This window comes from Ranitomeya imitator, chromosome 1 (genome assembly GCF_032444005.1).
Source record: "Ranitomeya imitator isolate aRanImi1 chromosome 1, aRanImi1.pri, whole genome shotgun sequence".
NCBI classification, from domain to species: Eukaryota; Metazoa; Chordata; class Amphibia; order Anura; family Dendrobatidae; genus Ranitomeya; species Ranitomeya imitator.
In genome coordinates this window covers 568,965,502-569,109,680 of record NC_091282.1, presented here as the reverse complement: position 1 = coordinate 569,109,680, position 144,179 = coordinate 568,965,502, and the positions used below count along the sequence as shown (strand labels likewise).

General features: G+C 45.2%; 3 protein-coding genes across 5 annotated transcripts; 2 read left to right on the top strand and 1 right to left on the bottom strand.

The window, feature by feature from the left end:
• Window positions 1–35,585: 35,585 nt before the first annotated feature.
• Window positions 35,586–40,474, top strand: RAX2 (retina and anterior neural fold homeobox 2). The gene is made up of 3 exons (XM_069767811.1): window positions 35,586–35,817; window positions 37,588–37,838; window positions 39,399–40,474. Exons 2-3 carry the CDS (start codon window positions 37,596–37,598, stop codon window positions 39,837–39,839), a joined length of 684 nt encoding a protein of 227 aa, XP_069623912.1. The 5' UTR covers window positions 35,586–35,817; window positions 37,588–37,595; the 3' UTR covers window positions 39,840–40,474.
• Window positions 40,475–41,015: 541 nt separating this feature from the next.
• Window positions 41,016–73,382, bottom strand: MRPL54 (mitochondrial ribosomal protein L54). 2 transcript variants are annotated; one of them, XM_069767813.1, is made up of 3 exons: window positions 73,305–73,382; window positions 57,089–57,245; window positions 41,016–41,214 (listed from the first exon to the last, which is right to left on the bottom strand). In XM_069767813.1, the coding sequence occupies exons 1-3, from the start codon at window positions 73,324–73,326 to the stop codon at window positions 41,079–41,081; spliced, it is 315 nt and encodes a 104-aa protein (XP_069623914.1). In that variant the 5' UTR covers window positions 73,327–73,382; the 3' UTR covers window positions 41,016–41,078. The 2 variants fall into 2 exon arrangements, with proteins under 2 accessions (XP_069623914.1, XP_069623913.1); XM_069767812.1 differs by having other exon boundaries at window positions 73,153–73,356.
• LOC138679529 (amyloid-beta A4 precursor protein-binding family A member 3-like) lies at window positions 73,366–126,052 on the top strand. 2 transcript variants are annotated; one of them, XM_069767809.1, is made up of 10 exons: window positions 73,366–74,137; window positions 76,408–76,447; window positions 86,946–87,091; window positions 87,209–87,295; window positions 105,545–105,706; window positions 109,747–109,911; window positions 119,719–119,931; window positions 123,685–123,804; window positions 124,635–124,775; window positions 124,851–126,052. In XM_069767809.1, the coding sequence occupies exons 1-10, from the start codon at window positions 73,562–73,564 to the stop codon at window positions 124,920–124,922; spliced, it is 1,722 nt and encodes a 573-aa protein (XP_069623910.1). In that variant the 5' UTR covers window positions 73,366–73,561; the 3' UTR covers window positions 124,923–126,052. The 2 variants fall into 2 exon arrangements, with proteins under 2 accessions (XP_069623910.1, XP_069623911.1); XM_069767810.1 differs by lacking the exon at window positions 105,545–105,706 and having other exon boundaries at window positions 73,368–74,137.
• The last annotated feature ends 18,127 nt before the right edge of the window (window positions 126,053–144,179 follow it).

Below are 144,179 nucleotides of genomic sequence, written 5' to 3'. Positions count from 1 at the left end.
AAATAACATTACTCCATTCCAACATATAAACCCATGTAAATAACATCCCTCCTCTCCAACATATAGTCTAATGTAAATAACATCACTCCTCTCCAACATATAGTCCCAAGTAAATAACATCAATCCATTCCAACACATAGTCCTATGTAATTAATGTCACTCCCCTCCAACACATAGTCCCATGTAAATAACATCAATCCTCTCCAACATATAGTCCCATGTAAAAAAATCACTCCTCTTCAGCATATACAGTACAGACCAAAAGTTTGGACACACCTTCTCATTTAAAGATTTTTCTGTATTTTCATGACTATGAAAATTGTACATTCACGCTGAAAACATCAAAACAATGAATTAACACATGTGCAATTATATACTTAGCAAAAAAGTGTGAAACAACTGAAAATATGTCTTATATTCTAGGTTCTTCAAAGTAGCCACCTTTTGCTTTGATGACTGCTTTGCACACTCTTGGCATTCTCTTGATGAGCTTCAAGAGGTAGTCACTGGAAATGGTCTTCCAACAATCTTGAAGGAGTTCCGAGAGTTGCTTAGCACTTGTTGGCCCTTTTGCCTTCACTCTGCGGTCCAGATCACCCCAAACCATCAGGTCATCTGGCGTAGCACCCCAACACTCTCCTTCTTGGTCAAATAGCCCTTACACACCCTGGAGGTGTGTTTGGGGTCATTGTCCTGTTGAAAAATAAATGATGGTCCAACTAAACGCAAACCAGATGGAATAGCATGCCGCTGCAAGATGCTGTGGTAGCCATGCTGGTTCAGTATGCCTTCAATTTTTAATAAATCCCCAACAGTGTCACCAGCAAAGCACCCCCACACCATCACACCTTCTCCTCCATGCTTCACGGTGGGAACCAGGCATGTAGAGTCCATCCGTTTACATTTTCTGCGTCACACAAAGACACGGTGGTTGGAACCAAAGATCTCAAATTTGGACTCATCAGACCAAAGCACAGATTTCCACTGGCAGGGCCGCCATCAGGGCATGACAGCCGTGACTGGCGTATGGGGCCCGGTGAGCAGAGGGGGCCCGCATCGGGCCCCGTCTCATCTGGTCACCGGGCCCCCCCTGCAGGCGCTGCGGCAGCGGCACACTATTGACGTGCGGGCCCGCGCCCGCACGTCAATAGTTAACAGCCGCCAGCCAGTCTGAGGCTGGCGGCTGAATAGGGCCGCAGTGCGCACTCGCCGCCGCCGGCGTCTGACGTCATTGTCAGCCGCCGGGCCCGGCGGCGAATGCGTCTGTGTGGAGCCTGGAGAGGGAGCTTCACCCGGCGCTGGAGCTTGGCCAGGTAAGAAGTTGTGTTTTTTTTTTTCTTTGAGAGCTGCTGCGATCCAGGGGGGCCCAGGGGGCAGGATGATGGACACACAGGGACAGAAATGCTGGACACACAGGGGCAGAATGGTGGACACACAGGGGCAGAAATGCTGGACACAGTGGGGCAGAATGGTGGACACAGTGGGGCAGAATGGTGGACACAGTGGAGCAGAATGGTGGACACACAGGGGCAGAATGGTGGACACACAGGGGCAGAATGGTGGACACAGTGGGGCAGAATGCTGGACACACAGGGGCAGAAATGCTGGACACAGTGGGGCAGAAATGCTGGACACAGTGGGGCAGAATGGTGGACACACAGGGGCAGAATGGTGGACACACAGGGGCAGAATGGTGGACACAGTGGGGCAGAATGCTGGACACACAGGGGCAGAAATGCCGGACACAGTGGGGCAGAATGGTGGACACAATGGGGCAGAATGCTGGACACAGTGGGGCAGAAATGCTGGACACAGTGGGGCAGAAATGCTGGACACAGTGGGGCAGAATGGTGGACACACAGGGGCAGAATGGTGGACACACAGGGGCAGAATGGTGGACACAGTGGGGCAGAATGCTGGACACACAGGGGCAGAAATGCCGGACACAGTGGGGCAGAATGGTGGACACAGTGGGGCAGAATGCTGGACACAGTGGGGCAGAAATGCTGGACACAGTGGGGCAGAAATGCTGGACACAGTGGGACAGAATGGTGGACACACAGGGGCAGAATGGTGGACACAGTGGGGCAGAATGCTGGACACAGTGACACAGGGGCAGAAATGCCGGACACAGTGGGGCAGAATGGTGGACACAGTGGGGCAGAATGCTGGACACAGTGGGGCAGAAATGTGGACACACAGGGGCAGAAATGCTGGACACAGTGGGGCAGAAATGCTGGACACAGTGGGGCAGAAATGCTGGACACAGTGGGGCAGAAATGCTGGACACAGTGGGGCAGAAATGCTGGACACAGGGGCAGAAATGCTGGACACAGTGGGACAGAATGGTGGACACACACAGGGGCAGAAATGCTGGACACACAGTGGGGCAGAATGCTGGACACAGTGGGGCAGAATGCTGGACACACAGGGGCAGAAATGCTGGACACAGTGGGGCAGAAATGCTGGACACAGTGGGGCAAAAATGCTGGACACAGGGGCAGAAATGCTGGACACAGTGGGACAGAATGGTGGACACACACAGGGGCAGAAATGCTGGACACACAGTGGGGCAGAATGCTGGACACAGTGGGGCAGAATGCTGGACACACAGGGGCAGAAATGCTGGACACAGGGGCAGAAATGCTGGACACAATGAGGCGAAATGCTGGACACAGTGGGGCAGAATGCTGGGAACACAGTGGGGCAGAATGCTGGAGACAGGGGCAGAAATGCTGGACACACAGTGGGGCAGAATGCTGGACACAGTGGGGCAGAATGCTGGACACACAGGGGCAGAAATGCTGGACACAGTGGGGCAGAAATGCTGGACACAGTGGGGCAAAAATGCTGGACACAGGGGCAGAAATGCTGGACACAGTGGGACAGAATGGTGGACACACACAGGGGCAGAAATGCTGGACACACAGTGGGGCAGAATGCTGGACACAGTGGGGCAGAATGCTGGACACACAGGGGCAGAAATGCTGGACACAGGGGCAGAAATGCTGGACACAGGGGCAGAAATGCTGGACACAGTGGGGCAGAATGCTGGACACACAGTGGGGCAGAATGCTGGACACACAGTGGGGCAGAATGCTGGACACACAGTGGGACAGAATGCTGGACACACAGTGGGGCAGAAATGCTGGACACACAGTGGGGCAGAATGCTGGAGACAGGGGCAGAAATGCTGGACACAGTGACAGGGGCAGAATGCTGGACATTGGGGCAGAATGCTGGACACAGTGGGGCAGAAATGCTGGACACAGTGACAGGGGCAGAATGCTGGACACAGTGACAGGTGCAGAATGCTGGACACAGGGGCAGACTGTGAGACCCAGGGGCAGAATGCAAGACACGGGGCAGAATGGAGATACGGGGCATGATTGGAGACACGGGGCAGGATGAAAGACATGGGGGCATGACTGGAGACAGATGGGGCAGGATTGGAGACAGATGGGGCAGAATGGAGACACAGGGGGCATGATTGGAGACAAGTGTCAGGATTGCAGACATGGGGGCATGGTTGGAGACATAGGGGGCAGAATGGAGACATGGGGCATGATTGGAGACACTGGGGGCAGAATTGGAGACAGATCGTGCAGGATCATGGGGCAGGATGGATATGATGGAGACAGATGGGGCAGGATGGAGAGATCACATGGGGTGATCATATGGAGCAGGATAAGGAGATCATATGGGGCAGAATGGATACTCATGAGGGCAGGATGGGAGAATATCTGGCTGACGCCAGGAATGAGACACACGGGGCCAGGCTGGGTGATATTATTAATACCATAGGGGCTAATTTAGGGATATTATTACTGCAGTGATGTATTTATTTTATTTTTTGAGTATACTGTTTTAAATGGGGGGCGGTCCTGTTACTGTATAGAGTGATACTATGTCGCCTTCTTCATGTGGTGTAATGTAGAAGTTGTGAAAAATTAAGTAATGTGTTCTGCAAGCGGAGCTCGAGATAACTGTGTTATTTCCTGCAGAGAGAAGTCCTGGCTGGATGAAATGATGGCGGTCTGTGCTGGATGAAAGATGAAGGACTTCACCTAGAGACGTCACTGGTGAGTCAGTGTGTTACCTATACACTGACACTATACACTGTATACAGAGCTCCTGTGTATAATTTCACTAGTGATCACTATATTATCTGTACACAGACACTGCATACTAAGTACAGATCTCCTGTGCATAATGGCACTTATGGTGATAGTATGGTGCTTTTTTAAAAATTACTGATCAGAATTGTAGTATTCAGTCACTATGTGGTGGTAATATGTGGTCTGGACATGGTGTTGTGGTATTTGTTCCTTGTATGTGATATTATTCGATCACTGTGGTGGTAATATGTGGTCTGGTCATGGTGTTGTGGTATTTGTTCCTTGTATGTGATATTATTCGATCACTGTGGTGGTAATATGTCATCTGGTCATGGTGTTGTGGTATTTGTTCCTTCTATGTGATATTATTGGGCATTTTAAAAATTGAAAAATAAATAAAAATATACCTAAATTGTATTGCATATTTTAACAAATATTTAATAGGTTACAGCAGAGTAGGGCCCGGCCAAAAGTGTCTACCGTGTTATGGTGGCGGCTTAAAAAATCTTTTGGCCAAAACAAAAGCTGCCTGCTATATGTGTGATCTGGTGATGGGAACTGTTAATGTGTGATTGGTGAGAAGTGGAGTTTTTCCAAGAGAGAGCGGTGGGACTGTGGACAGTTCGAGGGGTGGAGCCTGGAGGCGGGGCTAGGGTGGAGCCTGGGCGGAGTCTCAAGGGGGCCCCGAAAATTTTGCCAGTATGGGGCCCCGAAATTTCTAGTGGCAGCCCTGTCCACTGGTCTAATGTCCATTCCTTGTGTTCTTTAGCCCAAACAAGTCTCTTCGGCTTGTTGCCTGTGGTGCAGTGGTTTCCTAGCAGCTATTTTACCATGAAGGCCTGCTGCACAAAGTCATAAAGTTAACAGTTGTTGTAGAGTTGTGTCTGCTGCTAGAACTCTGTGTGGCATTGGCCTGGTATCTAATCTGAGCTGCTGTAAACCTGCGATTTCTGAGGCTGGTGACTCGGATAAACTTATCCTGAAAAGCAGAGGTGACTCTTGGTCTTCCTTTCCTGAGGCGGTCCTCATGTGAGCCAGGTTCTTTGTAGCGCTTGACGCTTTTTGCAACTGCACTTGGCGACACTTTCAAAGTTTTCCCCTATTTTTTGGACTGACTGACCTTCATTTCTTAAAGTAATGATGGCCACTCGTTTTTCTTTACTTAGCTGCTTTTTTCTTGCCATAATACATATTCTAACAGTCTATTTAGAAGGACTATGTTGTGAATTCCGTTTTTGGGCTCCCTCCGGTGGTTGTAAATGGCACCTTTGTGAATTCTGCCCTTGGGCTCCCTCTGGTGGTTTTGAGTGGAACTGCCGCTCCTTGGGTTTAGCTTTAGCAGCTGCTTTCACTAATCGTCTCTCCTGGCTCTGCTATTTAACCTGGCTCTAGTCTTCAGCCTATGCCACTTGTCAATGTTCTCTGGCTGGATTCACATCTCTGCTTGGATTCTCCTGGTTTCCTGACCAGTTCTGCAAAGATAAGTTCTGGCTTTGCTCATTTCAGTCCACATGTTGTGGACTTATTGTTCTGTGCATTCTATTTTTGTCCAGCTTGTCATTATGATTTTTTTCTGTTAGCTGGAAGCTCTGGGAAGCAGATTTACCCTCCACACCTTTAGTCAGGTGTGGAGATTTTGTAAACTCTGTGTGGATTGTTTTGTAGTTTTTATACTGACCGCACAGTATTCCGTCCTGTCCTATCTATCAAGCTAGACTGGCCTCCTATGCTAAAATCTGATTTCATCTCTGCGTATGTTATTTTCCCCTCCTCTCACCGTCAATATTTGTGGGGGGCTATCTTTCCTTTGGGGATTTTCTCTGAGGCAAGATAGGTTTCCTGTTTCCATCTTTAGGGGAAGTTAGATCTTAGGCTGTGCCGGGGGGTCTAGGGAGCGTCAGGTACCCCCCACGGCTATTTCTAGTTGCGCTGCTAGGTTCAGGGTCTGCGGTCAGTACAGATACCACCTCCTTCAGAGCTTGTCTCATGTTGTTCCTAAACCACCAGATCATAACAGACTATCAGCTGTGTATCCACCAGACTTCTGCTCAACACAACTGATGGTCCCAAATGTTATGGACTTGGTGGTTAAGAGCACCCGGAATGACCTAATGGTTAAACTCACACAGGACAAGCTCTGGGAAGTGGGAACTCTGCTGACCGCAACCCCTAATCCTGTCACACAACTAGAAATAGCCGTGGAGCGTACCTAACACGACCTAGACGCCTCTTCACAGCCTAAGAGCTAACTAGCCCTAGAGATAGGCTTTATTTTCTATCTTGCCTCAGAGAAATTCCCCCAAGGAAAAGGCAGCCCCCCACATATATTGACTGTGAGTTAAGATGAAAGTCACAAACACAGAGATGAAACAGGTTTCAGCAAAGGGAGGCCAGACTTACTAAACAGACTGAGGATAGAAAAGGTATCTTTGCGGTCAGCACAAAAAACTACAAAAAACCACACAGAGTGTGCAAAAAGACCTCCGCACCGACTCACGGTGTGGAGGTGCCACTCTGCATCCCAGAGCTTCCAGCTAGCAAGACAAAATCATGATAGCCAACTGGACAAGGAAACAATGAACAAATAATTAGCCAGCAGGGACTTAGCTTCTGTTGGAGTAGACAGGTTACCAGAAAGATCCAAGAGCGAACTGAACCAGTACAAGAACATTGACAGCTGGCATGGAGTAACGATCTGAGTGGAGTTAAATAGAACAGCCAGCCAAAGAATAAACTACGTCACCTGTGGAAGGAACCTCAGAAGCAGCAGCTCCACTCACAGCCACCAGAGGGAGTCCATGGACAGAACTCACCGAAGTACCATTCATGACCACAGGAGGGAGTTCGAAAACAGAATTCACAACAGTACCCCCCCTTGAGGAGGGGTCACCGAACCCTCACCAAAGCCCCCAGGCCGATCAGGACGAGCCAAATGAAAGGCACGAACTAGATCGGCAGCATGAACATCAGAGGCAAAAACCCAGGAATTATCTTCCTGACCATAGCCATTCCACTTGACCAGGTACTGGAGTTTCCGTCTCGAAACACGAGAATCCAAAATCTTCTCCACCACATACTCCAACTCCCCCTCGACCAACACCGGGGCAGGAGGATCAACGGAGGGAACCATAGGCGCCACGTATCTCCGCAATAACGACCTATGGAACACATTATGGATGGCAAAAGAAGCTGGAAGGTCCAAACGAAATGACACAGGATTAAGAACTTCAGAAATCTTTTATGGCCCAATGAAACGAGGCTTAAACTTAGGAGAGGAAACCTTCATAGGAACATGACGAGATGACAACCAAACCAAATCTCCAACACGAATTCGGGGACCAACACAGCGCCGGCGGTTAGCGAAATGTTGAGCCTTCTCCTGGAACAATGTCAAATTGTCCACCACATGAGTCCAAATCTGCTGCAACCTGTCCACCACCGTATCCACACCAGGACAGTCCGAAGGCTCAACCTGCCCTGAAGAGAAACGAAGATGGAAACCAGAATTACAGAAAAAAGGCGAAACCAAAGTAGCCGAGCTGGCCCGATTATTAAGGGCGAACTCAGCCAAAGGCAAGAAGGACACCCAATCATCCTGATCAGCAGAAACAAAGCATCTCAGATATGTCTCCAAAGTCTGATTAGTTCGTTCGGTTTGGCCATTTGTCTGAGGATGGAAAGCCGAAGAAAAAGACAAATCAATGCCCATCTTAGCACAAAAGGACCGCCAAAACCTCGAAACAAACTGAGAACCTGTATCCGAGATGATGTTCTCCGGAATGACATGCAAACGAACCACATGCTGGAAAAACAATGGCAACAAATCAGAGGAGGAAGGCAATTTAGACAAGGGTACCAAATGGACCATCTTAGAGAAGCGATCACAAACCACCCAAATGACCGACATCCTTTGAGAGACAGGGAGATCTGAAATAAAATCCATGGAAATATGCGTCCAGGGCTTCTTCGGGACCGGCAAGGGCAAAAGCAACCCACTGGCACGAGAACAGCAGGGCTTAGCCCGAGCACAAATCCCACAGGACTGTACAAAAGAACGCACATCCCGTGACAAAGAAGGCCACCAAAAGGATCTAGCCACCAAATCTCTGGTACCAAAGATTCCAGGATGACCCGCCAACACCGAACAATGAACCTCAGAGATAACTCTACTAGTCCATCTATCAGGGACAAACAGTTTCTCCGCTGGACAACGGTCAGGTCTATCAGCCTGAAACTTCTGCAGCACGCGCCGCAAATCAGGGGAGATGGCAGACAAAATTACCCCCTCTTTGAGAATACCCGACGGCTCAGGAACACCCGGAGAGTCAGGCACAAAACTCCTTGACAGGGCATCAGCCTTCACATTCTCAGAGCCCGGAAGGTACGAAACCACAAAATCAAAACGGGAGAAAAACAGCGACCATTGAGCCTGTCTAGGATTCAACTGTTTGGCAGACTCGAGATAAGTCAAATTCTTGTGATCCGTCAAGACCACCACGCGATGCTTGGCTCCTTCAAGCCAATGTCACCACTCCTCGAATGCCCACTTCATGGCCAACAACTCTCGATTACCAACATCATAATTGCGCTCAGCAGGTGAGAATTTTCTAGAAAAGAAGGCACATGGTTTCATCACCGAGCCATCAGAACTTCTTTGCGACAAAACAGCCCCTGCTCCAATCTCAGAAGCATCAACCTCGACCTGAAACGGGAGCGAAACATCTGGCTGGCACAACACAGGGGCAGAAGAAAAACGACGCTTCAACTCCTGAAAAGCCTCTACAGCCGCCGAGGACCAATTGACCACATCAGCACCTTTCTTGGTCAAATCAGTCAATGGTTTAACAACACTAGAAAAATTAGCGATGAAGCGACGGTAAAAATTAGCAAAGCCCAGGAACTTCTGCAGGCTCTTCACAGATGTCGGCTGAGTCCAATCATAAATGGCCTGAACTTTAACAGGGTCCATCTCGATAGTAGAAGGGGAAAAAATGAAACCCAAAAATGAAACCTTCTGAACCCCAAAGAGACATTTCGACCCCTTCACAAACAAGGAATTCGCACGAAGGACCTGGAACACCATTCTGACCTGCTTCACATGAGACTCCCAATCATCCGAAAAGACCAAAATATCATCCAAATATACAATCATGAATCTATCCAGGTACTCTCGGAAGATGTCATGCATAAAGGACTGAAACACAGATGGAGCAACAGATGGAGCATTAGAAAGCCCGAATGGCATAACCAGGTACTCAAAATGGCCCTCGGGCGTATTAAATGCTGTTTTCCATTCATCGCCCTGTTTAATTCGCACAAGATTATACGCCCCTCGAAGATCTATCTTGGTGAACCAACTAGCCCCCTTAATCCGAGCAAACAAATCAGACAGCAGCGGCAAAGGGTACTGAAATTTGACTGTGATCTTATTAAGAAGGCGGTAATCAATACAAGGTCTCAAAGAGCCATCCTTCTTGGCCACAAAAAAGAACCCTGCTCACAACGGTGATGACGACGGGCGAATATGACCTTTCTCCAAGGATTCCTTTATATTACTCCGCATAGCGGCGTGCTCTGGCACAGATAAATTAAACAGTCGGCCCTTAGGAAACTTACTACCAGGAATCAAATTAATAGCACAATCGCAATCCCTATGAGGAGGTAAGGCACCGGATTTGGGCTCTTCAAATACATCCCGGTAATCTGACAAAAACTCAGGGACTTCAGAAGGAGTGGAAGGCGAAATTGACAGGAATGGAACACCACCATGTACCCCCTGACAACCCCAGCCGGACACAGACATAGATTTCCAATCCAATACTGGATTATGGACCTGTAGCCATGGCAACCCCAAAACGACCACATCATGCAGATTATGCAACATCAAAAAGCGAATATCCTCCTGATGTGCAGGAGCCATGCACATGGTCAATTGAGTCCAGTATTGAGGCTTATTCTTGGCCAAAGGCGTAGCATCAATTCCTCTCAATGGAATAGGATACTGCAAGGGCTCCAAGAAAAAACCACAGCGCCTGGCAAACTCCAAGTCCATCAAATTCAGGGCAGCGCCTGAATCCACAAATGCCATAACAGAATAGGACGACAGAGAGCAAATCAGAGTAACGGACAAAAGAAATTTAGACTGTACCGTACCAATGGTGGCAGACCTAGCGAACCGCTTAGTGCGCTTAGGACAATCGGAGATAGCATGAGTGGAATCACCACAGTAAAAACACAGCCCATTCCGACGTCTGTGTTCTTGCCGTTCCGCTCTGGTCAAAGTCCTATCACATTGCATAGGCTTAGGCCTATGCTCAGAGAATACCGCCAAATGGTGCACAGCTTTGCGCTCATGCAAGCGCCGATCGATCTGAATGGCCAAGGACATAGACTCATTCAGACCAGCAGGCGTCGGAAATCCCACCATGACATCCTTAAGGGCTTCAGAAAGACCCTTTCTGAAAATTGCCGCCAGGGCACACTCATTCCACTGAGTAAGCACAGACCACTTTCTAAACTTCTGACAGTACACCTCCGCTTCATCCTGACCCTGACACAAAGCCAGCAAGATTTTCTCTGCCTGATCCACTGAATTTGGTTCATCATAATGCAATCCAAGCGCCAGAAAAAACGCATCTACATCACGCAATGCAGGATCTCCTGGCGCATGGGAAAATGCCCAGTCTTGAGGGTCACCACGCAACAAAGAAATAATGATTTTTACTTGTTGAACGGGGTCACCAGAGGAGCGGGGTTTCAAAGCTAGAAACAGTTTACAATTATTTTTGAAATTCAGGAATTTAGATCTATCCCCAGAAAACAAATCAGGAACTGGAATTCTAGGCTCTAACATTGGATTCTGAACCACAAAATCTTGAATGTTTTGTACCCTTGCCGTGAGATGATCCACACAAGAGGACAGACCCTGAATGTCCATATCTACACCTGTGCTCTGAACCACCCAGAGGTTAAGGGGAAAAGAAAGACAAAAAACACTGCAGAGAAAAAAAAATGGTCTCAGAACTTCTCTTATCCCTCTATTGAGATGCATTAATACTTTGGGCCAGCCGTACTGTTATGGACCTGGTGGTTAAGAGCACCCGGAACGACCTGATGGTTAAACTCACACAGGACAAGCTCTGGGAAGTGGGAACTCTGCTGACCGCAACCCCTAATCCTGTCACACAACTAGAAATAGCCGTGGAGCGTACCTAACACGACCTAGACGCCTCTTCACAGCCTAAGAGCTAACTAGCCCTAGAGATAGAAAATAAAGCCTACCTTGCCTCAGAGAAATTCCCCCAAGGAAAAAGGCAGCCCCCCACATATATTGACTGTGAGTTAAGATGAAAGTCACAAACACAGAGATGAAACAGGTTTCAGCAAAGGGAGGCCAGACTTACTAAACAGACAGAGGATAGAAAAGGTATCTTTGCGGTTAGCACAAAAAACTACAAAAAACCACACAGAGTGTGCAAAAAGACCTCCGCACCGACTCACGGTGCGGAGGTGCCACTCTGCATCCCAGAGCTTCCAGCTAGCAAGACAAAATCATGAGCCAACTGGACAAGGAAACAATGAACAAATAATTAGCCAGCAGGGACTTAGGTTCTGCTGGAGTAGACAGGTCACCAGAAAGATCCAAGAGCGAACTGAACCAGTACAAGAACATTGACAGCTGGCATGGAGTAACGATCTGAGTGGAGTTAAATAGAACAGCCAGCCAAAGAATAAACTACGTCACCTGTGGAAGGAACCTCAGAAGCAGCAGCTCCACTCACACCCACCAGAGGGAGTCCATGGACAGAACTCGCCGAAGTACCATTCATGACCACAGGAGGGAGTTCGAAAACAGAATTCACAACACCCAACCCCATTTATAAGGCAAGAAATCCCATTTATTAAACCTGACAGGGCACACCTGTAAAATGAAAACCATTCCCGGTGACTACCTCTTGATGCTCATCAAGAGAATGCCAAGAGTGTGCACAGCAGTCATCAAAGCAAAAGGTGGCTACTTTGAAGAACCTAGAAAATAAGACATATTTTCAGTTGTTTCACACTTTTTTGTTAAGCATATAATTCCACATGTGTTAATTCATAGTTTTGATGCCTTCAGTGTGAATTTACAATTTTCATAGTCATGAAAATACGGAAAAGCTTTAAATGAGAAGGTGTGTCCAAACTTTTTGTCTGTACTGTAGTCCAATGTAAATAACATCACACAACAACAACATACAGTCCTATGTAACTAACATCACTACTCTCCAACAAAACCCAGACCCAAGTAATAACATCATTCCTCTCCCGCTTACAATCCCATTTAAATAACAACACTCCCCTTCAATGTATATGTGGCACCCCAAGAGTTCGGGTACCACAGTAGTGCTGCCTTCCTCTCGGGTAGGGTAGTGCTATGTCTGGAGACAAGTGGGATTCCCTTTGGTAGGTTATCACACACACAACACCTTCCAAATCCAGGCCAAGAGGGGAGCTCAAAACCCTGTTTTAGGGCAGCTTCCCTGGATAAAGATCCTGGTTTGGAGGCGGAGTTAATTCAGTTAGTGCAGACAGTCTGTGTGCGAGGACAGACAAGGACGGAGCACAGTGGAAATACAGGACTCCAGGAGGCCACAAGTAGGTCCCCGGGGAGTCAGTGTGCAGAGAATCCAGGAACTGGGAGCCCGAGGCTTATGTGGAATTTTAATACACAGAGCAGAACCGGAGTGGATTGAATTACATGGACTTTGCCCATATATGCCTGTGGCACAGCAGCACCTTGGAGACTGGAGTCACTGTGAAAGGACCCCAGTAGGCACGGCTCAAGCTGCCTACCATACAGGTACCTGTCTCAGGGCAGGAGAACGAATAAAGACCTTGTTTGAGACACTTAGTGGCCGCAGGGACCTCAGAGACAGTGAGCGCAGAGTGGAAGGCCCCTACCTGACCTACCCAAGGGACCCCGCTTATCTCTGGACTACCCGGACTCCTAACCAACCTGTTGCTGGTACCCTGGACTGTGGCCTGTCACCCATAAGTAAACCAGGAAAAGACTTATCACTTGTCTCCTCCATTTATTCACCGGCTACACCATCCACGCCACACACCATAGGACCCATGGGGACCCTGTGGGAAGTGTAACATCTGGGCTTCCGCAACATCCCCCAGGGGACCTCTTTAATGCAGCATCGGTCCCCCTATTGACCAAACTCACAGGTTGTGTCACGACAAACTCTGAACATTAACCCCTTTAACATTGATGCCCAGGGCCATGGACCGGGTCGCAGTCACCGTGACATCCTTTGCGACCGGACCCGGTACCGAGTACCCCACTGCCCTGTGGGCACGTCAACTTTGGTGTCACGAACAGGATATCTCGCCCTGGCATCGCCAGGTACTGTGTGCCAGTGACTGTGACAGTTTGCCTCCAAAACCGCCTTTGCCGTGCCACGTGAAGCGCAAGGGGGAGTAGACATACGTTTGTGGGCGGAGCCAGCCGAAAAGAGCGCAAATAGGAGAAACGGGTGCCGCGCTGCTGAGAGGAACGGCGGAAGTGAAGACGCCGTACAGTGACGCCAGAAGTGAAGACGCTGCAAAGTGCCGAGTGGCGCACCGAAAGAACGGCTGCAGACTCCAGAGAGGAGGCCCGGCTTGTACCAGGTTAGCGAGGGGGAAGAGCCGTGTCCGACTCAGGGAGAGGATTGGCAGCCGCAGGCCCCACAGTACCCCCGGGTCCCGAAGTGGATGCAGCCGCAGGCCCCATAGCACCCTTAAGCCCCGCAGTGGATGCACCCGCAGGCACACATTACACACAAGGATGCATACCCGTTGCCTAGAATAGAAGAGTCGTTGGCTGCATTAAAATCTGCTAATTACTTTTCTACCTTGGATCTCACCAGTGGGTACTGGCAGGTTCCCGTAGCAGAGGTAGACAAGGAGAAGACGGCCTTCACAACACCAATGGCTCTTGCTGAATTTAATTACATGCCGTTTGGACTGTGCAACGCTCCAGGGACATTTCAGAGAATGATGGAGTGCTGTCTCGGGCAGAAGAACTTCCAAACTGTCTTGTTGTACCTGGATGACGTCATTGTCTTCTCCAAGACGTATGAGGATCACCTGAAGCACCTGGCCGAAGTGTTTGAAGCCCTGTCCAACTTTGGCTTGAAGGTGAAACCATCTAAATGTTACCTGTTGAAATCCAAATTACAGTACCTGGGCCATGTGGTGAGCTCTGAAGGAGTGGCCCCAGACCCTGACAAGGTCATCGTGATCAAGAACTGGCCAAAACCCAGTAACCTCCATGAAGTCCGACAGTTCCTCGGATTGTTAGGCTATTACAGAAGATTTTTTAAATACTTCACCAAGGTAGCCGCACCACTGCAAGACCTGTTAGTGGGTCAATCTAAGAAAACCAAGGGTAAGAATACCCCGTTTGACTGGAACGATGGGCTTCAAGGATCCTTCACCCGGTTGAAGTTGGCTCTCACAGTAGATGAGGTACTGGCCTACCCAGAATATGACCAACTGTTTGTGCTGTACACGGATGCCAGCAACGTGGGATTGGGAGCAGTACTGTCCCAGGTACAGAAAGGCAAAGAGAGGGTAATTGCGTACGCCAGCAGGAAGCTTCGCCCTACAGAAAGGAACCCTGGAAATTATAGTTCCTTTAAGCTGGAGTTCCTCGCCATTCTCTGAGCAGTGACAGAAAAGTTCAATCACTACCTGGCCTCAGCAAAATTCACAGTCTAAACTGATAACAATCCACTGACTCACCTGGAGACGGCAAAACTTGGTGCCTTGGAGCTGGAATTGATGGCCCGGTTGTCTAATTATGACTTCACTATCAAGTACCGTGCAGGGTACAAGAATGTCAACACTGATGCTGTCACGATTCACACCGTGACTGTCACCCCTACGTCACGGATCAAGGTGACTTTAGGCCAACAGACGGCTATCACATGTGCAGGGGGGCTTATTTTAATTATCCCTCCACTGCGACACTGTGATGAAAACACACACAAGGCTATTGACCTCTTAGTTTACCGCAGGGGCTTATTTTAGTTATCCCACTGCTCTGCAATATAACACGAACTGCAGGGATTTATGAATATTCCGCTTTACAGTTCCCCTTGCAAACTTGCAGCTCTGTGGCGCCCCCCTTATCCTCAGGTCAGATTAGGTACTGCACCTAAGATACTTAGTCGCCAGAAAGGCTGCCTGCTATGTACTGGTTATTGGGCACACTGCAGCGAGGCGATATAACTCCCACTCAGGCAGGAACAATAATTATCAACGCCGCCATCGCTACAATGACTCCCAAAGGCACAGAGCAAGATATGCTGCCACCTGCTTCGATTAATCGGGTCCGAAGCTAACCCAAAACAGTAGCGTAATTCCCTTCAGAAGACTTAGGGTACAGTTTAGAACAGGAGAATGAAACTAGTAATTTAGATATTTTACTCCGAAAGATAAGGCAGTGTTTATAAAAAATATTACAAGGATGTTACACAAGAGACAACTGAAAATATGTACAAGATAATTATAACATAACAGGATTAACTGAGAAAAGGTAAAACTCACATGTTCTCAGATCATTGCAGGCAAAACCATGCTGGCAGGCAGAACCCCAAATGTCCCAGTGCATCGGGAGGTCTGGATAGGAACAGCTCCTCCGGTAAGACAGAAGGCTGGGTGACTTACAGAAAACTTATAGCTCAGCCTGGTGACATCACTAAAAGGGTTGGTTTCCTCAGACCCTCCCCTCTCCTCAGACTTACCAAATTTAACACAAATTTGTATAAGTCTCATATCTCCGCTCCAGAACATGTCAGAATCCCAGCACACCCCTCATTCTTCTTATTTTACAATTGGCTTTCTATTGGTACCAAGTTCGGGCTAGTTGGCAAATACAGTTCCGGAGAAATCCGTATTTCTTACCTGTTGGAATTAGAGGCTCGCGCTTACAAGGGCTGATAGATCCGCCGATGGAGATTCGCAAAATGGACTTATTATTTTCCTAGCCAAAATCGTTGGCCCAATATCTTACAATATTAGAACAAAGAACTTCCTGTCTTTAGAGAAATTCTATACCAGTTCTAGCAGGATGGAGATTTGAGCCTACACCGGACCCTGGAATTTACAGCTAGAGCAATAAAACCTCTTCTACACACACATTCCAGAAAGCAAAACACAGAACGAAGGGGGGTCAATGCCCACCCTATATGTGCTGGCAAGAGAAACTAAAACTTATATTATGCATTATCCTCACACCTCCCCCTTCTGGTATGCGCTACGGAGGCAGGAACGCTTGGTGCTCCTCCATGCACACCTCAACAGGTTCACCCCGGCAGGACAGTCCATCTGCATTGCCATGCTCCCTGCCCATTTTGTGTTCAATTGTGAAGTCAAACTGCTGAAGGACAAGGCTCGAATGTAGCAACCTGCCGTTGGTTCCACACATGGCATTTAGCTAGAGCAGAGGGTTGTGGTCGGTCACCACAGTGAAGGTGCGACCGTACAAGTAGGGCTGCAAGCGCTGCAGGGCCCAGACTATGGCCAGGCACTCCTTCTCGATGGTGGAGTAGGCCACTTCCCTCTGCAAAAGTTTCCAGCTCAGGTACAACACGGGGTGCTCTTGGTCCTCCGAGTCAACCTGGCTGAGCACAGCACCGAGGCCAAACTCGCTGGCGTCAGTCTGTACCAAGAACGGTCGACTGCTTTCAACACAGGGGCGTTGCACAGCGCTGTTTTCAACGCCTGGAAGACCCCCTCACAGCCATTGGTCCAGTTGATGATGTGGGGTAGCTTCATCCTGGTGAGGTCCGTCAAAGGTTTTGCCAGGCTACTATAGTGCTGTACGAAGTGCCTATAGTACCCTGCAGTGCCCAGGAAGGACATTACCTGTTTCTTGGTCCTGGGGGGTGGGCCAGTTCACGATCACTCCCACTTTCTCTGGCTCTGGCTTTAGGATGCCCCCGCCTACCTGGTGCCCTAGGTAGTGGACCTCACTCATGCCCATCTGGCACTTTCCCGGTTTGATAGTCAGTCCGGCTTGGTGAATTCACCTGAGCACCTCCTCGAGATGCTGCAGGTGTTCATCCCAGGAGGAACTGAAGATAAAAATGTCATCCAAGTACGCCATGGCGCACTTCTCCAGTCCCTGAAGCAGGAGGTTGACCATCCGCTGGAAAGTGGCAGGGGCATTCTTCATGTCGAAGGACATGACTGTGGACTCGTACAGTCCGAAGGGTGTGATAAAGGCGGACTTCTCCTGCGCCTCGGGGTTCAGGGGAATCTGCCAGTATCCTCGACTCAAATCCATTAATGTCAGGTAGTTTGCGCCAGCTAACCTCTCAAGCAGCTCCTCGATGCGCAGCATTGGGTGTGCATCAGAGGCTGTGATGGCGTTGAGCCCCCTGTAGTCCACGCAGAACCGGGTGGTCCGATCCTTCTTGGGCACGAGAACTACATGAGAGGCCCACGCACTCTTTGACCGTCGAATCACCCCCAGCTGTAACATCTCATTGATATCCTGGCACATAACCTGCTGCACCTGGTCGGGGATTCGATAGGGTGTTCGCCATAGTGGGGCATGATTCCCAGTGTCCACCTCGTGGACTGCTAACTCAGTCCTTCTAGGTCGGTTGTGGAACACGGGTTCCAGCTTGGTCCGCAACTGCGACTGGGGTTGGGTTAGTGAGGCGCATACCTCCACGTCCTTGATGGACCCACAGGCCTTGGCTTGGGCCAGGATGTCCAGGAGGGTGTCTTCCTCCCTGTCTTCAGGCAAGCTGCAGACAAGTAGGACAAAAGGTTCACTTTCGTGATGAGCCTTGATCATGTTGACGTGACAGACCTTTCCCCTACCCCGAACGTGGTCAAGTGTGACCACGTAGGTGACCGGGTTGAGCTGTTGGTGGACGACATATGGGCCCTCCCAGACTGCCTGAAGCTTATCCTTTGGTACGGGAACCAGCACCCACACCTTTTGACCCACGTGGTAGGTCCGCTCCCGGGCGTTCTGGTCTTACCAGTGCTTCTGGTCAGCCTGAGCCTGTGTCATGTTGTCATGCACCAACTGCGTCAAGGTCTGCATCTTGTCACGGAAGCGCATGCCATACTCCACTATGGACACTTCAGAAGGGTTCGGCTCCTCTTCCCAGGATTCTCTTACCAGCCCGGACTCACCCGGGTCCCCGGACTCACCTGCCGTACAGGAGCTCGAAGGGGGAGAACCCAGTCGAGGCCTGCGGAACCTCTCGTTAAGTGAATAGCAGATGTGGGAGGTACCCCTCCCAGTCGCGCCCCCGTGGGTCTCAACCAGCATGCGTAGCATCTGTTTGAGGGTACCATTGAAGCGTTCACACAAGCCATTGGCAGGTGGGTGATACTCACTCGATACCAGGTGCTTCACCTGCATTCTCTTACAGAGAGCCTCCATTAGGCGAGATATGAATTGGGTCCCTTGATCGGTAAGCATCTCCCTGAGAAATCCTACACATGAAAAGATAGCCAACAGGGCATCCGCCACCTTATCTGCCCTAGTTGACGACAGAGCTACTGCCTCTGGGTACCGGGTAGCGTAGTCTACCACAGTAAGGATGTATTGCTCTCCAGAGCTGCTGGGGATGGCCAGCGGGCCCACAATGTCCACCGCAATCCTCTGAAAAGGCTCCTCTATCACTGGCAAAGGGATCAGGGGAGCCTTAAGAGCAGGCCCTGCCTTCCCCACTCTTTGACAGGTGGTACAGGAGCGGCAGTAGTTTGACACATCTGTCCCCATCTTAGGCCAATAAAAGTGTTGAGACAGCCGGGCCTTTGTTTTGCTGATCCCCAAGTGTCCAGCTAGCGGGATCTCATGGGCAATCCGTAACAACTCACCCCGGAATTGCTGCAGGACGACCAGCTGTCTTTCCCTCAAACACTCCTTTTGCGATTTTCCGGGTACTGTCTCCCGCTACAACCTTCCTCGTTCCCAGAACACCCTCTCCTTATTAGTCACGGAGGTGGGCTTCTCGGCGAGTTGTCTCAAACGCTCTAGGCTCGCATCTGTGCGCAGAGCAGCCTGAAACTCCTGGCTAGGGGAAGCCAGAAGCGATGTCAGGGTCCCTTCCCCACGGGAACCCTCTGGGACCTGCTCTGGGTCCACCTCTGGTTCAGTCACAATGATGACTGAGGAGGATCCGGAAGGCAGACAGTTATCTGCGTTCCGGGCACTCTGACTGCGGGTGACAGCAGCTACGTAGGCTGTCTACCTGGAGATTTCTACACACCCAATAGTCGACGCTGCTATGGGTGCTACTTCCCCATCCACCCCCAACACTTCAGGGGCAGTGCTACTTATGGGCCAGTTACCTTCCTCTGTGGTACTGGTCAATTTCATGGCATCACCTTTCTCACGGTTCCCATGCATTTCCCCATTTCCTATAACACCGCCACTTGCCCCTGCTAGGGGTTCCTCAGCCGTCTTACTCCGCAGAGTGACGGGGCTGAGCATTCCTGTACCTATGGACACATCAACTTTCACAGAAAAATCATTATCAGGGTCAGTTGGCACATGTACAACATTTTCACTATCCATCCTAAGGAAAAAATGGTTATCTGATGCATCGTTACAAGATAAAGCATGGTCAGATAACACATGCGATTTCCCATCATCATCATCATCATCATCATCATCATCAGGGTTGCAACCATCCTCCCCAAATCAGTCCCCAACAAAACATCAGTGGGCAAATTATCAGACAGCCCCACTTCCTTCACCCTGCTCACGGCACCCCAATCAATATAAACCCGGGCCATTGGCAAGGGACAGCTGATGCCCCCAATCCCAGTAACAGTTAGGGTTTTCCCCAGAATGATCTCTTCAGGAGCCGCCAGTTCGGGTCGGATGAGGGTCCGTTCAGCCCCGGTGTCCTTGAGGCCTGTAGCGACATGGCCTCCCACGGTGACGTGCTGTACGTTGTCACACACCCTCCCAGCCACCCCACCCACCAAAAGAACTGCTGCGTTAGGCCCTGGGGCCTTGGCTGGGGGGTTCTTCTGCTTGTCTGGACAGTGGGGACTGATATGAGCAGTCCGCTTGCAGAAGAAACACTGGCGAGGTTCGGTGGTAGGTCTGGTGCTGTTGGCCACGGGGCCAGGACCTCTGGTGTGTTGGCTGGCAGGGGTATTGGCGTTGTTTCCAGGCTTACCCCCTCTCCAGCTGGTGGTTACTGGCTTCCGCACTTCCCATCTACGGTTGGCCTCATAGGCATCAGCAATCTGCGCTGCATTCGTCACGTCTTTGGGTTCTCTGTCCATCACGAACTGTCGCACCTCAGCTGGGCAAAGATGTAAGAACTGGTCTTTGATCATCAGGTCTCACAGCTGCTCAAAGGTGGTCACTGACAGTCCTTGGATCCACTGGTTAAAGTGGGTCCTGAGTCCATGCACCACATCGCCGTAGCTGTCATGTGGGCCACGTTGGAGGTTCCGGAACTTTCTACGGTACACCTCAGGTGTAAGCTGGTACTTGGCTGTCAGGGCCTGCTTGATGGCCTCATAGTCACCATCTTGTTCTTGTGGGAGGGCAGCAAACGCCTCCAGAGCTTTGCCTCTCAGCCCTGGGGTCAGGTATCATGCTCATTCTTCTGTAGGCAGCTGGTACTGTCCACAGGTTTTCTCAAAGGCCCGCAGAAAAGTGCCCAAGTCCCCGTCCTTTTCCATAACAGGAAAGTGATCGGGCCAGGGCTTCAGTATCTGAGCGCTGCTGGGCTCACGGCTCCGGGTAGTGGAGGGTATCCCCCCTGCCGGAGCATCTCCAGTTTGTGGACTCGCTGGGCTTGGCGCTCGGCTCTCTCCTGGTATTACTGGATCAGCTGCAGACATCCATAACGGTCATCGGCGGGGAGTAGTTCCAAGACCGCCAGCAGGTGGGGGTCCAATTCGCCCTGGTTGCTAGTAGGGCCAATATTCAGTGGTTGGACCTCTGCTGCAGCACCATGTTTGCTTGTGCTGGCTTCTGCGGCCACTGGGTTCTGAGAGCGGTCTAGAGCGGCTTCCTATTCCACCAGATCTGCGACCAGTTGGGCTTTGTTTTTGCCTGCAAAGTCAATATGCTGTGACCTGCTTAAGGCAATAAAGGTACCGTCACACTTAGCGACGCTGCAACGATACCGACAACGATCCGGATCGCTGCAGCGTCGCTGTTTGGTCGCTGGAGAGCTGTCACACAGACAGCTCTCCAGCGACCAACGATCCCGAGGTCCCCGGTAACCAGGGTAAACATCGGGTAACTAAGCGCAGGGCCGCGCTTAGTAACCCGATGTTTACCCTGGTTACCAGCGTAAAAAAACAAACAGTACATACTTACATTCAGCTGTCTGTCCCTTGCCGTCTGGTTCCTGCACTGACTGCTGGCCGTAAAGTGAAAGTGAAAGCACAGCACAGCGGTGAGTCACACAGCGGTGACTCACCGCTGTGGCTGTGCTCTGCTTTCACTTTACGGCCAGCAGTCAGTGCAGGAACCAGACGGCAAGGGACAGACAGCTGAATGTAAGTATGTACTGTTTGTTTTTTTACGCTGGTAACCAGGGTAAACATCGGGTTACTAAGCGCGGCCCTGCGCTTAGTTACCCGATGTTTACCCTGGTTACCAGTGAAGACATCGCTGAATCGGTGTCACACACGCCGATTCAGCGATGTCTACGGGGAGTCCAGCGACGAAATAAAGTTCTGGACTTTCTTCCCCGACCAGCGATCTCCCAGCAGGGGCCTGATCGCTGCTGCCTGTCACACTGGACGATATCGCTAGCGAGGACGCTGCAACGTCACGGATCGCTAGCGATATCGTCTAGTGTGACAGTACCTTAAGGGTGTCTTTGGTCTGTTGCTTATAAAAGGTTTCTCCCAGCACAACCATGGTTGCCAAATAAAAGATAGGACAGAAAAACAAAGAGAAGGGAAGGGGATAATTACCAGTACACACAATTGTCTCAGGACTAATAAACACTGAGTTCGCTCTCCAAACTTATTTGCGCAGAGTCCTCGCAAGAACTTTGCAAGTTTTTAGTGAGAGGAATGATTGCTCAAACCAAATCACTAATGCTCTAAGATCTCACTGCTGCCACCAATATGCACGATTCACACCGTGACTGTCACCCCTAAGTCACAGATCGTTGTGACTTTAGGCCAACAGACGGCTATCACATGTGCAGGGGGCTTATCTTAGTTATCCCTCCACTGCTACACTGTGATGAAAACACACACAAGGCTATTGACTTCTTAGTTTACCGCAGGGGCTTATTTTAGTTATCCCACTGCTCCAACAATATAACACGAACTGCAGGGATTTATGTATATCCCGCTTTACAGTTCCACTTGAAAACTTGCAGCTCTCTGGCGCCTCCTTTACCCTCAGGTCAGATTAGGTACTGCACCTAGGGTAATTAGTCGCCAGAAAGGCTGCCTGCTATGTTCTGGCTATTGGGCACGCTGCAGCGAGGCGATATAACTACTCTTACTCAGGCAGGAACAATAATTATCAACGCCGCCGTCGCTACGACAACTCCCAAATACCCAGAACAAGGTATGCTGCCACCAGCCTTCGATTAACGGGTCCAAAGCTAACCCAAAACAGTAGCGTAATTCCCTTCAGAAGACTTAGGGTAAGTTTTAGAGCAGGAAGAACGAAAACTAGTAATTTAAATATTTTACTCTGAAAGATTAAGGCAGTGTTTATGAAAAGATATATAAAGATGTTACAATATGAGACAATTGAAATATGTACAAAGGTAATTATAAACATAACAGGGATTAAATGAGAAAAGGTAAAACTCACATGTTCTCAGATCATGTCAGGCAAAAATCCATGCTGGTAAGCAGAGCCCCTAATGTCCCAGTGCATCAGGAGGTCTGGATAGGAACAGCTCCTCCAGCAAAACTGAAGGCTGGGTTAAGTGTAGAGACTTATAAACTGCAGCTTCGGGACATCACTAAAGGGCTGGTTAACGATATTCCCTGAGGTCAGAGATATTTACGTTCTTAGACCCTGGAGACAAAAGAAATTCCTGACTGAGAAGGGAGGGACAACAGGTGGCTTTGCAGGATTGGTCACCTGCAGTTTAAAGCTACACCCTGCTCACACACTAGCTTCGAGTTACCCAGTGTCTGCCATAGGGCTGGTTTGTTGTATAAATCCCCAACAGTGTCACCAGCAAAGCACCCCCACATCATCACACCTCCTCCTCCATGCTTCACGGTGGGAACCAGGCATGTAGAGTCCATCCGTTCACCTTTTCTGCGTTGCACAAAGACACGGTGGTAGGAACCAAAGATCTCAAATTTAAACACATCAGACCAAAGCACAGATTTCCACTGGTCTAATGTCCATTCCTTGTATTCTTTAGCCCAAACAAGTCTCTTCGGCTTGTTGCCTGTCATTAGCAGTGGTTTCCTAGCAGCTATTTTACCATGAAGGCCTGCTGCACAAAGTCACAAAGTTAACAGTTGTTGTAAAGATGTGTCTGCTGATAGAACTCTGTGTGGCATTGACCTGGTCTCTAATCTGAGCTGCTGTTAACCTGCGATTTCTGAGGCTGGTGACTCGGATAAACTTATCCTCAGAAGCAGGGGGGACTCTTGGTCTTCCTTTCCTGGGGTGGTCCTCATGTGAGCCAGTTTCTTTGTAGCGCTTGATGGTTTTTGCCACTGCGCTTGGGGACACTTTCAAAGTTTTCCCAATTTTTCGGACTGACTGACCTTCATTGCTTAAAGTAATGATGGCTACTCGTTTTTCTTTACTGTGCAAAGCAGTCATCAAAGCAAAAGTTGGCTACTTTGCATAACCTAGAATATTAGACATATTTTCTGTTGTTTCACACTTTTTAACTAACCCATTATCTACCAATGTCCTTTTTTTGGGACGCCTAATCTTTTGCTTCTAGCAACTAAGATTTTATAATTTTTATAACTAGGTCCAATTTTTTGTGTTGTGTTTGTAAAATGAATGTTTTCAAAATAGGAAATCATGTAATTGTCATTTTTAATTGAATATTGGGACGCCCTTTTCTGAAAAATCCATAAAATATATATATATATATATATATATATATATATATACATACATACATATACACACACACATACGCTACCGTTCAAAAGTTTCGGGTCACTTACAAATTTCCTCATTTTTTAAAGAAAAGAACATTTTTTTTCCAATGAAGCTAACATTAAATGATTCAGAAATACACTCTATACATTTTAGCTGCAAACGTCTGGTTTGTAATGCAATATCTTCATAGGTGTATAGAGGCCCATTTCCAACAACCATCACTCCAGTGTTCTTATGGTACTTTGTGTTTGCTAACTGTGTAAGAAAGCTAATGGATGGTTAGAATACCCTTGAAAAACCCGTGTGCAAGTATGTTAACACAGCTGAAAACAGCTTGGCTAATTAGAGAACCTATAAACCTGACCTTCCTTTGAGCTAGTGGAGAATCTGGAGCATTACATTTGTTGGTTCAATTAAACACTCATAATGGCCAGAAAAAAGAACTTTCATGTGAAACTCGACAGTCTATGCTTGTTCTTAAAAATGAAGGCTATTCCATGCAAGAAATTGCCAAGAAACTGAAGATTTCCTGCAACGGTGTGTACTACTCCCTTCAGAGGAGAGCACAAAGAGGCCCTAACCAGAGTAGAAAGAGAAGTGGGAGGCCCCGCTGCACAACTGAGCAACAAGACAAGTACATTAGAGTCTGTAGTTTGAGAAATCGACGCCTCACAGGTCCTCAACTAGAAGCTTTATTAAACAGTACACAGAAAACGACAGTGTCAACGTCTTCAGTGAAGAAGCAACTCTGGGATGCTGGCCTTCAGGGCAGAGTGGCAAAGAAAAAGCCATTTCTTAGTCTGGCTAATAAAAGGAAAATATTAATATGGGCAAAAGAACACAGACATTGGAAGATAGGAAAAAAGTGTTATGGACAGACAATCCAAGTGTGACGTGTTTGGATCACACGAAAGAACCTTTGTGAGACGAAGAACAACTGAAAAGATGCTGGAAGAGTGCCTTACGCCATCTGTCAAGCATGGTGGAGGTAATGATATGGTCTGGAGTTGCTTTGGTGCTGGTAAAGTGGGAGATTTGTACAAGGTAAAATGGATTTTGAATAAGGAAGGCTATCACTCCATTTTGCAACGCCATGCCATACCCTGTGGACAGTGCTTAATTGGAGCCAATTTAATCCTACAACAGGACAATGACCCAAAGCACACCTCCAAATTATGCAATAACTATTTAGGGAAGAAGCAGGCAGCTGGTATTCTATCTGTAATGAAGTGACCAGCGCAGTCACCAGATCTCAACCCCATTGAGCTGTTGTGGGAGCAGATTGACCGTTTGGTATGCAAAAAGTGCCAAACCAACTTGTGGGAGGGGCTTCTGGAAGCATGGGGTGATATTTCTCCAGATTACCTCAGCAAATTAACTGCTAGAATGCCAAAGGTCTGCAATGCTGTATTTGCTGCAAAGGGAGCATTCTTTGACGAATGCAAAGTTTGAAGGAGAAAATTATCTGAGATCTTTTTTTCAAAACCTTGTCAATGTCTGGACTAGATTTTCAATTCACTTGGCAACTCATTTGATTAATAAACGTTTTCATGGAAAACAGAAAAAATTGGGTCACCCTAAACTTTTATATGGTAGTGTGTGTACATATATACTGTATATATATATATATATATATATATATATATATATATATATATATATATATATATACAGTGGGGCAAAAAAGTATTTAGTCAGTCAGCAATAGTGCAAGTTCCACCACTTAAAAAGATGACAGGCGTCTGTAATTTACATCATAGGTAGACCTCAACTATGGGAGACAAACTGAGAAAAAAAATCCAGAAAATCACATTGTCTGTTTTTTTTATCATTTTTTTTGCATTTTATGGTGGAAAATAAGTATTTGGTCAGAAACAAACAATCAAGATTTCTGGCTTTCACAGACCTGTAACTTCTTCTTTAAGAGTCTCCTCTTTCCTCCACTCATTACCTGTAGTAATGGCACCTGTTTAAACTTGTTATCAGTATAAAAAAACACCTGTGCACACCCTCAAACAGTCTGACTCCAAACTCCACTATGGTGAAGACCAAAGAGCTGTCAAAGGACACCAGAAACAAAATTGTAGCCCTGCACCAGGCTGGGAAGACTGAATCTGCAATAGCCAACCAGCTTGGAGTGAAGAAATCAACAGTGGGAGCAATAATTAGAAAATGGAAGACATACAAGACCACTGATAATCTCCCTCGATCTGGGGCTCCACGCAAAATCCCACCCCGTGGGGTCAGAATGATCACAAGAACGGTGAGCAAAAATCCCAGAACCACGCGGGGGGACCTAGTGAATGAACTGCAGAGAGCTGGGACCAATGTAACAAGGCCTACCATAAGTAACACACTACGCCACCATGGACTCAGATCCTGCAGTGCCAGACGAGTCCCACTGCTTAAGCCAGTACATGTCCGGGCCCGTCTGAAGTTTGCTAGAGAGCATTTGGATGATCCAGAGGAGTTTTGGGAGAATGTCCTATGGTCTGATGAAACCAAATTGGAACTGTTTGGTAGAAACACAACTTGTCGTGTTTCGAGGAAAAAGAATACTGAGTTGCATCCATCAAACACCATATCTACTGTAAAGCATGGTGGTGGAAACATCATGCTTTGGGGCTGTTTCTCTGCAAAGGGGCCAAGACGACTGATCCGGGTACATGAAAGAATGAATGGGGCCATGTATCGTGAGATTTTGAGTGCAAACCTCCTTCCATCAGCAAGGGCATTGAAGATGAAACGTGGCTGGGTCTTTCAACATGACAATGATCCAAAGCACACCGCCAGGGCAACGAAGGAGTGGCTTCATAAGAAGCATTTCAAGGTACTGGAGTGGCCTAGCCAGTCTCCAGATCTCAACCCTATAGAAAACCTTTGGAGGGAGTTGAAAGTCCGTGTTGCCAAGCGAAAAGCCAAAAACATCACTGCTCTAGAGGAGATCTGCATGGAGGAATGGGCCAACATACCAACAACAGTGTGTGGCAACCTTGTGAAGACTTACAGAAAACGTTTGACCTCTGTCATTGCCAACAAAGGATATATTACAAAGTATTGAGATGAAATTTTGTTTCTGACCAAATACTTATTTTCCACCATAATATGCAAATAAAATGTTAAAAAAACAGACAATGTGATTTTCTGGATTTTTTTTTCTCAGTTTGTCTCCCATAGTTGAGGTCTACCTATGATGTAAATTACAGACGCCTCTCATCTTTTTAAGTGGTGGAACTTGCACTATTGCTGACTGACTAAATACTTTTTTGCCCCACTGTATATATATATATATTTATATATATATATATACTAGATTGTGGCCCGATTCTAATGCATCGGGTATTCTAGAATATGCATGTCCCCGTAGTATATGGACAATGATGATTCCAGAATTCGCGGCAGACTGTGCCCGTCGCTGATTGGTCGAGGCAACCTTTATGACATCATCGTCGCCATGGCAACCATTATGACATCTATGTCGATACTGTGCCCGTCGCTGAATCAGAAACGTGAGATGTCTACGTCCTTTATGACATCATCGTCGCTGTGCCCGTTGCTGATTGGTCGAGGCCTGGCAGCCTCGACCAATCAGAGACGCGGGATTTCCAGGACAGACAGACAGACAGACAGACAGAAAGACAGACAGCGGAAAAACCCTTAGACCAGCGGTTCTCAACCTGGGGGTCGCGACCCCGAGGGGGGTCGAACGACCAAACCACAGGGGTCGCCACTTCTCTCACCTCCCCATCCACCTTCCCAGTGGCGTAGGAATGGGGGTGCGGGGGGGGCGGGCCGCCCCGGGCGGCACACTGCGGGGGGCGGGTCGGCCGGCGCTGCAGAAGGAGGAGAAAAAAAAAAACCGTGGGCCCTTTAAGTCTTCGGGCGCCCGCCCCCTTCCCCCGGTGCCAGCGCTAATACTCACCTCTCCTGGTTCCTGCGGCTGCGCGGTAGCTGCAGCCAGCGTCTTCAGCGCCCTCTGACTCTGCGATGTCTCAGGGCAGAGGGTGCGATGACGTCATCACTGCGCACTCTGCCTCTCTGTCCTGAGCGTTGCAGAGCCGGAGAGACGCTGACTGCACCGGACCTGCACTGGGAACGGGAGAGGTGAGGATTTTACTTTTTTTTTTTTTTTTCTTTATGTCTGTCTGGGGGCAATGCTGGAGACCCTGGGGCAGATTTCTGGACAGACTGGGGCAGATTTCTGGATAGACTGGGGCAGATTTCTGGACACACTGGGCAATGCTGGACACTGGGGCAGATTTCTGGACACACTGGGCAATGCTGGACACTGGGGCAGATTTCTGGACAGACTGGGGCAGATTTCTGGACAGACGGGCAGATTTCTGGACACACTGGGCAATGCTGGACACTGGGGCAGATTTCTGGACACTGGGGCAATGCTGGACACTGGGGCAGATTGCTGGACACGCTGGGGCAATGCTGGACACAGGGGCAGATTGCTGGACACACTGGCGGCAATGCTGGACACACTGGGGCAATGCTGGACACACTGGGGCAATGCTGGAGACCCTGGGGCAGATTGCTGGGCACACTGGGGGCAGAGTGCTGGACACACTGGGCAATGCTGGAGACCCTGGGGCAGATTTCTGGACAGACTGGGGCAGATTTCTGGACAGACTGGGGCAGATTTCTGGACAGACTGGGGCAGATTTCTGGACAGACTGGGGCAGATTTCTGGACACACTGGGCAATGCTGGACACTGGGGCAGATTTCTGGACAGACTGGGGCAGATTTCTGGACACACTGGGCAATGCTGGACACTGGGGCAGATTTCTGAACAGACTGGGGCAGATTTCTGGACAGACGGGCAGATTTCTGGACACACTGGGCAATGCTGGACACTGGGGCAGATTTCTGGACACTGGGGCAGATTGCTGGACACGCTGGGGCAATGCTGGACACGGACAGATTGCTGGACACACTGGCGGCAATGCTAGACACACTGGGGCAATGCTGGACACACTGGGGCAATGCTGGAGACCCTGGGGCAGATTGCTGGGCACACTGGGGGCAGAGTGCTGGACACACTGGGCAATGCTGGAGACCCTGGGGCAGATTTCTGGACAGACTGGGGCAGATTTCTGGACAGACTGGGGCAGATTTCTGGACACACTGGGCAATGCTGGACACTGGGGCAGATTTCTGGACAGACTGGGGCAGATTTCTGGACACACTGGGCAATGCTGGACACTGGGACAGATTTCTGGACAGACTGTGGCAGATTTCTGGACAGACGGGCAGATTTCTGGACACACTGGGCAATGCTGGACACTGGGGCAGATTTCTGGACACTGGGGCAATGCTGGACACTGGGGCAGATTGCTGGACACGCTGGGGCAATGCTGGACACAGGGGCAGATTGCTGGACACACTGGCGGCAATGCTGGACACACTGGGGCAATGCTGGACACACTGGGGCAATGCTGGACACACTGGGGCAATGCTGGAGACCCTGGGGCAGATTGCTGGGCACACTGGGGGCAGAGTGCTGGACACACTGGGCAATGCTGGAGACCCTGGGGCAGATTGCTCGGCACACTGGGGGCAGAGTGCTGGACACACTGGGCAATGCTGGACACTGGGGCAGATTTCTGGACACTGGGGCAATGCTGGACACTGGGGCAGATTGCTGGACACGCTGGGGCAATGCTGGACACAGGGGCAGATTGCTGGACACACTGGCGGCAATGCTGGACACACTGGGGCAATGCTGGACACACTGGGGCAATGCTGGACACACTGGGGCAATGCTGGAGACCCTGGGGCAGATTGCTGGGCACACTGGGGGCAGAGTGCTGGACACACTGGGCAATGCTGGAGACCCTGGGGCAGATTGCTCGGCACACTGGGGGCAGAGTGCTGGACACACTGGGCAATGCTGGAGACCCTGGGGCAGATTTCTGGACACACTGGGCAATGCTGGAGACCCTGGGACAGATTTCTGGACACTGGGGCAATGCTGGACACTGGGGCAGATTTCTGGACAGACTGGGGCAGATTTCTGGACACACTGGGCAATGCTGGACACTGGGGCAGATTTCTGGACACTGGGGCAATGCTGGACACTGGGGCAATTTGCTGGACACGCTGGGGCAATGCTGGACACTGGGGCAGATTGCTGGACACACTGGCGGCAATGCTGGACACACTGGGGCAATGCTGGACACACTGGGGCAATGCTGGACACACTGGGGCAATGCTGGAGACCCTGGGGCAGATTTCTGGACACACTGGGGCAATGCTGGACATACTGGGGCAGATTGCTGGACACACTGGGGGTAATATGCTGGACACACTGGGGCAGATTGCTGGACAACCTGGGGGTAATATGCTGGACACACTGGGGCAGATTGCTGGACACACTGGGCAGATTGCTGGACACACTGGGGCAGATTGCTGGACACACTGGGGGCAGGACTTGAGGCATGGGCAGAATGTAGATACGGGGCATGATTGGAGACACGGGGCAGAATGAAAGACATGGAGCAGGATGGATACGATGGAGACTGATGGGGCAGGATGGGGAGATCATATGGGGTAGAATGGATACTCATGAGGGCAGGATGCGAGAACATATGGCTGGAGCCAGGAATGAGATAAACGGGGCCAGGGTGGGGAATATTATTACCATAGGGGCTAATTAAGGGATATTATTACTGCAGTGATGTATTTATTTTATTTTTTGAGTATACTGTCTTAAATGGGGGGCGGTCCTGTTACTGTGCAGAGTGACACTATATCGCCTTTTTTTCTTCGTGGTGTAATGTAGAAGTTGTTAAAAATTAAGTAATGTGTTCTACAAGCGGAGCTCGAGATAACTGTGTTATTTCCTGCAGAAACGAGTCCTGGCTAGAAGAAATGATGGCGGTCTGTGCTGGATGAAAGATGAAGGACTTCACCTAGAGACGTCACTGGTGAGTCAGTGTTACCTATACACTGACACTATACACTGTATACTATATAGAGGTCCTGTGTATAATGTCACCAGTGATCTCTGTATTACCTCTCTACACAGACACTGCATACTAAGTACAGATCTCCTGTGTATAATGGCACTTATGGTGATAGTATTGTGTTTTTTTTTATTACTGATCAGTATTGTAGTATTCAGTCACTATGTGGTGATAATATGTGGTCTGGAAATGGTGTTGTGGTATTTGTCCCTTGTATGTGCTATTTGGTCACCAAGTGGTGGTAATATGTGATCTGGTCATGGTGAGGCGGTATTTGTCCCTTGTATATAGTATTATTTGGTCCCTATGTGGTCTGGTCATGGTGTGGTGGTGTTTCTTCCTGTGTGATATTATTGGTCTTGGTATAGTGGTGCCGCAGCCTCCTCGAGTATATACGGTAATTGTTTTTGTGATTATTTATTATGTTTGATTTGTAGCAATGAGAATACAATACATAATGCATATCAGATATTTACATTCCGAATCATAACTAATAAAATTACAGTTTTAAAGTAGCCACCAAAATTATTTTTTGGGTTGGGGGTCACCGCAACATGAGGAACTGTATTGCGGGGTCACGGCATTAGAAAGGTTGAGAACCACTGCCTTAGACAATTATATATATAGATATATATAATGCTTCTGCTCTCAAAAGGTTTATGTAATTTGCTGTACTCTGTGCTGTCGTAAGCTCTACTATGTTTTACAGCTTACACTCTCCTGCATCACCCGAGATCAGAGATAACAAGCTAAGCCAATCAATGCCGTCGATAACTCAGATAATATCGATCAAGTAGGTGGACAGAGTGGGCTCCTTTCGTCTTCGTGGGGTGCTGATAGGTTTCAATAGAGGTAGCCTATAGGTCTACATCATAATAAACGTATAGGCCCGTGCAATAATATGCCTGTTAGCTTATGGTAAACTTTTTAAAACGTCTCTTATTGATCTGAAGAATAATGTTATCTTGCTATTTATAGCTCATGGTAAGTGCCATGAATAAAAAGAGAAAACTTGAACTTTAAAAAAAGAAGCCGTGATATGGCTTTGGGAGCATTCACAATAACTTAACTACTTCTGGGCAGTCCACACCTTGCTCTGCAGTGACATTCTAGGTAGTCCACACCTTGCTCTGCAGTGACGTTCTAGGTAGTCCACACTTTGCTCTGCAGTGATGTTCTAGGTAGTCCAACACCTTGCTCTGCAGTGATGTTCTAGGTAGTCCAACACCTTGCTCAGCAGTGATGTTCTAGGTAGTCCAACACCTTGCTCTGCAGTGACGCTCTAGGCAGTCCACACCCTGCTCTGCAGTGACGTTCTAGGCAGTCCACACCTTGCTCTGCAGTGACATTCTAGGCAGTCCACACCTTGCTCTGCAGTGATGTTCTAGGCAGTCCACACCTTGCTCTGCAGTGACGTTCTATGTAGTCCACACCTTGCTCTGCAGTGACATTCTATGTAGTCCACACCTTGGTCTGCAGTGACGTTCTAGGTAGTCCACACCTTGCTCTGCAGTGACGTTCTAGGCAGTCCACACCTTGCTCTGCAGTGACGTTCTATGTAGTCCAAACCTTGCTCTGCAGTGACGTTCTATGTAGTCCACACCTTGGTCTGCAGTGACGTTCTAGGTAGTCCACACCTTGCTCTGCAGTGACTTTCTAGGTAGTCCACATCTTGCTCTGTAGTGACGTTCTAGGTAGTCCACACCTTGCTCTGCAGTGACGTTCTAGGCAGTCCACACCTTGCTCTGCAGTGACATTCTATGTAGTCCAAACCTTGCTCTGCAGTGACGTTCTATGTAGTCCAAACCTTGCTCTGCAGTGACGTTCTATGTAGTCCACACCTTGGTCTGCAGTGACGTTCTAGGTAGTCCACACCTTGCTCTGCAGTGACGTTTTATGTAGTCCACATCTTGCTCTGTAGTGACGTTCTAGGTAGTCCACATCTTGCTCTGCAGTGACGTTCTAAAACATCTGTGCATAGTAAGCAGCTTGCAGAATACTGATAGCCATCTCACCACCCCCACAATTATACAGACACAGCTAGACTCCTCACAGAGAAGGTAAACATGATTTATTATCATGTGTGCCTTCCTGACCAGAGTGTATATAACGCTGATCAATAGTTATGTATGCAGAGTAGGACGCATGAACAGTGCTTCCTCCTCCATGTGATTGCTGGGTATAGGGAGAGAGCAGGAGTTAGAGTTGCTGCATCCTAGGAAATTCAATCAACTCTATGCAGCCTGGAAGTTGGACTTCTCCAGTAACTGGGGCTAACAACAGAAAGGGAACAGCCAGCCGACCGGATCACAATGCTCGGACTAGCCTGTGGCTCTCCTGACCTGAGCATGAGGGCTTATATAGAGGCATCCATCATCCGTGTTATAGAGCTGCCTGACTGCGCATTTAGAGGGAAGATCAGCATTAATAATAATGTATTAATATGTTGAAATGTTCCCTTTAAAGTCTTTATGGAGGGCATGATGTGTAATATAAGTTAAAAATTAAATAAAAATGCAAAAAAAAAAAAAGAACAAAACTTAACAACCACCGCCAGTCTTAATTGAGGTTTATAGTCCCACCCCCCGTAAAAAAAAGTTTAATACACGAAAATAATTTCTATGTTTTCCAGTACATTGCATGGTAAAGTGGATGGTGTTATTCAAAAATCAAATCATCCTGCCAAAAATAAGACCTCATATGGCTATGCCAGTGGGAAAAAAAATTATGGCTCTTGGCAGGGAGGGGTGAAAAAAAAGAAAGCACAAAAAAAGGTCACTGCACATTTGGTTGGGGAGTTGTATGTTTATATACCCAAAAACTGTATTCAAACCTGCCACTAGGAGTAGCCATATTTTTTTCAGGTAAGTGACCTCAAAAGATGAAACTGCACAACGATTGAGCGGCTTTCCTATATCCTGCCGGAAGGTGCATTCTAGAGTATTAATGTATTGTGAACCCGACCAAAATAGAGAGGAAAATACAAATGTTATGGTTTTCAAAATGTAAGGAACCAAAAAATTCTGTTACATAAAGACCAACACTGCTCTTGTAAGTAAGGTGTTAAAGGGGGGATTGGTCGAGGGTTATTTTTCTGAAAAGTTGCTAATTTTGGCACAATCCATTTTACACAAAAAGTTTTTTAATTCTTTTCTTTTGGAAGCGGGTGGATATAGTAGAGGGGACAGACTCCTTGTTACAAATTAGATTTAATATATTTTACACCAGAATCAAAGTTTTACGCTGCGTATCTGAACTGCGTGATCATACCCTAACAGGGCACATGGAAATGTGTCATTAATGCACAATACAAGATTGAGTCATTTCATTTAACCTAACCTTGCTCACATTGTTAATCTGCGCATATTCGCACAGGATATGAAAATGTGTAGGGGCAAAAAAGGGCCCGATTCAGTTGCTGAATATTTTCCACGCATTTCATACTTTGTTTCATGAAATCTCATCCACAATGCTGGTACTATCAAATGCAGTGGATTTGTTACATATGCGCCATGTGGGGATATATGCATTTCATAGTGCTGTGAGAATATTTTCCTCACTTACATTCCCACAGTGAGCTTCTGACCCCAAGAATTTCCACTCAATAATATCTTACAGCTCCAGCTGAGTGAATGGGATTTATATAGCTTATACCCACTGTACTTTGTCTTTTATACAGGGCAAATTGACCTAACAAATTCATTACTCTGGTACGCTGAGTTATGTACAGATTTTCCCCATAGGCTTGCATTAGATGCAGAAAATCCACAGGTAAAAAAAACAAACAAAAAAACCATATGCACTTTTAGTGTTAGCTATAGAAACGCACTAAAAACGTATGTAAAGTGCACATGGCTATCAATAGTTTTGTCAAAGCCAAATATAAGGATATATCAATAGCAAAGACGCTTTATATAAAGTATGACATGCCAAAAAGAGACAAAAACCATAGCATCAAAAACATAATGCTTGTAAAAAAAAAATACACTCAAACATAATGAAAAAACCACAGAAATGCAGCCACATCACAAACTCGCCACATACTCCTGGCGGGAATGGAACCGTACAAGGTGTCCAGGAGGATCAGGCCTTTAACATCTAAATGTATGTATTCTGCCCACGCTAACGCACAGTGCCATAGACAAGGTTCTGCGAACAATTTTGAATTATTGCATTCATTTCGGTTCTGGAATTCTGACAATGGACTATGAAATGAATACATCCATACCATACGGAGACACTAGTGAATCTGTATGGCAGCTGTAGAAATGAAAACAATTCTTCCCTCCCTTTGCACTTCTCACTACATCCCTTGGGCAGTGCCAATCATCATTAGAAGGGGGAGGTAACACTTTAATAAAGTCAAGTAATCCCCTAGGGCTGCGGAATCTTCCTTCAGTCTTGTGGACATCTGTGAAGATTTCGCCAAGAAACCAGCTCTTTTGCGTTCTTCATCCCAGACTGACGCTGACCCCCCTTCCCAGCTACCACCGCTTAAATCTCCAAAGCCTGGATCTTATTTTGGGACTGATCTGTTTGTTTGCCAGCAGTTAAGTGCAGCAAGAGGAGGCGCTGCCAGGTAACCTGACCGGTGGAAGCACGGGTGCAGCACAAAAGTAGTTAAAACAGGTAAAATGAGCGTCCGCCTATATATTGTTTACATATGTTGCCTGATGTGTTGTCAGAAATAAACAGATTTCTGGCATGGGGATAGATATCCATCAGGAGTAATGGGATTGATCTTTTATGCTAGAATCCCCCTATTCACCCCAATTTGTACAACTGAAGGCCTCTGCAGTGATAAATGCTCCCTTCTGTATAGGAAATGGAAGAGGATATACATTGTGCATAAGCTTAGTCAAATTATGAAAGAGGGATGCAGAAAGACATACGAAGACCACCCTACTGAGATGGGGAGTTTGCCCTCAGAGAACGCAAGTCCTTGTATAGATTTTTCAGTGTAAACTAAATCTTGTAATGCTATTGAAACATAAGTCCCTCTGAGAACCGAAGCATCTGCCATGGGAAATCAGGACATGTGGGTTTGCTACACATGCAAATTAAAAAGACTACAGTTAATAGTTCCACATTTTAAAATAAGCACAACGTATGTGGGAATTTGTGACAAAATGTTCAATTCTACAGAGAAAGTTCTGTGGCTTTTTTGGGGAACACCCAAGTATATATCCTCTGCTTAAAAGAGCGTTACAATTAATGAAAGGGAAAAAATACTGGAATTTGTTACAAGAGCCTGTGATATAACCATGCTGCGATCACATATTATGGCCATGATTTCCGGAAATCATATGGTTCTACTGAAGCATGCTTAGATCATCACTGTAGGGTTTTATGGTGATCTCGCTTCACCAGAACCATGACAAGCAATGACACAAATGCAAAAATGTGGCCAGCAGAATCCATACCTGCTCTTAGCCCTTTTGTTCCATGTAGCTAATAAGTAGCACTGCAAACACTACCTATAAACAAAATATTTGGCCCAAAATATTTCTCCCGCCATCAATATACTATTTGTGGCAAACAGTATTAAAAATCTAAGACCCCAATATGATAGACAAGTTGAAAGCAAGTAATTATTTTCCTTAAATCCAAGCAGCATATTTGGTAATGAAATGGTAATTAAACAATATGACTCAGTGAGGACGTAACATAAGACGTTAGATATCATGACTATAGCTTGTGAAACCTACAAGTGTCCATGATGGAGCTTCTCCTACAAATTAGCGTTTACACACATTTTCCAGAAAAATGGGGTAGGTTTTTTTTTCAGTAGTGAAAATTGCATACAGGATATATATATAACACTGATGGTTAACACCATTTCAGCAGCTACCACAATATTACATCGTGTTGATCCATCTGATCTCTTCTAAAGTGTATCCTTCTGGAAACCATCTATATTGTCGTTTGTAAAGTTGTAACACGACAAAACCCTCCTAATCCCTCAACAGTCGAGCAGATCTTCAGCTAAGGAGCTTAGCTGGAATACCATGAGCTAACAGCAGCATGCGTGGTCCCTTTGTTAGTACCCCCATCCTACCTCATATTGGGGACACCTAGAATACGCCTCTATAGTATTATGCCCTCATTTAGCAAAATGAGACGACTTTTCCTACTGGCTCATTTCTACAAACCTTGTATTGATATGCCAGCTCTACTTCTGGCAAATGTAAAACATGGATTACCATTTTTATGATTTACTAATATAATTTTAGTTCCTTTCTAAAACCACTGTAAAAATAACAAAAATGACGCTATATATGCGGCGTTCCTACAACAGACATCTTGAGTTTCATTTAAATGGGCAGAACAAGGGTTTGTGTTTGACATGGGGACGGTTGATCTCAGTTTGTGGGATTTTACAACCTTATTGTTTTACAGGATTTAGGATGTTTCTAGACAAATGTGAAGGAGACCTGTGTGACCTACGAGGCGACAATACACCAACATCATGTCCCCCTGAAGGGGAAGAAGATGAACTCCCTAAAAAAAAGCACCGCAGAAACCGAACAACTTTCACCACCTACCAACTTCATGAGTTAGAACGTGCATTTGAACGTTCCCACTACCCCGATGTGTACAGCCGGGAGGAACTAGCCATGAAAGTCAGCCTTCCAGAAGTTCGTGTACAGGTGAGAGATGAAAGATCATGAATGTGTGGTTGGGAACTGAATTTGCGCATTTTTATTTTTTCTTTTAAATACATGGAACCACACTAAGAGCATTAGTAAACTTTTCCTAAACATAAACCATAAGCATGTCCATACTTTTACTGTTTAAGATTTCTTTTAATATCATGCTGTAAAAGAAAAACCTATATTTTTGTGCCATGGAACAAATTTGCACAGTTAATAAGCCAATTGCTCTATTTAATCAGAAAACAGCCATTTGTGTCTTTCATGCATTTTAAAATCATATAGATTTGCACTCTGGAAAAGAAAATGCACTTGTAAGGAAATAGTGGATTATTCCGTTTATGAGAATAAAATAAACTGGGGGTAAAATAATGTCAAAAAGAAAAACATTCTTAGAGCAATTAATGCAAGCACAGCTATCAAATAAGAGCTACACTGAAATTGGCGGTTATAGGCAACAAATAGTTTTTCTATTACAAGCTCTACATACATTTTCCAATATGTGTAAGCCTAGGATCACACCACTCCATACCAGCAACTTTATGGTCTGCAGCTCTAAAGAGTGACAGCCGACAAGGAGGTAAGACCTTGGCGATGTACGGGGAGCACGTAATAGTGGTTTTTGGGTATTCAGACAGAAGCCCCAGCCGGCATCCTTCAGGCTTAGTCAGGAAACACACAGTAAATAGGCCGAGTTTAAATAACTCCGCATTCTGTTGGTGGCTTCTATCTGATGCATTAAAAACTATATTCTGGTGTTCCACAATTGTGGCCATTGACTTCAATGAGCCAAACAGTGGAACTTATGGCTCTACTTGATCTCGGTCATCTTCGCTGGACACTAGCGTTCTGTGGTGAGCAGTAGAACACCATGTAAACCCAAGTTAAACTAGCCATGCCGTGCTGTACATGTTATTGATTTAATAGTGGTTATGGGCGACATTCATTTGTATGCTCGCACGCTGGAGATAGGTCTTCCACATGTGCAGGGAAATTCTCCAAGTGAATATGATACTTTGCTAATGCAGTGTGAGTAGACCCTAACCCAGAATAACCTATGTAAAACCACAATGAGATCTGCCTCATAGGATAATGTGGATTTGCAAAGTTGAAGACAAATAAACCAGCCTTGTAAACAAAAATCCTTAATACAGCTGTCTATTTGGGAAAGTAAGCTATGGCTCCATTTTTACTGCCAATTGTCCCAATGCACAGCAGATTATTAGCTGTATGCAAAAATTACGTTTCCATTTAAGTAAAATAGCTCCTGCAAACCCTTCAGCGAACATGTCCAGTTTAATTGACACTTCAGCCCCCCTTATTACCCCATGTGCTTTTTCACCCTTTCCTAATCCATAAACTGTTCTATCCAATTAGCAGACACTTCGAGCCGTTAATGGAATCATCATTATCAGGGATCTGGTCCCGGCAAAGCTAATTGCGCTCATCGTAATGCAGCAGATATCTTGCCCTTCCTCAATAACACCTGCCACTCCACTTGCTTATAGAATGATGCCTCCCAATCCCTGACAAATCCTTATTTCTTTTCTGATCCAGGTTTGGTTCCAGAACAGAAGGGCTAAATGGAGGCGACAGGAGAAGTTGGAGTCCTCCTCAGCAAAGCTTCATGACTCCCCGCTTCTCTCATTTTCAAGGACACCTATAACCACAAGTGTTGGGCCATTAAGCGCTTCTTTGCCTTTGGATCCATGGCTCACTTCCTCCATTACTGCAGCTACAACTGTGCACAGCATGCCTGGATTTATGGCACCTTCCCAAAATCTTCAGTCACCATACACAGGCCACACTTTCCTCAATAGTGCACCTCCAATGACCTCTATACAACCTCTAAGCACTGGTCCTTACCAGTGCATGGGCAGCTTTGTGGACAAGTTTCCGCTAGATGAGTTAGACCAAAGGAGCTCCAGCATTGCTGCTCTTCGGATGAAGGCCAAGGAACATATTCAGACCATAGATAAGACTTGGCAGCCGATCTGACCTACAGCAACACATGTTCTGTTAAATTAAAATAGAAAGCTCATCAGCAACAAACCACTAATAAACTATTAGGCTATGTGCACACGTTTAGTATCACTTCTGCGTCACTTCTGCAGCTCTTGGCAGGAAAAACGCAGCTGAAAAAAGGTGCGTCTTTGGCATGCAATTTGACTGATGTGTGAAGTGAATGGTGAAAAAAGCAGGGTAAAAACGCACAGAACTAACATACAGGAAATTATTTTTTTCCCTAGATCTGAAAGTCAAAAATACTCAACGCCTGCCTGATAGTTCAGGTTTCTCATTCACTATGCTGGCATTAGGATTGCTTCAGGTTTATCTAGAAAATCTGTAAGGAAAAAAAAAAAGCACCAAATCTGCAACGTGTGCACACAGTCTTCATGATTAACTAATGAAGGTATCCCATCTACTGCAAACTTAAATGGTTTTACCAAAAACTGAGGCTTGACCAAACTGGTTAGCATGAGCTACGAATGGTCTAAAAATTGTAGAAGGCATTTTGGAGCTTCCACAAAATTAAATTGGGACACAGCAAGATGAAATATTCTGTTATTTTTTATGTTTTTTCAAAACTATATTTTTTAATAAAGAAAATTTAAGTTTTTGTGCAAAATGTATATATTTTCAGGCTATTCGTAATTACTACCTGGTAAAAACAAACCCAAACTCTTTTCCGTCATAAAGATGTGAACAGCTCAGTCAGCATGGTTGAGTACACTAAGGGCTGCATTTACTCTTGTCATTCCAGATTTTCACTGACGGTCCTGCTCATCTGTACACCTCCGCTACATCTCTTACTGGCTCTAACTAGTGACAAAGCACCTGGCAACATATGACTGGGAAGGACAATGCACTTACACGCATGCATAGAAGTCCAAGTTAAGCGTGTAAATCATAGCCTATTACAAACTCTAAACAAGGGTAGATAAGTGACCCCCTTCCCATTCAGGTTTAACAAGCTGGAACTAATTAGGCTTGAACATGGGGACCACGGGGGTCTTCGCGATAGCGTCAGTCCCATAACAAGTTAGGAGGACATACCAGGTCTGTGACACATTAAACAAAATACTATTTTCTCTTTCTAAACAGAAGACATACTGTTCAAATATATTGTTTTACATATGTTAAACTTGAAAAGTTAAGTGGACATGTGATATATAAAGAGACAATTTATTTTAGTTTTATTAGATATTTTTTATTTTAAAACAACAATAAGATTATTTATTTAAACTTCTTGGTCTTGGCTAAACGATTGTTTCTCCACATATGCAACTTTCGTAGAAGTTTCCAGTATTGAGGAGTATCTGGACTTCTTTCTTCCAAAGTTTTAGGAGGTCCCAAATCCAGCTGAAAAAGCCTAAGAAAACACAGTAAGAGGCAGTAAGGAAAAGTAACTTTAGAACAAGGAGTTTACACAATGAAGTCACAATATGTAACAAATCATACAATTAAGGGCTATTTACACTGACCTGAGTGGCGTTAACCTCTGAGCAGCAAGGTTAGCGAGTTAGCAATCATTTGATAGCCCCTTTACAAAGACCGATCTCGCTTCAGATGCGCACTGACTGATCTGTAATACATGGTTCAGTACATATAGGGGGTCATTGTTTTTGGCCGAGCAGGTCCAGCTTAGACTATGTTCATATGTCCAGTAGTGATCAGTTAGAAAGGATCCAAAGCAATCCGTTGACAAACAATTTGTGCAGACAACATTTCAGTCCATTTTTAAATAACTGATCCCTGCCGGCTTTTTTTAAAATTTTTTTTTAAAAACATTGAAGTCTATGGAAAACTGATCCATTAGTCATCTATTTTTCTTTCATTTGTAACGGATCCAATATTTTTATAGATAGCTTACCCTGAAACTCCAACACATCCCAGTGATTCGGAGATGGTTTTTCACAACACATTGTACTTCGCGCTAGTGGTCAATTTAAGCCAATAACATGGCGATTGTGAAAATATTGGGCTTTTGTCAAAAATTTAGCAATTTTCAAACTTTTAATTTGTATGCCTTTAAACTAGATATTTATTAACTATTTTGTGTGGTGTAACTAACATTTCCCACAAGTCTACTTTACATCAGCACATTTTTTTGTTAGGCAGTTATAAGGGTTAAAAGTTGACCAGCAATTTCTCATTTTTCCAACAAAATTTACAAAACCTTTTTTTAGGGACCACCTCACATTTGATGTGACTTTGAATGGCCTATATGACAAAATACCTAAAAGTGACACTATTCTAAAAACTGCACCCCTCAAGGTGTTCAAAACCACATTCAAAAAGTTTATTAACCCTTCATAGGACCTGAAGCAATATGGAAGGGAAAAAAAACCTATCATTTACTTTTTCCCTCAAAAATGTTAATTTAATGCCATTTTACAAACTGCACCAAACAACAATGAATTCACCTAGGGGTGCAGTGATCATATTGACACCACGGGTGTGTTACAGAATTTTATACCATTGGGCAGTGAAGAAAAAATAATTATATTTTCACCCCTAAATTTTTGTTTTAGTCAAAAATTTTACATTTTCACACTGGGAAATGGATAAATATGGCACTATAACTTGTCCCACAATTTCTACTGAACGTGGCAATACACCATATGTGGCTGTGCAGTACTACTTAGCCATACGGAGAGACTCAGGAGGAAAGGAGCGCTATTTGCCTCCTGGAGCACAGATTTTCCTAGAACAGTTTGCAGACTAAATACCAAAGTCCCTAATTGCTAGAAGAGAAGAATCTCACCTCAAGTGACCCTATATTGGAGAGTACATCCATCTATGAATTTATCTAAAAGGTGTAGTGAATAGAGATCAGAGAATCCGACCTTACAAGTTTGGAGTTTGTATCAGACACAGTGTCTGATGCAAAACATCAAAACACTTATTTCTCCAGGAAGTCCATATTAATATTCAGAGTTGCAGGGTAAGAGACAGAGCGAGAGCCAGACAGACAGAGCGAGAGCCAGACAGACAGAGCGAGAGCCAGACAGACAGAGCGAGAGCCAGACAGACAGAGCGAGAGCCAGACAGACAGAGCGAGAGCCAGACAGACAGAGCGAGAGCCAGACAGACAGAGCGAGAGCCAGACAGACAGAGCGAGAGCCAGACAGACAGAGCGAGAGCCAGACAGACAGAGCGAGAGCCAGACAGACAGAGCGAGAGCCAGACAGACAGAGAGCCAGAATTTTCCAGATCCAAATTTCAGGTATCCAATGTTTTCAATGCAGTTCAAGTTCTAGTTCAAAAGTTCAGGTACTCATACCAAACTCTGGGTTGAAGTTCTGGTTGTGTACCAGAACCTGAACTCTCATGGGTCCGCTCGTCCCTGCTAGTGACTTAATGGGTGTTTTCAAGAAACACAAATCAGTGGATGTTGGATGCAGTTCAAGGGTTTAATCAGTGTGACAGTTTTATAGGTTGGGTTTATACCAGATGTGTGTATTTTTTGTTTTACATTAATATACCTATTTATTGGTCTAACAGGTTTTTCATAGCTTGGTAACATGGATGTCGTCATGACGACCTTGGGTTGCCATGGCAATGATGGGGCCCTTGCTGGAACGTTGGTCAAATGGGAAAAGTAACCCCCTCTCTCTCCCTGCCTTCTAAAAGCTGTGATTGTGGCATTTAGTGGGCTAAATGGTCTGAGGCTGTGCAGGCACCGCTCCTGGCAGTGGCAGCCAAGGCTCAGATTTCACTTAAGCCGAGCTCCCACCAGCAATCGTGCAGGCATCGCTTCTATGCCTGCATGATCGCCATGAGGTAAATTTACGTCATTATGTGGGAACCTCTTCCCGACCATGACATAAACTTGGTCAAATGTTGTGAAGGTACTGCTGCATTCTGTTCTAATTGATCACTACTAGACATGTGAACATAACCATACACAAGATGATGAGCTGAAAAGAAAGATGATCTTTTGTGCAAATCAAAATATCATTTGACATAACAAATGAGCGTTTTGCTCGGACATCGGCAGCCTGTTTACATTGCCAGACTATTGTAAAAGGAAAGTTCCTAGGAAGGCTTGTTCACCATTATTTGGCACTGTAATGAACAGTTAATCACACATTCGCTGATCTACTAGTGTAAATGCACCATTAGCTGTCAATACAGTGACAGTTTTGTGCTGTTGGTCTCCACCAAAAATAAGTAAAGAAAAACACTCATGGTACAGAGCAGCATTAAAATAGAGATTAGATAGAGCCAAATCATCCTTCAACTGCACATCTACAGGTGGTGTGGACAGATGCCCGGGCCATGAACGATGCATGTGGGTGACTACTTCACATTTGAACTTTGGAACACAAATTTGGCTGAATTAGATTGAGGGCATTATGTTGCTTTTACACAGCCCATAAGATGCCCAAACAGCAGAAAACTCCACAAGTAACCCCCCATATTAGAAACCACATCTCTCAAGGATTTTATCCAGGGGTATAGTAAAGCATTTTGAACTTGCAGGTACAGCGCAGAATTTGATAACATGAAATCGACATACTGAAAATGATGCTTTAGCCCCAAATTTTTCACTTTTTCAAGGTGATAACATAAAAAGCAGACCACAAGGTTTGTTACCCACTTTCTTCTTAGCTTGGCGATACCCCACATGTAGTCAAAAAGTTCCGTTTGGAGACTCAACAGGGCTCGTAAGAGAAGAAGCGGTATTTGGAATGTACATTTGGCTGGAATACATTGCAGACACCCTGAGGTACCAGGAGGACCCCCCCCCCCACACCCACCCCACCAGTGACGGCATTTCGGAAGCTAGACCTATCAAGGAATTCACGTAAGAGGGTGTTTAGCTTGTTGAACCGGTAGGTGCATCACAGGACTTTTCTAAATATTCATGTGAAAACAAAAAATAAGGGTTTTTTCTGCTAAATGTCGGTTTAGCCCCAGATGTATTCTTTTTCACAATGAATAATAGGAAATAACAGACATAATTTGTTATGCCATTTGTCCTGAACACGATGATTCACCATATGTGGCTAAAAACTGCTGTTTGGGCACATGGCAGGGCTAGGAAAAGGAAGCCATTTGATTTTTGGAATAGATTGTGCATGCTATGTTGCATTTGTAGACCCCGACTTGCCAAAACAGCATAACCCAACCACAAGTGACCCAATTTTGGAAACTAGAGGAATTTATAAATAAGGATGTACTGAGCATTTTGCGCCTACAGGCAATTCATGAAATTTTATAACATGTAGATGTGAAAATAAAAAGGGATTTTTTTTCCGCTAAAATACTGTTTTAGCACAAACCAAACTTACACTAGGGGTTAGAAGAAAATGGACCCCATAATTTGTTATGCAATTTTTTATCAAACGTGGCAGTACCCCATATGTGGTTGTACACTACTGTTTGAGCACATTTCAAAGATCGGATGGTAAGTGGCGCTACTTGGTTTTTATAAAACCTACAAGAGAAAAAAAATTAGCAAAAACCCTGCTGTAAATAAGCAAAAAGCGCATCTAAATAATAGAGTTTTTAGTAATACGGTTTTTGATAAAAAATAGCATAAAGGACATCCCACCATATCATGGTAACTCTGATTGGGACAGTCCTACACTGTCTAATATTAAAAACCTTACCATGTGTCAATGTTGACCTCATTGATTATTTTGATCCCACAGGTGCATGACAAAATTTTATAACATGGTGATGTGGAAATATAACTTTTTAGCGGTAAAAGTTTAATTTTTAGTATTTGCTGCAAATTTGTCAGTTACACAAGGGTTAATAGGTGAAACTAGACCCCACAATTTATTCCGCAATTTCTCCCGAACGCGTTGATGCCCCTTATGTTGTCAAAAACTACTGTTAGGCCACATGTCTTGGCTGATAAGAAAGGAGCGCTATTTGGTGCATACATTTTCCATCTCCATGAATACAGTATATCGGGCTATTTGTCGGTACTATAGGTACTAATTTATCATTACTTTATTGCTTTATAGAATTGAAATTTGTTACTCATGCTCTTGTTATTATGATTTTTTTGTATTATCTTTATCTAACATCATAGGGCCTGTTCCATAGTACGGCTATAATTCTGGTACTGACACTATGGGATTCAGATGATGGATAGAGTTTTATTGTCACCATACACATACAGTTGAAACCAGAAGTTTACATATACTATATAAAAAGACATATACATATATATACATACATGTTTTTCTCAATATCTGACATGAAATCAGAATAAACCTTTCCCATTTTAGGTCAATTAGGATTACCATAATTATTAATATCTGCCAAATGCCAGAATAATAAGAGAATGTTTTAAGGCATTTTTATTACTTACTGCAAAGTCAAAATTTTACATACACTAAGATTACTATGCCTTTAAACAATTCTGAAGAACTGCCCATATGATGAGGTCATGTGTTTGGATGCTTCTGATAGGTTTGTTGGCAACATCTGAGTTAGAGACACCTGTGGATGTATTTTAACCCCTTTCCGACATTTGACGTAATAGTACACCCATATCAGACTCCCCGTTTTGGTGTGGGCTCTGGAGCTGAGCCTGCACCTTTCTGGGCATATGGCACGGCTGTTATCTAGTTAAATGTCGCTGTCAATTTCTCTCACAGCGGAATTTAACTTTTGCTTACCAGAAGCGCATCGCTAATCCCACACATTAGTGACTCGTCCCATGATCGCAGGTCACTGATGGGTTGGCATGACAACCAGAGGTCTGCAGCAGACCTCTATGGTTGTCATTGCCAGATTGCCATTGTCGGCGCTCATAGCATGTGAGCATTTATGCTACACACATGCAATCTGATCTATAGCAGAGGCAATCAGACAACTGCAGCTTCTAGTCTCCCATATAGACTACTGAAGCATGCAAAAAGTAAAAAAAAAGAAAAAAAAAATATTTAAAAAACAAAATATAAAAGTTCAAAATCACCCTGCTTTCACAATAAAACAATTAAAAAAAAAACTATCAAATATACACATATCTGGTATCGCTGCATTCAGAATTGCCCGATCTATTAATATATAAATATATATATATATATATATATATATATATATATATATATATATATATATATATATATATATATATATATATATATATATATATATATATATATATATATATATAAAAAAAAGATCGCTATACGGTGTCATGAGAAATAAAATTCTAAACACCATTACGTTTTTTTGGTAGCCGCTACATTGCAATAAAATGCATGTGTCAGAGGTGACCTCAAGGTGTGAAGAAGGGCAGACAAAAGCACCAGATCATAAAGGTCAACTCTGACACACAGTAAGGTTTTTAATATTAGACAGCGTAGGACCATCCTAATCAGGCACCTTGACGACGGTGGGATGGCTTTTATGCTATTTTTGATCAAAACAGTATTACTAAGAACTTTGTGTTATTTAATGCACGTTTGCTTTTTACTTAGTTACAGCAGGGTTTTTGCTCATTTTGTTTCTTGTAGGTTTTATTTATGATCTCACTAGCAAAAATTATAGTGATTTAGATGCTCGTATAATGAGATTTTCATTATTTACATTTTTTCCTACTTCAGCTGAACAAGAAGGCTTGGGGAATTTTGAAATCCAACAAGCACAACTGTTCTTTTCCTTGACATGTGCTATTGGGGCAAATCAGAGACACTCCTATGGATGGGGACCCATCACAGTTATGAGGTTTTACCAGACTAGGACAGTACTGTAGATTGACTTTCTAGTACATTTGTTTCTTCAATGAGCAGGTACTCTCGGCGATTACTGCAGAATAAACAGCTCTTAGCTGATTTTGTGAAATTACATGAATGCAGACATGGTATAAAGTCTAAAAGCAACCATTCATGCATGGTTTTGCTTTTTTGTGTCCCAGAAATTACAATTTAAAGCAAATAAGTATAGATCTTTTTCTGACATTGTGAGCTAATCTAGTGCCACCTAGTGTTCAGCAATGTGAATCCCTAACTAGTAAGCCGAGTGATGGTGGTCTCAGTGCAGAGCAGCCAAGAGAAATAACTTTCTGCCCTGCTGGTCTCTGCGGTGGTATAGCATTAGAGCTGAGAAGGAAGCCACTGCATTACCAGCTGCCAGGAGGAAAAGGAGACTTGTGTGCCCAGAATGGACCCCCAGCAGCATCCAAAGACAACATTGAGCTAACAAGTATGTATCTTTTTAATGCTAGAAAAATGGCAAGTATTAGTACGCCAATGTCAGCATCCCACGATCTGATATGGGCTCCGGCGGTGGGCCCACATCAAAGTCGGGACATGTCAGCTGTTTTGAACAGCTGACATGTGCCCGCAATAGGAGGGGACACCATGTCGAACTTAGGGTGCCAACCTCCGGGGTAAGGTAGGTTGAGAAAGGGAGAGTTCACCCCTTCATCTAGTTTATCTCTATCCTTTTTTAGTATTTATAAGATTGTGTTATTCTCCTGACCCTGCTATATATGGGTAATTTTACTTTAACAATATTAAGTTATATTTTAGGGGTATTATTTTTTGTGTAGGTTCAAATATTGATATATACTCCGGTGTCTATAATATTTGGTTTAATCAGACTATGTACATCAATCATATTGGGAGGTGTGGTGTTACGAGCAGTGCTGTGGAGTCAGAGTTGTGGAGTCTGAGCCCATTTTGGTGGAGTCGGTATGAAATGGACCGATTGAAAATACATATGGTAATAAATTAGGTACAGTAGTTCAATACAGTTTGTGGGGAATATTTTTTTCTTAAGAATTTGGTAAAGTTATGAAGTGTCCTATAAATGTCTGCCCTATCCCTAAGGTCTAGACTTTTAGCCGAGATGAATCTGTGTTGCAGTTTATGTTCATGATAAGTAGTGAGGCTCCTCCTCTACAGATAAGGGGAAAAATAGAAAAATAAACAAACACACAGGGTTGTGGGTAGCTATGAGAGATGGGCGGGTCTGGCTACCCACATATCTCACCTGTAGGTGTGGTTACAGCCTACATAATGGAGGCTGGTATTTGGCATATGGTCAAGTGTCTGGGGAGGGAAAAGCCCTCCTGTGTGTGTGGCTCCAGAGTGAACCTGCGTGCTGGACACTGCCCAGCCTGTGTGCCCACAGGCTGAGTGTGCAGAACCCGACTAAGGACATTTTGTGTTGTTTTGCTGGCTCTAGATGCTGTTTACCTTCTGATGTTGCTTAAGGGTTTATGGCGCAAATAAGGCCGTGTGGACGTTTTTTTTTACTTTAACCCCTTCATGACCGGGGGATTTTTCGTTTTTCAGTGTTCGTTTTTCACTCCCCTCCTTCCCAGAGCCATAACTTTTTTATTTTTCCGTCAATTTGGCCATGTGAGGGCTTATTTTTTGCGGGACGAGTTGTACTTTTGAACGACATCATTGGTTTCAGCATGTCGTGTACTAGAAAACGGGAAAAAAATTCCAAGTGCGGTGAAATTGCAAAATAAGTGCAATCCCACATTGGTTTTTTGTTTGGCTTTTTTGCTAGGTTCACTAAATGCTAAAAATGACCTGCCATTATGATTCTCCAGGTCATTACGAGTTCATAGACACCAAACATGACTAGGTTATTTTTTATCTAAGTGGTGAAAAAAAATTCCAAACTTTGCTAAAAAAAAAAAAAAAAAAAAAAAATTGCGCCATTTTCCGATACTCGTAACGTCTCCATTTTTCATCATCTGGGGTCGGTTAAGGGCTTATTTTTTGCGTGCCGAGATGACGTTTTTAATGATAGCATTTCGGTGCAGATACGTTCTTTTGATCGCCCGTTATTGCATTTTAATGCAATGTCGCGGCGACCAAAAAAACGTAATTCTGGCGTTTCGAGTTTTTTTCCCGCTACGCTGTTTAGCGATCAGGTTAATACTTTTTGTTATTTGATAGATCGGGCGATTCTGAGCGCGGCGATACCAAATATGCGTAGATTTGATATTTTTTTATTGATTTATTTTGATTGGGGCGAAAGGGGGGTGATTTAAACTTTTGTTTTTTTTATTTTTTTCACATTTTTTTAAACTTTTTTTTTTTATTTACTTTTGCCATGCTTCAATAGCCTCCATGAGAGGCTAGAAGCAGGCACAACCCGATCGGCTCTGCTACATAGCAGCGATCTGCTGATCGCTGCTATGTAGCAGAATTGCACGTGTGCTGTGAGCGCCGACCACAGGGTGGCGCTCACAGCGACGGCCAATCAGTAACCATAGAGGTCTCAAGGACCTCTATGGTTACCATTCACAAGCATCGCCGACCCCCGATCATGTGACGGGGGTCGGCGATGACGTCATTTCCGGCCGCCCGGCCGGAAGCGGTAGTTAAATGCCGCTGTCTGCGTTTGACAGCGGCATTTAACTAGTTAATAGGTGCGGGCAGATCGCGATTCTGCCCGCGCCTATTACGGGCACATGTCAGCTGTTCAAAACAGCTGACATGTCCCGGCTTTGGTGCGGGCTCACCGCGGAGCCCTGCATCAAAGCAGGGGAGCCGGCATCGGACGGTATAGTACGTCTGATGCCGGTAAGGGGTTAAAGAAATGCACCTCCAGTCTTCCTCCTGCCGCAGCTGAGTGAGTACGATTTCTACAATAGAATATAAGGGGAAAAACTTTTCTAACATCTCAAATTCGGAAATACAGTAACAGCAGGATCGATGAGGACATATATGTGTTTGTGTGTGTGCTTGTGTTCTGGAATATGATTCAGCACAAACATGCTCCCTCCCTCCTCCCCTCTTCATAGACTGTGAAGAAATAAGATGTGAAGCATTTAGTAAGCTATACCCTGAGACAAGCCTGACATTGAAAGTTCAGAGTAAAGCAATCTACTATATAATTGTCTAAGGGTCACTTCCGTCTTTCTGTCTGTCTGTCACAGATATTTATTGGTCGCGGCCTCTCTCTGTCATGGAAATCCAAGTCGCTGATTGGTCGCAGCAAAACAGCCACGACCAATCAGCGATGGGCACAGTCCAGCGGAACTCCCCGCAGTCAGTGCCCGGCACCAGCTCCATACTCCACTCCAGTCACCGCTCACACAGGGTTAATGCCGACGGTAATGGACCGCTTTATGCCGCAGGTAACGCACTCCGTTACCGCTGCTATTAACCCTGTGTGTCCCCAACTTTTTACTATTGATGCTGCCTATGCGGCATCAATAGTGAAAAGATCTAATGTAAAAAATAATTTAAAAAAAAAAAAAAAACCCTATTCTCACCCTCTGTCGTCCGACGATGCGCTCGCGCCTGCTGCCAGCTTCCGGTCCCAGAGATGCATTGAGAAACTACCCAGAAGACTTAGCGGTCTTGCGCGTATCACCGGAGCTTCGCTGGATCCTAGGGGGTGAGTATATAACTACTTGTTATTTTAATTATTATTTTTTTTTTTTTTTTTAACAGGGATATGGTGCCCACACTGCTAAATACTGTGGGGGGCTGCGTGTCATACACTGCGGGGGGCTGCGTGTCATACACTGCGGGGGGCTGCGTGTCAACCAATGCTGCACAATACGCCGCATCCAAGGACGCCAAGCATGAACTGGGTTCACCTGCGGCCAGTGTCAGGATGTAAACAGCGGAGGAGGAGCTAAACTTTTTTTTTATGTTTACTTAGTGTCAGCCTCCTGGTAACAGTAGCATACACCCACAGTCCTATTATTATATTCCATTTTAGATCCATCTATTATAGCTGTTAAACCCATTTTGGGGTAAAATGCATATATAGGACTACGGCCAATTACCGTATTTTTCGGACTATAAGACGCACCGGACCATAAGATGCACCCCAAATTTGGGGTGAAAATTGCAGAAAAAAAGATTTTTTATAAGATGGGGGTTCGTCTTATTGTCCGAATTTACAGTATCTTACCTGAGGGTTGGCGGTGGCAGAGCAGGGTCACAGGAGGCATGGTGTCGGCAGAGATGGGGTGATGCGGTACGGTGTACACCTGAGCAGGGTCCCTTCCTGCTTAGGTGGGCGACGCCACGGCCTGGTGTCCATGGGGGGGAGGGGGGGTTTGCAGCAGTGGTGTGAGCAGCAGAGCCGGGCTAATCACCGGTTTCTCGGTGGCCATCTTTCCTGAGGCCGCGCGTGCACACATGGAGTGCTCTGCTTCCCGGGGCTTCAGGAAAATGGCCGCAGGAAGCCGCGCGTGCGCAGATGGAGATCGTAGCGGCCATTTTCCTGAAGCCGAGATCTAAATCTGCGAACTTGGCTTCAGGAAAATGGCCGCCGCGATCTCCATCCGCACACGCGTGGCCTCCAGCGGCCATTTTCCTGAAGCCCCGGGAAGCAGAGCACTACATCTGCGCACGCGCGGCCTCAGGAAGAAGGCCGCCGCCATCGAGAAACCGGTGATTAACCCGGCTCTGCTGCTCACATTGGATACTGGGCCGCTGCGTCACCTCACCTGTGGAAGGAACCCTGCTCACGCCATACTGCTCATCATCCCCGCACCTCTGCTGCCGCCGCATCTCTGCCGCCGCCACACCTTGTGCAGGCATGTATTACGGAGGACAGAGAATGAACTTCAATCCAATATTGCAGCCAGCATGCAGCCGGCGGGTAAGGAAAGGGTGAATCAAACACCCAAAACCCCCGCCCCTATGGCTGAAGATTGTTCCCTCCAAATTCAGGTGACAGAGTCCCTTTAATACCTGCAGTTGCGCCTCCTCCCCTGCCTCCCCCGGAAGTGTTACCATCTACTTCCGGGTCACAAGCGCTGATGGGATGCCGAGCCGGCACCGCGCTCACGCGACCCAGGGCGGCACTGCCCGACCCCTGGGATCACAATATCCACATGGCCAGATGAGGAGGGGTCTGCAAGCAGGACACCCCCTATGCTGCTTCCAGTGACCCCGTCTCTGCCGTTCCCACAGACACCGCACAGAGGCTGAAGGACCTGGGTAAGAAACTTTGTGCTTTATCACCTGTCTGTTCTCATCTAGGACAGGAACCCAAACTGGAGTGGTGAGGAGGACCGCCCTTTAAATCTTGTAGGTTCCTGTTCAGATGGTGGGCGGATCCCCTCTCTCTCGTAGGGTGCGTTCGTGGCGATAGCATTTAAAATATAAACTTTTTCCTATCTTGGACTGGTACATCTCTTTTGTTGTCCCAGGCAACTATTTTTTTGGCACAAATGTTATTCAGTACATTTTTGTTGAAAACTGTTTTCCCACTTACTGCATAGTGTATGAAATTGTAAATATGCAAAATTTTGTTCTAAAGGTGTATTCCAATAAATATATTTTATGTTTTATCTAACTCTCTTCATTATTGTATAATAATAATGATTAAAAGCCTGATGTTTCTATTTTACTACAGTAAATTTATCACTTAAATATGAGCCATGTACGAGGGAGTCGTAGTCAGTGTCATGGAAATTGAGGAGTCGAATGTTTGGCTTAGAGACTCTACAGCCCTCGATGAACATACTACGTTTCATGCAGGTAGGTTCCCAGCAACGGTCATGCCCAGATCTACGAGGTTTCCCCTCTTTTCCTTATGTCCTGCCGTTGAGATCTTCATCAGGTTAGTGACAGAAGATCTGAAAAAATTGTCAACTAGGCGTAAATTCGACAACTTGACTCGCCGACAACGGCAGGCTCTGGAAGAATTACAATCTTATAAGGACGTGGTTTATAAACCAGCGGATAAGGAGGGAAACATCGTGATCTAGCCATGTCATAAATATGAAAAATAAGCTTATCGACAGTTGAAAGACACTGATACATACACAAAACTGTCATACAATCCAGTGACCTCATTCTCATCTCAGTTGCAGCAAATCTTAGTTAGGGCCCATGAGGAGGGCATTATAGATAAAAGGATGTTGGAGGGGTTGATGGTCAGGTCCCCCAAGACTCCAACCTTCTACCTAAGATCCACAAGGACGCCGTCGACCCTCCTGGGCGTCCGATAGTGTCCGGCATTGAGGGTCTATCTGACCCTATATGCAAATTTATTGACTACTTTCTAAAACTTTTGGTAGAAAATTTACCATCGTATGTACGTGACACTGCGGACGTCCTTACGAGGGTCGACGGCGTCTCGGTGTATCAACAAGTGTTGCTAGTCACTGCCGATATCCAGACTCTGTATGCCTGCATAGACCATACACATGGTCTTGAAGCGGTTCGTTTTTTCTTGGGGACCTCCGACCTGGACAGCTCTGTGTGTGAACTGATCCTCGAGCTGCTGTGTTTTATCCTAACCCATAATTTTTTTGTCTTTAAAGACGTATTTTATTTACAGTAGCGCGGCACAGCCATGGGTGCGGCCTGTGCGCCCTTGTACGCTAATCTCTTCCTGGGGTACTGGGAGAGATTCTTATTTGGTGACGAGGGCGCGGGGCCAACGACCATGTGCTGTGCTGGCTTCGTTATATCGATATTTTTTTCATGTGGGCGGGGACTTCACAGCAGCTCGAGGACTTTATGTGTAGATTGAACACGAATCAGTACAATATCAGATTGACTTACCAACATAATCCAATCAGGATTGACTTCTTGGACATCACACTGGAACTCGATGATGCTCGATGTATCCAGACTGATGTCTTTCGTAAGCCAACCTCCGTCAATTCTTTGATTCGTGCGGATTCGGCCCACAACCCTGCCACCATCAGAGCTGTCCCGGTCGGACAGTTCCTGAGAGTAAGACGGATCTGCTCAACTGATCAGAAATTTTATAACCAAGCAGCTGATTTGCAATCCCGCTTTGAGGCACGCGGCTGCAGCCGTAGATGCATCAAGCGTGGATTTGATAGAGCAAGGAAAACTCGGCGGGGTGACTTGCTATATGCAACCAAGAGACACAAAAAAGGTGGTGAGAAGGATACCATTAGGTTCATTGGTACTTATAACCATGAATGGTCTAATATCAGGGGCATTCTGAACAAACATTGGTCTATTTTGAAAACAGAGCCCGCCCTGGGGGCCAGTTTAGGCGACTTTCCTGCCATGACTGCTAGAAGGGCACTAAATATTGGCAACCTATTAGTTAGGAGTCATTACATTCCACCTATTAACATTTTTGGCACCAGGGGCCCCCCCTTGGGCTGCTTTCAGTGTGGCCACTGCGTGGCATGCGCCAATGTCCAACGCACCTCTACCGTTGAAACTTCCGACGGGCTGAGACAATTCCAAATTAGACAGCACAAAAAATGTCATCTATTATGCCACATGTCCTAAGATCTATATAGGCCTTACGTCTCGGGAGTTCAGGGTCAGGGTGCGTGAGCACGTTCAGGACATTGGCGCGGCCAGAGCGGTGGTCGATCCCTCTGGGCTGAAAACGATTCCGCGTCACTTCAGGACCTTCCATGATCGTGACGCGGGGTCCTTTCGGGTCCGGGGTATCGAAAGCCTTCACCTGGATGTTAGGGGTGGGAATTATAAAAAAACTTTTAGCCCAACGAGAGGCAAGCTGGATAGTGCGCCTCAACACAATGGTACCTAATGGGCTAAATGAGTCGTTGAGCTTTGCATCATTCTTGTGACTTTATACATGTTTCCAATGGGTCATGAAATCGTCCCCATTTCTGTAATATCTTGCTCTCCCGGGACCTTGATATGGATCCTTTTGTTGCGTTTTTATACTGTTTTTAACATTTTGCTTGATTTTTTTTTATGTCTTTAGTTAAGCTCAAGATATGGACCTAAATACGCCTACTTATGCTCATAGTGACTCTGCAGCATCGCATAAATCTGGATTTAACCTGATGTTTTGGCAATGATATATGCTATGCGGAGGCATCCAATCCGCAGAAGGACTATCTGTTGTGAATATCACCCAGAGACCTATAATGATCAACGGAACATGATTGCATCAGAGGATTATCTCTACCTGTTGTGGACATTGTATCTCTGCGGAAGTGTGTGCCCCTCTTTTCTATGCTTATCTGGCTGTGCGCATGCGCTCGGCTGCCGCGGTCTCCTCCTTCGGTTGCGGCGTCTCTCTGGCCTCTCGCGCGTGCGCGGTGACGTCTTGTCGCCGCGCGTGCGCGCCTGTGCTTGACGCCGTCGGCCGGAACAGGACCTGCGGGTTGCCGGACGCATGCGCCGCTTATGCCAATACCATTGGCCGTTTCACAACAAGTGACCGGCCCCATGTGATGCTACATGACTCAGAAAAGGTCCTTTTTGAGCTATGGCGGTATCCCCTTGAAAAAGCTACGTACTAAAGAGGAGAAACGTACGTTGGGGCGTCTGCAAGATCCAACCCGGTCCCACCAGCCACCCAGCTCTGTTACCTCATTATATCTTTTCCTGGTAAGCGCTGCTCTAGTATATTGTGTTCATGTAAACCACTTGGTCGCTGCATCTGTATATTACATGGAGAGTTGGTGTATTGCCATTGAGTTATCTCCTACAGTTATGGGGGGCTAATGGTGCCGGGGATCGTCCACACATCCTTTTATGGTTTTATATATAGATTTTTGTACTGTTTGTTATGTGACAGATGTAATAATAAAGTATTTTGTTTTTAACCCGTTATACTCGGTTTTCCTCCTATTTCCATGTATTTATGGAGTGGGTTAACATGTGGCTCTCGTTGGAGAGGTATTTTCTTGTGTAATTTACATGAGACTTAGTCATTATGTGGGTTCCTGGCATTCTGATGTTAGCCCTGGTTACGAGGAAGGGAAGAGGAGTGCCCTTACAAGAACCTGTCATGTTCCCAAACACCATTTACCTGCAGATATCTGGTAAAACGGCAGGATAATGAAGCGCCAATGCTGTCCGGCTGCCAGTAGAACATTAACTTCAGTTTGCTGGCTTTCAGCGTCTCAGTCATATAGGTGTGCTGAACCAGCTAGATTCATTGTTCAGTCGAGTGAGCAGTGTATGCACGCTCCAACACTGCTTGATAGCGCATCGGAGTAGAGCGAGCTGTCAACGTGGCGGGGCATGCGCACATACGCCACAATATAGTGAGAGATGACTGGACCTGCTTCATACCAAATAGAGGCAGCCATGCATCCAGTAATCCAGACAAACAGCGTTGGAAGTCCATTAATTGTGTATCTAAGGTAATAGCATTTTAGGACATGACAGGTTCCCTTGAAAAATAGCAGTTTACAGTATTCTGAGGCTTCTGGCATGTAAATCATTCATGAGCTGCTAACTTTGATTTACTAAAGAAAAACTGTACATCTGTTCTTTATAGCGATAGCGGGTCTTGTGACGACTTATTTGGTTGGAGTGCTAGCTCTAACGATATTCCTTGGAAGTAAAGTAGTGAATTACCATTCAGGATACTGAGAGTCATCCTTTAACTTAACATCTGATCCAGACTTATATATATTCACTCCCATGGCATGAGTCATCAGGATAGCTGGGTCTTTACATACTTCGGGTCCTTTTTGGACCTCTTTAACAAATCCTTTTCCCTTTCCTTTAAGCACTGTGAAGAAAACGACATTGTTATTTCCAACAGGGATTTGTAAAAAATGAAAATACTATTTATTCATAACTGTTTTCTCAGCATGAATATGTCACATGAATCAAAGCCATCACATGCAACTATTGCCTGAATTCATGTTGACTAACGTGGACAATGTTGTTGCAATATTATATAATCTAGTCTTCCACGCCAAGCTCACCTAACCATAACTTTACGGACGGCTGCTCGATAAGATGGAATAGAAAAGAGTAAACTGTTCCCACAAAGTTTGAAGCGTACAACTGTAAAAAATTACTTGTCATACTGAAATATTTAGGGGCTTAATGTAACTGTTGAAAAACAACTTCATAGCATTATCCTTCCACCAAACTTTACAGTTGGCATGTTGCAGTCAGGTTGGTATCAAATCTCCTGTAATTCGCCAAACCCGGTATCATCCATCAGCCTGCCAGATAGGGAGTTGTGATTAATCACTGCACAGAACATGGTTCCACTTCTCCAGAGTCCAGTGGTTTAAACCATATGACTTTTGGCTTGGTAATGTAATGCTTGCATGCAGCTGCTTGGCCATGGAAACCCAGGTCATGAAGTTCCTGACAGTTCTTATGATGAGATTTGGAACTCTGCTGGCACGTGTGCATTGTAGACTAGCAAAGCTACAATCTTCATCAGAGGCTTTTACCACTTTGTTGAGCAGTCAATGGATAAATCAATATGTTAGGTGATCACTTATTTTTTTACTAATTATGAGTGAATTCTTGTATTCATCCCTATTTTACATAGTTATAGTTATTAAGGTTGAAGGAAGACTATATGTCCATCTAGTTCAACCCATAGCCTAACCTAACTTGCCCTAACATGTTGATCCAGAGGAAGGCAAAAAAAACCCATGTGGCAAAGAGTAAGCTCCACATTGGGGAAAAAAATTCCTTCCCGACTCCCCATACGGCAATCAGACTAGTTCCCTGGATCAACGCCCTATCAAGGAATCAGTGTATATACCCTGTAACATTATACTTTTCCAGAAAGGTATCCAGTCCCCTCTTAAATTTAAGTAATGAATCACTCATTACAACATCATACGGCAGAGAGTTCCATAGTCTCACTGCTCTTACAGTAAAGAATCCGCGTCTGTTATTATGCTTAAACCTTTTTTCCTCCAAACGCAGAGGATGCCCCCTTGTCCCTGTTTCAGGTCTATGATTAAAAAGATCATCAGAAAGGTCTTTGTACTGTCCCCTCATATATTTATACAATAAAATAAGATCACCCCTTAGTCTTCGTTTTTCCAAACTAAATAGCCCCAAGTGTAATAACCTATCTTGGTATTGCAGACCCCCCAGTCCTCTAATAACCTTGGTCGCTCTTCTCTGCACCCGCTCCAGTTCAGCTATGTCTTTCTTAAACACCGGAGACCAGAACTGTGCACAGTATTCTAAGTGTGGTCGAACTAGTGACTTGTATAGAGGTAAAATTATATTCTCCTCATGAGCATCTATGCCTCTTTTAATGCATCCCATTATTTTATTTGCCTTTGTAGCAGCTGCCTGACACTGGCCACTGAATATGAGTTTGTTATCCACCCATACACCCAGGTCTTTTTCATTGACGGTTTTGCCCAGAGTTTTAGAATTAAGCACATAATTATACATCTTATTACTTCTACCCAAGTGCATGACCTTACATTTATCCCCATTAAAGCTCATTTGCCATTTATCAGCCCAAGCTTCTAGTTTACATAAATCATCCTGTAATATAAAATTGTCCTCCTCTGTATTGATTACCCTGCAGAGTTTAGTGTCATCTGCAAATATTGAAATTCTACTCTGAATGCCCCCTACAAGGTCATTAATAAATATGTTAAAAAGAAGAGGGCCCAATACTGACCCCTGTGGTACCCCACTGCTAACCGCTACCCAGTCCGAGTGTGCTCCATTAATATCCACCCTTTGTTTCCTATCCCTGAGCCAGCTCTCAACCCACTTGCACATATTTTCCCCTATCCCCATTATTCTCATTTTATGTATCAACCTTTTGTGTGGCACCGTATCAAAAGCTTTTGAAAAGTCCATATACATTACATCCACTGGGTTCCCTTGGTCCAATCCGGAACTTACCTCTTCATAGAAACTGATCAAATTAGTCTGACATGAACGGTCCCTAGTAAACCCGTGCTGATACTGGGTCATGAGGTTATTCCTCTTCAGATACTCCAGTATAGCGTCCCTTAGAATGCCCTCCAGGATTTTACCCACAGTAGAGGTTAAGCTTACTGGCCTATAATTTCCGAGTTCAGTTTTTGTCTTCTTTTTGAATATTGGCACCACATTTGCTATACGCCAGTCCTGTGGCACAGACCCTGTTATTATGGAGTCTTTAAAGATTAAAAATAATGGTCTATCAATGACTGTACTTAATTCCTGCAGTACTCGAGGGTGTATCCCATCCGGGCCCGGAGATTTGTCAATTTTAGTGATTTTTAGACACCGCCGCACTTCCTGCTGGGTTAAGCAGGTGACATTTAATTGGGAATTTTTATCACTAGACATTTTGTCTGCCATGGGATTTTCTTGTGTAAATACTGATGAAAAAAAGTCATTTAGCATATTGGCTTTTTCCTCATCCTCCATTTCACCCAGACTATTTTTAAGGGGGCCAACACTATCATTTTTTAGTTTCTTACTATTTATGTAGTTAAAGAATATTTTAGGATTATTTTTACTCTCTCTGGCAATGAGTCTCTCTGTCTCAATCTTTGCTGCCTTGATTTGCTTTTTACAGAATTTATTTAATTTTCTGTATTTATTTAATGCCTCCTCACTACCTACTTCCTTTAATTCTCTAAATGCTTTCTTTTTGTCACTTATTGCGCCCCTTACAGCTCTATTTAGCCATATTGGTTTCCTCCTATTTCTAGTATGTTTATTCCCATACGGTATATACTGTGCACAGGTCCTATCCAGGATGCTAATAAACGTCTCCCATTTCTTTGTGTATTTTTGTGTCTCAGGATATTGTCCCAGTTAATTTCACCAAGATCCTCTCTCATCCGTTGGAAATTTGCCCTCCTGAAGTTTAGTGTCCTTGTAACCCCTCTACTACACATCTTTTTAAAGGATACATGAAAACTTATTATTTTGTGATCGCTATTTCCCAAGTGACCCCCAACACTTATATTTGCTATGCGGTCTGGCCTGTTGGTTAATACTAGGTCTAGCAGTGCCCCCTTTCTTGTTGGGTCCTGAACCAGTTGTGAAAGGTAATTGTCTCTCATAGTTGTCAAAAACCGATTACCTTTGCTGGAACTGCAGGTTTCTGTTCCCCAATATATTTCAGGGTAGTTGAAGTCCCCCATAATAATGACTTCTCCTTGAGTCGCAGCTTCATCTATTTGCTTTACGAGGATATTCTCCATTGCTTCCATTATTTTTGGAGATTTATAACAAACCCCTATCAGTAATTTATTATTTTTTCCCCCTCCCCTTATCTCCACCCACAGGGATTCTACATTTTCATTAAATTCACCTATATTATCGCGCAGGATGGGTTTTAAGGACGATTTTACATATAGACACACCCCTCCCCCTCGCTTATTTGTACGGTCATTTCTGAACAGGCTATAGCCCTGCAAGTTAACAGCCCAGTCATGGCTCTCATCCAGCCACGTTTCAGATATCCCCACCATGTCATAATTATGCTCCAACAACATTAGTTCTGATTCGTCCATTTTGTTGGCGAGGCTTCTGGCATTAGTATACATGCACTTTATGTTCCTCTCTGTACTTCTATTTCTTAAATTATTAACTGTTCTGACCCCACCCCCCATGCCACCGCCACCCCCAACTTCCTTATTTGTGCCCGTGTATATGTCTGCACTATCTTCCCCTCCTATAAAATGAATACCCTCCCCCCCAATTCCTAGTTTAAACACTCCTCCAACCTTCTAGCCATTCTCTCCCCCAGCACAGCTGCACCCTCCCCATTGAGGTGCAGCCCGTCCCTAGCGTAGAGCCTATAGCCAACTGAGAAGTCGGCCCAGTTCTGCAGGAACCCAAACCCCTCTTTCCTACGCCAATTCTTGAGCCACTTATTAACCTCCCTAATCTCCCGTTGCCTCTCTGGCGTGGCACGTGGTACCGGCAGTATTTCGGAAAATACCACGTTGGAGGTCCTTGCTTTCAGCTTGCAGCCTAATTCCCTGAAATCATCTTTAAGGACCTTCCACCTACCTCTAACTTTGTCATTAGTGCCAATGTGCACCATGACCGCTGGGTCCTCACCAGCCCCTCCCAATAATCTGTCCACCCGATCAGCGATGTGTCGGACTCGAGCGCCAGGTAGGCAGCACACCTACACTACACCTACTTTGATTGAGCTATATACTGTATTTTACTAGCTGAAGAGCCCGGCGTTGCCTGGGCATAGTAACTGTGATGACTAATTTAGAGTGGCATTAGTTGTAGCTGTATAAATAATTATAAAGCAAACCTGACATCAGGATTTTGCTAAGTAAACTACAAGCATTGTTAGGTTGGCGGTGTTACACTGATTAAAACGATACCTGGGTTGGAGAAATCCATTTTGTTTCTTTTTTTAATCTGGGTTTGAAGTTGTAAGTTTATGAGATGCTGGTGCTCCGGGGCGTGCCAGTATGCAGATCTTTTTTGGTGCTCTGTCCTCATCATGATCATTCTGGGCTTAAATGACAGGTCGCTGAACCTTCAGTGATGGGCTTCCTATTTTAAATACTGCACATTTAATATTGTGGTCTTTAAAAAAGAATAATTTAACAGAACGGTGCTGGTGCATGCACAATAGCATCTATCGGCCACTAATGCTCTCAATAATAATAATAATAATCTTTATTTTTATATAGCGCTAACATATTCCGCAGCGCTTTACATTTTTTGCACACATTATCATCGCTGTCCCAGATGGGGCTCACAATCTAAATTCCCTATCAGTATGTCTTTGGAATGTGGGAGGAAACCGGAGTGCCCGGAGGAAACCCACGCAAACACGGAGAGAACATACAAACTCTTTGCAGATGTGCTAACCACTGCGCCACCGTGCCGCCCATGATACAGATACAGACACAGATACAGACACAAACACAGACACAGATGCAGACACAGATACAGACACAGACGCAGACGCAGATACAGACACAGATACAGATGCAGACACAGATACAGACACAGACACAGACACAGATACAGACACAGATACAGACACAGATACAGACACAGATACAGACACAGATACAGACACAGATACAGATGCAGACACAGACGCAGACACAGATGCAGACACAGATACAGACACAGATGCAGACACAGATACAGATACAGACACAGATACAGACACAAACAGATACAGACACAGATACAGACACAAACAGATACAGACAAATACAGACACAGAAACAAACACAGATACAGACACAGATACAGACACAGATACAGACACAGATACAGACACAGATACAGACACAGATACAGACACAAAAACAGATACAGACACAAATACACACACAGATACAGATACAAACACAAATACCGACACATATACAGACACAGATACAGACAAAAACACAGACACAAACACAGATACAGACACAGATACAGACACAGATACAGACACAAACACAGACACAAACACAGACACCAGAGGTGTTTGCACCTCCACTTCCAGACAAGGAATGAACAGCTCAGCTGCCCTTTTAAACCAGCTGCACCTCCTGGATTGGAGGGTGGAGTGACTAGTTAAATCCATCTCATCTAATGATTCCCAACAAACCTGGACCCATATATTGGTCTTATTAACCCTCTGTGCACCTATATCCAGGATTCTGCCAGCTGCTTCTCTATAATACCCTTTTATGTGGCCATAAAACCAGCTGACAGTTTAGTAAACATGAAATCTATGTGTCAGAAGGAGCTCACTGAAAGATTCTCAGTTAAACAATTCTGCAGCCAGCAATAGACATGCGCAGCCCACGGTGTTCCGAGGACCAGTGTGGAAATGCGCACAAGAAAAAGAAATTGACGCTGTTGAACATAGCAACGCTCCTGCACTTGTACATGGAGCACAACTGGCGCCATTTTGTTGGAGCAAAAGTTTTGTTTTGTTTTTTTTTTTTAAACACAATATTAACCCCTTAACGACTGCCAATGCAACTTTTAACGGCGGCAGTTAAGGGGCCTTATTCCTCAGGCACCTCATGCTCCTTTTTACCCAGCCTCCTCCTGCACCTTACGCTCCCCCTTTATACACAGCATTTGTCTGTAGCACAGATTTTCTTCCTTATAGTCGCCTCCTCCGGCAGCACCTCACACTCCTCTTCCATATACATTTGGAAACACTTGATCCGGAGAGAAATTGCACTAATTGTAATACAGCGTATCGTATACACAGCCTACTTCTTCTGCAGCACCACACTTTTTCTTTAGACCTCGTTCACATTTTATTTGGTCGGTATTTTTACCTCAGTATTTGTAAGCTAAAACTTGGAGTAAAGCAAACAGAGGAAAAGTATATTAGAAACACGTCACCACTTCTGTAATTTTCTCCCACTTGTGGTTTTAAATACTGAGGTAAAATACTGACCAAACACCGAACAATCAATAAATAAAAAGAATTAACCTGATCGCTAAACGGCATAGCGAAAAAAAAAGTAAAAAATGCCAGAATTACGTGCAATAACGGGCGATCAAAAGAACGTATCTGCACCAAAATGGTATCATTAAAAAAAAGTCAGCTCGGCGTACAAAAAATAAGCCCTCACCCGACGCAAGAACAAGTGAGGGATTGCACTTTTTTTTTTTTTTTTTGCAATTTCACCGCACTTGGAACTTTTTTCCTGTTTTCTAGTACATGACATGGTAAAACCAATGATGTCGTTCAAAAGTACAACTCGTCCCACAAAAAATAAGCCCTCACATGGCCAAATTGACGGAAAAATAAAAAAGTTATGACTCTGGGAACAAAGGGAGCGTAAAATAAAAACTCAAAATCGAAAAACGCTTCGGAGGTGAAGGGGTTAAATTCAATGGGGAAAAGCAGTGAGAGATGTAAAGACATATGGATGTCATACGGATACATAGGTGCGAGAAAATCGCATCATTGCATTGCAAACACATTACACACGAATGACCATACAGCGAACACTTGTGCGACTCTCAGCAGGGAGATTTGGACCGATTTTCCCTACGTTTAGTGTGACGCCGGCCTTACTGTCATCTACAGGTCCTTCTCAAAAAATTAGCATATAGTGTTAAATTTCATTATTTACCATAATGTAATGATTACAATTAAACTTTCATATATTATAGATTCATTATCCACCAACTGAAATTTGTCAGGTCTTTTATTGTTTTAATACTGATGATTTTGGCATACAACTCCTGATAACCCAAAAAACCTGTCTCAATAAATTAGCATATTTCACCCATCCAATCAAATAAAAGTGTTTTTTAATAACAAACAAAAAAACCAACAAATAATAATGTTCAGTTATGCACTCAATACTTGGTCGGGAATCCTTTGGCAGAAATGACTGCTTCAATGCGGCGTGGCATGGAGGCAATCAGCCTGTGACACTGCTGAGATGTTATGGAGGCCCAGGATGCTTCAATAGCGGCCTTAAGCTCATCCAGAGTGTTGGGTCTTGCGTCTCAACTTTCTCTTCACAATATCCCACAGATTCTCTATGGGGTTCAGGTCAGGAGAGTTGGCAGGCCAATTGAGCACAGTAATACCATGGTCAGTAAACCATTTACCAGTGGTTTTGGCACTGTGAGCAGGTGCCAGGTCGTGCTGAAAAATGAAATCTTCATCTCCATAAAGCATTTCAGCCGATGGAAGCATGAAGTGCTCCAAAATCTCCTGATAGCTAGCTGCATTGACCCTGCCCTTGATGAAACACAGTGGACCAACACCAGCAGCTGACATGGCACCCCACACCATCACTGACTGTGGGTACTTGACACTGGACTTCAGGCAATTTGGCATTTCCTTCTCCCCAGTCTTCCTCCAGACTCTGGCGCCTTGATTTCCGAATGACATGCAAAATTTGCTTTCATCAGAAAAAAGTACTTGGGACCACTTAGCAACAGTCCAGTGCTGCTTCTCTGTAGCTCAAAAGTGGCTTTACCTGGGGAATGCGGCACCTGTAGCCCATTTCCTGCACACGCCTGTGCACGGTGGCTCTGGATGTTTCCACACCAGACTCAGTCCACTGCTTCCTCAGGTTCCCCAAGGTCTGGAATCGGTCCTTCTCCACAATCTTCCTCAGGGTCCGGTCTCCTCTTCTCGTTGTACAGCGTTTTCTGCCACATTGTTTCCTTCCAACAGACTTACCATTGAGGTGCCTTGATACAGCACTCTGGGAACAGCCTATTTGTTGAGAAATTTCTTTCTGGGTCTTACCCTCTTGCTTGAGGGTGTCAATGATGGCCTTCTTGACATCTGTCAGGTCGCTAGTCTTACCCATGATGGGGGTTTTGAGTAATGAACCAGGCAGGGAGTTTATAAAAGCCTCAGGTATCTTTTGCATGTGTTTAGAGTTAATTAGTTGGTTCAGAAGATTAGGGTAATAGGTCGTTTAGAGAACCTTTTCTTGATATGCTAATTTATTGAGACAGGTTTTTTGGGTTATCAGGAGTTGTATGCCAAAATCATCAGTATTAAAACAATAAAAGACCTGACAAATTTCAGTTGGTGGATAATGAATCTATAATATATGAAAGTTTAATTGTAATCATTACATTATGGTAAATAATGAAATTTAACACTATATGCTAATTTTTTGAGAAGGACCTGTACATCCTGGCGCACACTCTGAATAGTCTGTGGGAGGAGGTGGTAGTGGTCCCGGGGAAGAGGAGGAAGCAGAGTGGGATGCCTTTAGGGTTAGCAATATCTATAAGTTCAGGTCTGTCATCTCACAGGCAGTTGTCATGGGAGGAACAAATGGAGAAGGACCATGAAAAGGATGAGAAGGAAAAAGTGATGGACGCGCAAGTTAGGAGATGAAGAAGATAATGATTCCCTCTATATTGTTCGTGGTTGTTAGGAGGCGATGGAGGAAGCAAGCTTGAGTGTTATCCCACCACAAACACAATATGGAGTTGGACCTCATGAAAGAGACCGACCCATGTGCGCCTTCTTGCAGCACTATCTGCACCATGATTGTTACCCATATAGTTATGATTCCAAATAGTGCCGACTTGTGTGTGCCAGTCTGTTCGTTCCACGATACAAAAGTACATTTTCAAGTTGCTTCACCTCCTGGAAAGGGACGCGCCCATGCTGCTAGATCAAAACATGCTGGAAGACAATCTGGGCAGTGATTTTCCCCAAGACAGCAGTGACGCACACAGTTTGCATCACAGTGATAGCCTTCCAACCACAGAAACGTTCAGTCAAAGTGAAAACATACCGTATATACTCGAGTATAAGCCGACCCGAGTATAAGCCGACCCCCCTAATTTTGCCACAAAAAAACTGGGAAAACTTATTGACTCGAGTATAAGCCTATCGTGGGAAATGCAGCAGCTACCGGTGAATTTCAAAAATAAAAATAGATGCTCCATACTGTTCATTATGGCCCCATAGCTGCCATATAGTGCTCTGCCCTGTTCATTATTGCCCCATAGCTGTGCCATATAGTGCTCTGCACCGTTCATTATTGCCCCATAGCTGTGCCATATAGTGCTCTGCACCGTTCATTATTGCCCCATAGCTGTGCCATATAGTGCTCTGCACCGTTCATTATTGCCCCATAGCTGTGCCATATAGTGCTCTGCACCGTTCATTATTGCCCCATAGCTGTGCCATATAGTGCTCTGCGCCGTTCATTATTGCCCCATAGATGTGTCATATAGTGCTCTGCGCCGTTCATTATTGCCCATAGCTGTGCCATATAGTGCTCTGCACCGTTCATTCTTGCCCCATAGCTGTGCCATATAGTGCTCTGCACCGTTCATTCTTGCCCCATAGCTGTGCCATATAGTGCTCTGCACCGTTCATTTTGGCCCCATAGCTGTGCCATATAGTGCTCTGCACCGTTCATTTTGGCCCCATAGCTGTGCCATATAGTGCTCTGCACCGTTCATTATTGCCCTATAGCTGTGCCATATAGTGCTCTGCACCGTTCATTATTGCCCCATAGCTGTGCCATATAGTGCTCTGCACCGTTCATTTTGGCCCCATAGCTGTGCCATATAGTGCTCTGCACCGTTCATTATTGCCCTATAGCTGTGCCATATAGTGCTCTGCACCGTTCATTATTGCCCCATAGCTGTGCCATATAGTGCTCTGCACCGTTCATTATTGCCCCATAGCTGTGCCATATAGTGCTCTGCACCGTTCATTTTGGCCCCATAGCTGTGCCATATAGTGCTCTGCACCGTTCATTATTGCCCCGTAGATGCTCCGTATAAAGCTGTGCCATTGCTGCTGCTGCTGCAATAATAATAAAAAAAAAAAAAAAATGCCATACTCCCCTCTCTTGCTTGCAGCTCCCGGCGTCTCGTCCCGGCGTCTCTCCGCTCTGACTGATCAGGCAGAGGGCGGCGCGCACACTATATGCGTCATCGCGCCCTCTGACCTAAACAGTCAGTGCAAGAGGACGGGAAGATGGAGCGGCGCCCGGCGGGTGGAACGGTGACAGGTGAATATAAAATACTCACCTAGTCCCGGCGATCCTGACGCTGCCCCTGCCTGTCACACGGTCTTCGGTGCCGCAGCTCTTCCTGTCAGCGGTCACTGGCACCGCTCAGAAACATGAATATGTGGCTCCACCCCTATGGGAGTGGAGTCCATATTCATTTCTCTAATGAACGGTCCCACGTGACCGCTGAACAGGGGAAGAGCTGCGGCACCGAAGACCGTGTGACAGGCAGGGGCAGCGTCAGGATCGCCGGGACTAGGTGAGTATGCCTCAGCGTCCTCTCCCCCTCACCCGCCGCCCCTGCCGCCCACCGTGACTCAAATATAAGCCGAGAGGGGCACTTTCAGCCCAAAAATTTGGGCTGAAAATCTCGGCTTATACTCGAGTATATACGGTAAGCAGCCTTGCAGCGCTGGAGTCCTTAGTTCCAACCCCAACGCACTTTTTTTTCCCCAAAAATTTGTGGGCAAAAAAAGATCGTGTGTCTTATAATGCAAATATACCTTACCGGCAGCAGTGTAGAAGGGTCCCAGGGTCGCTGCTGGAGGAGGCAAGAGTGGCGCATTGCTGCAGCCTGGAATGAGGGGGGGTTTGGAGGTGTGACACAGCAGGCGTTCGGTGGCCCCGCCGACATTTCATTTTGTAAACTAGGGGGCAGGTCAGTGAGGGATCAGTGACCTGTCAGCAGTCTGCATTATGAATACCTAAGCAGAGCACCACATGAAGACCCCCCCACAGGCCGCCCCGGGGCACGGGCATATCATTAACTAAAAGCTGAAAATACAGATTAAACAACAACCACGAGATAGATTTCATCACCCAGGTATCACTGTAATCAGTATAACGGCGCCGACCTGACACTGTCTGTAGGTTACTGAGCACAATCCTGCTGACAGGTTCTTGTGTACATGGGAAAAGGAAATCTAAAGAAATACCTGATGGAATTCAGGGTTTGGAGAGGTACACTGATGCTCCAGAATATGATCACATGATTAGATGTGACTAAGGGTACCGTCACACAGTGCAATTTTGATCGCTACGACGGCACGATTCGTGACGTTCGAGCGATATAGTTACGATATCGCAGTGTCTGACACGCTCCTGCGATCAGGGACCCCGCTGAGAATCGTACGTCGTAGCAGATCGTTTGAAACTTTCTTTCGTCGTCTAGTGTCCCGCTGTGGCGGCATGATCGCATGGTGTAACATATATCGTATACGATGTGCGCATAGTAACCAACGGCTCCTACATCGCACATACGTCATGAAATTATCGCTCCAGCGTCGTAGATTGCAAAGTGTGACAGCAGTCTACGACGCTGGAGCGATATTGTTACGATGCTGGAGCGTCACGGATCGTACCGTTGTAGCGATCAAAATTGCACTGTGTGACGGTACCCTTAGGGTACCGTCACACTATACGATTTACCAATGATCACGACCAGCGATACGAACTGGCCGTGATCGTTGGTAAGTCGTAGTGTGGTCGCTGGAGAGCTGTCACTCAGACAGCTCTCCAGCGACCAACGATGCCGAGGTCCCCGGGTAACCAGGGTAAACATCGGGTTACTAAGCGCAGGGCCGCGCTTAGTAACCCAATGTTTACCCTGGTTACCAGCATAAAAAAAAACAAACAGTACATACTTACATTCCGGTGTCTGTCCCTTGCCATCTGCTTCCCGCACTCACTGACTGCCGGCCGTAAAGTGAAAGCACAGCGGTGACGTCACCGCTGTGCTCTGCTTTCACTTTACGGCCGGCAGTCAGTGAGTGCAGGAAGCAGACGGCAAGGGACCTGATGGACACCGGAATGTAAGTATGTACTGTTTGTTTTTTTTTACGCTGGTAACCAGGGTAAACATCGGGTTACTAAGCGCGGTCCTGCGCTTAGAAACCCGATGTTTACCCTGGTTACAAGCGAACGCGGGAGATCCAGCGACGAAAGAATGTTCCAAACGATCTGCTACGACGTACGATTCTCAGCAGGATCCCTGATCGCTGCTGCGTGTCAGACACAGCGATATCGTATGGATATCGCTGGAACGTCACGAATCGTACCGTCGTAGCGACAAAAGTGCCACTCTGTGACGGTACCCTAAAGGTTGATATTCTGTTAAACAATGAATGTGGATTGGTGCTCATCAAAGAACATAAGCCATCCCCTGTAAATAAGGCCGAGCACATGTTTCGGACCAGCCTAGAATATAGCCCAGGCGCACGTAGTGCTATAACGTAGTGCTATAACATAGCTCGGCACGCGCCTATAACGTAGTGCTATAACGTAGTGCTATAACATAGCTCGGCACGCGCCTATAACGTAGTGCTATAACGTACTGCTATACGTAGCTAAGCACCCGCCTATAACGTAGTGCTATAACGTAGCTCGGCACGCGCCTATAACGTAGTGCTATATGTAGCTAAGCACCCGCCTATAACGTAGTGCTATAATGTAGCTAAGCACCCGCCTATAACGTAGTGCTATAACGTAGCTCGGCACGCGCCTATAACGTAGTGCTATAACGTAGCTCGGCACGCGCCTATAACGTAGTGCTATAACGTAGCTCGGCACGCGCCTATAACGTAGTGCTATACGTAGCTCGGCACGCGCCTATAACGTAGTGCTATACGTAGCTAGGCACCCGCCTATAACGTAGTGCTATAACGTAGCTCGGCACGCGCCTATAACGTAGTGCTATAACGTAGCTCGGCACGCGCATATAACGTAGCTCGGCACGCGCATATAACGTAGCTCGGCACGCGCATATAACGTAGCTCGGCACGCGCATATAACGTAGCTCGGCACGCGCATATAACGTAGCTCGGCACGCGCATATAACGTAGCTCGGCACGCGCATATAACGTAGCTCGGCACGCGCATATAACGTAGCTCGGCACGCGCATATAACGTAGCTCGGCACGCGCATATAACGTAGCTCGGCACGCGCATATAACGTAGCTCGGCACGCGCATATAACGTAGCTCGGCACGCGCATATAACGTAGCTCGGCACGCGCATATAACGTAGCTCGGCACGCGCATATAACGTAGCTCGGCACGCGCATATAACGTAGCTCGGCACGCGCATATAACGTAGCTCGGCACGCGCATATAACGTAGCTCGGCACGCGCATATAACGTAGCTCGGCACGCGCATATAACGTAGCTCGGCACGCGCATATAACGTAGCTCGGCACGCGCATATAACGTAGCTCGGCACGCGCATATAACGTAGCTCGGCACGCGCATATAACGTAGCTCGGCACGCGCATATAACGTAGCTCGGCACGCGCATATAACGTAGCTCGGCACGCGCATATAACGTAGCTCGGCACGCGCATATAACGTAGCTCGGCACGCGCATATAACGTAGCTCGGCACGCGCATATAACGTAGCTCGGCACGCGCATATAACGTAGCTCGGCACGCGCATATAACGTAGCTCGGCACGCGCATATAACGTAGCTCGGCACGCGCATATAACGTAGCTCGGCACGCGCATATAACGTAGCTCGGCACGCGCATATAACGTAGCTCGGCACGCGCATATAACGTAGCTCGGCACGCGCATATAACGTAGCTCGGCACGCGCATATAACGTAGCTCGGCACGCGCATATAACGTAGCTCGGCACGCGCATATAACGTAGCTCGGCACGCGCATATAACGTAGCTCGGCACGCGCATATAACGTAGCTCGGCACGCGCATATAACGTAGCTCGGCACGCGCATATAACGTAGCTCGGCACGCGCATATAACGTAGCTCGGCACGCGCATATAACGTAGCTCGGCACGCGCATATAACGTAGCTCGGCACGCGCATATAACGTAGCTCGGCACGCGCATATAACGTAGCTCGGCACGCGCATATAACGTAGCTCGGCACGCGCATATAACGTAGCTCGGCACGCGCATATAACGTAGTGCTATAACGTAGCTAAGCACGTGCCTATAACTTAGTGCTATAATGTAGCTCGGCACGCGCCTATAACATAGTGCAATAACGTAGCTAAGCACGCACCTATAACGTAGTGCTATAATGTAGCTCGGCACACGCCTATAACGTAAAGCTATAAAGGTATGTTTCCACGGTCAGGATTGGCTCAAGATTTGATGCAGGTGAAATCTGCATCTGTGGTCACTGGCAGGTCACCTGCGTTTTTGATGCATTTTTTTCATTACATGGGGAGCGTCTCTGTATCGTAAATAGACATGCTGCGGTCTATAAAGATGAGTTGCGTGTCCGGATAAACAGGGCCGCCTGCATCTCTGAACGCATAGTGGAGATTGGATTTCATGAAATCCCCTCCACTATGCTGTAACATCTGGACACTGTGGGTTTGATGCTGCGGCTGTACACAGCGTCAAACCCGCAGCGATAACTGACTGCGGAAACATACCCTAATGTAGCTCGGCACGCGCCTATAACACAGCCCAGGCACGCGCCTAGAACGCAGCCCAGGAGCGCACCTATAACGTAGCTCGGCACGCACCTATAACGTAGCGCTATAACGGAGCCCGGGCACGCGCCTATAACGTAGCTCAGCATGCGTCTATTATGTAGCACTATAACGTAGCTTGGCACACACTTATAACATAGCGATATAATGTAGCCCTGGCATGCGCCTATAACGTAGCCGACCTGTGGCGGGCTGCCGGTAACCCCGACCTGTGGCTGGCTGGCGGTAACCCCGACCTGTGGCTGGCTGGCGGTAACCCCGACCTGTGGCGGGCTGGCGGTAACCCCGACCTGTGGCGGGCTGGCGGTAACCCCGACCTGTGGCGGGCTGGCGGTAACCCCGACCTGTGGCTGGCTGGCGGTAACCCCGACCTGTGGCTGGCTGGCGGTAACCCCGACCTGTGGCTGGCTGGCGGTAACCCCGACCTGTGGCGGGCTGGCGGTAACCCCGACCTGTGGCGGGCTGGCGGTAACCCCGACCTGTGGCTGGCTGGCGGTAACCCCGACCTGTGGCGGGCTGGCGGTAACCCCGACCTGTGGCTGGCTGGCGGTAACCCCGACCTGTGGCTGGCTGGCGGTAACCCCGACCTGTGGCTGGCTGTTGGTAACCCCGACCTGTGGCTGGCTGGCGGTAACCCCGACCTGTGGCGGGCTGGCGGTAACCCCGACCTGTGGCGGGCTGGCGGTAACCCCGACCTGTGGCGGGCTGGCGGTAACCCCGACCTGTGGCGGGCTGTGTGCCCTACTTTACAGCTATCTATCCCTACTCAGCTCACCCGGCTTCTTGGCATATCCCCGCAGTTGCGCTGCCACGGGCCGGCTGATGAGAGTGCCCACAGCCCTTAGGGCTGCTCTGCCAGCCATCTCACGCTTCTGGGCACTAGCCCGGCTAGATCGGAGTGGCTATGGTGAGATCCTGAACAATCACCTCGCATGTAGACGCAGCACATGAGGTGGGCGTGTCTTCTCCCAGCAGCTTCCGGTTTGCCGTGTACTGACGCCGTCTTCTTCCTGTGCGACACTGTACAAGGTTGCCCAGTGAAACTACATCTCCCGGCGGCCCCTTCGGCGCTGCGCTGTGATACAACACCGGGAAGCCACAAGTTAGTGTGGACGGAAGCTCCGGACTCAGGTGCCCCCGTGCTGCTGGTGATGTGGCGACCATAGGCAGATGTGCGCCCCGGGATGGAGTTCCAGGGACCAGTGCCCCCGCTGCCAGCTTATCTCTCGGGCCCACCCATGGACTTAGACCAGGGCTCGGGGGGCAGTGACAGCAGAGCGCCCCCACGGGTAGATAGTTGTCCGGACATGGACACCAGACCCCCACAAGACTGCCAGCTGGGCACTGCCTTCCACATGAAGGAGCTCCTGGGGGAGCTGCCCACCCTCCCCTGCCCTGCTAATGAGGAAGAGGCTTGCCTCGGGGATGCCAGCCATGGATGCCAGCCGTGCCTACTACACATTGCCACGGGCAAGGGACTGCGGCAGATGTCAGACTCCAGCATGGAAGCCGCTGACAGCCATGGCCTCTTCATGACCGAGAATGACAAGGATGGGATGTTCACCCTCTTCCAGTGTGAGGCGGGCACATTATCGGCTGGCGACACTGGGACGCCCCTGGCCAGGCTGGAGGCCATATCCGGCAGTGAGCAGTGCCCAGGGCCAGTGGCGCTGGAGGAAGCGGAGTCCTCATCCCTCTCTGCTGGCCTCCACAGAGAAGACGCTTCGTGCAGCCTGGCCGAGCAGCACCATATTCAGGAGGTAGTAATCAGTCACTGTGCCACAGGGTGGCACCCCAGTAGGAGAGGGGCGGTGGGAAATGCCCAACAGTTTCTGGGGTGTTGTCACAAGCAAAGCGCTAGGACCACTCCTAACACCGATGACCTGTTTGGGGGGGTGTGGAGGATCTGCCGGATGTGTAGTGTCCTGGTGTTCTGTAGGAATGGACGGGTCTGCACTACATGTACTGCTCAATCATGGTGCCTTTCCCAAAGGTGTGGCACGGGCCTGACCCCTGCAGATCTGATCACGGGCCTACCACGCAGTGTGCCTCATTACACCCACCGTCCTAGATGTGCCGCCTTACAGGAGAGGGGGTCTTGAGTTCCCCACACCTTGCAGTCCAATGCTGGAGGGTGCTGGTCTCGCTGGTGAAGTTCAGCTAAGTAATGAAATTGTGAGGAGCAAAGGAATCGGCACGTCCATCCAACAATGAATAAAATATCAAAAATGTATTGGAAGAAAAACATGGATTCCTAGGACGCTTCTGGCATCCAAGCGCCCTTACTCTGCCCTTACTCTTGGACCCAAGAAGCGCGTCAACTTTTTACATCCTTGGAATCCATGTTTTTTTTCCCAATACATTTTTGATATATTTTATTCATTGTTGGATAGATGTGCCGATACCTTTGCTCCTCACCATTTCACTTGCAGCTGTAATACTACCGCAGAAATTCCTCAGAGCCAGAAGGCAATCCATAAAGAATGGGGCTATATAACGGAAGCGCTCATACTTCACCTTCCTGCCTTTTACATTGCCCGATCATTGTTGGCCTTATAAACATGATATTGGCTGATAAATGTGCAGGACACTCATTCTTCAGCCTTTAACGGGACTTGTCATTTGCTCAAAAAACATTAAATACCAGGTAAAAATAAATCTCTGAGTCTGAAGATTGTTCCCATATTGTGCTGTGTTGCTCCATTGCAGAAATATTCACATTTGCTTCTTATGGAGCGTACTTTCCAGTCCTATGGGGCGTTTCTTCTCTGGGGGCGTGCACTTTCACCCCTCTCTCCCAGTTGCTGCCAATCACAATTCTGCATCTGATCTACCAGTCTCAAAGGCTGCCAAGCTGTGATTGGCAGCATCTGGGAGAGGGGTGAAAGGGCACCCCCCCAGAGAAGAAACGCCCAATAGGACTGGAAAGTACATAAGAAGCAAATGTGAATATTTCTGCAATGCACGACAGCACAAAATGGGAACAATCTTCAGACTCGGGAGCTCAGGGATTTTTTACAAGGCATTTAAATTAAATAAAAAAAAATTAGCAAGTGAAGCGTTCTCTTTAAAATAAATAAATAAATAAATCAGCTTTGTCGGCAGCACATCTGGTATAAGCAGAGGATGTGCTGCTGACAATATGCTGTATGGGGACAGAATGGTCTAACAGCAATCATTTGTCTTCATTAAGTTTGTAGTAGCCAGTATAGAACAGCCATAAATGTAATGATCGGTTTGTTATAGCGGAAGAAATCTGCCTTTACACTTCTTGAAGTAAATAAGGCACAGCAGCTGGACGTAGCCCTGAGGAATCTGAGGAGATGGGTGCAGCAGCAGGATGTAGCCTTGGGGAAACTGAGGAGACGGGCACAGCAGCTGGATGTAGCCTTGTGTAAACTGAGGAGACGGGCGCAGCAGCTGGATGTAGCCTTGGGGAAACTGAGGAGACGGGCACAGCAGCTGGATGTAGCTTTGGGGAAACTGAGGAGATGGGCGCAGCAGCTGGATGTAGCTTTGGGGAAACTGAGGAGATGGGCACAGCAGCTGGATGTAGCCTTGGGGAAACTGAGGAGACGGGCACAGCAGCTGGATGTAGCCTTGGGGAAACTGAGGAGACGGGCGCAGCAGCTGGATGTAGCCTTGGGGAAACTGAGGAGATGGGCACAGCAGCTGGATGTAGCTTTGGGGAAACTGAGGAGATGGGCGCAGCAGCTGGATGTAGCTTTGGGGAAACTGAGGAGACAGGCGCAGCAGCTGGATGTAGCCCTGAGGAAACTGATGTCTGCTCCAGGCTTCTGCTGTTATGGCAATTTCACTGCACTGACAGGGTCGGGTACACTATAATATTTCTATTTTTTTTTCTTATGGGGCACATTCTTGTGTTTCTTGAGGATTCATTACTTTGAGTGTGGCATATCAAGTAGTGTATTGTCTTGACTAACCGTTTTTTACTCACAGTAGTATTTTGGAATAACTTTTTTTTTTCTCTCCTTTTTTCCTTTACAATTGTGACTTATTTCTACCAAAGACTTTGCCACAGTCTCAGAATTATCCAGCACCACCAAAAGGTATGTGAGCCTCAGCGTGGGCAATAGATGTGTGGCTGCCTTCATATGTTGGCCGTAAGAGGAGATTTTAGAATCTGCGTTATGGCAACAACATTAGGTTCTGCTGCGGTTACACTAAACACAATGCAGTGAGAAATCTGCCCCAGCGTTATGTGAATTATGTACTATCTGCAAAACTAACTATATTCCTGGAGAGTTGGATCCAGTTAGCCAAGCCTTTTCTGACATGCTAGCATTTCCCATCTGGCATACAACTGTCACTATTGTCTGGCCAGCAGTGATGAGCAAACGTGCTCGGATAAGGCGTTATCTGAGCAGATCGGAGTACTCAAAAAAATATGCTCGAGTCGCTGCGGCTGCATGCCTCACAGCTGTTAGATAGCCGCTATACAGACAGGGGGATTGCCTAGCAAACAGGCAATCCCTGCATGTGTAGTGCCTGTTGAACAGCTGTGAGACATGCAGCCGCAGCGACTCGAGCATATTTTTTGTGCAATCCGATATGCTCTATTAGCACTCGTGCATGCTCAGATAATGCACACTCGCTCATCACTGCTGGCCACAGTTGAAGACAACAGTTCTGTTGGATTGACTAACTCCAGACATATGCACTAACCATGTGAGGTCCTATATTTTGAATGTGGGGTTTATTTCTTTATTTTTTTAAAGTAGAAAGAACAGGATGGGTATAAACATACAGTATATACTCGAGTATAAGCCGAGACCCCTAATTTTGCCACAAAAAACTGGCAAAACCTATTGACTCGAATATAAGCCTAGGGTGGGAAATACAGCAGCTACTGGTAAATTTCAAAAATAAAAATAGATAACAATAAAAGTAAAATTAATTGAGACATCAGTAGGCTAAATGTTTTTTAATGTCCATATTGAATTAGGAGCCCCATATAATGTTCCATATAGTTTATAATGGGCCCCATAAGATGCTCCATACAAAAAATATGCCCCATATAATGCTGCACAAAGGTTAATAATGGCCCCATAAGATGCTCCATATTAAAATATGCCCCATATAATGCTGCATAAAAGGTTAATAATGGCCCCATAAGATGCTCCATAGAATAATATGCCCCATATGCTGCTCCATAAGGGTATGTGTCCACCGTCCGTAATGACAGAGCTTTGGACGGAGCCGAAAACTCGCTCCCGCCCAAAGCGCCGCCCCCTTCTGTACGCGCGGTGATTCCGGATGTGTTCATTGCCCACATCCGGAATCTCCGCACTCCATAGGGCCCTGTGATTTACCTTGTGGCGACGGAGCGTCGTCTAAAAAGACGCGCCGCATGTCCATAAAATCCCCTCCACTATGCTGTAACATCTGGACGCTGCGGGTTGAACACTGCGGTTGTACACAGCGTTCAATCCGCAGTTATTCCGGATGTAATCCGGCCCGTGGACGCATACCCTAAGAATTCATGGCTCCAAAAGATGCTCCGTACAATAATATGCTGCTGTTGCTGCGATTACAAATATATATATATATATATATATATATATATATATATATATATAATCTCTATCTATCTATCTCATCTCTCGTCACTGGGAGCCAGGTGCCGGTGTCCTGAACAGGCGGGGACACCGCTTCGCTATGGGGGCCAGGTGCCGGAGTCGCCGCTGGCTCAGGCCCCCGACACTTGTGATATTCACCTATCCCCGTTCCACCTCCGTGTGTCGCCCGGGTCTCTGCAGTGACTGTTCAGGCAGAGGGCGGACACTAAACACGTCATCGCGCGCTCTGACCTGAAAGTCTCAGCTAGAGCACGTGGAAGACACAGGCCGGCGGTGGAACGGAGACAGGTGAATATCACATGGCTCACCCTCCCCCGTCATACCCGATCCTGTTGCTGTCTCTGCTTTTCTGATGGTCTCTCCTGCACCGGCAGCTTGTTCCTGTGTTTGGCAGTATCGCTCATTAAAGTAATGAATATGCGCTCCACGCCAATGGAGGTGGAGATGCATCCATATTCATTACTTTAATGAGCGGTACCACGTGACCGCTGAACATAGGAAGAGCGCAGGCACCAGAGACCATCTGAGAAGCAGTGACATGCAGAGACCGCATCAGGAGGAGGTGAGTGACGGGGGAGCCATGCGATATTCACCTGTCCCCGTTCCACCGGCGGCTGTGACAGCCGCCGGCTACTGCCGCTACCCCTCCCCCGCCAACATCCTGGGACAATGACTCGAGTATAAGCCGAGAGGGGCACTTTCAGCCTAAAAAACTTGGCTGAAAATCTTGGCTTATACTCGAGTATATACGGTACTTTTTCAGGTCATCAGTCTTGCCAGCACTATGGAGGACACGTCCTTATCCTTACTGGGACAGGAAACAATGAGAGGTTGTGTTCCAGTGTCTTTTCTAAGTACCACACCAGGATGGATGCAACAAAATGTATTAATGATTTCTTCCGCAAACGTTACGTCACATAGGTATAGAATCTCTCAGAAGGGAGGGAACTAGCCGCGCTGTAAAGATGGATTTCTGGAAACGCAATTACCGGTAGGTCTAATTACCGTTTTCCATGTCATCAATCCTGACAGCACCATGGAGAAACCAAAGATTGGTGAACTAGGGTGGGACTACTGTGTGAAGAACTTTCCTACCCAATGCCACTTGTCCTGAGACCACATGTAGCTTGTAATGTCTTGAGAAGGTACTCGGGTTCGACCATGGGGCCTACGTATCTGATCCACTGATGCCCCCCTTTTCTCTGCCCATGAGGTGGCTAAGGCCCTAGTTGAATGAGCTCTAAGAGTCTCCGGAAGAGATCTTCCCTCAGCCTTGTAGGCTACACCAGTCGTGGATCTGATCCACCTTGCTATTGTGGATTTTGCCGCTTTCTTACCCCTATTTGATCCCCCATACTGCACAAATAAGTTTGTGTCCTGTCTCCAGTCCCTGTTTGCCTCTAGGTTGTGGAGAACCATTTCCCTAACATCCAGACCAGGGGTGGGGAATCTTTTTTTTTTTTTTTCTTCCTTTTTTCTTCTGCCAAGGACCATTTGGATATTTATACCATCCTTCTGGGGCCGTACAAACTCCGCCCACAAAATGTATTCTGACTCGCACTGGTTTCAGGACCAAATCTTTCATTGCATGCCCTTCAATGTTCATTAGTGAACACTGCGTGTATGGTGCTAACAGAGCAAGAAGAAATTAATGAGATCTTGGCAATCAAAATACAGCTCCTTGCCCAAGAATGCAGTCTCTGAGAATCTGCTCGGGGGCCTGAAAAAGGGTCATCGAGGGCTGAAAATGGCCCTGGGGCGTGAGATTCCCCACCCCTGATCTAGACAATGAAAGGATTGTTCTTTAGGGTTTCTAGGGTGCTGGCAAAAGGAGAAGAGAATGACTTCCTGGCTCATGTTCGGGGTTGATTCAACTTTATGGAGGAATACCGGGTCGAGCCTCAGGACCAATTGGTCCTCAAATATCCGTAAATACGGGTCCCTGATAGACAGGGCCTGTAATTCCACTATTTGGCTGAAATAATCGCTACCAGGAAAGCTGTTTTGAATGAAAGCCTGTATCGTTGACTTGTTCGTATGGATGTTTACAAAGTGCATTGAGCACCAGGTTTAGATCCCAAGATGGGACAGATTTTCTTACAGAAGGCCTCAGCCTCTGTACAGCTCTGGAGAACCTAGGTATCCAGGGGTGAATAGATGGGGGAGAGACAAATAAGAATACACTAAGGGCTGAAATCTGTACCCTCAAGGAACTTGGTCTAAGGCCCTGGTAGCCTGATAGCTTATTGTGGTGGGAAAACTGGGCCCTGGTAGGGGAGGTCTTTTTCCCCTTGGGAGGATGATGGGGTCTTCTACTACCATCTTTCTCAGCAGGGAGAACCAACTCCTTTTCGGCCAGAAGGGCACCACCAAGATGAATTTTGCCCTTTCTTCCTGTACTATCTTCAGTACTCTCGGAACCAGAGGAAAAGGGGGAAACACATAGGACAGTTTCCCCTCCCCATTGTTCGGACAGTGCATAGATACCCACTGGACAGTCTAGAGGGTTTTGGGAGAAAAATTCCCTGACCTTCACGTTTTCTCTGGATGCAAATAGATCCACCCGTGGAACCCCCAATCACTGACACAGCATGCAAAACACTTCCTCGTTCAGTTCCCACTTCGTCAGGGATATCTTCTGCCTGCTCAAGAAGTCTGCCACCTGGTTCCTGGATCCTTCCAGGTGTACTGCATAGACCGATAGTACTGTCCTTTCTACCCATTGGAAGATCTTCCTTGCCAGGCGTTGTAGGGCAGGATGTTTGGGCCCCCCCTTAATGGCGTAGGAACACCACCATTGTAGTGTTGTTGGACAGGACCTTTTATATACCTGCCCCTGAGAGTCAACTGGATCTGGAGTAGTACCTTCCATACTGCATACAGTTCCCTGAAGTTTGAGGATTTGTCTCCAATCTCTGGGCTCCACTCTCCCTGAAAGTATCTTCCTTCCGAATGGCCGCCCGTAGCCCTGCTAACTTGCGTCGGTGGTGATTATGGTGCAAGGGGAGAGAATCCAGGTAAGTCTCGCCTGGAGGTTTTCCATAGTGGTCCATCATCGTAGAGATTTCTTCACCGAGCGGGATAGGGGCATCACAGAATCCAAGGACAGTTGGCTTTTGTCCCAAACAGATAGAACGGCAGGGATGCAAGTGGTCATTAGTCCCAGGATCCTCATTGCTTCTCTGATGGAGCAGCAGCTTCCTATAAATTGGTGGATTCCTTTCCTCATAGTGATCTGCTTCTTTTCTGGTAAAAAATATGTTCTCAGTTGGGAGTTTAGAAGAACCCCTAGGAACCTCTTTCTGGATTCTGGAAAGAGATTTGACTTTTCCCACTTTATGACCTATCCCAGCCTCTGTAGTGTGGAAATCGAGTTGTTCCTTGGAGCTGGCTATGATCAGGAAGTCATCTAGGTAGGGGACTATGAATGATATCCCATCTCCTTAGATAGGTGACCAACATCACCACAAGCTTGGTGAACACATTGGGTGCTGAGGATAGGCCGAAAGGAAGGCAACGGAACTGGTAGTGACTGACTCTCTCCGGACCCTCAGAGCGAACCTTGGGTATCTCTGAAATGAAGCATGGACGAGAACGTGATCGTATGCGTTCTTTAAGTCTAGGGTGCACAACACCACATTCCTGTCTATAAGGGGAATTGTAGATCTGATGGACTCCATCTTGAAATTTTTATTTTTTTAATCCAGAGGTTCAGGGGCTTTAAATTTATAATTGTCCTGCTCTCTCCTGAGGGTTTTTTTTTTTTACTGAGAAGAGACCGGAGTATGGGCCCTTGCACTTTTCTTGCTCGGGCGTCAGGACTACTGCTTCAATCTTTAGGAGATTCTGGACATACAGTGGGGCAAAAAAGTATTTAGTCAGTCAGCAATAGTGCAAGTTCCACCACTTAAAAAGATGAGAGGCGTCTGTAATTTACATCATAGGTAGACCTCAACTATGGGAGACAAACTGAGAAAAAAAAATCCAGAAAATCACATTGTCTGTTTTTTTAACATTTTATTTGCATATTATGGTGGAAAATAAGTATTTGGTCAGAAACAAACAATCAAGATTTCTGGCTCTCACAGACCTGTAACTTCTTCTTTAAGAGTCTCCTCTTTCCTCCACTCATTACCTGTAGTAATGGCACCTGTTTAAACTTGTTATCAGTATAAAAAGACACCTGTGCACACCCTCAAACAGTCTGACTCCAAACTCCACTACGGTGAAGACCAAAGAGCTGTCAAAGGACACCAGAAACAAAATTGTAGCCCTGCACCAGGCTGGGAAGACTGAATCTGCAATAGCCAACCAGCTTGGAGTGAAGAAATCAACAGTGGGAGCAATAATTAGAAAATGGAAGACATACAAGACCACTGATAATCTCCCTTGATCTGGGGCTCCACGCAAAATCCCACCCCGTGGGGTCAGAATGATCACAAGAACAGTGAGCAAAAATCCCAGAACCACGCGGGGGGACCTAGTGAATGAACTGCAGAGAGCTGGGACCAATGTAACAAGGCCTACCATAAGTAACACACTACGCCACCATGGACTCAGATCCTGCAGTGCCAGACGTGTCCCACTGCTTAAGCCAGTACATGTCCGGGCCCGTCTGAAGTTTGCTAGAGAGCATTTGGATGATCCAGAGGAGTTTTGGGAGAATGTCCTATGGTCTGATAAAACCAAACTGGAACTGTTTGGTAGAAACACAACTTGTCGTGTTTGGGGGAAAAAGAATACTGAGTTGCATCCATCAAACACCATACCTACTGTAAAGCATGGTGGTGGAAACATCATGCTTTGGGGCTGTTTCTCTGCAAAGGGGCCAGGACGACTGATCCGGGTACATGAAAGAATGAATGGGGCCATGTATCGTGAGATTTTGAGTGCAAACCTCCTTCCATCAGCAAGGGCATTGAAGATGAAACGTGGCTGGGTCTTTCAACATGACAATGATCCAAAGCACACCGCCAGGGCAACGAAGGAGTGGCTTCGTAAGAAGCATTTCAAGGTCCTGGAGTGGCCTAGCCAGTCTCCAGATCTCAACCCTATAGAAAACCTTTGGAGGGAGTTGAAAGTCCATGTTGCCAAGCGAAAAGCCAAAAACATCACTGCTCTAGAGGAGATCTGCATGGAGGAATGGGCCAACATACCAACAACAGTGTGTGGCAACCTTGTGAAGACTTACAGAAAACGTTTGACCTCTGTCATTGCCAACAAAGGATATATTGCAAAGTATTGAGATGAAATTTAGTTTCTGACCAAATACTTATTTTCCACCATAATATGCAAATAAAATGTTAAAAAAACAGACAATGTGATTTTCTGGATTTTTTTTCTCAGTTTGTCTACCATAGTTGAGGTCTACCTATGATGTAAATTACAGACGCCTCTCATCTTTTTAAGTGGTGGAACTTGCACTATTGCTGACTGACTAAATACTTTTTTACCCCACTGTATGTACACATTGGTGAAACGGCTGACTAAATGCGGCAGTTTTATTATGAACCTCGCTGGGGGGTTATGTAAACGCTAATGCTCATTGGGCATCGGCGTCATGTGACCCAACACTGCAAGAGATCCTCAGAGAGAGCGAGTTCCGACACCGCTGGAATGGCTCAAGCATGGCAGATGAGTATAGGCTTTATTATGTTATCGGGGCCACAACCGGTTCCTCCACTTGTGTCCTGATCTGCTGGGAATTGCTTTCCTGGCTGGCTTAACCCCTGGTATAACACTGTAAGTTTCCCTTATATATCCTGGGCCATTTTGCTGGTGACTTTAGGATCTTGACGGAAAATGTTGCCACCAATTGTCTCATTATGATTTATCTCTCTTCCGTCCCAGTTTATGGGATCGTTCACCATTACTGTTTGCTGGCTCTCTCATGGCAATTTTGCCTATAGGGGTTCTTTTTTCTTCTTTTTTCAGCAGCCTACTGCTGCAGAGCTGCAGATGCCTGCGACCCCTTATTGGTTGATGGGGGTTGTATAAGGGAGTTAGTCCATTTTTTTTCATTCATATCTTATAGCCTTTCTTACCCCAGATTATATTGGGTACCAATAATTATTACGATTCATACAGCTTAGAAATATTGCTTAAAATATGGGGTTTACACATTGCAGTGTGCAGTGTTTTGATATTTAACACTTGCAGGCGATCTAGTGGTTGTACTTAAATGTGATTTTATTTATTTTTATGTCAAAAATTGTGTGCCAATAATTACAATTGCAATTGTGTGCCAACCTCCCTTGATTACGTTAGTTACACTTGTGGCCAAAAGTATTGACACCCCTGCAGTTCTGTCAGATAATACTCAGTTTCTTCCTTGAAAATGATTTCAATCACAAATTCTTTGGTATTATCTTCATTTAATTTGTCTTAAATGAAAAAACACAAAAGAGAATAAAGCAAAACATTGATCATTTCACAAAACTCCAAAAATGGGCTAGACCAAAGTATTGACACCCTCAGCCTAATACTTGGTTGCACAACCTTTAGCCAAAATAACTGCAACCAACCGCTTCCGGTAACCATCAATGAGTTTCTTACAATGCTCTGTTGGAATTTTAGACCATTCTTCTTTGGCAAACTGCTCCTGGTCTCTGATATTTGAAGGGTGCCTTCTCCAAACTGCCATTTTGAGATCTCTCCACATGTGTTCTATGGGATTCAGGTTTGGACTCATTGCTGGCCACCTTAGAAGTCTCCAGTGCTTTCTCTCAAACCATTTTCTAGTGCTTTTTGACGTGTGTTTTGGGTCATTGTGCTGCTGGAAGACTCATGACCTCTGAGGGAGACCCAGCTTTCTCACACTGGGCCCTACATTATGCTGCAAAATTTGTTTGTAGTCTTCAGACTTCATAATGCCATGCACACGGTCAAGCAGTCCAGTGCCAGAGGCAGCATAGCAACCCCAAAACATCAGGGAACCTCCGCCATGTTTGACTGTAGGGACCGTGTTCTTTTCTTTGAATGCCTTTTTTTTTTTTCTCCTGTAAACTCTATGTTGATGCCTTTGCCCAAAAAGCTCTACTTTTGTATCATCTGACCAGAGAACATTTTTACAAAACGTTTTAGGCTTTTTCAGGTAAGTTTTGGCAAACTCCAGCCTGGCTTTTTTATGTCTCGGGGTAAGAAGTGGGGTCTTCCTGGGTCTCCTACCATACAGTCCCTTTTCATTCAGATGCCGATGGATAGTACGGGTTGACACTGTTGTACCCTCGGACTGCAGGGCAGCTTGAACTTGTTTGGATGTTAGTCGAGGTTCTTTATCCAACATCCGCACAATCTTGCGTTGAAATCTCTTGTCAATTTTTCTTTTCCGTCCACATCTAGGGAGGTTAGCCACAGTGCCATGGGCTTTAAACTTCTTGATGACACTGCGCACGGTAGACACAGGAACATTCAGGTCTTTGGAGATGGACTTGTAGCCTTGAGATTGCTCATGCTTCCTCACAATTTGGTTTCTCAAGTCCTCAGACAGTTCTTTGGTCTTTCTTTTCTCCATGCTCAATGTGGTACACACAAGGACACAGGACAGAGGTTGAGTCAACTTTAAGCCATGTCAACTGGCTGCAAGTGTGATTTAGTTATTGCCAACACCTGTTAGGTGCCACAGGTAAGTTACAGGTGCTGTTAATTACACAAATTAGAGAAGCATCACATGATTTTTCGAACAGTGCCAATACTTTTGTCCACCCCCTTTTTATGTTTGGTGTGGAATTATATCCAATTTGGCTTTAGGACAATTCTTTTTGTGTTTTTTTTCATTTAAGACAAAGTAAATAAAGATAATAATAACAAAGAATTTGTGTTTGCAATCATTTTCAGGAAGAAACTGAGTATTATCTGACAGAATTGCAGGGGTGTCAATACTTTTGGCCACAACTGTATAGTAGTGCGCCTGGGCTATTCAATCTACAAATGTGGTGAAAGATTCTCTTTAGACTCTTCACCGCATGGTCCAAATTTTATTAGGTGATTTCCATATGCCACAGATTAAACAGAGGTCTTCCAGTTCAACCTGTTTGTTTCCATAATATGGTGTAATTGTCCCATAGAAGCATTGGTTTTAGAAGAAATGATGTACAGAGCTGCAGCTGTACAGCCTCTTTCCACAGCTTGACCTTGTGGATGGGACAATGATGCCTTGTGATGGCTAATGAGGGACCCTTCTGCTACACTGTACTTGATGGAGCCCAGTTCATCAGCATCCTCTGTGCAAATGCTGCACACAGAAAAGCTGTTTATTGGATGAGGCCGATGGATAGGGCTAGTCATTCTGTGCCACCAGCAGCCATTGTATGGACTGAAGAGCTGAGTAAGGGTACTTTCACACTAGCGTTTTTTTAAATCCGTCACAATGCGTCGTTTTGCAGAAAAAAACGCATCCTGCAAAAGTGCTTGCAGGATGCGTTTTTTCCCCATAGACTTCTATTGACGACGCATTTGCGACGGATTGGCACACTTCGCATCCGTCTTTTGACGGATGCGTCGTGCTTTGGCGGACCGTCGGGAGAAAAAAACCCTACATGTAACGTTTTTTTCTCCCGACGGACCGCCCCCACCTCCCCGCACCTTACAATGGGGCAGCGGATGCGCCGGAAAAATGCATCCGCTGCCTCCATTGTGCAATGCAGCAAACGCTAGCGTCGGAATCTCTCCCCGACGCATTGCGACGGGGAGATTCCGACGCTAGTGTGAAAGAAGCCTAAGGCAGCATTAGTAAGTGCAGGAGGAGAACATGTAATACTTGATATAATTGCTACAGAATTATTTCCCTAGCACATTTGGTAAAATTAAGGAAAATTGTCCAAGCCCTCTAAATTTGCAGAGCCTCTGTTCTTTTACAAGACAAGGTGCTTACTGTGTTATATATGGCTTGGTTTGTCCAGGGTTTTGTAACGTTGCATTTTGTTTCTTTAGGGGTAAATATTAAAATGGTAGTCTTTCTTTCAATCAGTGCCTGGTCCTTGTGATCCAGAAGATTTACTTGATGGAGTCGTCTTTGGTGCAAAGTATTTGGGATCTACACAGCTACAGTGTGAGAGACATCAGATGGCCAGCACACGTATGCGGCAGGCACAAGAGGCAGTGAACAGGGTGAAAGTAAGAGTATGGGCAGACTAATGCAGGCACAGAATAGAGAAAAAAAGTAAGAAATGCACATTGCCTTCCATTTTCTTATGTTTGTGTATTTTTTATTTTTTTTGTTTTACTCTTTAGGCACCAGATGGAGAATCTCAGCCTATGACAGAAGTGGACGTTATGGTGTCAACACAGCGTGTCAAAGTCCTGACCGCGGACACTCAGGTGAGAACTTATGTAACATAAAGGGACGTCGTCACCAGGATTTCCCTGTATTAATTAAAATTCATCACCTTTTGAGTCCTCTTGAACGCCACTTCAGAAACCTGTTTATAAAACACCGGCTAACCTGCATATCTAAGAAAATGCCTTTTATAATCCTCTTGCGCTGTATGCTACTTGTCAGGTTTGATAAATGTTATTTGCACCTCTTCTATCCCAGCAATCACTGGCTTTCCTGCTTTGATTATCATGGCTGATATCTTTTATATCATGCACACAGTCTGATACACCTGTGCAGGTACTGTTCTTTACTGTGCATGTGCAATAGTTAAAAAGAATAGGTAAAGTAGGTGACTTCAGTCTAGTCAGGAGAGCTAGCAATTACTAGAACAGGGGAGGCGCTGAGCACAGTCCTACGTCACGGGAGGAATATAATAGACATTTCCAGGATGTACCTTAGACATTTTCAGGGTGTACCTCCTGACCTCATGATCAGGAGGTTGTCCTTCATATCCTTGAGAGGGACAGCAACACCAAAGAGGTTAAAATGATCCTCCCTCCGCCACCCACCAGTGGGATAAGGGTTTTGTTAGGGTTGGAGTTAGAATTAGTTTTCTGTTATGTTTTTTTTCAAAAGCTTAAACAACAAAATGATATGACGGCTAGTGTTGAGCGCAAGTGCTCGCTACTTGAGTTTGCATCGGGTACTCAGAAGTGCATGGAGTATCGCAGATCCCTGCATGTTTGTTTTGTTTTTTTTCTTGGTGTCTTAACATCCGCGAAAAGTGCTGAGCAGGGACTCGAGCATGTCACTCAAGCACCCGCTAGATTTGATGTAAACTGGAGTAGCAAGCACTTGCGCTAACCACTAATGACAACATATACAATATGATGACCTAATGTTATCAAATTCTGTGTTGTATCTGTGGGTTCAAAACGCTCAGCATAACTCAGGATAAAATCCTTGAGGGGTGTGGTTTCCAAAATGGAGTCACTTGTTGGGGGTTTCCACTGTTTAGGCACATCAGGGGCTCCCCAAACGCGACATGGCGTCTGCTCTCAATTGCAGGCAATTTTGCTTTCAAAAAGTCAAACGGTTCTCCTTCCCTGTCGAGCCCTGCCATGTGCCCAAACAGTAGATTCCCCCACATATGGGGTGTCTGCATGCTCAGGTGAAATTGCAAAAACAAAAATAAAAATGTTGTGGACCATTTTCACTTGCTACCCTTGTGAAAATAAAAATATTGGGGTCTAAAGTAAATTTTTCGTGTGAAAAAAGTTAAATGTTAATTTTTTCCTTCCACAGTGCTTCAGTTCTCATGAAGCAACTGAAGGGTTAATAAACGTCTAGAATGTGGCTTTGAGCACCTTGAGGGGTGCAGTTTTTAGAATGGCGTCACGTTTGGGTATTTTCTGTCATATAGAGCCCTCTAAGGCCTCTTTCACACATCCGTTTTTTAGAATCCGTCAAAGTGTTGAAAAGACGGATACTGTGCAGATTGTAAAAAACTGATCCACTGAATCTGTTTTACTCTGTCGCCTCATTGGGGGACACAGGACCATGGGTGTTATGCTGCTGTCCACTCGGAGGCGACACTATGCATAATCTGAAAAAGATTAACCATGGCTCCTCCTCTGCAGTATACACCTCTGGACGGCGTTGGCCTTCTCGAGTTTTTGCTCAGTGTCGCATAGGAGGCACACCTAAAATTTCGTACTACGTTTTTTTCCACGACGAGATTACAGATGAGGAAAAGTGGGTCTCTGCAAGACTCCCGGCATGGCTCCTTCCTCGGCCCCTCGGGTGCTGGTTCGAAGTCGAGACCCCCCCTCCTTCCCCAATTCCTTTTGGTTTCTGGGTTGAGGTTGAGGCGAGGATGAAGCCCCCTGAAGGTGACAGCAGCACCCTCCCTAATCCCCCTCTGGGGGCATTAGGTTGAGACGCCTCAGGTAGGGCCTGTACAGGCAGCACTCTGCAGCTCCCAGCAGCATGGGCCAGCACACTACGCCTGCATCCAGGGACCCCAGCCCAGCTGCGGGCTCCTGTCGGGGCCCGGGGGAGTGCAGGCAGGCATGGCACATCTGAGACACAGGGCTCCCTGCGCCCTGTCTCTGTGGCAGCAGCAGGGGGGGGGGCCCTTCAGCCCCCACCACTTATAGCCCCACCGCTATCCTGCTTTTCAAATAAAGGAGGGTCCGGTTCAGATCCGATCCCCTCCCGGACTTCCGCGCCGGCCTGGAGCCCTCTTGGGCATCAGGCATCTACTTTAGACCGCGGCTTCGGCCGCCTTGTTTCTGCCCCCTGGCCCGCCCCCCGGATGACAAATATGACTCTGCAGTGTCAGAGGGGGCGGATCGAGACTGAAAGGGCATGTTTTTGCACAGCCCTGACGCCTTTTTCTCCGCTCTCCGCCCCCTTTCTCCTTCCTCTTCTCCTCGGTGGCCATTTCTGCTGCAGGACAAGATTAACCCTGCAACTCCTGGCGTCCAGGCCAGCCAGTCTCCGGGGGGCACAGCACTGTGGATCTTCTGCGCTGAACCTAGGGGCAAACTGGTGGGGTAAGATCACAGCTGGGGTTCTTACTCGGCTGTGATTCCATATTCCTATAAGACCCCCTATAGGTTCCTCTGCATAGCCACCCCTGTAGGGCCCTCTGCATAGCCACCCATCTCGTGCGCTATGCTGGGCTCAAGGTCCAAGAAAACCAGGCAGGACAGCTTTTATGAATTCTGCACAGCCTGTAGGACCACTCTTCCCAGTGGCAGCATGTACCAACACTGCCAGGACTGTATCCAGACTACCGTGTCAGAGCCCCAAGAAGCCCCTACCAATGCTTCGGTGTCTGATGCGACGCTGGAATGGGCTACTCAGATGTCGCAATCTATGATGCAGTCTATAGATAACCTAACCTCCACATTGCTTCAGGCTCTGCAGGTCATGCCTTGGCTATGAGCATTACCCAGCAAAGGGAGAGCTCACCTCAGGGACATGACGTCCCGGGCACATCCATGTCTAGGTCAGGACGTAAGCGGACCCACAGGTCACGTTCATCTGCGTCATCCCATAGCACACGGTCATCCCCCTCTAGGGAGAGACATCGTAGTTCCAGGTCACCTAGACCGTCCCCTACCAGGGACAGACAATGCAGACCTCTGCCCCAGTTCACCCACGAGGGGCCCCTCAGCGATACACAGGATTCGGAAGGCATCTGTGACTCCGACTCAGCCAAGGAAACGGAGGGGTCCCTGATCCCAATTCACCCTAGCAAAACAGCGCTAGTTGAGGACGTAATTTCGTCCATCCATCAGGTGCTGGACTTTTCTGATCCGTCCCCGGAGGCCCCAGAACACAAGATTTTCTTTGAAGGAGTTCTGAAACCGCCTAAGGTCTTCTCTAACCACCCAGAGTTTAAGGCGATCCTTTAAAAGTAGCTCACAGCCTGAGAAGAGGTTTGCTAATCGCAAATATTTGGAGGCGAGGTACCCCTTTCCGCAGGACACCAAAAAATGGACAGATTCCGCCTCCCCCCCCGAAGTGGACCCCCCCAGTCTCTAGACTAGCAGCACAGACCCTCCTTTCACTGCCAGATAGCTCAACCCTCAGGGTCACAGCAGACCGGCAGGTAGAACGCATGGCCTGTTCAGTTTTCGAGGATGCAGGGGCCTCCCTGGCTCCCATGTTCGCTTCAGTTTGGGCTGCCAAGGCCATCATGGCTTGGGCCAAAAATTTACAAGCTGGCCTCCAAGCATCCGCTCCTGAGCTGTCGGACCAAGCGGTCCAAATAGCAGTTGTAGCAGATTACATGCTTCATGCAGCTCTGGATTCAGCAAGGGGTGTAGCGGGGATAGCATCAAACACCATCACGATTCGGCGTATCCTCTGGCTGCGGGAATGGAAAGCCCCTCACGCTCTTCCCGTATCTCAGTGGGCGACTTTTCGGTGAAAAGTTGGACACCATGATATCCAACGCCACCGGGGGTAAGAGTACCTCTCTCCCTCAACTGAAACCTAAACGCACTTACAATAAGCGTAACCAAACCCAATTCCGATCCTTTCAGAATTCTTTGGGCTGGTCCGTATCACGTCCAGCACAAAATTGTAACCGTTCCCCACGCAGGGTCAACTCACGGTCGACGCAAAGGTCAGACAAGACCTGGCAGTCCATAGCAGGCCAGTCGAAGCCCAAAGGAGGAAAACCTCAGACTTTCTCCCTATCATGACTCACGGACTCCGGAAGACATCCCACCCGTAGGCGGCCGACTTTCGCTCTTTCAGCAAGCCTGGCTGCCTATTACAGAAGACAGGTGGGTCAGGGAACTAGTGTCTTCTGGATACAAGATAGAGTTCACTTCTAACCCACCAAACCGATTCTTCCTCTCTGTTCCCCCAAAACCGCCAGCCAAGGCTCGTGCCTTCCACCAAGCGGTTTCCTCGCTCCTTCAAGCAGGAGTCATAGTACCGGTTCCCGCGGCCGAGCGCTTCCGAGGGTTCTACTCCAAGAAAGGAGTAGTCCCCAAGAAAGGAGGCAGCATATGGCCCATACTGGACTTAAAACTCAACAAATATGTACGCGTTTATCACTTCTGCATGGAGTCCCTTCGGTCCATCATTGCGTCCAAGGAGAAGGGAGAATATCTCGCCTCCATAGACATACAAGACGCATACCTGCATAGACCGATTGCACCGGCCATTCGGAGATTTCTCAGGTTTGCAATCGACCAGGACCACTACCAGTTCATGGCTCTCCCGTTCGGACTCGCCTCTGCTCCCAGAGTGTTTACCAAGGTCATGGCAGCCACCATGGACGTCCTGCACTCCAGAGGCATAGTAGCCGTTCCATACCTGGACGGTCTCCTCATCAAAGCGTCCACCTTCAAGGACTGAGAGCTCAGTGTCTCAATCACAATCGACACTGAGTTGCCTGGGCTGGTTAGTCAACCTACAAAAGTCATCGCCAACCCCGAGTCAGTCTCTGACCTTACTGGGAATGCTATTCAACACCTCCAGGGGACTGATGCTCCTTCCCAAGGACATGGCACTGGCTCTCCACCTAAGAGTTCGCACTCTCCTCCGCAACCAAAACAACCCCCCCATCCCAATCCGGTTTGCCATGAGCGTACTGAGCAGGATGACGGCAGCAATAGAAGCGGTCCCATTTGCCCAGTTTCACCTCAGGCCTCTCTAACTAGCCATACTCAAGTCCTGGGACAAGAATCCTTTTTCTCTCGACAGGGAGATCCAGCTAACGTCATCAACCAGGAGGTCCCTGCACTGGTGGCTCCAGCCAACCTCGCTAGCAACGGGGAAATCTTTTCTCACAGGTCAATGGAAGGTCCTGACCACCAACGCGAGCCTGCAGAGGAGAAGCCATGGTTAATCTTTTTCAGATTATGCATAGTGTCGCCTCCTACTGGACAGCAGCATAACACCCATGGTCCTGTGTCCCCCAATTAGAGGCTAAGAGAAAGAGCGTTAAAGAAACAGAATTCCGGATGGAGGGGGGGGGAGAGAGAGGGAGATGGATGGGTTCCGGGCATGCTTGGTTGCAAAAAACGGAATCAGTCACTGGAATCCGTCTTCTGACAGACAGCGACCATAGGCTTTCATTATAGCCAGCGATGGACGCCTTACACAAAAAATGTTAGATTAGTCATACCACGGATGAAACGGAAGGCCATCCGTCGCGAATACAAGTCTATGGGGAAAAAAACGGATCCAGCAGCAACATTTGCTGGATCCGTTTTTTTTTTTTCAAAAAATGACGGATTGTGACTGATTCTAAAAAACGGATGTGTGAAAGAGGCCTAAGTTACTTCAAATGTGAGGTGGTCCCTTTAAAAAAAAAAAAAGGTTTTGTAAATTTTGTTGGAAAAATGAAAAATCGCTGGTCCACGTTTAACCTCTTCTAATTTCCTAACAACAACAAAAAATTTCCAAAATTGTGCTGAGTAAAGTAGGCATGTAGGAAATGTTATTTATTATCTATTTTGTGTGACCTATCTGATTTAAGGGCACAAAAATTGTTTGGCCAAAAAAAAAAAATTTTTGCAATTTTCAAATTACCGTATTTTCCGGCGTATGACGACTTTTTAACCCCTAAAAATTGTCCCAAAAGTCGGGGTCGTCTTATACGCAGAGTACGGCGTGTGCATGGATTGATCCTGGATGTTCCCAGGGTCTGGAGAAGAGGAGACTCTCCTTCAGGCCCTGGGATCCATATTCATGTAAAAAATAAAGAATAAAGATATTTTTTATTTTTATTCTTTATTTTTTACATGAATATGGATCCCAGGGCCTGAAGGAGAGTCTCCTCTTCTCCAGACCCTGGGAACCACACGCCGTATAAGATGACTGGGCGTATAAGATGACCCCCGTCTTATACGGCGGGTATATCCCAAATTCCATATTTTATATGGAAAAGTTGGGGGTCATCTTATATGCCCAGTCGTCTTATACACCAGAAAATACGATAGTGCTTTTTTCATAAATTAACGCAAGTCATATTAATGAAATGTTACTACAGTTATGCAGTACAACATGGCACGAAAAAGCAGTCTCAAAATCACTGGGATCTAGTGAAGCGTTCTAGAGTTATTACCACTTAAAGTGACACTGGTTATAAAATTTGACTTGGTCATTGAGGTCAAAATTGGTTCGGTCATTAAGGAGTTAAGCAAGTTGAAGATGAAATGATCTCTAAAAGACCTAAAATTAGAGATGACACATTGCATTTGTTCTTTAGATAACAATATTTTTTTTCCTCATCTTTTACATTTTAAAAATTACAAACAGGAAAATGCTAAAGTTTGGGCATGCTGCATGTGCCTAATAGCATCCATTTTTTAAATATCCCAATTTGTAAACACTTTTTTTAGCCAGCCAAGAGTCTTTCGATTATCATTTGAGGGATTTTCATCCATTCTTCCAGTTCTGTGAGATTAGTTCATGCCGAGATTTCTAAAACAAAGTTGAATGCCACTCCAATTTAGCCTAAAGTAGCAGAAGCATTCGATAATTTATAATGCAACAAGTTCTGCAGATAAAAGCATCAGTCATACCAAAAACTTAGGAAATGGCACAAATATATTAAATTTTTACTCATTTAACCCCTTAAGCCCCGAGGGTGGTTTGCACGTTAATGACCGGGCCAATTTTTACAATTCTGACCACTGTCCCTTTATGAGGTTATAACTCTGGAAAGCTTCAACGGATCCCGGTGATTCTGACAATGTTTTCTCGTGACATATTGTACTTCATGACAGTGGTAACATTTCTTTGATATTACCTGCATTTATTTGTGAAAAAAAAGGAAATTTGGCGAAAATCTTGAAAATTTCACAATTTTCCAACTTTGAATTTTCATGCAATTAAATCACAGAGATATGTCACAAAAAATACTTAATAAATAACATTTCCCACATGTCTACTTTAAATCAGCACAATTTTGGAACCAATTTTTTTTGTTAGGGAGTTATAAGGGTTAAAAGTTGACCAGCAATTTCTAATTTTTACAACACGATTTTTTTTTAGGGACCACATCTCATTTGATGTCATTTTGAGGGGTCTATATGATAGAAAATACCCAAGTGTGACACCATTCTAAAAACTGCACCCCTCAAGGTGCTCAAAACCACATTCAAGAAGTTTATTAACCCTTCAGGGGTTTCACAGGAATTTTTGGAATGTTTAAATAAAAATGAATATTTAACTTTTTTTCACACAAAATTTATTTCAGCTCCAATTTGTTTTATTTTACCAAGGGTAACAGGATAAAATGGATGCCAAACATTGTTGTACAATCTGTACTGAGTACGCTGATACCCCATATGTGGGGGTAAACCACTGTTTGGGCGCATGGCAGAGCTCGGAAGGGAAGGAGCGCCATTTGACTTTTAAATGCAAAATTGACAGGAATTGAGATGGGACACCATGTTGCGTTTGGAGAGCCACTGATGTGCCTAAACATTGAAACCCCCCACAAGTGACACCATTTTGGAAAGTAGACACCCTAAGGAACTTATCTAGATGTGTGGTGACCACTTTGACCCACCAATTGCTTCACAGAAGTTTATAATGCAGAGCCGTAAAAATAAAAAATCATATTTTTTCACAAAAATGATCTTTTCGCCCCCAATTTTTTATTTTCCCAAGAGTAAGAGAAGAAATTGAACCTCAAAAATTGTTGGCCAATTTGTCCTGAGTACGCTGATACCCCGTATATGGGTGTAAACCATTGTTTGGGCGTATGGCAGAGCTCGGAAGGGAAGGAGCGCCATTTTACTTTTCAATGCAAAATTGACTGGAATTGAGATGGGATGCCATGTTGCGTTTGGAGAGCCCCTGATGTGCCTAAACATTGAAATCCCCACAAGTGACACCATTTTGGAAAGTAGACCCCTTAAGGAACTTATCTAGAGGTGTGGTGAGCACTTTGACCCAACAAGTGCTTCACAGAAGTTTATAATGCAGAGCCGTAAAAATAAAAAATCATATTTTTTCACAAAAATAATCTTTTCGCCACCAATTTTTTATTTTCCCAAGGGTAAGAGAAGAAATTAGACCACAAAAGTTGTTGTGCAATTTGTCCTGAGTGCGACGATACCCCATATGTGGGGGTAAACCACTGTTTGGGCGCATGGCAGAGCTCGGAAGGAAAGGAGCGCCATTTGACTTTTCAATGCAAAATTGACTGGAATTGAGATGGGACGCCATGTTGCGTTTGGAGAGCCCCTGATGTGCCTAAACATTGGAACCCCTCACAAGTGACACCATTTTGAAAAGTAGACCCCTTAAGGAACTTATCTAGATGTGTGGTGAGCACTTTGACCCAACAAGTGCTTCACAGAAGTTTATAATGCAGAGCCGTAAAAATAAAAAATCTTATTTTTTCACAAAAATGATCTTTTCGCCCCCAATTTTTTATTTTCCCAAGGGTAAGAGAAGAAATTAGACCACAAAAGTTGTTGTGCAATTTGTCCTGAGTGCGACGATACCCCATATGTGGGGGTAAACCACTTTTTGGGTGCATAGCAGAGCTCGGAAGGGAAGGAGCGCCATTTGACTTTTCAATGCAAAATTGACTGGAATTAAGATGGGACGCCATGTTGGTTTGGAGAGCCCCTGATGTGCCTAAACATTAAAAACCCCCACAAGTGACACCATTTTGGAAACTAGACCCTCTAAGGAACTTATCTAGATGTGTTTTGAGAGCTTTGAACCCCCAAGTGTTTCACTACAGTTTATAACGCAGAGCCGTTAAAATAAATTTATTTTTTTTTCGCAAAAATTTTTTAGCCCCCAGTTTTGTATTTTCACAAGGGTAACATAATAAATTGGACCCCAAAAGTTGTTGTCCAATTTGTCCTGAGTACGCTGATACCCCATATGTGGGGGGGAACCACTGTTTGGGCGCATGGCAGAGCTCGGAAGGGAAGGAGCGCCATTTGGAATGCAGACTTAGATGGATTGGTCTGCAGGAGTCACGTTGCATTTGCAGAGCCCCTGATGTACCCAAACAGTACAAACCCCCCACAAGTGACCCCATATTAGAAACTAGACCTCCCATGGAACTTATCTAGATGTGTTGTGAGAACTTTGAACCCCTAAGTGTTTCACTACAGTTTACAACGCAGAGCCGTGAAAATAAAAATCCTTTTTTTTCCCACAAAAATGATTTTTAGCCCCCCAAATTTTTATTTTCCCAAGGATAACAAGAGAACTTGGACCCAAAAAGTTGTTGTCCAATTTGTCTAGAGTACGCTGATACCCCATATGTTGGGGTAAACCCCTGTTTGGGCGCACGGGAGAGCTCGGAAGTGAAGGAGCACTGTTTTACTTTTTCAATGCAGAATTGGCTGGAATTGAGATCGGACGCCATGTCGCGTTTGGAGAGCCCCTGATGTGTCTAAACAGTGGAAACCCCCCAATTATAAATGAAACCCTAATCCAAACGCACCACTAACCCTAATCCCAACTGTAACCCTAACCACACACCTAACCCAGACACACCCCTAATTCTAATCCCAACCCTAATCCCAACCGTAAATGTAATCCAAACCCTAACCCTAGCCCCAACCCTAGCCCTAACCCTAACCCTAACCGGAAAATGGAAATAAATACATTTTTTTTAATTTTATTATTTTTCCCTAAGGCTAGGTTCACATTGCGTTAGGGAAATCCGTTTAGCACTAGCGGATTGCGCTAACACAATGTCTTTTTAGGTGTCGTGTTTAGTGGTCGCGTTAACGTCCCCGCTCTGGAAGATCGGGGATCGGACCTCGGGCGCGCCGCGGACGCTGCAAGCAGCGTCTGAGGCGCGCCACAAAAGAATGGCACCTTGCTAGCGCGAGCCGAAAATGGCACGCTCTAGCGATGCGCTACACCTGAAAATCACATTGCTGTCAATGGTTGTGCTAACGGACCCGTTGCACGGCGTTAATTGTGACATTTTCGCCGTGCAACGCTGTCCGTTAGCGTTAACCCATTAACGCAATGTGAACCTAGCCTAACTAAGGGGGTGATGAAGGGGGGTTTGATTTACTTTTATAGCGAGTTTTTTAGCGGATTTTTATGATTGGCAGCCGTCACACACTAAAAGACGCTTTTTATAGCAAAAAAGTTTTTGCGTCTCCACATTTTGAGACCTATAATTTTTCCATATTTTGGTCCACAGAGTCATGTGAGGTCTTGTTTTTTGCGGGACGAGTTGACGTTTTTATCGGTTACATTTTCGGACACGTGACAGTTTTTGATCGCTTTTTATTCCGATTTTTTTGTGAGGCAGAATGACCAAAAACCAGCTATTCATGAATTTCTTTTGGGGGAGGCGTTTATACCGTTCCGCGTTTGGTAAAATTGATGAAGCAGTTTTATTCTTCGGGTCAGTACGATTACAGCGACACCTCATTTATATCATTTTTTTTATGTTTTGGCGCTTTTATACGATAAAAGCTATTTTATAGAAAAAATAATTATTTTGGCATCGCTTTATTCAGAGGACTATAACTTTTTTATTTTTTTGGTTATGATGCTATATGGCGGCTCGTTTTTTGCGGGACAAGATGACGTTTTCAGAGGTAACATGGTTATTTATATCCGTCTTTTTGATCGCGTGTTATTCCACTCTTTGTTCAGCGTTATGATAATAAAGCGTTGTTTTTTGGCTCGTTTTTTTTTTTTTTTCTTACGGTGTTCACTGAAGGGGTTAACTAGTGGGCCAGTTTTATAGGTCGGGTCGTTACGGACGCGGCGATACTAAATATGTGTACTTTTATTGTTTTTTTGTTTTTTTTTTATGTAAAGAAATGTATTTATGGGAATAATATTTTTTTTTTTCTGCTTTATTTAGGAATTTTTTTTTTTATTTTTTTTTTTACAAGTGTGGAAATTTTTTTTTTTACTTTTTCACTTTGTCCCAGGGGGGGACATCACAGATCACCGATCTGACAGTGTGCACAGCACTCTATCAGATCGGTGATCTGACATACAGCCGGGCAGGATTAGAGCTGCAGCTGCAGCCTGATCCTGACCCGGAAGTGCTCCCTGCAGGACCCGGATGCAGCCCGGCGGCCATTTTGGATCCGGGGACTGCAGGGAGAAGACGCTCGGTACACGGTGAGCACATCACCGTGTACCGATCGTCTCAGGGAAGCCCGCAGGGAGCCCCCTCCCTGCGCGATGCTTCCCTGCACCGCCGGCACACCGCGATCATCTTTGATCGCGGTGTGCCGGGGGTTAATGTGCCGGGAGCGGTCCGTGACCGCTCCTGGCACATAGTGCCGGATGTCAGCTGCGATAGGCAGCTGACACCCGGCCGCGATCGGCCGCGCTCCCCCCGTGAGCGCGGCCGATCGCATATGACGTACTATCCCGTCCATGGGAATTAAGTCCCAGGTCACCTGGACGGGATAGTACGTCATATGGGATTAAGGGGTTAATTGCGATTGTGTAACTGATTTTTTTTTTTTTTTGTACTGGCAAATATTGTTACGTTTTTCAATTATACAATTCTTTTGTTCTGTGTAAAACAAGGTTTACTTAAAGGGGTTGTCTACTACTAGGACAACACCTTCTTGAACAAAATGTAAACAGTAAAACAATGTACCACAACTCAAGAATCTGCTAAATCTTTGTGAAGGTCTTTTGCAGTCAAACAGGGGCTCTGATTTTACCTCTCTAGCAATCCTATGACATATTTTTTGGGGGTCTTCCGGAACTTATCTTGACCTCCACTGTTCCTGTTAACTGACATTTTTTTAATTACATTTAGAACTGAGGAAAGAGCAAATCTTTTTCAAGTTGCCATTTTCTTATAGCCTTCTCCTACTTTGTGGGCATCCACCATTTTCATTTTACCATTTTATTTTCTGAGTGCTAGGCAGTTGCTTAGAAGAACCCATGGTTCCTGTTTTTGGCAGAAGGTTGGAGGAGCCAGGGTTTTTATAAAGCTGGAAAATTTGCATCACCTGGCCTTTCCGAATGATGATCGTGAACAAGCCATAACCCTACCAGGCTAATTAAGGTCTGAAACCTTGGTCAACGTGATCTGAGCACACAAACCTCCAATAATACCCTATCTTTTCCATCAGCCATTTTCCTTTTTGTAATTTAAAAAAAACAAACACTTTTTTGTGTGCCTAAAATACAAAGGAAATGTGTCATCTTTAACTTTAGGCCCTTTTTTAGAGATCAATTAATCTTGAACTTGCTTAACTGTTTTCAGTAACAGTAAATTTGACCAGGGGTGCCTAAACATTTACATGCCACTATATATGAGCTTTATCCCTTTTAGGATAAAGATTTTCCCAAAAGATCTATGGCCCCTTCTGTTTCTAAAAAGAAAGGGAAAAAATGTGCCACATGCATGAAACTTCCTGAAATATAGGGAAAACGGGTATGTCTAGAATGCATTGCTAAGGTGGTAATGGAAGAACACTCCTCCTTCATGGCCAATAGGAGGGCTGTGGAAACACTGGCAGGGATGGACCCAGATCGAATGGACTCCCTTTAATGTGGGAATAATGCTACTCTGACAACATAGGGTGAGGGTAAAACAATGTTTCAATACTTCATTGAACCACAAAACAGGCAGCTAACACATAGAACACTCCCAGCAAAATACCCCAAGATGGTGCACATTAGAGTCTCACCCTTCTGCTCAGTTGCCCGGATAATGGCAGCTGTTACTTCAGAGCTCCCAGGGTTGACTACCTCACCTGTGGCATGCACACAGAGAGGAGGTAATGACAAGCGTAGGAAGATGACCATCCATTCAGGTACAAGGCCAGTTGACTCGAGGGTCACAACCTGGCTTCTCCAAACATCTCCATGGAATTAGGCGACCGGCGGGTCCCAATACTGGCTTTCTCCAAACGTATCGATGGTTCAGCGATGGTTTAATGGAGCAGATGTGTATTCTTCCAACTGGGGCCGAGGTTCCCTAAGTTGGCATTCTGTAGAATAATCTGTGTCCCTCGTCATGGAGCCATGATGTATTGGCTGATGTCTTGTCTCTGTTACTTTGGATGTATGGATGTCTTGACAGAATCTCTGGCTGTCTTTCTGTGTCTCTACACAGAGGCATGTAATCTATTTTTATACTTGGCAAATGTCCTTAATTCAGTATTTACATGAAGGGTAAGAATGGAGATGAGATGAAGTAGCGTAACTTGATTATTTAATCTATTTGCATAGTTTTTCCTCCTCTGTTTTCGAAGTCAACAAACTATCTGACCTACACAATGTATAATTAGCATATCAGTAAACATCACTAGTATCAAGGATAAGAGCACACTGTCATATATCGCCCAGTGGTCAGCACTCATAGCAAGTGAGCAATTCGCTACATACAGGCGATCTGATTGCCATTATGTAGCAGAGCCGATCGGATTATAGCAGCTTCTATTGAAGCATGCCAAAATAAAAAAATAAAGTTTTAAATAAAAAAAAAAAAAAAAAACACAAAGTTTAACTTGCTCCCCCTATTGCCCCATTCAAAATAAAATAAAAAGAATCAAACGTGCATATATTTGGTGTCTCCGCGTTCAGAATTCCTCGATCTATCAATATAAAAAAAAAAATTAACCCGAACGCTAACGAGAAAAAAAGCCAAAACACCAGAATTACGTTTTTTGGTCGTCACAACATTGCATTAAAATGCAATAACGAGATCTCGTTTGCACCAAAATGGTATTTCAAAACGTCAGCTTGGCGCACAAAAAATCAGAAAAAATGGAGACACTATGGGTATCGGAAAATGGCGACGTTTTATTTTTTTAATATTTTTTTTACATACTTTGGATTTTTTTCACCACTTAGATAAAAAAAAGAACTTGGACATATTTGGTGTCTATGAACTCGTATTGACCTGGAGAATCATAATGGCAGGTCAGTTATTGCATTTAGTGGAAAAAAAAAAGCTGGGATTGCACACTTTTTGCAGTTTCACCGTAATTGAAATGTTTTTTTTCCGGTTTTCCAGTACACAATATCTTAAAACCAATGGTGTCGTTTAACAGTACAACTCATCATGCAAAATTCAAGCCCTAACATGGCCATATTGACCAAAAACTAAAAAAAGTTATGGCTCTAGGAAGAAGGGGAGCAAAAAAACGAAAACGCAAAAATGAAAATACCTCCGGGGGTTAATTAAGATACAATGCTGTGTCTTCACAAGGGCCATAAGACAAGAAGCTTAGAATTCTGCAACAGAGCTAGTTTCCCTTTAGTCCTACCAGTCTGCACCTCAGCAGAAAAGAGCAAGATGAGATATGTGGTCAAGTTCAGAGGACTACAAATTATCTTATTACACTGACCCAGAACAGGAAGAAGGTGAAAGTTTAACCCCATCTTTACCAGATTAGAAATATCTATTCTCATAGGAGGATACTGATGCACTCCCTTTAGACAGTGAGGAATACAATGAAAATTGAGGCGACCCATCAATCGCCTTCAACACCGGATGAGATTTTTTGGGGTTTAATGTCCTGAATGAATAGACTATTCACTGTTAATAAACAGACAAACTACGATCCTTGAGGAATTGGAAGACATAATGAAAAGGTGCATTATACAAAGAAGTTCCATTCCATTTTCTGGATTCCAGGACTTTATTCGTCCTTGTACTAGACAACATAATGGAAAAGGCTTCAGACAATAAAGGATTTCCAGAATAGAAATCGAAAAGTGACTTCCTTTCTGAGAACCTGATCCCATCAGGATTATAGGGGTAAAGGGAAGACTGGCAGATGGAGCTACCGCAAATGAGGTATAGAAAGGAATTCCTTTCTCAATCCAACTACTAACTATCATTGCAGGAAGACAATGATGCCAAGAAGGTGGGTAGAAGACTCTTTTTACCTCTGGGAAGATTCAAACTCACAACCTCCAGGTCCTCGTGAATCTATAAAGGACTAAGAGACGTACAAAAATTTTCTTTATTTGGGAGTGGTAATGCCAGTACCAAAAGCAGAATGGTTCCTTGGGTATTACTCAAATCTATTCTCAATAATAAAACTCAAGGGTAACTTCTGCACAATCATAAATCTGAAATCCCTAAACAAGTGCATTTTATAAAAAAAAAATTCAAATGAAATTGAATTCCTCTGATCAGGAAGGATATGGTAATGAGTGAGCAAGATCCAAAGAAGCCTATTATCATGTGCCAATTCACCCTTGTGGTCAAAAATATCAGAGATTTGCAGTAATAGAAGGGGAGCTGATTCAGCATGATCACTTCCGTTGTCTTCCTTTTGACCTTTTCTCCTCCCAATGCATTTTCACCAAACTAGTGTCAGAGATTATGGCCTTTTTAAGGAAAAACAAGAATAGTCCTTGTTAAATACCTGGACTATTTTCTCCTAGTAGCAGAATCACCCCAACCGCTGAGAAGCAATCTAGTCTCAACCTTTTTGGTTAAGAAGAACGTAGGATGGTTTGTAAACTTGGAAAAGTTGGACCTCATTCCAGGGAGACCAAAAAAAAAAATTATAGTAGTCTTCTTAGATTCAGAAAAATAGTCCTATTTCCTGTCTGAGAGGAAACAGGATGAACTCAAGGCCAGAGATCTTGCTTTCAAAAGGAGAACTCTAGTATCCATCATAGAATGTATGAAGATCCTAAGACTTATGACAGTTTGTATACCATGCGTGAAGGCACTCAAGGCAGTTGCAGCAGCAGATCCTAACAATATTGGAGCAGACAGTTAGACTGGACAAAAAATATGATTGTCTATAGCGGTGAGAAAGCCATTTGAATTGGTGGACTTTTTGTGGACAACCTTCACAAAGGAAGTATGTGGAGTCTATCCCAATTGTAACTGTCGCCACAAACTAATGGTTCTGATTGGTCTATGTAGACCACCATATGAGCCTCTAGAAGGCTCCAACTTAAAATCTCTCTGCTTGAGAACAGCCTTACTGGTTGCCATAACTACTGCAGGATGGATAGGAGAGATGGGCAGCACGGTGGCTCAGTGGCTAGCACTGCAGCCTTGCAGCTCCAGGGTCTTGCGTTCAAATCCTACCGAGGACAACATCTGCAAAGGAGTTTCTATGTTCTCCCTGTGTTTGCGTGGGTTTCCTCCGGTTACTCAGGTTTCCTCCCACATTCCAAAGACCTACTGATAAGGATTCTAGATTGTGAGCCCCATTGGGGACAGTGCCAATAATATTTGTAAAGCGCTGTAGAATTAATGGCGCTATATAAATGGGTTAAATAAATATCCATGAGAGATCCATATCTTTATCCATACCCTACTGCATAATACTAAGGATTAGGTACAGCATTTTTATCTAAGGTGGTAGCTACCTTCCATATAAGCCAAAAGATGGTCTTCCCTCCCCTTTGTCAGAACAATAAGACGGGAACTCTCATTCCATTCACTAGATGTAAGAAGAACAGTTCTTCTATACATAGAGGCAACAAAAGCATGGAGGATAGATTCTAATCTTTGCATCCAACTTGGGAAGTGTGGGGATCGTCAAGAGCTACTTTTTTTTCTTTTTTTTTTTAGCAAAATGGATTGAGTCAGTAATCAGTCTGGCCTTTTCTTCAGAGGGAAGAGCTCCTCCGGACAACATCAGAGCCTATTCAACCAGAGCAATATCTAAATCATGGGCAGAATGAGCGGGGGACTTGGTGGACCAAATCTGCAGAGCAGCAACATGGTCAAGTTTTAGCACCTTTTGCAGACATTATAAGTTCAATGTTTTGTTAGGCCAAAAGACTGCCTTTAGAAGGAAAGTCCTCCATGTAGTAGTCCCACCCTAAATTTATACTCGTGATGGTGCTGTTAGAAGGGATGTCCTGGAAAGTAGGAATTAGTCCTACCTGTAATTTGGTTTCAAGGAGTCCATCATGAAAGCACCCATTACTTTCCCTCCCTTAAATTTACTGTCTGGTATTTGAAGGTAATGAATGTTGAAGAACCTCAGAAAAAGAGTTGCATTCATCCTGGTGTGGTACTTGAAAAATAACTGGTGGGTGGTGGTGTTCCTAGGTATGTGAGACTATTTCCTGCTGATGTTGTCATTATGGACTCCTGGAAACCCAGTTACCGGTAGGACCAATTTCTAGCTATGTTTGGAAGCTGTGCGCTTATGAACAGGTTGCTGGAGTGTTGTTCAAGATGACTTGAAGATAGTGAATTTAGTTTATGCAGGGAAAACCTGGTGAAGGTTTCCTTTTAAGTGTAATGGCTCATGTACTTGCATATATTAAAGGGGCTGTCCACTACTAGTTTCGGAAGGTGAGTATAGGCTTTATTATTTTATGGGGGCCAAGTGAGAGGTATGAGAAGTTGTCCAAGTATCTTACAATTAGCCACAAGAGGGCATCCGGGTGAGTGTGGCCTTGGTGTACCTCAGAACTTGACTGAAATTGGCTGTGTTCAATCAGATCCCAATGTTTGTGAAGGAGAAAGCTCTGCACATATATCTGACTTGATGAGGGATGTCGTATAGCCCCCGTGTTGTGCGCAGGAGGATTATTTATTTTACTCACTTATATAGCGCCATTTATTCCACAGTGCTTTGCAGATATCGGCATTGCTGTACCCGTTGGAGCTCACAATCTAAATTCCCTATCAGTATGTCTTTGGAGTGTGAGAGGAACCCAGAGGCAACTTGCACAAACACATGGAGAACCTACAAACTCCTTGTAGATGTTGTCCTTGGTGGGCTTTAAATCAGTTATTTCTAATTATATTAGTAATGTGTATTGTATATTACACCTCTGTTTATCCTCTACTTCAGGAAGCCCTTATGGATCACCCTCTGCAAACAATTTCGTATACAGCTGACATTGGTAATATATTGGTCATCATGGCACGCAGGAAATTGCCACGCAGTCCCGATCAACAATTTTCACAAAAGGGGCCACAAAAATTGCTGTGCCACGTGTTCCAGTCAGTTGATGTGAGTTCCTATTAATGTCTATAACCTCTATAATCCTGACAGTGGCTCCAGGCAAATCTTCTCTTTTTTTTTTTTGTTCCCTTCTTTTATAAATTCTGCCATTGGTAGATGGTAAACCGTTTTCCCATCTTCCATATTAGGGCAGAGCTTAGGCATGTATAGTTTTATAAAGGATAAAGGGGTTGTCTGGATAGAAATATTTGATGACCGATATACTGGATAGGTATAATAACAGCTCAATGGGGTCAGACACCCGGCGCCTCTACTGTTTTTTTTTTTTTTATCACATGTCAGACCACTACAAACACTACAAATGGTGGAGATGCACTTGGCTTCATTTTAAGTGTACTGTCTGTTGCCTGCTACAATAGTACATCTATTCAAAAGAACAGGAGCTATGTTGAACTAGCCCACAGCGGCCACTACAATTTGAAGGGAGCTGTGTTCAGCAGCTCCGTTCAAAATGTTTACATCTGCCTGGAGCAAAATAAAACAGCTAATCGGTGAGGGTTCTGGGTTTCTGATATTATCAATTCTGCTATTAATGACCTATATTGTAGATATAACATGCCATTTAAAGGGAATCTGTCAGCAGGTTTTTTGCTACCTCATCTGACAGCAGCATGACGTAGGCAAGGAGGCCCTAAATCCAACAATGTAACACTTAGTTTAATGGGTGCAGCAGTTGTGACACAATGAGAGTTCTTAAATTTAGCATGAAGCGGAGCTCAGAAAGCTGCCCCCGCCCACCCCAGGCTCTTTATGTACATTGTTTATTGACAGCTGCTTATCACTGGAAGAGGGGGGGGCAGAGTCGGACCAGTGCTTGAGTGTCAGCTAGTTGCAGTAATGATGATGTCCTAGTGATAAAACCTGCATTGTGTGACTAAGGCTACTTTCACACTAGCGTTTTTTGCAATACGTCGCAATGCGTAGTTTATGGGAAAAAAAGCATCCTGCAAATTTGTTTGCAGGATGCGTTTTTGCCCCATAGATTAACATTAGCGACGCATTGACACATGTCGTAACCGTGTTGTGGCGGACCGCCGGGAGCAAAAAAACGTTACATGTAACTTTTTTTGCTGCCGACGGACCGCTTTTTCCGACCGCGCATGCGCGGCCGGAACTCCGCCCCCACCTCCCCGCACCTTAAAATGGGGCAGCGGATGCGCATGAAAAATGCATCCGCTGCTTCCGTTGTGCGGCGAATTCACTGCTAGCGTCCGACGCTAGTGTGAAAGTAGCCTTACCTGCATCTCGCCACCCCGCCTGACGTCACTATTACATCAGACAGATCACATAATGCAGTCTCCCCACTTTCACCAACATGACGTTCCACACCCCCTGGGTACGCATAAGGTCAGCTTGGTACAGTTTTACACAGACTCCCCCTGTGCACACAGGCCCATGGAGGCACGGGGAGTGAGAGGATGTGGCCCACGCAGTCACCAGTGAAACAGAATGCTAAAAGAAGGTCGACCTGCCATCAGATCCTCATTCGATATAAGCCCGGTCTGTTAACATCATTATATTGGGTCAGAAACTAGCCCCGGAAGCATAGAAAGCTAAGCTGAGAAACTGACTTGTGGCTTTGTGCATTGAGATAAGAGCAGTCCAAGAATAAATTGTATATTCAATCTCTTTAAGGGCACACTAGGCAATACACTATATACAAAATTGTTATACAAAGGTCAGATTTGCAAATACAATAGTGGTAAGACAAAAGATATCTGCAGATGGATCATGTGATCGATCATGTGTGCGCTGGGCCGCAGGGGGTATGGGCTGCCAGCTGGCTCCGAAGTCCTTCACAGCACGTTACTTGACGTGGACCGCATGCATAACAGAGAGACGGACCACATGGCCTTACACTAGGCTTTATTCCCTTTGGATCACTCCCGTCTTGCCCTCTGGGCTGAACTTCTAAGACCTAAGATGGGTCATAATTCTATGGAGGTGGTTTTGGCACCATCTGATCGGGCCAGGCCTTTGCTACTTGTTAAAACCAAACCGCTTTACTATCTGGTTTCTACTAGATGTTCTATGAATCTCCATACAACTGGGTGCTAGAACGGGTCGAGATAAAGGCGGGCGTTTGCAGTGTTCTGGGAATCTCAGAAACATGTGCAGTAGCATCTATCAGTGATCCGAATTATGCTTCTTTGCAGGTGCGGCCGGTGCCACTTTTCTTTTAGAAAAAAAAATCACTAAAAATAAAAACATGGATATTATAGATTGGATCATGCTACAGCGCAGATGCCTGCATTGATAAATGTAGTTTTTTTGTTTTTTCAAACCAGAACATACAGTATTTAAAATAGGGGCAGGGCACTGAGGGATCAGTGACTTGTCATAAGCCATAGAGATAAATACCTAAGCAGAGCACCACATGAAGACACACAGCGTATATACATATCCTAATACTGTGCTGAAAAAAGGGGTAAAGATAAACAGAGCTTGAGAATAGCAAGCCATTGTTAAGCAGGATCACCTAAAGATGAGTAATAAGCCTATGGTCTGCACTACAAACATTGCTTGGGTGTCAATATGTCTCGTTTGAGAGATTACGTATAGTAGTTTAAAGTTTTACTCGCACTGCTCTATACTCTAATACTGGGTTTGGTTTTGTGTAGTTTTTCGTTACATGTGGATATCTTTAAGGGTACTGGTCTATTGTCAATATATCTACCTGATTACTAAGGGACCACCATCTTAGACAATTATACATCATTACCCTTCAGATTTATATACTTCCCTGTATATGCACTGATCCTTACAGGATCTTACCTTTTGCCTATCCGTCTTAATTTAGGGCAGTCTAGGGTCAGCCATCGCACGAGCTGCGGCGCCGCCATCTTTCATCACTTTAGGATTCCAACCTTCGCAAGTAGGAAGGTGGACATTAGGTTCCAGCATCAGGAACCAAGCACGCTTTTCTTACAACTGTCTCTGTTTATCTTGCACCCCTTTTTTCAGCACTCAATTGGAATATGCACCGTGTTTTTTGGACTATAAGATGCACCTAGGTATTAGAGGAGGAAATTAGGAAAAAAAATTGAATAAAAAATTTGGTCAATTCTGTACTTTAATATCCCCTATCTTGGTGTGCATGGACCTCTCATCCCATCCTGGTATGCATTGCGCTTTCATACCCATCCCATGTTGTGCATGGGCCCCCTCATCCCTATCCTGGTAGGCATAGCCCCCATCATCCCTATCCTGGTATGCATGGGCCCCCTCATCCTTATCCTGGTAGGCATAACCCCCTCATCCCTATTCTGGTAGGCATAGCCCCCATTATCCCTATCCTGGTAGGCATGGCCCCCATCTCAGTCCTGGTATGCATGGCCCCATCCTTATTCTGGTATACATGGCCCCTCAGAAAAACATTTAAAAAACAAAAAAAAATTACTTACCTTTCTGCGATCCCTCGCAGCGTCTTGTTCCAGTGCCAGCAGCTGCTTTATGCTTGTAAGCCGCGCATGACAGGGATGTCATGCACTGCTTACAACCCAAAGGACAGCTGCCGGAATATTCACTGCTCTCCACGCCGGGACAATGTGCGCGGCGGGTAGTGCGTATTTATTGCAGTTTAGCAGCTCGCACATTGTCAGCTGCCGGCTTCCTGCAGCTGCCGATGGTCACATATGCCTGTTACTTAAGAAAATTGAATATTTACCGAATTCCACGCCCATGGGAGTGGAATGCAGGGAATATTCATTTACCACTAAAGTCACCAATGAAGTCAGAGCAGATGGAAACAGCGAGCAGGCAGGTGTGGAGGGAGGGCACGGTGCGGACCGTGGGCTTCTGGTTTCTAGCCCCATGGCTGTCTCGGTTCGCAGGCCACACTTTGCCCGGGTCTGATCTATGGCATTGTTTTGCTTTGGTTGTAGCATGGTACTCCTCATTGGGCTGTTTGTAGGTCTACCATCCAGCAGCTGAGAGCTGTATTTTTTGCAACCAAAAAGTCAATGCGGTTAAATTTAGCTACTAGGTACAAATGAAATCACTTTTGACAAATCTTTTTCCCTCTTTAGGCTCCGCTCATTGCCCAGGCAATCGGTCAGGCTTTTGGCTTGGCATACCAGAACTTCCTCCTCTCTGAAGGTGTGGAACCTGAACTACAAGACAATACACGTGTAACAGAACAACTGTACAATGCAGATCTTGCCCACTTCACCAAGAAAGAAAACGTCAGGGAGGTAAGAATTGTTCTTTCAGGCTTGTGTAAGACTGTCAAGTCCAATCAAAGGGTGAATGCCACAGCAACAAATCCACAGTGGACAAAACTATGGCATAAAATCCACCTTTATTCAGTAGACACTCTTGTCCAAATCCTGTGATGAGATGTAGTTGGCTTCTCCTTATCCTGCTTCTAGCTGAGGAAGGGACTAATGCTATAATTACTAGATGTCGTTGCAATTGAATTGATATAACTAAATGGATGTATTCCTTTCCACGAATGACATTTGACATTAACTTGACTGTGTTTAGATGAAACCTTGGAACTAAAAAAAAAAAAAAAAAAAAGTCGTGACCAAAAAATGTTGACACTGACAAATTTTGGTTTTTCATTGTTGTTAGATTTTGTAGTCAGATATTTCTGTGGTTACTGAAATACAGTTATAACCATTCCATACATTTGTGCACTTTTACTGACACATCAAGTTTATGCAAAGACTCCACTTTCTTTGGTGGGTCAGTGGTGCCTGTCAGACGTTACATTTCATATCTGTGGTGGGTCACAGCAGTCTTTGGGCTCTATTCATCAAGGCTTTTATGCCAGAAATTAGTCACAACATTTTGGTGCAAATTTTGCTTATGGCATTTTCACGCCATTTTCACCTATTGCTTATTATGCTTGCTGATATAACGCCATCATATTCCACAGTGCTTACTATATACATTTTCTACTAGTATGTTAGAGGAAATGCACACAAACACAGGGAGAACATACAAAGTCCTTACAGACATTGTCCTTGGTGAGATTTGAGTCCAGGACCCAGTGATGCTGTGCTAGCCACTTAGCCGCTGTGGAAACTTTATATGTTTGCAGAAACAACTGTGTAATCTGAATAGTACATACAAAACAATGAAGTGATATTTCCTGTACCTTTCAAAATCGATGCACAGGATGCCAAAGTTTCACATGTGAGTAACCATTGGGACCCAATCGTTCAACTTAGGGCCACTTTATACAGGTTCAAACACAACAAATTGCTTTACTGACCTAATGTAATATACAGTACACTCCTCAATATTAAAATTGCAACATAAAGAAGTTGGGATTTATGGAAATTTCAGAATCAATAGACATGTTAATGACATGCAAATGATGGAAGAAATGAAAACAAATTGAAAAAAGATAAAATCTTGATTTACCCATTATAGAAAGTGAGTGTCATGCACAGAAATCCTTGTATGGGGGCACAATAGGCAGAACGTGATTATGTATGGTCTAGTTGAAATAAATACAGTAGGGTAGTAATTATATATGTAATCATGAAATACCCTAAAATTGAAATTTTATTAAATATAAATCTAAAATGCCAACAACCAATGGCACACCAAAAACCACACCATGAACAAACTAAAGTGGGGGGAAGAAACAATCCCTAGTACATGTCTATGCTGTAAAGCTGCCTATCTGCGGGGGTAGGCACCCTAGTTGAAGCGTTGTGGCGCCCCCGCTCCGCGATGGCTAGCCCTGGGGTCCCTAGATTGGCCCTGATTGACCCACAGGGTCCCACTGCCCAGACAAAATTGCACTGAAGGTACCCCTAATCGCTATACATAGACCAATCCTATGTCTAGGGAAACCAACACCCCACACTGTGCATATTTAAAAACAACAGGAGAACATGTAACTTAGGCGTATCGGTGGCAGAATTTGCAAAGTGGGCCTGATTATAGATATACTTTGGCAAAAAATGTCCAACGTAGATTCTCACAATATCCTTGGCCCCAGCTCTAATGCGAAACCAACTGTGAAACCAACTGTTGCACCAATTTAATAGTTATAGATACATATGATAGTAAACCCTATATTCTAGAGTCACTTGATAAATAATTAACTCTTAAACAAAATTGTCTAGTGTGAATGGCCACAATATTATCGGCTGCAGCTCCGGTGCCTTGGCACATGTTTAACACCATTCACAAGATTGTGCATACATATAATGGTAAACATCGCGTTTCAAAACTGTTTGATACGTTATAGATATATAGTGTATTGCTAGAGCCCATAAAGCCATCAATGTTTGATACTCATCGGTCTGGTGCACTGCCGCCCGCCTGTTGTATGCTTAGCCTCAATGCGTTTCGCCTCTCTGGCTCATCAGGAGGCTCGATTTCTTGTCATGTTTCTCGATGAATTGTGATAGAATTGAGTCTTGATGGTATTACCTCGGTTTTTAAAGCCAGGGCACCGGAAAGTGTAGTATTTGTTAATACTTCCTGTTCCCTGGCAGGGAGTGCACTCAAAATAAACTCCCCAGTGTCAGGGGAGAAAGTACACGTGAGGCGGAACCTATCTACTGTCTGGCGCTTCCTGCAGTTACATTCCTGTCCATCTGTGCGGCGTCCCCGCTGTTTCCAGGGGTTTGCCTTCCAACCTCCTACACTGCGCGTGCGTCAAATGGAACGCTGCCTAGATCTCTGCGTTCCATAGGCTCCCAAGGTCGGGATGTCTCTTGCGCATGCGTCGGGAGCACTGCTCCCAGGGTGCCCGCCTGTAGTCCGCTCGTATATGATCTCTACTACGTGCCAGCATTTCCGTGCATGCGCAAAGTGGAGTGTTACCTGATCACATGCATTCCAAAGACTCCCAGATACGGGATGTCAATTGCGCAGGGTGCAGTACTCGCAGGATACCTGCTTGTGGGCGATTTCCCCATGCAGGGTAACCGCACCGCTGCGCCGGGTAGGGCGCTCTGTCCCATCCTACGTAGCTTACCTAGTTGCTGCAGTAGGATAGGGTAGTGATATATCACCGACAAAATTCCCTCTAATTGTGACACCTGCATTTACCGGGTGACATGTAGATCCAATGTTCTGCACGTACTCTTGGTTTTCTCTACCCCCAACCGATGTATTTAGTGGTTTCCCCTCCCCTCGTGAGGTACGCTCTTATGGATATTAGTCCCACAACTGTTTCCCATCTTTAGAGTCTATATTTCCCTTGAATGGATTGCTCTTGGCCCCATCTCATATGTTATTAGTGGTGTCCTAGCTTTGGAGACCGCTGCAGAATTAAAACCATGCCCTAATATTCTTGTACTGGTGTTATAGAGCCTTATTATAATGACATGCATCTGTCTCACTTGTTTTGGGGAGATACAATACTATCTAGAGCCGGTGTCACATGCTTATATCGGGAGGATCAGATGCCCCATTTATATATATATATATATATATATATATATATATATATATATATATATATATATATATATATATATATACATACATACATACATACATACATACATACATACATACATACATACATATATACATATATATATATATATATATATATATATATATATATATACACACACATACATACATACAGTGCCTACAAGTAGTATTCAACCCCCTGCAGATTTAGCAGGTTTAATAAGATGCAAATAAGTTAGAGCCTTCAAACTTCAAACAAGAGCAGGATTTATTAACAGATGCATAAATCTTACAAACCAAAAAGTTTTGTTGCTCAGTTAAATTTTTATAAATTTTAAACATAAAAGTGTGGGTCAATTATTATTCAACCGCTAGGTTTAATATTTTGTGGAATAACCTTTGTTTGCAATTACAGCTAATAATCGTCTTTTATAAGACTTGATCAGGCCGGCACAGGTCTCTGGAGTTATCTTGGCCCACTCCTCCATGCAGATCTTCTCCAAGTTATCTAGGTTCTTTGGGTATCTCATGTGGACTTTAATCTTGAGCTCCTTCCACAAGTTTTCAATTGGGTTAAGGTCAGGAGACTGTCTAGGCCACTGCAACACCTTGATTTTTTGCCTCTTGAACCAGGTCTTGGTTTTCTTGGCTGTGTGCTTTGGGTCGTTGTCTTGTTGGAAGATGAAATGACGACCCATCTTAAGATCCTTGATGGAGGAGCGGAGGTTCTTGGCCAAAATCTCCAGGTAGGCCGTGCTATCCATCTTCCCATGGATGCGGACCAGATGGCCAGGCCCCCTGGCTGAGAAACAGCCCCACAGCATGATGCTGCCACCACCATGTTTGACTGTAGGGATGGTATTCTTGGGGTCGTATGCAGTGCCATCCAGTCTCCAAACGTCACGTGTGTGGTTGGCACCAAAGATCTCGATCTTGGTCTCATCAGACCAGAGAACCTTGAACCAGTCAGTCTCAGAGTCCTCCAAGTGATCATGAGCAAACTGTAGACGAGCCTTGACATGACGCTTTGAAAGTAAAGGTACCTTACAGGCTCGTCTGGAACGGAGACCATTGCGGTGGAGTACGTTACTTATGGTATTGACTGAAACCAATGTCCCCACTGCCATGAGATCTTCCCGGAGCTCCTTCCTTGTTGTCCTTGGGTTAGCCTTGACTCTTCGGACAAGCCTGGCCTCGGCACGGGAGGAAACTTTCAAAGGCTGTCCAGGCCGTGGAAGGCTAACAGTAGTTTCATAAGCCTTCCACTTCCGGATGATGCTCCCAACAGTGGAGACAGGTAGGCCCAACTCCTTGGAAAGGGTTTTGTACCCCTTGCCAGCCTTGTGACCCTCCACGATCTTGTCTCTGATGGCCTTGGAATGCTCCTTTGTCTTTCCCATGTTGACCATGTATGAGTGCTGTTCACAAGTTTGGGGAGGGTCTTAAATAGTCAGAAAAGGCTGGAAAAAGAGATAATTAATCCAAACATGTGAAGCTCATTGTTCTTTGTGCCTGAACTACTTCTTAATACTTTAGGGGAACCAAACAGAATTCTGGTGGGTTGAGGGGTTGAATAATAAATGACCCTCTGAAAAGACTTTTCACAATTTAAAAAAAAAATAAACAAAGAAATAACATTCTTTTTTGCTGCAGTGCATTTCACACTTCCAGGCTGATCTACAGTCCAAATGTCACAATGCCAAGTTAATTCCAAATGTGTAAACCTGCTAAATCTGCAGGGGGTTGAATACTACTTGTAGGCACTGTACCTATGTGTCATATACTCCTGTATATAGTATATACCTGTGTTATCTCTTCTGTATATACTATATACCTGTATGTCATCTCCTCCTATATATATAACAGTTGCCCCCGTTATAGCTTATTATGGGGGGGGAGTGCCCCTGAACCGAGGATTTTGATTAAAACTATATTGCACACGGATCTGTGTTATCCCCCTTTTCTAAAAAAAAAAAGAGGGGAATTGCTTGGCAAAGTATGTGTAGACTTCCTAAAGTGTTCCCGGATATCATCAGTCCAGGCTTACTTCCAATCCATAGCATTGAAGATCGACGTGGAGCATCTCTACAGGAAGCAGTTAAATGACATTTGTTCGTTTAGACTCTTCGGGGTCCTCGTGTCTAATCTGAAGGTCCATTCGCATTCTCTTTGCAAGATGGTTCTGTCTAGATCTCCACCCCTCGGGCTCGGTTTTACCACTTCTATGACCATAAACTTTATGTTCAGCATGTCGGTGGGATGTTGGAGTCTCACGTGTCTGGCCAGGGTGGTGTCTCTATCATTTTTAATATCTCCCAGATGTTCTCCTACCCTTCTGCGACACTCCCTTTTCGTTTTCCCAATGTAGTTTTTGGGGCAGGGGCATGTGGCCATATATACTACTGCTGTTGATTTACAATTCGAGTAGTCCCTTTGGTAGAAGACCTTCCCTGTGGATGCACTCGTAAAAGATTTTCCAGGTGTCATCCAGCTACAAAATTTACAACCCCCACAGTGGTAGAAGCCGCAGGGCCTCCTCTCTAGCCACGTGCCCTCTGCTTTTGGCTTCATATAGTGGTTGTGCACCAGATGATCTTTAAGGGATCTCCCTCTCCTAAAAGTGATGTCGGGATATTCACCTATTGCCGCTCTAAGGTCCGGGTCCATCCTTAGGATGTCCCAGTGTTTTTAAAAAATATCCCTCACTTTCTGGTGTTGGTAATCAAAAGTCCCTATCACTCTTACCACCTCGTTACCTGGTGGGGTTTCTTTTTTCTGCAGTAGTTGTTGTCTCTTTGAGTTAGCTGCATGTTTGTATCCTGTATTCAAAACGTGGGGAGGGTAGTTTTTCTCTTTGAATCTATTTATCATGTCCACTGCCTGGCTATGAAACATCCCATTATCTGAGCAGTTTCGCCTAAGCCTTAGGAATTGTCCCTTAGGGATTCCCTTTTTAAGTGGGGTGGGGTGATGGCTGTTCCAGTCAAGAAGACTATTCGTACTGGTCGGTTTCCGGTAGATGCTCGTCGTTAGATGGTCCCTTTCTGTCTTTTTTATGACTACGTCTAGAAATGCCTGTTGTTCTCTCTGTATTTCCCAGGTGAATTTTAGATTTATATTGTTTACAATAAGTTCTGCAATGAATGTTGTGAATTGTTCTTGGTGCAACAGTTGGTTTCGCATTAGAGCTGGGGCCAAGGATATTGTGAGAATCTACGCTATGATCAGGCCCACTTTGCAAATTCTGCACCAATACGCCTAAGTTACATGTTCTCCTGTTGTTTTTAAATATGCACAGTGTGGGGTGTAGGTTTCCCTAGACATAGGATTGGTCTATGTATAGCGATTAGGGGTACCTTCAGTGCAATTTTGTCTGAGCAGTGGGACCCTGTGGGTCAATCAGGGCCAATCTAGGGACCCCAGGGCTAGCCATCACGGAGCGGGGGTGCCACAACGCTTCCCCTAGGGTGCCTACCCCCGCAGATAGGCAGCTTTACAGCATAGACATATACTAGGGATTGTTTCTTCCCCCCCACTTTAGTTTGTTCACGGTGTGTTGTTTTTGGTGTGCCATTGGTTGTTGGCATTTTAGATTTATATTTAATAAAATTTCAATTTTAGGGTATTTCATGATTACATATGTATGGTCTAGTCATCATTATACTTAAGGATTTTCATATAAAGCTGCATGATCCGGTCATCAGCTAGTATCAAAGTGCAGTTTCTGTGTGCTGTTGGGTGCATGGAGGGCGTGGAGACTGATTATTATGAGAGCAGATTATGATTAACTCTTAGAAGGAGGGAACAGAGGAGAGTTAGGTTAGTGAGTTGTGGTGATAGGCCTGCCTAAAGAGATTTGATTTTAAAGCACACTTTTAAAGATATGGGGGCTAGATATTAGTTTGATCGATTGGGTAGTGCATTCCAGAACATTGGCACAGCACTAGAGAAGTCTTGGAGATGGAAGTAGGGATTCTGGAGGATGTTGGTCTTATATCAGTTACAGTACAGAGGGCAGGTGTAGGGTAATAGACAGAGATGAGGGAGAATACATAGCAGGGTGCACAACTGAAGAGCTTTGTGGATGAGAGAGATAAGTTTGTATTTTTTTTTTTTTTTTTTTGTAGCAGATGGGCAACCAGTGTTATGACTGGCACAAGCTGGAGACGTTGTAGCAGCTGGACAGAAATATGACTGGCTGCTGTATTCAGGACTGATTGGAGAGGAGAAAGTTTGGTTATGGGGAGACCGATCAGTAAAGAGTTGCAGTAATCCAGATAATAATGAATAACAATAAGTTTTTGTAGTTTCAAAGGTGTGAAAAGGCCAGATTCTGGAGAATTTAAGATGTAGGTAACATGAGCTAGTAAGTGATTGGATATAGGGAATAAAGGAAAGTTCTGTGTCAAATATGAGCCCAAGACCGCGAATGTGCTGCTTGGGAGTTATGGTTGAACCACCCAAGGTAATTGCAATATTGGGTATAGGTAGGTTAGTAGACGGAGGAAATGCGAGAGGTTTAGTTTTGGAGAGATTCAGGGAGGAATGGAGTTAAGAGATAACAGACAGACAATCCCTGGAATTTTGTATTAGGGTAGGGGTGATGTCAGGCGATGAGGTGTATAATTGGGTGTCCTCAGCATAGAGATGATACTGGAAACCAAATCTGCGAATGTTTTGTCCAATACGGGCAGTGTAGAGGGAGAGAGAAAGAGAAAATAGGGGGCCTAGGACTGTGCCTTGAGGAAGTCTGACGGCAAGAGAAAGGGGAGAGGAGTAAGAGGCGGCAAAAGATGGTGAAGGAGCCATCAGAAAGGTTGGAGGAGAACCAGGAGAGGGCAGTATCCTTCAGGCAAAGCTAAGCATAGTGAGAAGGAGCTGCTGATCCACAGGGTCCAATGCGGCATAGATATCCAGGAACAGCAGAGTAAAGGGGTTAAGATGGTGTGTTTCAACGAAAACACGCAGGAAAGATTTATACTGGTAGAAATGTTAAATATTTTGGGTAGGTAGAGACAGCTGGGGAGAGGGATTGGAGGAGTTATGTGGGAATAAGGTCACTGATGCAGGTTGTAAGGCCTGTACTTTGGGGCTCAGGAGGAAGTGGAGGTTTTGAAGAGTCCTCTTGGATTGTTGGCTAGTTATATGATGAGGGTGGTAAAAGTAGACTTGTTTTGGCCAGATAGAGAGTAGAGTTATACGTTTTTAACATGAACTTAAAGTGGATGAAGTCTTCAGTTGAAATTGATTTTCTTCAGATGCTCGGCACATCTTGCGCATCGCTGGAGAAAATGTTTGTAGCGTGTGCCAGGGTTGCCGCTGTCTGTTGGGTAATTCTGCATGTAGCCAGTGTTGCTTCATCCAGGGCACTATGCAATGTATTTTTATAATGTGACAATGCTGAGTCTATACAGGAGAGGGGGAGATAGGAGTTAAAGATTACTGTATATTGTTCATAAGCTGCTGAGTATTGATGGCACTTAGATTTCTGTAAGTGTGATAAGTGGGGTGTCCTGAGCATGGAGAGTTTTTGACAGAAGGAATGAAGGTTGGTGGTCAGAGCAGGAGAGGGGAGTTAGTCATGCACTGAGCAGAGCTGAAAAAAACCAGGCCCAGCTTATTCACGTCTTAATGTGTGCAAGAGTTAGTAGGCTGTGAAAGTCCAAGGTAGAAGATTAAAGAAAGATGAGTGGCAGATGGGGAGAGCAGATCATCAATGGAGTTGTTAAAGCCCCCCAATGATGAGTGCAAATGTCACAGGACAAAGTGTGGAAGTCAGGTGGCAAAGTGATCCAGAGACTAACGAGAGGAGCCCGGAGGGCGATTCACAACCGACATTTGCAGGGAGAAGGGTTTGAGGAGTCTAACGGTGTGGACTTCAAATAAAGGAAACATGTGAAGGTACAGGGGGATAACCTGGAAAGTACATTGTGGGGAAAGAAGCAGATGTTCACACTTAACAGATCCAAGGGGTAAAGTTTCTCATTGCAGAGTAACATGTCAAACCTGACATGTCAAGATAAGGAGACTTTTAAGCTGCAATGCTCCTCTGGGAAATGTGCAATTTGCATATGTCTCCTCACCTTGACATGTCAGGCTTAACATGTCACTTTCAGCAAGGAGAAACTTTACCCCTTGGATCCCGTACAGACTCCCCTCACCCAGCCAAATCAGATCTCACACTTGGCACTGACAAGGGGCAGTACCCGAAACAGTGTCTCCAAATTGTCATGTGACAAGGCTCATAATAGAATCAATATTGACTTTTAGGACTGCTACTTCCTATAGGTTTCACTAGAGTTCTAGTCCTCGACCGCTCTGAAGAGACCATTTGCACTTGACAGATTTAACGCATGCCTATCAGTGAATAATGCCTTCTGTTGACTTCTGGGACATTTCTGGTATATTTCTAATGTACACTTAAAAGCTGCATTTGAGAAGATGCACTCGGAGTGAAGTCAGCGATCTCTTGGTTGTCTATGCAGGTGTAGTCTATAAATTTAGACTATGTTAAACAGAATGGCTTCATCCATTTTTATTATCATTAACAGAACCATTTTATTTTTGTTTAAAAATCTTTTATTTTTATTGGTTCCTCCTATCAACAGGTTTTTATCCAGAAAGAAAGAGGAGAAATGTTGGGTGTGGCTGTCGTGGAGTCAGGTTGGGGATCTCTACTCCCTACTGTAGTCCTTGCCAATTTAATGCATGGAGGGCCAGCGGAGCGCAGTGGAGAACTGAGCATTGGGGATCATTTGACCAGCCTTAACGGCACAAGTTTAGTTGGACTTCCTTTTTCTACATGTCAGGGATTAATTCGGGTAAGAAGCTGTTACAGAAAAAGGTCCTTGCCATTCACTGTAGGTGAAGATACGGTGGATGGAAGAATATGTTAGGGGTATAACTGAGTCACATGAAAACTAAAACTAGTGTTACATATCCCAGATCAGACTTTTCATATCTGATGATCGCATGCACGGAAATGCACAATTAGCCACCCCACAAGTGTAGTGTCCATTAAACCTATCAGCAAGTTTTCATTATTACAAACCTGAATTTTATTCATCAGGTTTGTATTACAAATATTTGAGGAATACAATCTGCAACACTGAATAAAACCGGCTTCACTAATGATGGTTTTGGATTTTCTTTTATTAAGGACTCATGCAGATTTCCGTGCAAATTGGTCCAACCTCTGACCACAATACATGGACTGGCCTCTGCGCACCTGACCGCAGCATGACAGCCTCATAGATATACAACAAGCAGTCCTGCTCGGATTTGGAGACCAGCTGCCAATCTGTGCATTTCAGTCCGATAACGTACCGATTTGCACAGGTGTTAGCATGAGCCCTTAATCTATTAGGTGAGACAGAATATGTATTGCAAATAATTCAGATGTGCTTATGACACTGTTCAATTTTCATTCAGAATATTTTCATTCATATTTAATGAGTTCCATCCGTATATTAGTTTTTACATCTGTGTGGCATCCGTATTTACTTTTGCAAAGTTATTCCCCTGGCTCCCCTTCCTTTTGTTTTTTTTTTTTACCTATTTTTTGGTACATTACAACCTGTTTACAAAAATATTTAAAATCTGAATTGTGTATAATTCATCAGAACTAAATCGTCTAAGTTGGTGAAGTGAGAAAAATATAGGGAAAAATTTTATTGGATCAAATAACTAAAAATTAGCATGTGCATATGTATTCACCCCTTTTGCTATGAAGCCCCTAAAAAATTTTTTGATGCAAGCTATTAGCTTCATTACTCACATGCTTAGATAATACACAAGTGGACTTCCTTTTACAAAGTGTCACATGGTCTGTCAGTATATGCACACCTTTTCTGAAAGGCCACAGAGGATGCAACACCATTAAGCAAGAGGCAGCACTAACCAAACAACACCATGAAGACCAAGGAGATCTCAACAACTTTGTCCCTGACTTTTTGGAGAAGTAGAAGTCTTGGATGGGTTATTAAAAAATAAAAAAAATTCTAATCTCTGATGATCCCTGCAGCACCATAAAATATCATGCTACCATAACAAACAACCCAAAGTCTCAGCCTTGGCAAGGATGGCATTAATTACAGAGGCAGCACAGAGACCAACGGTAACCCTTAAGGAGCTACTCCAGTCTCTGCTTGGGAACTCTATATCTGTCCGTTTAACCACAGTAAGGCCGGGGTCACACTTGCGAGTGCAATATGAGAAACTTGCATCAATACCCGGCACTGCCGCCGGCACTCGGAACCGAAGTGTGCGGCTGCACGTATTTCTATGCAGCTGCACGCTCCAGTCCCGAGTGCCGGGTATTGATGCGAGAGACTCGTGCACTTACAAGTCTAACCCCGACCTAAGCTGTACACTCGATAGAGGTGGCCATTATGGAAGAGTTGGCAGAAAAAGTCTTTACTTGTACACAAAAATTATAAGGCTTGTTTTGAGTTTGCCAAAAGACATGTGGGAGACTCCCCAAATGTATGGGGGATGGTAATGTGGTCAGATGAGACCCGAATTTAACTTTATGGCCACCAAGGCAAACCCTGTCTTGCGCCAAACCAACCCAAGAACACCATCATCATGCTGTGGGGATGTTTTTTGACAGGAAAATGGTCCAAGTCGAGGGAAAGATGGACGGTGCAACTACAGGGATATTCTTGAGCAATACCTGTTTGTCGGTCAGTGATTTGAGACTGGAACGGAGGTTCTCCTTCCAACTAGATAATTACCCAAAGCTTACTGCAAAACCAACACTCGGGAAGTTTAAGGGAAACATTTAAGTGTTTAGGAGTTGCCTAGTCAAAGCCCAGACCTTAATTCAATTGGCAATCTGTGGTCAGACTTGAAGATTGATTTTCACAAGTGGAAACCATATAACTTAATGGAGCTGGATCAGTTTTGCCTTGAAGAATTGGCAAAAATTACAGTGGCAACATGTGGAAAGGTCATAGAGACTTGTCCAAAGCGACTTGCAGCTGTGATTGCTGCAAAAGGAGGCTCTCAAAGTACTGACTTTAGGGGGATGGAGGGGATATTTATGCACGCTAAAGTTTTCAGTTATTTTGTTCTATTTGTTTGCTTCACAGTAAAAAGAAAACCAAATGATCACATGTAGGCATGTTCTTTACACAAACTGATTCAAACCCTCAAAAAAAAAAAGTGTGAGATTCCAGATTGAGGTAGCAAAACCCGAAAAATTTTAAGAGGGCGGATACTTTTGCAAGCCACTGTATAAAAAAATATGATGCAATACAAAGGATCCGTATAGGATCCTATTTAATTTTGTTTGCACACCCCAAGACTTGAATGGGTGACTCATGCTAAAGCTACATTCACACATTAAGCATTCTACATCAGTATTTGTAAGTCAAAACCAGGAGTGGGTGATAAATACAGATGTAAAATATTGACCCAATACTGAAATGTGTTAATGTGGCCAAAGGAGGAGACTAACTAGTGCATGCTGCGATTTTTTTTTTCTTTATTTTTTTTCACTTGGAACGCTTGAACATTTGAAAAACTTTCATTTTAATAACCCTATTGATTAACATTCCTCAGTGTGCTGTTAAATTTTCTTTTGAATCAGATTGTTTTAATTGTATAAATAAAACAACATTTTACGTTTTTCCATACATGCAATATAACAACAAAGTATATGTGCAGAAAAGAAAACTCTAAAAGAAAAAAAAAACACACCCTATTTGATGGGCCATATTAAAGATGTAAACACAAACGTATATTGCCACATTAAAGGTAATCTGTCAGCAGGCTTCACTACTCAGAGAGCAGTGTAATGTAGGCAAAGAGAAGTCGAATCCGTCCCTGTATCACTTAGATTACTGGGTGCAGCAGTTCTCACAATCAGAGCTTTAAGATTCAGAAGGAAGGAGAGCTGAGAAAGCTGCGCCCGCCCCACCAGGGTCTCCATGTACAAAGTCCATAGACAGTGAGCTGCTTATCACAGGAGGGGGCATTGCTGGACTATGTTAATTTTTCTGATAAATCATTCAGTTTGTGAACAGCAGCACGCACTTTGACAATTGACACATCCCTGAATTGTGTTCAGCCTCTACTGCTTTCATAAGAGCTTCATAACAAAAACCTGCTGCCAGATTCCCTCTTCCCCATCTATCCCAGCACAGTGAGCCACCTCATCCCCCATATAATGCAAAATTCGATCTACAGACGTCATTATAAAAAGGTACATAAATACGTCCGTTACCATTATTCACAACTCAAACTTGCATACTGGATCAACACCATATAGATTACAAACATGGTGCAGTATAGAGGAGTGGAAATTTTCATTCTAAATAGGAACCGGTAGAGCCACCGGATCAATCGGCCACACCTGAGGGACGTTTCGAGGAACCGCCCTATTTTTCAAGCCTTGAATAGTACAGTACAGAGCCGACTGTCAGTCAGTGCCAGTGTTCCTGATGCATGAAATTGCTGTAACTATGAGGCAAGGTCGTAAATCCAGGAATTGGGAAGTGTCAGACCACCTAATTGAATTCTAGCATATAATATGCCTTTCTAAACAAGCCCTGTCTGACATTACTTTTCAGGAACTAAAGAGCCAATCCCAGGTGGTGCTCAGCATTGTGCGCTGTCCGCCGGTTGTTACAGCTATTATCCAGAGGCCTGACACAACCTACCAGCTAGGCTTCTGTGTAGAAGATGGAGTGGTGAGTGACAAGTGGCTTTTAAGAATAAAGGCCCCGTCACACATAGCGAGATCGCTAGCGAGATCGCTGCTGAGTCACAAGTTTTGTGACGCAACAGCGATCTCAGTAGCGATCTCGCTATGTGTGACACGTACCAGCGATCAGGCCCCTGCTGTGAGATCGCTGGTCGTGTCGGAATGGCCTGGGCCATTTTTTGATCGTTGAGGTCCCGCTGACATCGCTGAATCGGCGTGTGTGACGCCGATTCAGCGATGTCTTCGCTGGTAACCAGGGTAAACATCGGGTTACTAAGCGGAAGGGCCGCGCTTAGTAACCCGATGTTTACCCTGGTTACCATCGTTAAAGTAAAAAAAAACAAACGCTACATACTTACCTACCACTGTCTGTCCCCGGCGCTCTGCTTCTCTGGTCTGGCTGTGAGCGGCGGGCAGCCGGAAAGCAGAGCGGTGACGTCACCGCTCTGCTTTCCGGCCGCTGTGCTCACACAGACAGTACAGGAGGAGTGCAGAGCACAGCGCTGGAGGACAGACGGCTGTAGGTAAGTATGTAGTGTTTGTTTTTTTTACTTTTAGGATGGTAACCAGGGTAAACATCGGGTTACTAAGCGCGGCCCTGCGCTTAGTAACCCGATGTTTACCCTGGTTACCCGGGGACTTCGGGATCGTTGGTCGCTGGAGAGCTGTCTATGTGACAGCTCTCCAGCGACCAAACAGCGACGCTGCAGCGATCCGGATCGTTGTCGGTATCGCTGCAGCGTCGCTATGTGAGACGGGGCCTTTAGTGTTAAATTGAAAGTAGTTGATCTATGTCAACCATGTGTGCCTCTACAGATCTGTAGCCTCGTACGTGGAGGCATTGCTGAACGAGGAGGTATCAGAGTGGGGCATCGGATCATTGAAATAAATGGCCAAAGTGTGGTGGCCACAGCTCATGAGAAGATCATCCAGACACTCTTGGATGCTACAGGAGAGGTAAGAACCTGCTAGCGAATTATCAGATCAAACCATTTTCGACTTTGAGTTCTGATAACATGCCTCTACCTACAGGTCCACATCAAGACCATGCCAGCCTCCACCTACAGACTGCTCACCGGACAGGAGAGTCCTGTGTATCTCTGAAGAATTGTCTCATTTTTATTCGTACAGACTTTTCATGTCCTGCCGGAAAACAATCTGCATATGCCAAGGGTATTTTGCTTCCCACAACCATGTTGTGCCTATACATCTACATTACCAAGTAGAATTGACTTTTTTTTCAGGTATCAGTATTTTTACTTCTTATCTTCTGATTCATTTTTGTGAGTGAATATCCTTGAAATAAACCTCTGAATGCTTGCTGGAACGTCTGTATGAAGAGGCAATCTCCAGTGAGTAGGATGATTGAGGCATAGGGGCAGCTTTGCTCCTGTGTATTCAGGTTGCGTCCCAAAGAAATTTTTTTTTTGTAAATTAATTATTAAAAGGACTTCAGAACAACACAAGTGACATTTACTGCAGCTTACATTTTGGATTGGACTAGACAGATATGCTCGGTCTTCCTGTAAAGATGGCTAGGAGTAAAGGACCACTGCCCGGTTCCGCTTAATAGTTGTTCTACAGCTGGATTTCAGTTGATCTTCCACTGATGTAGCGTCCACAAAACTGAGAAGCAGATGTAACAAATCTGATTGCTTGTCTTGTCTGTACCATACGATGTAACTGGTTTGTGCCACTAAATAGGTTTTCTAATGTTTGTAAAACCAAGGCTGGGTTCACATGTTGCATCCAAAACTGCCAATCTACAGATCAGGACTGTTTTGAAATCGACTGCAGATAAAGCCATTTTGATATTTAAAGGGTTTGTTTTAAGGAAAGAGTTCTTTAACTTCAAAGGCTCACATTGCGGGAAACAACTGGAGTGTTTCTTGCCCGCTCCTGCTCCAATGCCTGTTTCAGTAGGGCTATTGCTATATGAAAAGTCACTGGGGTCAGTGGCTCTCAGATCTGGGTGACTATGGTGCTGCTTGCAATGTGAGAACACGGTCAGAAGTAATCAGGACACTTAGGAATTTACTACCTACTGGTTTTAGATGGGAGAGTAATGGGAAGCCTGGTCTATGGGAAAAGTGCAATAACAAAACTGAAGCATTGCTGGCTCCAATATTCAGGGAAAGCTTTCCTGCACTGTGTATATTTTTGGACTCATTTCTAACATAGATAAATGGCTACATACATTGTTTATTATTTTTATTAAATATGATTGCATAGTCCTTGTTTCTTTTCATTGACCGCATAAGTACATGCATTGTGATATAAAACATTTATGGTGCATTCTTTAGTCAAATGGGGTTAAAAAAAATTATACATCCTACATAGACATTTTCCCTTCCCTTTTGACCCTTTTTGCAATACATTTTTTTGGTATTGTTTTAGCAATAAACTGTTGCTGCAGTATTTTTCACTTCTTAAAGCTGAAAAAAAAATGTTTTCTTGTACAAATAACAGCATGCTGAGCTTTTTCTGAATCAACTCCACGATGGTGAAATTGGGCCCATTGGGTGTCACTGCCGTTCAGCATGCACAGGATCCAGCGCTAATGTTATTTTTACATTTCTATATGCAGAGGTTCACACTTTTGGACAGTGACCGTCTGCCAATGACTACACGCTAGGCAGTTTGTGGATTCGTACAATTTGATTTTATAGATAAATCTTTCCCCATCACCATGCATGCAGTGTAAGGCTATGTGTACACGTTGCGCATTTATTGCAGATCCACAGTGTTTTTTCTGTGCAGAAACGCTGCAGAACCACATGTGACTTACAGTACAATGTAAATCAATTGGAAAATAAAAATGCTGTGCTAATGGTGCGGATAATTCCGCACGGAATCCGCAGCGGATTAAGAAAAGGAGCATGTCATTTCTTTGTGCGTTTCTGCACCCATTCCATTATAGGAAAACCCAGGGGTAAAAATGCATGAAATGCGCACATAATCCGCATAAAAACGTGCATATTTTGACCTGCGTTTTCTGCCAAGAGATGCAGAATCTGCACAGAATATTCCACAGGCAAATCCGCAACGTATGCATATAGCCTTAATCTACTAGCCACGCTTTTGACAGCAAACGAAAAGTGTGGAATAATGGTGGGAACAAACGTGTTTCAAGAAATGTTACAATGCTATACCTGCTCTAAGGTAATCAATTATATGTTGCTCAAATACTCAGTGGGCCAAAATTAAAAACTTGGACAGACTAGCAGGCCAACCTTGATGATTATAACATTTAAACATGAGAGAAAAAAGGGAGGGAGAAAAATGGGTTAGAGGAATCTGCTTAGGGTAGGGAGAAACCCAATCTTGCAGATCCTAGAAGTTAGGTTTGTGGGGATGTTAGATGGAACAAGTCATGATGTCCCCGATGTGCTCTATTGAATTCAGGTCTAGGGAACGGGCAGGTCAGTCCATAGCATCAATGCCTTCATCATGCAGGAACTGCTTCCACATCAACCACATTAAGCCTAGTATTGTCATGGACCAGAAGGAACCCAGGGCACCTGTATATGGTCTCACAATGGGTCTGAGGATGTCATCCTGATACCTTTGGCCAGCACATGGAGGGCTTTGAGGCCATCCATAGAAATGCCTCCCCACACCATTACTGACCCACTGCCAAATCAATCATGCTGGAGGATGTTGCAGGCAGCAGAACGTTCCCTATGGCATCTCCAGACTGTTAAGTCTGTCACATGTGCTCAGTGTGAACCTGCTCTCATCCATGAAGAGCACAGGGTGCCAATGTTGAATCTGCCAATCGACCTACATGGTGGTCTCTGGCAAATGGCAATTGTCCTGCACGGTGTTGGGCTATAATCACAACACCCACTTGTGGACGTAAGGCCCTCATACCACCATCATGGATTCTGTTTCTGACAGCTTGAGCAGATACATAGATATTAGTGGGCTGGAGGTCATTGTGCAGGGCTCTGGCATTGCTCCTCCTGTTCCTCCTTGCACAAAGCCAAATGGAGCCCGCATATGCGTCCTGACTCGAGATTGGTGGACCCCTGGATATTCGGGTCCGACCGAATAGTTAAGAAAAAAAAAGTTTGGGTACCAGAACAGGACCCGGACCCCATTCACTTGAACATCCAGTGTTTGTCACGTACATGACAGAGTGGCAAACACTGCTGATCGGTGGTAAAATTACCAACGGACATACAGCTGCAGTTCCCACGCTGTCAAATGACAGCGTGAGCCCGCAGCTGTGATCGGAGGTATAAAGTTTACATCCGGTCACTGGCGTGGGCCGACTACTCTATACAGTGGCCGACGCCTGCTGCTGATAAAACCAGTGAGAGCAGGAGCGACTGATGGGAGTATTCATCAGCCAGCTTTTGCGCTTTAAATAAATAAAAAAAACGTGGGTTCTCCTGTATTTTGTTAACCCCTTCATGACCCAGCCTATTTTGACCTTAATGACCTGGCCGTTTTTTGCAACTCTGACCAGTGTCCCTTTATGAGCTAATAACTCAGGAACGCTTCAACGGATCCTAGCAGTTCTGAGATTGTTTTTTCGTGACATATTGGGCTTCATGTTAGTGGTAAATTTAGGTCAATAAATTCTGCGTTTATTTGTGATTAAAAACGGAAATTTGGCGAAAATTTTGAAAATTTCGCAATTTTCACATTTTGAATTTTGATTCTGTTAAACCAGAGTTATGTGACACAAAATAGTTAATAAATAACATTTCCCACATGTATACTTTACATCAGCACAATTTTTTTTTGCTAGGAAGTTATAAGGGTTAAAATTTGACCAGCGATTTCTCATTTTTACAACGAAATTTACAAAACCATTTTTTTTTTAGGGACCACCTCACATTTGAAGTCAGTTTGAGGGGTCTATATGGCTGAAAATACCCAAAAGTGACACCATTCTAAAAACTGCACCCCTCAAGGTGCTCAAAACCACATGCAAGAAGTTTATTAACCGTTCAGGTGCTTCACAGCAGCAGAAGCAACATGGAAGGAAAAAATGAACATTTAACTTTTTAGTCACAAAAATGATCTTTTAGCAACAATTTTTTTTATTTTCCCAATGGTAAAAGGAGAAACTGAACCACGAAAGTTGTTGTCCAATTTGTCCTGAGTACACTGATACCTCATATGTGGGGTTAACCACTGTTTAGGCGCACGGCAGGGCTTGGAAGGGAAGGCGCGCCATTTGACTTTTTGAATGGAAAATTAGCTCCAATTGTTAGCGGACACCATGTGCCTGAAAATTGGAGCTCCTCCACAAGTGACCCCATTTTGGAAACTAGACGCCCCAAGGAACTTATCTAGATGCATAGTGAGCATGTTAAACCCCCAGGTGCTTCACAAATTGATCCGTAAATATGAAAAAGTACTTTTTTTTTTTCACAAAAAAAATTATTTTAGCCTCAATTTTTTCATTTTCACATGGGCAACAGGATAAAATGGATCGTAAAATTTCTTGGGCAATTTCTCCTGAGTACACCGATACCTCACATGTGGGGGTAAACCACTGTTTGGGCACATGCCGGGGCTCGGAAGTGATGTAGTGACGTTTTGAAATGCAGACTTTGATGGAATGCTCTGCGGGCGTCACGTTGCGTTTGCAGAGCCCCTGGTGTGCCTAAACAGTAGAAACCCCCCACAAGTGACCCCATTTTGGAAACTAGCCCCCCCCATGGAACTTATCTAGATATGTGGTGAGCACTTTGAACCCCCAAGTGCTTCGCAGACGTGTACAACACAGAGCCGTGAAAATAAAAAATCATTTTTCTTTCCTCCAAAAATGATGTTTTAGCAAGCAATTTTTTATTTTCACAAGGGTAACAGGAGAAATTGGACCCCAGTAATTGTTGCGCAGTTTGTCCTGAGTATGCTGGTACCCCATATGTGGAGGTAAACCACTGTTTGGGCACACGTCGGGGCTCGGAAGTGAGGGAGCACCATTTGACTTTTTGAATACAAGATTGGCTGGAATCAATGGTGGCGCCATTGTGCGTTTGGAGACCCCTGATGTGCCTAAACAGTGGAAACCCCTCAATTCTACCTCCAACACTAACCCTAACACACCCCTAACCCTAATCCCAACTGTAGCCATAACCCTAACCACAACCCTAATTCCAACCCTAACCCTAAGGCTATGTGCCCACGTTGCGGATTCGTGTGAGATTTGTCAGCACCATTTTTGAAACATCCACGGGTAAAAGGCACTGTGTTTTACCTGCGGTTTTACTGCGGATTTCCAGTGTTTTTTGTGCGGATTTCACCTGCGGATTCCTATTGAGGAACAGGTGTAAAACGCTGCGGAATCCGCACAAAGAATTGACATGCTGCGGAAAATACAACGCACGTTTCCGCGAGGTATTTTCCGCACCATGGGCACAGCGGATTTGGTTTTCCATAGGTTTACATGATACTGTAAACCTGATGGAACACTGCTGCGAATCCGCAGCGGCAAATCCGCACCGTGTGCACATAGCCTAATTCTAAAGGTATGTGCACACGCTGCGGAAAACGCTGCAGATCCGCAGCATTTTCCCATGAGTTTTACAGTTCAATGTAAACCTATGGGAAACAAAAATCTCTGTACACCTGCTGCAGAAAAACTGCACGGAAACGCAGCGGTTTACATTCCACAGCATGTCACTTCTTTCTGCGGATTCCGCAGCTGTTTTACAACTGCTCCAATAGAAAATCGCAGTTGTAAAACCGCAGTGAAATGCGCAGAAAAACCGCGGTAAATCCACCATAAATCCGCAGCGGTTTAGCACTGCGGATTTATCAAATCCGCTGCGGAAAAATCCGCAGAGGACCAGAATGTGTGCACATACCGAAACCCTAACCCTAGTTCTAACCCCAACCTTAGTGGAAAAAAATAATAATTTTATTTTATTATTGTCACCCCCATAGGTAGGGACAAGGGGGGGGGGGGTCATTTACTATTTTTTTTATTTTGATTATTGTGATAGGTTATATCACAGTGATCAAAATGCACATTGGAACGAATCTGCCTGCCGGCAGATTCGGCAGGCGCACAGCGCATGCGCCCGCCATTTTGGAAGATGGCGGCGCCCATGGAGAAGACGGACGGCCCCCGGGAGGCTCGGTAAGTATGATGGGGTGGGGGAGAGCACGGGGGGTGGATCGGAGCACGGGGGAGGTGGATCGGAGCACGGGGGAGCAGACAGGAGGACGGAGGGGAGCGGACAGGAGGACAGAGGGGAGCGGACAGGAGGACGGAGGGGAGCAGTGTACAGGACTGATCGGAGGACTGGGGGGAGGGGGCAGACCAGTGTTTCCAGCCATGGCCAATGATATTGCAGCATCGGCCATGGTTGGATTGTAATATTTCACCAGTTTTAATAGGTGAAATATTACAAATCGCTCTGATTGGCAGTTTCACTTTCAACAGCCAATCAGAGCAATCGTAGCCACGGGGGGGTGAAGCCATCCCCCCCTGGGCTGTACTACCACTCCCCCTGTCCCTGCAGATCGGGTGAAATTGGAGTTAACCCTTTCACCGGATCTGCAGGGACGCAATCTTTCCATGACGACACACAGGCGTCATGGGTCGGATTGGCACCGATTTTCATGATGCCTACGTGGCGTCATGGGTCGGGAAGGGATTAACCAGCCAGGGAAAACTCAAAGCAGGGGCCTGGAACCCTCAGCGATCAGCGATAATCAGCCTCACTATCAGGAATAGAGGGGTCCCCACTGTGTTGTTTTTTTAATTATTGAAATAATTTAAAAAAAAAATGACATGGGGTCCTCCCTATTTTTGACAAATGGCTTTGCTAAAGCAGACAGCTGGGGGCTGGAATTCTCAGGCTGGTAAAAAGTCATTGATATTGCCCCACCTCCCCACAGCAGACCTCTGTGGTTGTCCTTGCCAGATTGGTATGAGCTTTTATAGCAGGTGTCTAAGGAGAAAAGTTTCTCCTTATAGAGAGTGACATACCCTTTAACGAGTCTTGCAATATGACTCATTTGGCTTTTGTCCTAAGTCATATTGCAAGACTCGTTAAAGGGTTGATTGTATCTTGTAGGATTGCTACTTCCAACAGGTGGTGCTATAGAGTTTAAGTCCTCTCTGAAGAGAAAATTGCATATAAAATTTCCCAGAGGAGCATTCCACGGCGAATAAGCCTCCTTACTAGTGATCGAATATAGTCGGTGCTCGGGTTTTCCCAAGCGTGCTCGGGTTTTCCCAAGCGTGCTCGGGTTTTCCCAAGCATGCTCGGGTGATCTCCGAGTATTTGTAAGTGTTCGGAGATTTAGCTTTTGTTGCCTCAGCTGCATGATTTACAGCTGCTAGACAGCTTGAATACATGTGGGGATTCCCTAGCAACCAGGCAACCCCCACATATACTTATGCTGGCTAGTAGCTGTAAATCATGCAGCTGCGTCAACAAAAACTAAATCTCCTAGCAGTTACAAATACTCGGAGATCACCCGAGCAACGAGTACATTCGCTCATCACTACTCCTTACCTTGACAAGCCAGAGATGGTATGCCACTCTCCAGAAGGAGAAGCTTTACCCCTTTTGGCCGGGATCACACGTGCGAGAAACTCGCACGAGTCGCGCATCTCAATACCCGGCACTGCCGCCGGCACTTGGGATCGGAACATGCAGCTGCATGTAATTCTATGCAGCTGAACACTCCGGTCTGAGTGCCGGCGCCAGTGCCGGGTATTAAGACGCGAGCCTCATGCGAGTTTCTTGCACGTGTGATCCCGGCCTAAAGGGGTAAATCTTCTCCTTGTGGAGAGTGGCATACCAGCTCTGGCTTGTCAAGGTAAGGAGTAGTGATGAGAGAGTGTACTCGTTGCTCGGGTGATCTCCGAGTATTTGTAACTGCTAGGAGATTTAGTTTTTGTTGACGCAGCTGCATGATTTACAACTGCAACATGATCACAGCGTTTCGGGGGCATAGGGAAGCATCGAGCACGGAGGGGGCTCCCTGCGTGCTTCCCTGAGACCCTCGGTACAAGGCGATGTGCTCACCTTGTATCGAGCATCTCCTCCCTGCAGGCCCTGGATCCAAAATGGCCGTGGGGCTACTTCCGGGTCCTGCAGGGAGGTAGCTTACAAGCGACTGCTAAGAGCAGGCGCTGGTAAGCCTGCAGCCTGGCTTGTCAGATCGCTGATCTGACACAGTGCTGTGCGAAGTGTCAGATCGGCGATCTGACCCTATAGTGTGATGTCTCCCCCTGGGCCAACGATATAACGTAGAAAAAAAAAAATTCTAAATTAAAAAAATATATATTGTTCCCATAAATACATTTCTTTATCTAAATAATAAAAAAAAATAAAAGTACACATATTTAGTATTGCCGCGTCCGTAACGACCCCACCTATAAAACTGTCCCACTAGTTAACCCTTTCAGTGAATGCCGTAAAAAAAAAAGGGGGGCAAAAAACAACGCTTTATTATCATACCGCCGAACAAAAAGTGGAATAACACGTGATCAATAAGACGGATATAAATAACCATGGAACCGCTGGAAAAGTCAACTTGTCCCGCAAAAAATGAGCCGCCACACAGCATCATCAGCGAAAAAATTAAAAAGTTACAGTCCTCAAAATAAAGCGATGCAAAAATAATTATTTCTCTTACCCAATGACGGCACTAACGAGAGAGAGGGATCCGCCCTCAGGGACAGGAAACCCACAGGTTAAAAAGGCGGGACCTCTCCTCCACCTCAGTTCGGTTTCCTGTCCCCGACGGGGATCCCACAACTCACCATCCAGGAGTCCAGGGACCATCAGGCCGAGTTCAGGCAGCGGGGGGCCCTGCCACGGTCTCAGGTGGATTCCTCCCTGAGGGCGCGATCCGGGGTCGGCGGGCCTCGTAGATGTGCGCAGAGGGGAGGCAGTGAAGAGACAAGAAGAGAGCCTGCCTCTTCCTTTTCAAAGGAGGACGATCGGCAATAGGTAGCGGTGGCTACCTGGAGTTTTCTCCACCGATCCATGAGGCACACAGGGTGTGGTGACGCCGGTCACCGACAGGCGGCAGAACGCTGGGAGCAGCGGCGGCTGCGGAAGCTCCGTCCCTCCTGTGAGCCGGCAAGCAGTGAGCGCGCGCGCGGGGTTCGGCGACTTACTGCGCAGGGGCGGGGGTCACTTCCGGGGCGGCGCAGGGTACCTCTGGGTAAACCGGAAGTTGCCTGGCGCCGCTCCATCGGTATATATCCGGAAGGAAAGGGGCATACCGCTGCTCAGAGATTACCACCATGAGTGGAATAGAGCAGTCGGTGGAAGAAATTTCACAGGCCCCTGTGACAAAGAACCCGAAGGAGTGCCATTCTTCAAGAAAACCCACGCAGCGCAGCAGCTCAGGATCCCAGCGTAGCAGAGGCTCTGGTGGATCCAGGAGGGAGACGGTGGTTCAAGTGGAGGAGGCATCCTCAAAGCCACAACCGGTATCTTCCTCACATTAGGAGGGTAAGTGACCTCCGTGAAAGTGTAAATTCTAATAGGGGTTTATTGTTTCCTAGGGAAAGAAATGCCAGGGGAAAAGTAAACATAGAGTATGCCCGCTTTGTTCAGCAGATTTGCCGGATTCATGGGTTAAAAAACTGTGCGCCATGTATTAAGAACACCATTGATGAGGAGACACCAAGTTTCACATCTGAATTAAAAGATTTAATTAAAACCCAAGTAGCAGACGCATTAAAAAGCGTAAAAATCCGTAAAAGAAAACATAAAGAAAAATCTCCAGATTACAGCTCCAGCGAGGGAGATAGCACGAGTGAGGATTCTGATAGCTCTACAGCTTCATCATCCTCCTCCGCATCTTCAGAAAGCGGTCGCAACTGTTTCCCAATAGATGAAACGGATGCGCTGGTAAAAATGGTTAGGGCGACAATGGGTCTGGCAGACACTCGTTCCAAAAAATCTGTACAAGATCTTATGTTTAGTGGCCTGGAACAAAAGAAGTACAGAGTGTTCCCATTAAATGAAAAAATTCAAGCCCTTATAAAAAAGGAGTGGAAAAGACCAGACCCATTTGATGACCCAGCCTGCGCCTCATGGGGAAAAGCGCCAAAATTAGACGTCGCCATCGCGAAAGCCTCTAAAAAGTTCGCTCTGCCTTTTGAAGATATGGGGACCCTCAAGGATCCTATGGATAAAAAGGCCGATGTCTTCCTAAAAGGGTCCTGGGAGGCCGCCAGCGGGGGCTAAAACCCGGTATAGCTGCTACGTGTACAGCTAGAGCACTAATGGTCTGGCTGGATCATTTAGAGAATTAAAAAATAAAACCCCGAGAGAGTCTATACTGGACTCTTTCTCAAATGCGGCTAGGAGAGCACTATGGCTAAAGTGCTGGCCGGGGGACCTGCAAACTAAAGCCAAGTTGTGTTCCATACCGTGTGAAGGTGAATATTTGTTCGGTCCCACCCTAGACGATGTCCTCGGAAAAAGCGGTTGATAAAAAGAAAGCCTTTCCGGGATTCCTAAATCAATCTTATAGGCGGCCCTTTCGAGGAAGGAGGTTCACACAAAGACGCCCCCCAAAAAACCAAAAGGAGGGGTGGGAAGACAGAAAATTCAAAAGAGGAGGTTTCATGTTCAACAAGCCGGATAATAAAAAACAGCCACAATGAGGGTGTGCCCCAGGTAGGAGGGAGACTGACCCACTTTCTTCCAACCTGGGAAAAAATTTCTGGAAGTGCCTGGACTCTAAACATCATAAAGACGGGCCTAAGACTAATCTTTCACACAATGCCACACAATCAGTTTGTGGTCACACCACGAAGAAAGTCGGAGATCGAGCAGCTGAGTATCCAGAGAGAAGTTCTCAGTCTTCTGGAGAAGAAAGTCATACAGGAAGTTCCGCAACAGGAAGAGACGAGGGGGTTTTATTCTCCGCTCTTTCTTCGAACAAAGCCGGACGGAACTTTCAGAGTAATTATAAATTTGAAACAACTAAACAGATACCTGGTAATAGAAAAATTCAAAATGGAGACAATAAAATCATGTGTCAGATCCCTTATCCCGTCTTGTTTCATGACCGTTATAGACTTAAAGGACGCATACTATCATGTGCCAATCCATCCGGATTTCCGGAAATATCTCAGGGTTGCAGTAATGATACAAGGGAAACTGAAACATTACCAATACAGGGCTCTTCCGTTTGGTCTAGCCATTGCCCCGAGGGTATTCACAAAATTAATGGCGGAAGTAATGGCCCATATAAGGGAACAAAACATATTGATTGTGCCTTATCTGGACGACCTCCTAGTGATGGGCAGTTCCTCTCTACATTGCAGCCAGCAACTAAACAGAGTGATGGTAGCCCTATCGAATCTAGGATGGTTTTTGAACCTGGAAAAATCCAGGCTTATCCCATCTCAAGTACAGTTGTACTTGGGGATAGTAATAGACTCAACAAAGCAAGAGTGTCGTCTGCCGGAAGAAAAAGTATCCAACATGATACATCTAGTGAATCAGTTGAGTATCTCTCCTCTGATCACTCTAAGGAGAGCCATGTCCATACTGGGGTCGATGACATCCTGTATCCCAGCGGTACAGTGGGCTCAGAGCCACTCGAGAGATCTCCAGTGGGAAATACTAGAGGCGGTATCCCACGCAGGAGGAAATTTAGAAAAGCAATTAAAAATATCCTCTCGGACAAAAACTTCCTTAGCTTGGTGGACAGACCCGTCCAATCTCAGGAGGGGGGTTCCATGGGTATGGCCGGTCTCGATAATCCTGACCACAGACGCAAGTCCTTGGGGGTGGGGGGCCCACCTAAACAGGCAAATTGCCCAAGGTCCTTGGTCAGGGGAAGAAAAAGACCTTACTTCAAACATGAAGGAGCTTTTAGCAGTTCAGTACGCCATCAATCATTTTTTAACATCCCTCCGTTCCCACCACGTGAGAGTACTGATGGACAACAGGGTGGTAGTAGCATATTTAAACCATCAGGGAGGGACGAGGTCTCAATCCCTAATGAAAGTGACAAATTTCATCATGTCACAAGCAGAAGCCAACTTGTCCTCCCTGACAGCCCTTCACATAAAAGGGTCAGAAAATCAAACTGCAGATTTTCTAAGCAGAACCCAATTAAAACAGGGGGAATGGGAGTTAAATACAAGAATATTCAAACGCATAGTGGATCTTTGGGGGGCCCCGGATATAGATCTATTTGCAAACAATCAAAATCGGAAAACGGAGGCCTTCTGCTCGATAGATCCTCGGGGGAGTCCAGTGGCTATAGACGCATTGTTAATTCCATGGAAATTCCATCTAGCTTATGTGTTTCCTCCGATAGCTCTAATTCCCTTAGTCTTGAAGAAAATCAGGGAGGACAGAGCCAAAGTGATATTGATAGCCCCGTTCTGGCCGAAAAGAATATGGTTCCCATGGCTACGCCTAATGTCCATAGCGGATCCATGGGTACTCCCAGATATCCCAGACCTTCTGCATCAAGGGCCAGTGAATCACCCACAAATAAAAAGTTTACATATGACGGCCTGGCTTTTGAAAGGGAACTGTTAACAAAAAGGGGGTTTTCTTCAAATCTAATTTCTACCCTGCTGGCTAGTAGAAAACCTATAACTACCAAAGCATACGGCAAAGTCTGGAAAAAGTTCCTATCCACATCAGCAGTTACTCTATCAGATCAGATGCCAATCCAGGAAATTCTAGAATTTCTGCAAAAAGGATTAGAGAAAGGCCTGGCAACAAACACCCTGAAAGTTCAGATTGCAGCATTGGGTGCCCTTTATAATCAGGATTTGGCGGGGAATCACTGGGTAAAAAGATTTATTAGAGCATCTACTAGGTCCAGACCAGTTATACATCTCACCGCTCCTCCCTGGGATCTGAACTTATTCCTTTCAGCACTAACTAAGGCGCCGTTCGAACCTTTATCTCAGGCTTCACTGAAAATAATATCTTGGAAAACCTGTTTATTGGTGGCCCTAACCTCAGCTCGCAGGATTAGTGATCTGCAGGCCTTATCAGCCTACCCACTTCTAACACAAATATTAGATGACCGCGTAATCCTCAAAACTGACCCTTCTTACCTTCCCAAAGTGGCGTCAAAATTCCACAGATCTCAAGAGATAGCGTTACCATCTTTTTGCCCCAATCCAAAAAACAAGAAAGAAGAGGCTCTACACACACTAGATGTAAAGAGATGTCTAACACACTATCTATCAGCCACATGGGAGTGTAGAAAAGGGAGGGCTCTGTTTGTCTGCTTTCAGGGACCAAATAAGGGTCACAAGGCATCGAAAGCCACGTTGGCGAGGTGGGTAAGAGATGCCATCAAGATGTCATATACCTCTTCTGGAGAACAAGCTCCGGACACAATTAAGGCCCATTCAACCAGGTCGGTGGCAACCTCTTGGGCTGAACGTGGTGGAGCATCAATAGATCAAATATGTAGAGCAGCCACTTGGTCTTCCCCCTCTACATTCTTCAAGCACTATCAGCTTAATCTATCTTCTCCCTCAGACTTAACTTTTGGTAGGAGAGTTCTTGAGGCAGTGGTCCCACCCTAAAATTTTCATTCTTTGAAATTCTCTCGTTAGTGCCGTCATGGGGTAAGAGAATATCGTAGTTACTTACCGATAACGGTATTTCTCTGATCCCATGACGGCACCTGTATATTCCCTCCCTTCACGTATGGGTGTCCACACTACTTATAAATTAAGTCACGAGGTGTGCATAAAAAAAAAAAAAAAAAAGTGTGTGTGTGTGTATATATATATATATATATATATATGAGCTTATATAAGTTATATAGTTATATTTTGTTGTGTAAAAATAACCAATTAAGTTACAGCAGAAATTCCCTGCAAGGCTCTGTAAACCAACTGAGGTGGAGGAGAGGTCCCGCCTTTTTAACCTGTGGGTTTCCTGTCACTGAGGGCGGATCCCTCTCTCTCGTTAGTGCCGTCATGGGATCAGAGAAATACCGTTATCGGTAAGTAACTACGATATTTCTCTATAAATTAGTTTTTATTGTATAAAAGAACCAAAACCTAAAAAAATGATATAAATGAGGTATCGCTGTAATCATTCTGACCCGAAGAATAAAACTGCTTTATCAATTTTACCAAATGTGGAATGGTATAAACGCCCCCCTCCCCCCCCCAAAAAAAAAAAAAAAAAAAAGAAATTAATGAATAGCTAGTTTTTGGTAATTCTGCCTCACAAAAATCGGAATAAAAAGCTATTAAAAAATGTTACGTGCCCGAAAATGATACCAATAAAAACGTCAACTCGTTCTTCAAAAAACAAGACCTCACATGACTCTGTGGACCAAAATATGAAAAAATTATAGCTCTCAAAATGTGGAGACGCAAAAACTATTTTTTACAATAAACAGCGTCTTTTAGTGTGACAGCTGCCAATCATAAAAATCCGCTAAAATACCCGCTATAAATAGTAAATCAAATCCCCCTTCATCACCCCCTTAGTTAGGGAAAAATAATAACATTTAAAAAATGTATTTATTTCCATTTTCCCATTAGGGTTAGGGTGGGGGCTAGGGTTAGGGCTACAGTTAGGGTTGTGGCTATAGTTAGGGTTTGAATTATATTTACAGTTGGGATTAGGGTTATGGGTGTGTTGGGGTCAGGGGTGTGTTTGGGGGGGCTAAACATTTTTGTGGGAAAAAAGATTTTTTATTTTCACGGCTCTGTTATAAACTGTAGTGAAACACTTGGGGGTCCAAAGTTCTCACAGCACATCTAGATAAGTTCCTTGGGGGGGGGGGGGTCTAGTTTCCAATATGGGGTCACTTGTGGGGTGTTTCTACTGCTTAGGTACATTAGGGGCTCTGCAAACTGTGCTGATGTAAAGTAGACATGTGGAAAATGTTATTTATTAAGAATATTGTTTGTGACATATCTCTCTGATTTAAGGGCATAAAATTAAAAGTTTGAAAATTGCAAAAGTTTCTAAATTTTTGCAATATTTCCATTTTTATTTCATAAATAAACATAAGTCATATCAAATAAATTTTACCACTAAGGCTACTTTCACACTTCCGTCTTTTCAGATCCGTTGCAATGCGGCGTTTTGGGAAAAAAACGGATCCTGCAAATGTGCCCGCAGGATCCGTTTTTTTCCCATAGACTTGTATTAGCGACAGATCACGATGGATGCCATACGTCGCATCCATCGTGCGACGGATCTGTCGTGTTTTGTCGTACCGTCGTCTGGAAAAAAACGTTCAATGTAACGTTTTTTCCTGTGTCGAAAAAAAGTACAGCGACGGATCCTGCGGCGTCCGTCGTTGGCTAGAATGGAAGCCTATGGGCACAGGATCCGTTGCTGTCCGTCAAATGACGGAATCCAGCAACAGATTCTTTTTTTTGCACTGAGCATGCCTGGAAGGATTTCTATTCCTTTAATTTAACCCATTTTTCCTGCAGCTGCTGCATCGATGGATCCGTCAAAAAACAGGATCCAGTGCATCCGTTTTTTACAATCTGCACAGTATCCGTCTTTTCAACACTTTGACGGATTGTGACTGATTCTAAAAGAGTCACAAAGAAGTGTGAAAGTAGCCTAACAATGAAGTACAATATGTCACGAAAAAACAGTCTCAGAATCAGCGGGATCCGTTGAAGCGTTCCAGAGTTATAACCTCAAAGTAACAGTGGTCAGAAGTGTAAAAATTGGCCTGGTCATTAAGCTGCAAATTGGCTGTCACTAAGGGGTTAATGCAACACAAAAAATCATCATTGTCGCCGATGCATCGTTGTGTGTCGACAACTATGGCATCCTATGTGCACTGAACGATCTAGTGTAGATTGCTCAGTACACTTTGGTATACCTGTGCCAACACACATTTATACATTCACCAATCTGTAAAAGTTTACCAATCAGTGGTTGTATCATGCTGCCAATCTGTCCATGTAGATGGTGAAGAGTGAATTCACATATTTTGCCAAAGATTCTATAACTGAAAACCTGTTCCATCTAAATAGGGATGGTATGGTGGTGAGCATATGGATTTCTGTAACCCCATTCCGATTAATGAGACAATCATAGAAATTTCTCCAACAAATATATAGTGAGTGCCTATATTTTGACATTTGCCAAGGAATCAGACTTGATTAATTTAACCATACCATGGCCCAGCAGTGAGTCAAGACAATGTGGTAAAGTTTTTTTTTAGGATGTGTTGAATGCTATTGGATTATTTTACTACCAGCTACAGATGTGTCCTTCCTTAAAGAAGCACTTCTCCTTCTCCCATCAGTTTTCATCTTTTTAATATATTGCAGTCATCATATTATACAGCACTGTGTACTTACAATTGCTCATTTTGCCTTTCAACCCAGCCAATTATTCTCTTTTCTCTGCTCTATGTAGAAACAGGAAGTCTCTTGTTCCTGCATTTATCATTCCATCTCATGACCCCTCCACCCCACAGCCATTAACTTTTGCAGTGACTGATGAGTCATGCAGGGAAAGGGTTTTCCAGGCCATGTAGAAAATTAGTAAGGAAGCGTAACACTGGGATTCCTAACATATAAACATTTGAGACTCTGCTCTGTTTGATCAACCCAATAGTTATGAGATTGCTCACATGCAATTTGCATATTTTTGGTCACATGCTGTATTTTGTCTTAAAGGGCAGCACAGTGGCTCAGTGGTTAGCACAGCAGCCTTGCAGCGCTGGAGTCCTGGGTTCAAACCCCACCAAGGACAACATCTGCAAGGAGTTTGTATGTTCTCTTCGTGTTTGCGTGGGTTTCCTCCGGGCTCTCCGGTTTCCTCCCACATTCCAAAGACATACTGATAGGGAATTTAGATTGTGAGCCTCATCGGGGACAGTGATGATAATGTGTACAAAACTGTAAAGCGCTGCGGAATATGTTAGCGCTATATAAAAATAAAGATTATTATTAGGGTTGAGCGAAACGGGTCGTTCATTTTCAAAAGTCGCCGACTTTTGGCAAAGTCGGGTTTCATGAAACCCGATCCGACCCCTGTGCGGGGTCGGCCATGCGGTACGCGACTTTCGCGCCAAAGTCGCGTTTCAATGACGCGAAAAGCGCCATTTCTCAGCCAATGAAGGTAAACGCAGAGTGTGGGCAGCGTGATGACATAGGTCCTGGTCCCCACCATCTTAGAGAAGGGCATTGCAGTGATTGGCTTGCTGTCTGCGGCGTCACAGGGGCTATAAAGGGGCGTTCCCGCCGACCGCCATGTTACTGCTGCTGATCTGAGCTTAGGGAGAGGTTGCTGCCGCTTCGTCAGAAGCAGGGATAGCGTTAGGCAGGGTCCATTAACCACCAAACCGCTTGTGCTGTAGCGATTTCCACTGCCCAACACCACCTTCGGTGTGCAGGGACAGTGGAAGCTACATTTTTTTTTTTCCTCAGCGCTGTAGCTCATTGGGCTGCCCTAGAAGGCTCCCTGATAGCTGCATTGCTGTGTGTACGCCGCTGTGCAAACCAACTGCTTTTTTCAAAGCACAAATCCTCTTGTTCCTTCCTTTCTGCACAGCTATCTTTTTGGTTTGTACACACTTTTTATTTAATTTGTGCATCAGTCCACTCCTTATTGCTGCCTGCCATACCTGGCTGAGATTACTGCAGGGAGATAGTAATTGAAGGACACTCCCTGTTTTTTTTTTTTTTTTTGTGGGAGATTAAGATTGACATTTCTGCTAGAGTGCCATCTCTGTCTGTGTCATCTCTCACTCAGTGGGCCATAGAAAGCCTATTTATTTTTTTGCTTGATTTGGGTTATAAAATCTACCTGATAAAATCAGTACATCAATCAGTGGGAGAAAAATATTGGCCTCAGGGCTTGTGTGCCACTCTTGACTCCTGTGTGCATCATCACTCACTCAGTGGGCCATAGAAAGCCTATTTATTTTTTTGATTGATTTTGGTTCTAAAATCTACCTGAAAAAATCACTACATCAATCAGTGGGAGAAAAATATTGGCCTCAGGGCTTGTGTGCCACTCCTGACTCCTGTGTGCATCATCACTCACTCAGTGGGCCATAGAAAGCCCATTTTTTTTTTTTTTTGCTTTATTTGGGTTCTAAATTCTACCTGAAAAAATCAATAAATCAATCAGTGGGAGATTAATATTGGCCTTTGGGCTTGTGTGCCAGTCCTAAGCGTGCCATCTCTCTCTGTCTCTCAGATAGTGGGCCATAGAAAGCCTATTTATTTATTTTTTTTTTTAATGGGTTTATAAATTTTCCCTGGAAAAAAAAAAAAAAAGTGGGAGATTAATATTGGCCTCTGGGCTTGTGTGCCAGTCCTGAGCGTGCCATCTCTCTCACAAATAGTGGGCCATAGAAAGCCTATTTATTTATTTTTTTTTGGTTTTATAAATTCTCCCTTAAAAAAAAAAGGGAGATTAATATTGGCCTTTGGGCTTGTGTGCCAGTCCTAAGCGTGCCATCTCTCTCTGTCTCTCAGATAGTGGGCCATAGAAAGCCTATTTATTTTTTTTTTTTTTTAATGGGTTTATAAATTTTCCCTGGAAAAAAAAAAAAAAAGTGGGAGATTAATATTGGCCTCTGGGCTTGTGTGCCAGTCCTGAGCGTGCCATCTCTCTCACAAATAGTGGGCCATAGAAAGCCTATTTATTTATTTTTTTTTGGTTTTATAAATTCTCCCTTAAAAAAAAAAGGGAGATTAATATTGGCCTTTGGGCTTGTGTGCCAGTCCTAAGCGTGCCATCTCTCTCTCTCAGATAGTGGGCCATAGAAAGCCTATTTATTTATTTATTTATTTTTTAAATGGGTTTATAAATTTTCACTGGAAAAAAAAAAAAAAGTGGGAGATTAACCCCTTTACCCCCAAGGGTGGTTTGCACGTTAATGACCAGGCCAATTTTTACAATTCTGACCACTGTCCCTTTATGAGGTTATAACTCCGAAACGCTTCAACGGATCCTGGTGATTCTGACATTGTTTTCTCGTGACATATTGTACTTCATGATAGTGGTAAAATTTCTTTGATAGTACCTGCGTTTATTTGTGAAAAAAACGGAAATTTGGCGAAAATTTTGAAAATTTCGCAATTTTCAAACTTTGAATTTTTATGCAATTAAATCACAGAGATATGTCACACAAAATACTTAATAAGTAACATTTCCCACATGTCTCCTTTACATCAGCATAATTTTGGAACCAATTTTTTTTTTTGTTAGGGAGTTATAAGGGTTAAAAGTTGACCAGCAATTTCTCATTTTTACAACACCATTTTTTTTTAGGGACCACGTCTCATTTGAAGTCATTTTGAGGGGTCTATATGATAGAAAATGCCCAAGTGTGACACCATTCTAAAAACTGCACCCCTCAAGGTGCTCAAAACCACATTCAAGAAGTTTATTAACCCTTCAGGTGTTTAATAGGAAT

Excerpts from the sequence above, each read along its gene's own strand:
- MRPL54 (XM_069767812.1), bottom strand. The coding sequence starts at position 73,240 with ATGGCTGGCAGAGCAGCCCTAAGGGCTGTGGGCACTCTCATCAGCCGG. Across the intron at positions 57,246-73,152 it reads GGGATATGCCAAGAAGCCGG|TGCTTAAAGGAAAGGGAAAA; the intron begins GTGAGCTGAGTA and ends TTTTCTTCACAG. Across the intron at positions 41,215-57,088 it reads GACTCTCAGTATCCTGAATG|GCTTTTTCAGCTGGATTTGG; the intron begins GTAATTCACTAC and ends GTGTTTTCTTAG.
- RAX2 (XM_069767811.1), top strand. The coding sequence starts at position 37,596 with ATGTTTCTAGACAAATGTGAAGGAGACCTGTGTGACCTACGAGGCGAC. Across the intron at positions 37,839-39,398 it reads TTCCAGAAGTTCGTGTACAG|GTTTGGTTCCAGAACAGAAG; the intron begins GTGAGAGATGAA and ends TTTCTGATCCAG.
- LOC138679529 (XM_069767809.1), top strand. The coding sequence starts at position 73,562 with ATGGAGTTCCAGGGACCAGTGCCCCCGCTGCCAGCTTATCTCTCGGGC. Across the intron at positions 76,448-86,945 it reads TTATCCAGCACCACCAAAAG|TGCCTGGTCCTTGTGATCCA; the intron begins GTATGTGAGCCT and ends TCTTTCAATCAG. Across the intron at positions 123,805-124,634 it reads TCTGTGTAGAAGATGGAGTG|ATCTGTAGCCTCGTACGTGG; the intron begins GTGAGTGACAAG and ends GTGCCTCTACAG.